The sequence below is a fragment of the Antechinus flavipes genome, chromosome 3 (genome assembly GCF_016432865.1).
Source record: "Antechinus flavipes isolate AdamAnt ecotype Samford, QLD, Australia chromosome 3, AdamAnt_v2, whole genome shotgun sequence".
In the NCBI taxonomy this organism is placed as follows: domain Eukaryota; kingdom Metazoa; phylum Chordata; class Mammalia; order Dasyuromorphia; family Dasyuridae; genus Antechinus; species Antechinus flavipes.
In genome coordinates this window covers 102,786,061-102,930,239 of record NC_067400.1, presented here as the reverse complement: position 1 = coordinate 102,930,239, position 144,179 = coordinate 102,786,061, and positions in this window count along the sequence as shown.

Sequence of the window (144,179 nt, the reverse complement as noted above, 5' to 3'; positions counted from 1 at the left end):
CAATCTTTTTAGGTTTAAGAAGATTATTTTGTGGGCTGAATGAAGGATAGAATAGGAAGGGGAGATAACTGAAAACAAGAGTTCAATTCAATTGCTTTTGGAGTTAGTTCTACTAACAGTTAATGAGGATTTGAAATAGGATTATGGCTATGCCATTTACAGATTGGAATGGGGAACAACTAGGTGATGTAGTAGATAGAGTACCAGCCCTAATGTCAGGAGAACCTGAATTCAAATCAGGTCTCAGACAATTAGCACCTCCTAGCAGTGTGACCTTAGATAAGTCACTTAGGCCCAGTTGCCTCAGAAACAAAAATTTAAGAAGGATTAGAATGGTATGAAAGGTGTTTAGGAATTAATGATTTTATATTAGAGAGAATGGATTGAAAATAGTAGACTATTATTAAGAGGTTACAATTCAACAAACAGCATTGTGTCAGAATTGATATATTTAACTTTTTTTTTTGAGGGGGTGATGAATTGCACAAGAGAAAAAAGCTTTATTTTTTTTTTCCAACAAGGTTAAGTATATTGAATTTTTATCATTGATAAATAAGAAACCTCAAAAGACAGGTTGATCCTTAGTTTAAGGGATAAGAATTAATAAATTTTTTAAAAATTTTAAAAGTATAATAAAATGATAAAGAGCCAGATATATTGTTATAATAATAGCCTACTACATCTCGTTGTCATCATAGGAATTTATTTGGGAAAGAGAGATTCTAACATATCTGGCTATCAGTCTGCAAGATGATGAAGCATTTCTGAGTTAGGTAATCAGAGAGAAAAATATTACCAAAAGCTAAAGAGAATTAAGAGAAGTACATGTATAAAAGAATGAGATGTATATACTTTATGGATAGAATAAAATTTGGGAATTATTGGCAAGGTAAAATTGTTATTATTAAGTGAAAATGTAGTAGGACAGTCAGAGAGGCAGAGGAGTTCTCCTTCTGTCCTTCCTTTGAATTTAGAGTTCATTTTAAAAAATACTTTAATAGTGTTGCCCCAAACCAGCAAGAGCTATGTATTACATAGCTCTACCATCTCAAGTAAGTTCGAAAGCTATCTACAAAAAAATTAAAATTTGAATATGGCATTAATAAGAGATAAAACTGCCCTAGTCAAGAGTCTAAAGATGCATTTAGATAAATTTTTCTAACTTGTCTTATTTTATCTTCCCTGACTTCCCTGGGTCACTTAGACCCAGAATAGTCATTCCAAAATGCTCCTGTTAGAAAAGGATAGTACTGTATATGGTAAATCTGTTTGATTGTGACATTGTCCTCAAGCATCCATCTACCTTTCTGTTAAAACCATTTCTTTTGAAAATGGGAAAAAATGCAAGATAACCTACCTTTTTGAGTTAGATATGTAGCACAATGATGCTGCTGATTTCACTTTTCAAAGTAACATGTGAAATGGAAAGTTTTGTTGAAAAGAATGAATTTTTGTTTTTAAAGTAAGCTTTCACATGGGATGATTTAATCCATCTCAATATGATTTGCTACCTGTCACATGAAACATTCTGCAGGAGTTATTTCCCTGTCCTGCTGAGAAGTGTCATGCTGTATGATTTGATGTGTCATAGCAAGTGATGTCATGCTATGACCTAGGCAGCAGATAATATGTTCCATCCATACTGTAAAGTTCAATATAGCACGTCAGTGAACAACAAATGACTTCCAAGTCTCTTTTTTCATGTAAATTCAATAAACTATTTATGTTTATCAATCTATATGCTTGTCTGAAAATATAAGCTGAATCTCAAGCAGTTTCCATACATTCCTAAAGGAACTGAAGTATTTTCAAGGTTAAAAAGTTATTTTTCCTAGGATTGCTAAAGCTGCTCATGTTGTGAAACTGAGGAATCACACAGTGAAAGAAAAAAAAAACACCCTTATTTATTATATTCATTTCAAAAAAAAGTCTTTTATTTGAGAAGTATAATAATTGATTAATTATTTTAACTAAGAAATTTTGACATTACATATCATATTGACTGAAGTGAGTTGGTTGTATAATTTTTGAAAATATTGAATTTAATTCATTTAACCCCAAATTATATAGGCATTGATTTGCAAAATAAATATTCCATTAATATAAGAAAAATATAATTCTAAAACAAGTATTTTTCTCTCCTTTTACTTCAGGATTTATTTGACAGCAGTATATATCTAAAATTCTAGAATAAAATAATGTCCTGGAGTCATGCATGGAACAAGTCTGCCATCTACTGACTTCAAAATAACAGAAAGACTGTCATTTGAAAGAAACAGATTTTTTTTGGGGGGGGGGGCTAGAAAATCATTTTAATTATATAATCTTAATTTGAGACACACAAAAGAAAACATTTTGAGTATTAGGGAATAGTTCAATTTCTATCCATTATAATTGAAACAAAAGGGCATATTTCAAAAGTTTAGAAGTCAGATCCAAATCCATGAAGACAATCCATTGAAAAAATATATTCTGAATAGCATGTTCTGTCATTAGCATAAATAGATCCATGATGATACAAATATTCAGTCCAAAAACTTTTCTAAGAACACATGGTCAATAGAGAGGTATATTAAATCAAAGCTTCCTAATCCTTCAGTATTTTATTATAAGCAAATGTAAAGAAGAATATAGCAATACAATTAACTTACATTTGAAATAAAGACCTGAAGTTTATTAAATTGCATTTTGCAGGAACCATTTTTGTTAGTTTTTTTTTCCTTGTTTTTGTGCTTGGTTCTTATAAGCACACCTTTTTTCTAAAAAAAATTTTTGAAACATTTTCTATTACATATGAATGATTGCCCTCCCTAACAATCTTTGAATTACACAGAAATCAATGAGCCAAGGAAGTATTTTCACATAAGGAATCAAAACAAAAACAAAAACACAGAAAAAAACTGAAATTATAATAAATTAGCTTTAAAATTACATATAAATGATAAGAGTATGGAGAACAAGCTGAATCTAAAATTTTGCAAATTTTAGACATCTAAAAATCTGATGAAATCTGAAGGTGTCATATAATTCAGAGCTATAAAACTACAAAGAGTCATTTAGTGTGATGACATCAATTGAATATAATATGGTGAAAATCAGTCTCCTATGTCCTCAAGGGTCATCTTCTTCATTTATTCTCTATTTCTCTATTCTTTATTTGAGAAAAAAGATTAATTGGAAAGGACTTTTTAAAAAATTTTATCTATCTTCCCCATTCCCTATGATCAAGGGGTAATTTTGCATTTAGTGATTATGGATTGAAAATTTTAAAGAATCATAGAACTAATTTATCAGGCTCATTACATTGAGTTTTACAATATGTTAAACAAGCTTATTGAATACATTTGATTGCATATTATTTTATTAAAATTTAAATCATCCATAACTTGATTTAAACTGAGAAATAATGGTTTTAACCAAATTTCCCAACAGGCTACATATGTTCTTCTGGACTTCTTCATAATGCCCCAGCAGTCTCCTGGTGCTGGAAGATTATATCACTCTTGAAACTTGGGCCTTGCAAGGACCCTCTACTTTTATTTTATGGATAGTAGCAGCCTATGTATAAGGTATCTCCAATGGTTTGAACATAACCATACTACATGTTGTATCTCTCCATTATTCTTTTTTCATATGTAGATTTTACCTATTTTAACCTAAATGTAGTCTTAAACTTGCAAATGGTCTACAATCAGAGAATATGATCTATTAGGTGCCACAAAATTGAAAGGGCTTCAGTCTTAGTAATAGAATGAGGTAAAAACTAACAATATATATGGAAAATCTTTTCTCTAGCAGGAAAGCCACAAGGTAATGATCCCTTTGCCTCTCCCACCCAAGAAAAATAAATATTACTTTATTCTATTAAACATTGTTAATAGTGTGGGTCTTCATTGTAAATTTCATTAAAAAAAAAACACTCAGGTAATAAAGAGAGTAAAAAAAAAGGCTTTTTTAAGAAATAATAAAAAGAGATGATGAAAAGAGACTATGCTAAATTCTATGGATGATTTTACCTTGTAAATTTACTTGAGCTAATTCAATGTTAAAGAGAATACAATTTGTACGTGGTGGAATTAATTAGCAATTGATTAGGGAGGCTATAAATGCAGGCTTGCTATTATGACTCTGTATATTATTCTTTTGGGACCAAATATGAAAAATTAAATTTAAAATCCCCTTGAAAATTGCTAACTCAATTGATTTTGCTACCCCTATTTTGAAACTTTTAATGATAATATATTAGTAGCATAAGAAAACAAGTATAACAAAGTAAGACCTAACGTCATCTAAGTTTCCTAAATAGTATGTTGTTGTGATCTAGTTCAGATGGATCTGAATAGGTCCCTGTTCAGGCGCCAAAATGTGGTGAGCTTTTTCTTCTTAAAACGCAGCCAGGTGATAAAAGTTCAGATGTTTTATTATCTCCAATATAGCCCGGTTAGCTTAGAGGCTTATCTCTCTGCTTGGTTCCAAGAGCTCTTGCTGCTTTGTCCTTTGCTTCTGCCTCTGCTTTCTTCAGCCTCCAGAGCCAGCACCACTCTTCATGTCATTCCGGTGAAATCTCGACTTGTAGCTTCTTCACTCTCAAGAACTTTTTTGACTGGCCCATTGAAGCTCTATTTATGCTCCTTCAAGAGAGGGATTGTGGGTTTTCTCCCATAGTACTCTCTGGCCCAAAGAGCTTCAAGGGAGGTGTGAACTCATTGAACTCCAATGAGTAAAGGTGTGAACACAAGCCTTGTATTAATTAGTTCTACTTAGTACCTTGTTTCAGGTTCTGCCCAAAACATCTTCTTGTAAGATTAGATCAACTCTAATTAGTTAGCAGTTAGTAAGGATTCCAACAGTATGTGATATGGATTTGTAATGCAATTCATTATAAGATCAAGATAAGGAACTGGAATGGGCAAACTGACAGGTTTAACTGATTATAGTAAGTTAAAACACAAGAAATGTGTTTTGGGGCTAAAGCATACTAGAGTAAGGAAGTACATGCATTTTAAAAATGGGATTATAATAATAAAATGCATTGTACCAGGTTCAATGCAAAAGTAATTTGATGAGTTTAATTTTATCTCAACTGAACACAGGTCAAAGGTGAGGAATGCTAGATCTCTAAAATCACTGTTATCATCACTAAAAAAGAGATGGTTAACTCACTGGAGGAGCACAGCAAAAACTATTCCCTGAATTATGCTTTAATGTGCATTCTTTCCATTGAGCAGAGAAAAGAAAATGGATGAATATATTTAACAAAGCAATTTTCACACATATTTAACAGATTATTTTCTCTTATCCTTAAAAAGCATCTCAACCTAATAGCAACTTTAATATCATAATTTCTTTATGACAATGATTGTCTTATTTCTGCATCTACACACATTTTAAAGTGGGCAAATTACATCAACTCATTGAAATCACTGGAGCCTCTCTCTCTTTCTGTGTGTGTTTGTGTGTGTGTGTGTGTGTGTGTGTGTGTGTGTGTGTGTGTGTCTATCTGTCATATAACTTCTATTTTTCTTGTAATCTTCTATTTAGCATATATTAATTATTTTAAAAAAATCTTTGAACATGACAAAATTAATTGATAGCCTATCGATAGTTTATGAATAAAAATGGGAATTTTAAAAAATGATTGGTATAACTATGAATCCCATTTCACTACGTGAATAAGATAGATGATGTGGCAAATGGTTTTACAGTGTAACTAACTTAACATTGTCCAAAAGACAAGAATGTCATTTTAGTTGTTTTCATTGAATTTCAGAGATTAGAATCATAGCATATTAACGTTACAAGGAACTTTATCCAATCAACCACCATATTTTATTGATAAGGGAATTGAGATACAGAGAGATAAAGTGAGTTGCCTAAGGTTGTAAAATTTATATAATCTGCCTAGATCATAAAAATGATATGTATTTACATATCATTGTAACACACTTATTAGAAATATAAAATTTAGACAATGAGTGTATATTTTAATGATTAAAAAAATCAGTTCAATTACAAGCCAATATAAATCAATATATGGACATCACACACATACACATATATATTCATGTATATACATGTACACATCTATATGTATGTATATGGATGTTGTATATATACTCATACACATACACACATAATATCTCAAAGGTCTCAAGACTTATGAGACACCCTGAATATTTAATTATGTTATTAATTTAAATATTTTCTATATATGCATCATGTTTTTAATGTATCAGAGGTATTCTGATTTGATTGAATGACATATACTTTGTATCCAATAAATAATGAATAAATACTTGTTAAATTCGATTAGGTTGAACTGACTGGAATTTGAATTTGGGAATCATTTTACTGTGTCCATAATGAGTTCACAAAGTGAATAACATTCTCAAATTTCCATGTTCATGGAATGGAAGCGCTAATATTCAGACACACAGAAGTTTAAATCCTTCTTACATTTGCTTGCAATGTGACCATGGGCAAATTACATGACCTCTTGGTTTTAAAGGTTAACTTTTTGATTAATGAGGATAATGATACTTATAATGTTTACATAAGAACTTAAAGTAAATATACATACATATCATGCTGTACATTTTAAATGATTTTATAAAGTTAACTTGTTAAAAGTATCTTGTTTTTGCCTTTTACAATTTGTTCTGATAAAAAAAAAAACTGACAATTTTACCATCCTGCTATTCTTCTTTAATATTTAATGTTCTGTAGTGATTGCAAATTAGATAACACATTTTTAGTTGAGGAAAACAAGTTACAAGCTCAACATCTTCAGATTCATTGAAAGCATTGTAAATACATTTCTAAGAATATAAAGGAATAAATACTTCTGTTATATGGGGGTAATTTCAAAAGTGTTTGTACCATATAGCTTAAAGACTGAATATTCAAAAAATGGCAGCTCCTAAGAACCATTGATAATTGTTTTTAATGGATTAATGTTAGGTTACAAGATTTGTTGATGACTGGTTTCATTAATGCTGTGGCCCCTGTACAATATATTGAAGTAGTCATAGATATTACTACATGCTTCCCACATAGGAGATTACCTGAATGTTTCAAGATGATTGGGAAAAGCATCCAGCTTTGTAAGCAGAAATGCTCATAACTTTTCCCCCCATTTTTTTTATTACAGCTTTTTATTTACAAGATATATGCATAGGTAATTTTTCAGCACTGACAGTTGCAAATTATTTTGTTCCAACTTTTTCCTTTCTTCCCCCCCACCCCCAGATGGCAGGTTGACCAATACATGTCAAATATGTTAAAGTATAAATTAAATACAATATATGTATACATGTTCCAACAGTTATTTTGCTGTACAAAAAGAGTCGGACTTTGAGATAGTGTACAATTAGCCCGGGAAGGAATTAAAAAATGCAGGCAGACAAAAATAGAGGGATTGGGAATTATATGAAGTGGTTCACACTCATTTCCCAGAGTTCTTTCCCTGGGTGTAGCTGGTTCAATTCATTACTGCTCTATTGGAACTGATTTGGTTCCTCTATTGTTGAAGAGGGCCACATCCATTAGAATTGATCATCATATAGTATTCTTATTAAAGTAAATTATGATCTTCTGGTCCTGCTCATTTCACTCAGCATCAGTTCATGCAAGTCTCTCCAGGCCTTTCTGAAATCATCCTGCTGATCATTTCTTACAGAACAATAATATTCCATTATATTCATATACCACAATTTATTCAGCCATTCTCCAATTGATGGGCATCCACTCAGTTTCCAGTTTCTGGCCACTACAAAGAAGGCTGCCACAAACATTCTTGCACATACAGGTCTCTTTCCCTTCTTTAAAATCTCTTGGGGGAGATAAGCCCAGTAGTAACACTGCTGGGTCAAAAGGTATACACAGTTTGATAGCTTTTTGAATGCTCATAACTTTTAAGCCTTTTTTTTCCCTTGCTGATCACCACTCCTATCTGGATCCTGATTGTGTAAAGATTTGATTTCATGGTACTGGAATGAAGTAATTTTGAGACAGTCAACTAAATGTTAATATATATTTGTTTGTTTGTTTGTTTTTGTTGTTGTTGTTTGTTCTTTTTCTTTTTTCTTTCATTTTCTATTTCTTTTTTTTTTAATTTGCTACAGTAATCCAGAGAATATTAGAAAGAAATGCAAGTGTTAAATTCAAATGGAATTTTTGATTTTGTATTGGATTTCAGATTTCAAAAATATAGGAATTACAAGTTCTGCAAATTATAGTCTTAGAAAACTGCCTTAAGTATCTAAGAGATGAAGTGACTTATTCAGATTCCAATGCTAGTTTATGTCAGAATTATTACTTGAAGCCAGTTCTACTTGACTTCAGAACATCACTCTATGTACTAGATAACATTGCTTCCTTGTGGTTAACATAGATGAAACCAATAGATTAATAGAATTTTTCTAGGTCTTATGGTTTTAACCAGGAGTCTTCACTTGTCATTGGCTTATAAATGTCTCACTTTTGTTCCTTTACATAAATAATATCTGAGTCAGAATTTCCTTGAAATTTCTTATAGATCATTCTTCTAATATTAATCTTATAATTAATACATTTGAGGACTAATATTTTCCATATCTACATTTAATTAAAGAACTCAGAGCTGTACAGGACATTTTCCAAGTCACAAAGTTTTCTTCCTATTGAATTGTTATTGTTATTGAATTTCTAATATTCATCTTTCAATTAATACAATGTTACAAAATAATTCAAGGCAAATACATAGACCTAAATATTTGAGAAAAGTATCAGTTACTTGCTCCAATGAATTGTATGTAATCATAATGCCTTATCTGTATAACTTTAATTGGATATCTTCATTCACTCTGTGCCTCTTTCTCAACATTCCAAACTCCTACAAGGGCTTCTGGAGTTATAACTGAAAATTTTTCAGCATATGTAAACTGAATTCTTACCTGACTTTTTATCTTCTAGTTATCTTAATGTTGAAATGTTTCTATATTTCTAGCCTTCACATTCCTTAGTAATCTAATTTCCTGCCCTTTTCCCTGGGGAGCATTCATCTTATGAACCTTGGACATATGTCAGCCTTGTTACTCCATAGTAATCTTTAAGCCATCACACATTTTTTCCCATTCTCTATCCTAATCCTCTAAGAATAGTAATCAGATAATCAGATCAGTACTACCAAAACACTTCTCACTAGTCATCACTCTGTGGATGTATTGCTTTTCATTGTTTGAGAATATGCATTCTCTGAGGAAATAGTCTTAACTATTCTATCTGTATCCTTAGGAGTTGACATCCATTGACACAGTAATCACTTAATAAATGCTTTTCCATTCCAACTGACAGTATGAGTATTAAGACATGTTTCTAAAAATTAGATATATTGAAAATGATGAGAGAGATAGTTAAGAAAGTCCTTTAATGATATATCATACAAGATACCATATCAACTGAGAAACTGTATAATCACAGCTTGAGGATTAAAAACTTAACATTGAAGGAATTCATCTGTTCAAAGTTCCCATTGATATTCTAGGGGAAAAAAATCCATTCTTTACTGTATCAATTAAATTAGACCCTTGTGTCTAATGGTTATATATGACTTACTATTTCCTTATCTTAACTTACAATAATTATTAAGTTTTCTTTTCTTAAAAATGAAGTCATTGAAAAGCATATTCTGCACTTTAATTTCTATATGTTTGTGTTTATTGAAAACATTATTATACAGAAATTAATTTATTTAGCAAAGGTAATTCCAAAACTTCTCCCCACCATGAACACTTCTTTTTAACTATATCTCTTTAATCAGAGAAATTTCCTGCCTTCAATTGTTTCCTTTAAACTTACCAATTGCATGTCTCATATTCACAATATTCATGTCTATAATTTAAAAACAAATATGGTGGTGTCAATGGAAAACAACAATAAGCAAGTTATATATCTTGCAATTCCGTTGCTAATCTTTTTTGTGGGATCCATAAACTGCAAGAGAACTACTGTATGGTAAATTCAATACAAAAAAAAAATCTACCACAAAATATCCATCACTAGTCTCATATTCTCAATGGCTTTTGCAAGCTAGTAATAAGGAGATATAAATGGGTTGACTCTGCCAATTTCTAGTTGTGCAGCCAGTGTAAAATACAGGATTATAAAATGTTCTTTTGTCACATATTTTGGCGGTGATTGGAATATCCAGTGAAATATGGAATTTTATTCTTAGTACTTTAAGTTAATAACAATAACTGTAAAACTAATATTGTTCTTTCCAGTAATTGCCACCATTCATCAAGCAGTCTGAGTAATGCAAGAACAAATATATGCCACTTTATTTCAGTGTAGGCTCCCGGGTAAAAGTATGATATTATTACTGAATATTTTCTACTTAAAACATTATTCAGAGAAATTATATAGTAATGAAACCATACATTTAAAGGGATTCCTTGTGGAATTGAGAGTGAATTAATGGTTTGATGCTCTGAGGCAATCTTGCTACCCCCTCTCTGACTTCAGATTGTGTATGCTGTGGTTATCAAGTCATAACATACATGATAGCATATTTTGCCACCTAGTAATTTTATAATAATGCTATTTCCAAATTACTGTTTCTTACCATATATAATATATTTTAAGACAAAATAAAACAAAGTTATAGAGTGAATTGTTTTTTCCTAGAACTATATAACCAAAAGTAAAGGGATTTTTGGGAAAAAAAAATAGTTGGAATTACTTTTCTTTTGTTTGAATGAAAAGACATGATGGATCTATTTATTTATTTATTTATGATTTTGCTTTTCTTGGTGGGGAAGAAGAAAAGTGCAGAGATTGTGAGAGCATGACTGTGAACTATGTTGATCTTTTGAATGAAAAGACAAAATACTGAAGAAAAGTGGTCGTTGAAGAGGGGAAAAGTAAGGCTCGTTTTTCTAAAACTGAATATACATGTATAAAGAGGATCTAAGCAGCATTTTTCTCCACTACAACTATTACAGTTTTCACACTAGGGGACCCCATTAGTTACAGGTGAGTTTTCTTTAATGTGCACTTTAAAAATAGCAACTCACTAATCATATCAAATGCCAGCTCTAATTTTCATTTCTATTTTTCAAAGTCTTTTGAATTTTAAATCTTATTTAACAATTACTTAAAGTTGAAGAGACAGATTGATATGGAGAAGTCTTAGGTTCCTGTCACTATAAATATTATATATATACAGAGAGAGAGAAGAGAGAGAGAGATGCAATGTATGAATCTGCTGAGAATTTGTGCCCCTGACAAGGATGCATCTTGTAGTAAATGGAAAAGTGGGTTTACAGTAATAAAGACTTAAGTTTAAATCTAAACTCTTCTACTAGGTAGAAAGTAGTCAGCCACAGAAGGTAGATTCATAAATCTCAGTAAGTCATCTTATCTTCTGTGTTTGAGTTCCCTTACCTGGAAAACAATTGAATGTTCTCTAAATTCTATCCCATTTGATTCCATGATATTTTAAAATAATGTTATCCTTCAATAACACAGTGGATAATGTAGGATTATGATGTGAGAAAAATTTGAGCTCAAATCTGCTCTTAAATACTTTTTAGATTTGTGGCCCTGAACAAATCATTTAACCCTCTATGTTGAATTCCTCATTTATAAAACTGAAGTAGCTATAGCATCTACCTTACAAGGTTGTTGGCAAAAAAAAAACTGAGATAATTTTGGTAAAGCATTTTATAAACCTTCAAACTCAATTTAAATATTAGCTATTGTTACTACTGCATCTCTTGCTCCTGCTCCTGCTCCACTTACTATGGCAACTTCTACTACTGTTACTACTATTACTACTACTACTAGTAACTACTAACAAAAGTAAGTATATATATATATATATATATATATATTATATATATATATATATATATATATATATATATATATATAAACATTGTTAAGCATTAGGCTTCTAAAGAGAAGGCCAACATAATCTTTCTCTTTAAGGAATCAATATTTTAATAAGGTAAAGGAAAGTGTAAATATATAATCTCTTACAAGTACTTATAGAATACAAAAAAAAATGTATTAAATTCTAGAGATCATACATGTCTCAGAAGAAACCGCCCTCCTGGTTATTAAAGAAGTTTCATGCTTCATTTGTCCCTATTGATTATTCATTCCCAATAAAAATATTTTATTCAGCTTATTGAAGGATGTAACTAAGACACCAAATGGGAGGTGAGAAATTTCAGATCCTCTGGACTCTTGAATCTTACAAGGCCCTACTCCATCTAAAGGGAAGAGAGAGAATGAGAAGTAGTCAAGATCAAAGCTGAGGCATCTTCTTTTACTCAGAAATTTCTTCTCAATAATGTTCTAGAAAGTCATGAATAGTTAAAGTAATTAATATCTTTCCAATTGAATTGATAATTTGTAATAGCTCCTAGAATATGATTTTCCTAAAACACCATCTCAGTTTAATATACTTTTTTGTACTTCTTATAAAATCTAAAGACAAAGTTGGTTGTTTGATAGCAAATTAGTAATTAGTGAGATGTGGTAAGGTAAATCATGCCACAATTACATATAAATATCTATGTACAATATACAGGCAGAATAGGTGAAAGAACCTAAGAAATAAAAGCAATAACACTTATGGTGATCAAGACAAAACTTTTGAAGGTTGTATTTTGAGATAAATCATAAGGAAAAGATGAAATTCAAAAGTTTTCAAAGAGGTGGAGTTGAAGAAAAATGATAATTTTTAGTTAATTTTTTAAATTAAACTTCTTTATTTTCAAAATATATGCAGAGGTAATTTTCAAAAGTCACCCTTGCAAAACCTCTTTTTTCTAAATTCTTTCCCCTCCCTTCATCACATCCCTCCTTTAGATGGCAAGTAATCCTATATATTTTAAAGATGTGCAATTCATTTATCTATATACATATATATGTATATACATACATACATATATATTTCCACAATTATCGTGCTGTTCAAAAAAAATCAGATCAAAAAGGAAAAAAAAATGAGAAAGCAATCAAAATGCAAGCAAACAACAAAAAAGTGAAAATACTTTTGTATTTTCTGATAACAGTTTGTGATCCAAACTAAATCCCCACAGTCCTTGATCTGGGTACAGGGCTCTCTTCATCAAAAGGCCATTGGGAGATGAACCAAATCAGTTCCAATACAGCAGTAATGAATTGAACCAGCTACACCCAGTGAAAGAACTCTGGGAGATGACTATGAACCATTACATAGAATTCCCAATCCCTCTATTTTTGTCCACCTGCATTTTTGATTTTCTTCACAGGCTAATTGTATGCTATTTCAAAGTCTGATTCTTTTTGTACAGCAAAATAACCGTTTGGACATGTATACTTATATTGTATTTAGTTTATACTTTAACATATTTAACATATATGGTCAATCTGCCATGGGCGGGGGGGGGGGGGGATAGGGGGAAAGAGGGGAAAAATTGGAACAAAAGGTTTGGCAATTGTCAATGCTGTAAAATTAACCATGCATATAACTTGTAAATAAAAAGCTATTAAAAAAAAAAAAAAAGGACTAGACTAATGTTTTATCCTTGAAAAAAAAAAAAAAAAGGCCATTGGAATTGGCTTGAATCACCTTGCTGTTGGAAAGAGCCATATTCATCAAAATTGATCATCGTACAATCTTGCTGCTGCTGTGTACAAGAAGAGTATGGGTATTTAAGGTATTAGAAATTAGTGGAAATGCTTAGAGATAGTAATTAGAATGTTTTCCATGAAAAAGAGTCCTTCAAGTTAAAAATCTTTATTATTAATTTTAATTTTAATCTTGATCACATTAAAGATCAACATTTATAGTATTTTGTCATTGTTTTATTGTTTGAAAAAATATTTAAAGAATGGTTAATTTAAGAAGCCCACAAATGAAAGGTAAATAAAAATATTAATTCATATTGCTATATCTAAGAGCCACCTTTTAAAGTCAAATAAAGAGAGTAGTTGCTCAATTACTGTCTATTGAATTATCTTGAATGCCATGCTTTACATTAAGTAACTAGTTTGGGCTTGCATATTTCCCCTAGTGCTTCAAATATAAAGATACAAGTAAGATAGGCTAAAAGAAAACCCCCTAAAAATAGAATTAGAGAATTAGTAGCTGGCATTAGAAGAAGATTTTCTCTCCAGAAGTTAGGGAAGATTTCACCAAAAAAAGTAGTATTTTGTATAATGTCAGCGGGAATTTTTATCACCTTCCCCTTGTAACAAACCAAACTTATAAATGATATGACATTTTCTGTTAATTTTTTGATTAATCATTGGGAATAAACTCACAAATTTCATATCATTATGATCAACAGTATATTGTATTAAATTGATATTTAGATATCAAAATATAGTTTTTAACATGATGGCATCTGAGATTCTTTTCCACTCAATCTATGATGTAAGGAATATATAATAGAAAAGGTGGAATTTGAAAATGCTAATATCAACTGTTATAAATAAGAAGTTAAATCAATTAAATATAATTAAAAAATTATCAAACCTCTCCAAAACACAGATCTCAAACTGTCTTTGATAGTTGTCTGAAGCTCACAAAGTCAAGTTAACAAAGATTTCTTAAGCATTTACTATGTGTTGAGCACTATACTAAAATGACTTGCTAAACGTCACAAAGCTCACCAGTGTCAGAAGCAAAATTTCCATCATTATTTTCCTAAACTAAAGCTTATCCCTTTACTTGTTTAAATACCCTACTTTTCTAAAAGGCAAAAACAAAATGCCTAAAATATTCCCTCTATATCATTACACGCAAGTACTTATTGTGTTTTCTATGATAAAAAAAAATAGCGTCTTAAAATCATATTAGAAGTTCTTTAAAAAAAAGGGTGCATCCCATTCATATATCAAAATAATTCAATATTCTCTGAAAGATATATCAAGAGAAATAATTTCATGCAATGCCTTTCTGATAGTAAATATTGGTTAAAGCATGAAACACGGATATACACACACACCTTTGGTAAGTGCCACATTGATGAAAGAAATAAAACAAACAAAGAATTCAGCATAAGGAAGGATTCCCTTTTGTTGTGGAGTCCTCCAGATGTTCTTATTTGCTGGCGACATTTATGAAATACATTGTAGAGCTACCTGGAAGACATGTATAATCACTCAGAAGATTTTAGTCCTTCCATCTAGAAAGAAAGACTGAGTGGTTGAACAAAAACTTTACTTAGATTCCAACATTTATTCAAATAGATATTACATGAATGCTGTTCAAAAATTATATATGTTGCAACATGAAAATTGAAGGTGAACAATGCTGATACATAGTGAGTCTTGGAATCTCATTGCCTCTGAAAAACTAAAGATAGCATTTCATATGAAGGGTGATGAATATATACATGGAAGAGGTAGGCAGGTTAAAATGTATTCAATTGAGAAAAAATTATAATAGTAGCTATTGTTTTACAAAAAGAAAAAATGGTCTGAATATGGAGCAAAAGAAGGATATAAATAAACTGTAAGGGTGCCCCTGAAATGTGGCATTCTTGAAATGTTGAGATAAGTAAGTCTATCCTTAAAATGAGTGACAACCCAACTTTTAGGAGAACTTGGGAAAGAATCACAAAGCATATGAAGGCATGGGTGGGTTATGATCTCAATCACTAGATGGAACCACTGGTGAAACCATAGATTCATTTGAAGATTTGGGATATTGTCGACATATGATTCAATCAAATCGAATTTTGCATAGGGAGATTAATTTCAATGCTTATATAATTTCTTTATTCTTTCTATAGTATTATTTAATGTTAACTATGAATTATAAGCAGCACTGTAACATTCTTGATACTCAGAAATATATCAGTTTTATGTCTATAAGCAAAATGGAAAGCAGATGGTATAAAAAGAAAAGGATGATGATTTGTTTTACGTCAATTTTTCTTTGTCACATTTTCATAGCTTCAGTAAAATATGTTATCTATTCATATTTTTATTCAGAGGACACAGTATAATGTCTACCTGTGGACACATGCACATTATAGTATTTTCCTTGTCATTCTTTTTTCTTCTAGCATAAGTAATGTTCCATCCTTGAGTTCCATAATAATAATTTTAGATATATCAAATTCATTGAACACAGCTTAAATGCACTAGATGGATACAGAAGAGAAGAATGAAACCCAAGTATGAAATTGAAATGGCTTTAGAAAAAGCAGAGAATACAATTTTCCATTCATGGATAAATGAAAGAAAACATCATTTTGCAGAAATGCAAGGGAGCAAATCATGTACTTCCAAAGAACTATGTTCTCTATTCAATATCAGAAGTTTTAGGCAAAAAACAAAACAAAACAAAAAAATACTCATCAGGATTGATAAGGATTAGCCTTTTAAAGCACCAGACATCATAATAAGTGCAGCACTGTTAGTGTTCTAAAATAAGGATAAGTTTATGGAATTTAGTAGATGAAAAATTATTTTTTTTTCCTCTCAGGTTTTTGAAACAATCTACAAGGCACATAAACTGCTTAGTAAATGATGATCTGAGATGTTCAAAAAGATCAGACAGGCTCTAAGGAGCTGGTTAGGTTTCCTTTCTGTTTTTTCTATTTTTAAATCCTTTTCTTTGACTCTTTTCTGTATTTTTACTGACAAGTTGTATGGTGGTGAAGTCTTACAGATTTCTTTGTCATTTTTGTTTTTCAGTTAAGTTTAAAGCATACACAGGACTTCAACTGGGATATCTGATCATTTTATAAAGAAATAGATTTCAGTACATGTAAAAAGCATTATCATTAACTTCTACAAAGGAAAATATGCTATGTACCTAGACTAGCAAATTATCAGCTTACACATAGGCTTCATGAATCAACTAACCTGAGTAGGTAAAAATGCCAATTTGGCACTGTGTGATATCAGGAATTCATTAAGATGATTAAAATGATAAGACTTGTATCATGGTTTTATTTTTATGTAGACATAGTCACATAAAAATATCTGTTTCATAAGGAAAAGAAAAAAAGTCATTTATTATTTTCTCTAAAGAGAATAAAATGCATATTTCCTTTAAGTCCATCAGAAATTATGATGAAGGGACATTGAACTAGAGAAATTTTTAAGCATGAACAATTAAAACTATCATGTGGTGTAATGGACATGTGGTAATACTAGGGATAATATGATCTGGCAATTTCATCAAAATATAAGCATGCTGAATAAATTTGAAACCCTAATTTAGTAAGAGTCATATATGTATACACTTTTTCCTCACTTAATATTGGACTGATTGTACTTTAAGTGAGTAGTGAAATTCTGAGATGATAAAAAAAAAAAGGCCTGAATCCAATATTTTGCCTGAAGCCTGCCTGAAGACATTGTTTTTCTATCCTCATATTTTTGGAAAAAAAATATTAGTGTAATCCAAAGTATCTAAACAATTTGACTTAAATGCTTCCTTTCATCACACACACACACACACACACACACACACACACACACACACAGAGAGAGAGAGAGAGAGAGACACACATACACACTGCAATAAATGTAATAAAACTGCTATACTCAGGGCCTGAAGGAGAGAGGAGGAAGCTTATAATTATCCTGGAGGATTGAAAGGTACTTCTGTTTGTATTTAATGTTCTACATTAAAAAAAAAAAATGCAAATCTTGGCATAAATAAATTTTGTATAGGATAACCCACCCACAGGGAAAAAATGCACAGATGAAGAAAAGAAAAATTAAGCTTTTTCTGTTGTCCTTTTCTTTCTTAAATTTTGCTGGATTACATTCTTGTTCAAACTATAAGTGCATTATCCTGTGAAGGAATTATTTTTATATCACTGGGTCAATGGAAAGCATTCTGGTTCAGATCTTCATTTTGTCTATCTCTGTTTTAGACATCCAGTACCCTCTGTTCTGCTCATGGCAGTGGAAATTAAAGAATGATATTGTGCAAAAGATATTCTTTGAGTGAAGGTGGCCTTTTCCTAGATTTGTGATCATTGCATGGAATGCATTAAGTAGCATTGTTCTGAGGATCTTTTCAAGTTCTATAACATCAGCTAAGTTATAGAGGAGTTGTATGTGTCTGAGTGATAATTTGTGATTCTAAGATAAAAAGACAATACTCACTAATATCCATGGCAAAGAAGATTAGTGGGGTAGAGTTGTTGATTTTTTTCTTTACATTTTACTTTTGAAAGCTAAGTTGATTGTCACAAGTTTTAACAAACAAGTGTTTTGTTTTGTTTTGTTCTTATTCAATGTATATATTTAAAAAATAATTCAAAACAGATGTCAGGATTAAATTGTCTTTTCTCTAAGAACATACCTTTTTAAGAATAGCTTTTCTTTTTCAAAATACACGCAAAGATAGTTTTCAACATTCACCCTTGAAAAACCTTGTGTTCAAATTTTTATCTCTCACTTCCCCCACACCTCCCAGATAGAAAGTACTTCAATATATGTTAAACTTGCACAATTCTTTCTATGAAACTTTCTAAATTTAAAGTAATTCTGGAATAGTCTCAAAGATTATTTCAAAGGAAGAGCTCAAGACTTCTGCCATCATGGAAAACATTTAAATATTGGCAGCATCTTCTATTAAAAAAAATTAAGAATGGTTATGTCATCTTTATGAACATTTCCTGATTATTTTTTTTTGTTTACATTAACCTCAAAATAAAAGCTTCCTAAATCCTTCCTTTTCTTTGTAGAACAAATCTCTCCTCTTTTTTAGTGACAGTGGCAATTGCAGATAAAAAGGATTAAAATAACAATAATAAGCAGGAAAAAAAGCTAATATTTAAAGTTTGCAAAGCACTTTATCAATCTCATTTCATTTTATCCTAGTAATAGCTTGAGATGTGAATGCTAAAGTTAATACAAGTATTAGACTTTCAACAAACATTAATTTTTAACTGTGCTATCCTTAATTTATAATCATTTTATAGTGATTAAGAAGTTGACATAAAATTAAAAGAATTTAACAACATTCATAATAACTTTTTTATATTATACAACTAAAATGGAATGTATAAAGACATCAAAATAAAGTGAAAGTATATTTCATATATTTGTATCATGAATACATATACATATATATGTATTCATATATTTGTATAAGGTGCAGAAAGGATTTGATTGTATTCCTAGAGAATATAGATATCTGAATTAAGATAGATAAGAATTAAGATAAGACATGGTCATTTTATCTCAAAATCCTTCTAAGTTAAGAAGACAGATATTTATGATGTTAATTGAAACTAAAAAACATTTTGTGAATAAGATGATATAAAGGAATTACAAAATGAAATTGTCAGTGTCCCCCAAACTAAGTCAATAAATGCTCTTTGAAATTTCAGTATGGCTACAAGATATAGGTATTCAATGTTCAATTTCAATGAAATAGAGAACTTACAGATGAAGAAAATCCCTTTAACAATTCATATTGGCTTATTATCTGATATTGCAATCTTTACAAAGTGTAAAGTCATTAGAGTTGATAGAGGCAATAATTATCTAATTTAGCATGGTTCATTATGATTGATCTGATCTTACAAGGAGATGTTATGGGTCAGAAGAAACAAAGTACTAGGTAGAATTGATAGAAACAATGCTTGTGTCCACACCTTCAGAGAGCTCATATAAGCAAGAAGCTCTTAGGGCCAGAGAGCACTCTGGGAGGAAACCCACAATTCCACTCTCTCAGAGAAGGAGCATAAATAGAGCTTCAGTGAGTCAGTCAAGGGAGTTCAGCTGAATTAGATTGAGAGAGGAGTGTCAAGTAAGTTCAGCCAAAAGCCCTCTCTTGGAGGCAAGAAAGATTCATTACAACTTTCACCTTACAAGGAGATGTTATGGGCCAGAAGAAACAAGGTACTAAATAGAACTGATAGAAAAAATGCTTGTGTTCACACCTTTACTCATTGGAGTTCACATGTTTGGGAGATTTCAGGGTTTAGTATGAGATATCCAAATTCACATCTCCCTTGAAGCTCTCAGGGCCAGAGAGCACTCTAGGAGAAACCCATAATTCCACTCTCTCAGAGGAGATTATATATAAGAAGCAGACAAAGGCTCTCTCAGAGAGTTCAGCTGAAAAAGTTTGAGAGAGAAGCACTCTGGGAGAGCCAGAAGCCCTCTCTCGGAGGCAAAAGAGATCCATTCCATTTTCCACCTTTGTGCTGGCTGGAGGCTGAAAGGAGCAGAGGCAAAGGATTAGCTGCAAGAGCTCTTGGAACCAAGCAGAAAGATAGGCCTCTAAGAAAAACTAACTGGGCTGTTTTGGAAGGAGAAAATAAATGTTTGAACTTTTATCACCTGGCTGCATTTGGAGTAATTATTACTTTTAATTGAAACAAAGGCTGCCTCCAGAAAACTTCCCCAAGAAACCGGCTCCCAGAGAGAACCATTATATTTTAAAGAAAAAGAACACCACAGTCTGATCTTCATAATCTTAAAGACATGCATTTAGTGATGATAGGTAAACTGAGTTCTCTATGATCAGACAATCATTATGTATCAATCTCCCTTCTTCCTAGAGCCAAGGCCATTGCTCTATATGCTGCTCCACCACGTGGTCTTTTATTCCCATAGAGGTATCAAGTGGGCTGAAGGAGTTATGCTAATAGATTACAGTAAAATTTGCATTGTACAACATAGTTGGGGATCAAGAAACTGAAGAGACATAAGGTTATAAAATTACTCAGATGCTTATTGCTTATCTATTATGAATACTTATTTCAAGAAGAAAGTTTAAAGCCACTATATATGTAATAAACAATAAATAATTCCTAGTTAAATTAATGTACATTATCCTAAAGGAAACAAAGAAATCCCCTGATTGTGATTATACTAAAATCATTATGAATTATTTTGCATGAAAACTGAGTTGAAAGACATCAGAAATATAAGTAGCTTACTCAAGAATTGAGTATATTATAGCTTTCATTTGGAGCATGATGGAGTTTTGAGAGCAGAAGTTATAAAAAATAGACATTTATATTTCATTACTTCATTTTTTTACTTCTACTCATTGTTTTCACCAGAAACTTCCCAGGGAGCCTAGCATGAACCCTAAGTACAGAGCCCTATCCTTTGACTTGACTCTCTACTCCAAAGGTTCTTCATCAACCCTAAACCCAGACCTCAGGCCTCTGGTTTCTATATTTGTCTTAAAGCTTTTGCCAGTATGCCTTCAAGAGAGTTTCTAAATCAGAATCACCTTCATCTTCCAGCTCAACCTCCTGTCTAGACTAACTCATTCTATATCTTCACCTATTTTTACTTCCTATGATTAAGGCCTCATGCATCCCTCATTACTTCCCTCAAGAGACCTCACATCAGTAGCTAATACTATTACTGAATTCATTTGTGTATGGCTAGTATACTCAATATGTCATATTCTCCCCATTTTAGTCCATCCTAATTTCCCAGTTCTTCAATCTAATCAATTCTCATAATTGCCTTATCCATTATATCTCAACTGCTTGCAGAAATGGACATACTAATGATCTGCCATCAACCAAAGTTATTGAACTTCTAATTCTCATGAGTACCAAAATTCTTTCAGTGGAAATGATTGTTTATAATTCCATTTTGTATTCTACCTTATGATCCTGAACACTCAAAGGATCATGATTTCAAACATATCTACCAATCTTCTGTTTCCTAGGCCATTATCCCTTAATTGCCTGAATTATCCTCTAATAACTTTACTCCTTGGTAAACTAGTTCTACTTCATAACATGCTTTATTTAATTTCCTTGTCCTCTTATCTTATTGCCAAGCACTTTTTAAAATCCAAATTTGTGTTACTCCAACAGTATATTAACAATATACTGATGGCTGAATGTATCTTGATAAAATAGCAAAACAGTTTTGTGTTATGCTTGTGCTTTTTAAAAATATATTTTATATCTTGTAATTAAAATGACAAGATCTGAACATAGAGTAACTTCAGCTAAATTGTCCTAATAACCATAAAAATATAAACAGTGACAGACAACCTTTAATTTTTTTTCTCTAACTTGACTCAAAATGATCCTCTATCAAAAATGTAAATATTGGTGAATCCTGCTTGGATGAGACATACCCAATGGTAGCAGCAATATGGCAAAAGTAATTCCTTCTGTTCCTGATTATCAACTCAAAGTCTTACAATATTTTAAGTTTAAACAGTCACCTCAATCCCAAAGTAGTACTGATAAGTGACTCAATTAATTTCCTCATAATATTTGAATATGATTTAAAATGTCTCCTACAATACCCACCTTTATTTATCTGTTTTCAAGTAAGCTCAGCTTTAAAACAGAAAAAAAATCTGCTCAGGACCACATTCTGAATGTGTATTCCAATCTTTCACCAACCTTTATCATGGTATATCTCTCCCTCTCTCATCTTAGTAAATATATGCCTATTTGTGTTTGTTTGTTATTAATTTGTTGTGTGGAAAGGACTTCTTAAATACTCATCTCTTGTAAATCTTTAAACAAAAACCTTTGTTTCTACAGGAATGGCCAAATATAGTGTTGAATACACTACAGATTTATATTACATAATCTCACCTGGCCTGTCAGTGCAGTTAGGCAATTCTTTTACTCACCTTTATTAAATTTATTATCTTTCACATCACAGGGCTATTCCAAATCTTTTCAATATACCAGATCAACCTGATATCTATCCATGATTCCCAATTCCAGGGATATGGTAGTGAATGTTTCACAATCAACTTTCTGAAAAAAAGAAAAGAATCATGATTTATTAGTAACAACTTCTCCATCACGTTCTTAAATCTGGGAAATAACAAAATAATAGATTCTGATTTGTAGAATTTGCCCATTTTTGAGGTATTAGTGAAAATGTAAAAAAAAAAAAAAAGAAATCTTTCAGGAGCAATATTTCCCCCCCTCAAAAAAAAAAAAAAAAAAAACTCCTATTATACATCTTCTTATGTGAGGATTTTGCCTTATATTTTCCCTGTTTCAACCACCAAAGATGTTCTTTGCTAAGAACTCATTGTTCAGTAACCCTGAAAATAATAAGTATCATTCTATATATACCATTCTAGAGTTTTCAAAGTCATTTTTTAAATATTTCACTTTTTAAATTTATAACAACACTGAAAGGGAAATGTAATTATTATCTTTATTTTATAAATCAGAAAATTGAGGCAAAAAGTGATTAAGTGACTTATCCAGGGCTACTTAACTTAATACCTGTGGATATGAAACTCAGGACTTCCAATCTCAAGCACAGTCTTTTTTTTTCTGTCATTTCTGTTTCTATTTATTTATTTTTACATTTAAACATTTAATTTTAAAATATTTTAATATCAAATTTTCTCCCTCCTTTCGTTTTTATCTCCCCAAGAAAGCAAGCAATCTGACATGGAATACACACACACAATCATAATAAAATTAATTCCACATTAATCATGTAAAAGAGGAACAAGAACCAAAAGAAAAATCTATTAGAAAGAAAGAAAAAAATGAATACAGTATGCTTTAATCTACATTGAGAATCTATAGTACTGTATGGGATGCAGCCAAAGCGGTAATAAGGGGAAATTTCATATCTCTAGAGGCCTATTTGTATAAAATAGAGAAAGAGAAGGTCAATGAATTGGGTTTGCAATTAAAAATGCTAGAAAAGGAACAAATTAAAAACCCCCAGTCAAACACTAAACTTGAAATTCTAAAAATAAAAGGTGAGATCAATAAAATTGAAAGTAAAAAAACTATTGAATTGATTAATAAAACTAAGAGTTGGTTCTATGAAAAAACCAACAAAATAGACAAACCCTTAGTAAATCTGATTAAAAAAAGGAAAGAGGAAAATCAAATTGTTAGTCTTAAAAATGAAAAGGGAGAACTCACCACTAACGAAGAGGAAATTAGAGCAATAATTGGGAGTTACTTTGCCCAACTTTATGCCAATAAATTCGACAACTTAAATGAAATAGAAAAATACCTCCAAAAATACAGCTTGCCCAAACTAACAGAGGAAGAAGTAAATATCCTAAACAGTCCCATCTCAGAAAAAGAAATAGAACAAACTATCAATCAACTCCCTAAGAAAAAATCCCCAGGACCAGATGGATTTACATGTGAATTCTACCAAACATTTAAAGAACAATTAACTCCAATGTTATATAAACTATTTGAAAAAATAGGGATTGAAGGAGTCCTACCAAACTCCTTTTATGACACAGACATGGTACTGATACCTAAACCAGGTAGGCTGAAAACAGAGAAAGAAAATTATAGACCAATCTCCCTAATGAATATTGATGCTAAAATCTTAAATAAAATATTAGCAAAAAGATTACAGAAAATCGTCACCAGGATAATACACTATGACCAAGTAGGATTTATACCAGGAATGCAGGGCTGGTTCAATATTAGGAAAACTATTAGCATAATTGACTATATCAATAACCAAACAAACAAAAACCACATGATCATCTCAATAGATGCAGAAAAAGCATTTGATAAAATCCAACATCCATTCCTAATAAAAACACTTGAGAGCATAGGAATGAATGGACTTTTCCTTAAAATAGTCAGGAGCATATATTTAAAACCATCAGTAAGCATCATATGCAATGGGGAAAAACTGGAACCTTTCCCAGTAAGATCTGGAGTGAAGCAAGGTTGCCCACTATCACCATTATTATTTAATATCGTATTAGAAACACTAGCCTCGGCAATAAGAGTCGAGAAAGATATTAAAGGAATTAGAGTAGGCAATGAGGAAACCAAACTATCACTCTTTGCAGATGTTATGATGGTATACCTAGAGAACCCCAGAGATTCTACCAAAAAGCTATTGGAAATAATTCATAATTTTAGCAAAGTAGCTGGCTACAAAATAAATCCCCATAAATCCTCAGCATTTTTATACATCACCAACAAAACCCAACAGCAAGAGATACAAAGAGAAATTCCATTCAGAATAACTGTTGATACCATAAAATATTTGGGAATCTATCTACCAAAGGAAAGTCAGGAATTATATGAGCAAAATTATAAAAAAGTCTCCACACAAATAAAGTCAGACTTAAATAATTGGAAAAATATTAAGTGCTCTTGGATCGGCCGAGCGAACATAATAAAGATGACAATACTCCCTAAACTAATCTATTTATTTAGTGCTATACCAATCAGACTTCCAAGAAAATATTTTATTGATCTAGAAAAAATAACAACAAAATTCATATGGAACAATAAAAAGTCGAGAATCTCAAGGGAATTAATGAAAAAAAAATCAAATGAAGGTGGCCTAGCTGTACCTGATCTAAAATTATATTATAAAGCAGCAGTCACCAAAACCATTTGGTATTGGCTAAGAAATAGATTAGTGGATCAATGGAAAAGGCTAGGCTCACAAGACAGAATAGTCAATTATAGCAATCTAGTGTTTGACAAACCCAAAGCCCCTAACTTCTGGGAAAAGAATTCATTATTTGATAAAAACTGCTGGGATAATTGGAAATTAGTATGGCAGAAATTAGGCATGGACCCACACTTAACACCATATACCAAGATAAGATCAAAATGGGTCTATGACCTAGGCATAAAGAACGAGATTATAAATAAATTAGAGGAACATAGAATAGTTTATCTCTCAGACTTGTGGAGGAGAAAGAAATTTGTGACCAGAGATGAACTAGAGACCATTACTGATCACAGAATAGAAAATTTCGATTACATCAAATTAAAAAGCCTTTGTACAAATAAAACTAATGCAAACAAGATTAGAAGGGAAGCAACAAACTGGGAAAACATTTTCACAGTTAAAGGTTCTGATAAAGGCCTCATTTCCAAAATATATAGAGAACTGACTCAAATTTATAAGAAATCAAGCCATTCTCCAATTGATAAATGGTCAAAGGATATGAACAGACAATTTTCAGAGGATTAGATTGAAACTATTACCACTCATATGAAAGAGTGTTCCAAATCATTATTGATCAGAGAAATGCAAATTAAGACAACTCTGAGATACCACTACACACCTGTCAGATTGGCTAAGATGACAGGAAAAAATAATGATGAATGTTGGAGGGGATGCGGGAAAACTGGGACACTAATGCATTGTTGGTGGAGTTGTGAATGAATCCAACCATTCTGGAGAGCAATATGGAATTATGCCCAAAAAATTATCAAATTGTGCATACCCTTTGATCCAGCAGTGTTTCTATTGGGCTTATATCCCAAAGAAATACTAAAGAAGGGAAAGGGACCTGTATGTGCCAAAGTGTTTGTAGCAGCCCTGTTTGTAGTGGCTAGAAACTGGAAAATGAATGGATGCCCATCAATTGGAGAATGGCTGGGTAAATTGTGGTATATGAATGTTATGGAATATTATTGTTCTGTAAGAAATGACCAGCAGGATGAATACAGAGAGGACTGGCGAGACTTACATGAACTGATGCTAAGTGAAATGAGCAGAACCAGGAGATCATTATACACTTCGACAACGATATTGTATGAGGACATATTTTGATGGAAGTGGATTTCTTTGACAAAGAGACCTGAGTTTCAATTGATAAATGATGGACAAAAGCAGCTACACCCAAAGAAAGAACACTGGGAAACGAATGTAAACTATCTGCATTTTTGTTTTTCTTCCGGGTTATTTATACCTTCTGAATCCAATTCTCCCTACGCAACAAGAGAACTGTTCGGTTCTGCAAACATATATTGTATCTAGGATATACTGCAACATATCCAACATATAAAGGACTGCTTGCCATCTAGGGGAGGGGGTGGAGGGAGGGAGGGGAAAAAAAAATCGGAACAGAAACGAGTGTCAATATAAAGTAATTATTAAATAAAAAATAAAAAAAATAATAAAAAAAAAAAAAATAAAAAAAATAAAAAAAAGAGAATCTATAGTACTTTCTCTGTATGAGGATAGCATTTTTCAATCATGAGTCTTTTGGAATTTCCTTAAATTGTATTCTTGAGAAAAGCTGACTATCAAAATTAATCATTATACAATATTGCTATTACTGTGCATGATATTTTCCCAGTTCTACTATTTCACTCAACTTAGTTTAAGTAAGTCTTTTCAGGATTTTTTTAATCTGTATTCTCATCATTGTTTATAATAAATATTATTTCATTACATTGATATGCCATAATTTACTCATAACCCAATTAATGGGCATCTTCACAATTTTCAATTCTTTGCCACCACAAAGAATGTTGCTATAAACTTTTTTTTTTTTTTTTTGGCTTATGTGGGTCCTTTTCACTCTTTTATGATCTCTTTGGAATGCTGGAATACAGCCCTAGTAGAGGTATTATTGAATCAATGGTTATGCACAGTTTTATACTGCTTTGGTGTAGTTCAAATGTAGTTTTCCAGAATGGCTGGATCAGTTTATAACTCTATCACTGGTGCATTACTATCCCATTTTCCTCACCTCTTCTCCCACATTGTGTCATATTAGTAAATCTGATAGGTATGAGGTGGTATCTCAAAGTTGTTGTAATTTGTATTTTTCAAACTGATAGTAAGTTAGAAGATTTTTAAAATATGACTATATTCAGTTTAATTTCTTCATCTGGAAGCTGTTCACATCTTTTGACTATCAATTGGGAAGTGACTTGTATTCTTGCAAATTTAATTCAGTTCTCTATATTTTGCCTTTTATCAAAAACACTGTAAAAATTATTTTTCAACTTTTCACTTACCTTTTAATCTTGATTTCATTGACTTTGTTTATGCAAATTTAATTTGCTTTAATTTAAAATTTAATTTAATTTTATTAAAATAATTTAATTAATCTTAAAATTATTTTTATTTTTTTAATTTTAAAATTAAATTAATATTTTAAATTAAATGTAATAAAAATTATCCATTTAACCCAGAGATATTTCTCTGTCTTCTATTTGATCATAAATTCTTCCCTTTTCTATGGATATGCCAAATAAATTATTCCTTGCTCTCCTAAATGATTAACAGTATCACTTTTTATGTGTGAATCATGTACCCATTTAAGCCTTATCTTTATATATAATGTGAGATATTGGTCAATGCCTAGTTTCTGCCATACTATTTTTTTAACTTTCCAGGAAGATTATGTCAAATAATGAATTTTTATTCAAGTATCTAGAGTCTTTGGATTTATGAAAGAGTAGATTAGTATAATCAACAATTATTGTGTCTTGTATACCTAAGCTATTCCACTGATCTAACATTATATAAATAATTTATTATGACCACCACTTTATAACACAATTTTAGTTCTGATTTTTCAACTTTTTCAAATTTAGTTTGAATTATTTTTTATTACTTCCTTCAATATTCTTGTCCTTTTGTTCTTCCAGATGCATTTTGCCATTTTTATAGCTTTACAGAATGTTTTAAAATAATTCAATTAGATTAATAATAAAGTGAATAAATAAATTAATTAAATTAAAATAAATTAATGAAAATAAAATAATTTAATTTTAAAAATTGAAAAATCAATTTGGATAGAACTGTGATTTTTGTAGTTTAATTCAGCTCACCCATGAGCAACAAATATTTTCCCAATTATTTAGATCTGACTTTATTTGTATTTGTGTTCATATAGGTCCTGGATTTATCTTGCAAGTACACTCCCAGATGTTTTATGCTATTTATAGCTATTTTAAATGTAATTTCTTCTTGTATCTCTTACTGCTGGGTTTTTTTTTTTTTTTGGTAACATATAGAATTGTTTATTATTTATATGGCTTTATATTATATCTTGAAACTTTGCCTGAGCTTTTAATTATATAATTTGTTTTCTAGTTGATTCTCTAAGATTGTCTAAGTATATCATCATATCATCTGCATAGAAAGATAGTTTTTGTTTTTCATTGACTATTTTAATTCTTTCTATTTCTTTTTTTTTCTCTTATGGCTGAAGCTTAAATTTCTAGGACTATATTAAATAATAATATAGGAAATGGTGTATTCATTTTGATCTGCATTCAGTTTTCTCAATATCCTCCACCTCCTTAACTTCTATCTTATTTACATTATCCAACTTTAATGAAATCTTATAGTGTAGTATTTACACTACTACTATGTGTAGTATTCATATTACTTTATTATCTATTGTCTAGACATTTTGTCTATATGACTTTATTGTCAATCTTTTAGCAAGATGCGGTTTCCTCATTTATCTTTTTAAATTACACACACACACACACACACATATATATATATATATATATATTGCTGAGGCAATTGAATTAAGTGAGTTGCCCAAGGTCATATAGCTAGAAAGTGGTAAGTGTCTAAGATCAGACTGGAACTCAGGTCCTCCTGACTTCAGGACTGGTGCTCTATCCACTATGGCATCTAACTGCCCAAATTACATTTATTTTTGTATTTACTTTGTCTTACATCAAGATTCCTACTTCCTCCTCCTCCTTTTCCTCTTCTCTTCCTTCTTCTTATTCTCCTTCTTCTCCTTCCCCTTCTTTTTCTTCTCCTTATCATTGAATTTCACACTTATTTGTATCATCCTTGGCTTCTCACTCTTACTCATTCCCATTGAATATGGTACCAAGTACTTTCACAAACTTCTCAATGGTGTACCTCTCTCCACTAACATAGTCATCACACTGATACAAGTTTTCCTTGTCTTATATCTGGTTTGTTTGAATAAGCTTTCAGTTTTAGTTAAAATTTCTGCTTTAAATCTGCTTTAAATGTTCTGTGATCTTACAATATTAGCCTTGCTTTTTCCTTACATTTGTTAAGGGCTACATTCTTTGTTTTTACTTTGAAAGTTTTTTTATTTTCAAAACAGGTAGTTTTCAACATTCACTCTCACAAAACCTTACATTCCAAATTTTTTTTCTCCCTCCCTTTCCACCACCCTCTCCCCTAGACAGCAAGTGATCTGATTTAAGTTAAACATGTACAATTTTTATACATATGTCCACAATTATCATGCTGCACAAGAAAATTCAGATCAAAAAGGAAAAAAAATAGAAAGAAAACAAAATGCAAGCAAACCACAACAAAAAGTGAAAATACTGTGTTGCAATTCACACTCAATTCCCAGAGTCCTCTCCCAGGGTGTACATAGCTCTCTCATTAACAAGACCATTGAAACTGACCTGAATTACCTTGCTATTGAAAAGAGCCATCTCCATCTGAATTAATTATCTTGCTATTTCTATGTATAATGTTCTATTTCTTCTATGCACTTCACTTAGCATCAGTTCATGGAAGTCTTTGCAGGCCTTTTTGGAAATCATACTGCTCATTTTTGAACAATAATATTCCATAACATTCATATACCATGACTTATTCAGCCATTCTCTAAGTGATAGACTCTTTTTTCTCTTTTCTGTTACAGATTATTCCTCAGACTTAACTAAAAGATATAGAACTACTTTTTTCTCTAAATTTGTCACTGGGTGATTTTCATATTTAGATTATTTGTCAGTATACTATTGAATGTGGTAAAGAGGTAATGTGTGGATCTAAACATACATTTATCTGACTCCTTACGGGGTTTTTGCATTACTATATCAAAGAAAATTCCCTTACCTCTTTGTGTTCTGGTATTTATCTTACATATTCTTTATTCCCCCTGCCTTTTTACATGTTCTAACAGTTCTTATATAAATCAATTTCCCAGTTCTGTCTCTCTTTTTTTTCCCACCTGGGACTTCCCCAAAGGTATCTATTGTGGGGTTAAATTGTCAAGCTATTATTCTAATTCTTGATTCTCCTTTCTATTTTTTTCAATGGAGGTTCTAATTTTTACTCCTTATTTTATTCTTTCATTATTTTTAAATCATCCTATTACCATCCTGGCAATGTACAATCATTTTTTTTTGTGTGTGTAGTTACACAATTGGTCAATCAATTAATCTAGTATTTATTTTGTACCTGCTGCAAGCTAGACAGATAGACCTTGGCTTATAGACAAGGCTCTTACATGCTTCTTGTAATTTCCTTAAACTATTCAAAATTTCTAAGTATATATCCTTCTTCTTTCTCTGTCTCTGTTTCTCTCTATCTGTCTCTATCTCTGTCTTTCTCTGTAAGTCTCTTTGTTTTGATCTTTCTCTGTGAGTGTGTCTCTGTCTCTGAGTGTGTGTCTCCTTCTGTTTCTCTCTCTTTCATTATTGATATAACTGAGCTGATAAAGATTGCAAAGTCATATGTAATTTATGATATTTAAAAGTATTCTGGGATATTTCAAGGATAAATTACTTTTGGGCAGTAAAGCCAAGAAGGCAGAGAGCAAATGTGATTTTTTGTGACCTCCTCTGACTTTCTCTCAAACCAAGTAGATTAAGCCTCTAAACTGGCTTCGGAGTTATTGAACCCACAAATATATGGAGTATAACACATTTCCAGAAGATATTTGGAAGAACTTCAGGTCTGTTTCAAATGGGGGTGCGTGCAGTCTGCTGAGCTCAGACCACAGCACAGGGAGCCTGGAACAATGAGTTGGGGTAGGGAGTAAGAGGGTTACAGCTTTCAGGCACTTGGGAATTTTCTGTGAGCCTCTTAGGCTACTCTGTCCTGATTGCAAGTAGGCGATCTAGTAGATTTGCTACAAAAGGCAAATTGTAAACCACTGAGACTGGGGGCAAGCCAAGATTACCCAGCACCAGAAATCATTCATCAGAACTGTCCCAAGGCAAACTAAAGCAGCTGTGGCTCCTTTGCCTTAAGAGCAGACCTCAAATCTTAAAGAATGAGCAATAACACAAAAAGAACTATCACCATAGATACCTTTTATGGAGAGAGAAAAGAACAGACCTCAAATCCTGAGATTCCTAAGGCAAATCAATTGCAGATTGTAATGTTCTTCTCTAAAATTTAATCATCTCTGGGAACAGGTTTCTTGGGGGGCTTCTGGGAGCAGCCTTCATTTTAGTGCAGTGTAATCACTCCAAATGCAGCCAGGTATTAAAGTTCAAACCCTTTATTGTCTCTTTCCAAGTCTTGTCTCCTTCCTTGGGCCCAGTTAGCGTTCTTAGAGGCCTATCTCTCTCCATAGTTCTGAGAGGCCTGCCTTCTCTGGCTTCTGAATCTCTTGGACTTCCAAGGATTTGTGCTTGAGCCTCCAGACACAACAAAGGTGGAAGATGGAATGAATATGTCTCCTCTTCTGAAAGCTTCTGTGTCTGGCCCTGAGAGCTTCTTGTTTATATGCTGTACACTGACTATACATCAATCATTATATCACTAGGAAACCATGATTTGTTGTGGGATTAAATCAATTCTAAAATAGATTTAACTATTGTCTCCTCAATTTCATTTAGTATATTGTTTCAAGTCCTGGCCCATAACATCTTCTTCTAGGATCAGAGCAATCATACTGAACCATGTTAAATTGGATAATTAGCATCTCTATCAATTCCACTGTCTTAGTACCTTGTAAGAATTCTAACATCTCTGGCTTTCTTTTGATTTAGAACACAGGTGGCTATGACCTCCCTGACTTCTCAAGGGTGAGAATCCCAAAAAAAGAGGTGATCATGCCTTCCCTGACTGCTTAAAAAAGGAGTAAAAACACCATAAAAAAGAGGTATCACACCCTTCCTGACATCTCTGGAAGGGAGATGAAAACACCAAAGGAAATTAAAAATCAAATCATATTAGTGGGTTACTGAAGGGGCTCACTTTAAAGTATACATAAATCCATCAATATGGGAGATATTACACATAATCTCATAAATTACATAAGCATATAGTAACATAACACAGGCTAGTAGTGATGTAACAACTAATATGAATGAAGATGAAGAATTATACATGTCCATAAGTCCTAGAAATAGTCCAAAATGAATCTATTGTCCATTAGTTCATGTGCCAGGAATCCAATAATTCATGCAAGATTTGAAGTCCTGCAATAGTCTCATTAACAATTTTTTCATCACAAGGAATCCAATGATTCCTGCTGGTTTTCAAGTCCTGCAACAGTCTCATATTGTGTTAGGCAACCCATTGATTCCTGCAGATTTTGTTCTTACGTCTTCTCCTTTGTTTCCAGATTTTTCTCTTTTTCTGTCTCTCTCTGATGGACAAGGCAAATATAGTTCATTGGCACCCATCTGATTCCTACTCCATTTGTAGAAATACAAGCAAACCTTCTCCCCCAAGATGTTAATTTATCTGGTCCTTTCCATTCACCACTTTCTGGATCTCTCCATATCACCTGGTGATTATCTAAAGATAGTGGAGCTGCTTGCACTGGGCACTATCCTTCTGGTGGGTTATAAAACCTGTCTGCTTGAGCCAGTGCATCTTTATCAAAATTTTTAAAATTAATGATATAGAGAACTAAATTTAAAAGTTCTCTAGGGGTACCCGTGGTTCCCCTTTCTTTTTTTTTTTTTTTTGGAGGAGCATCTTAATGTCTCTCTTTCTCCTCTATTGCCTGTCCTTGAGAATTAAAGGGTATGTCAGTGATGTGTAAAATCTTATACTGTGCACCAAAGTGTGCAAAATGGAGGGGTGGGGGAGGAGAGTGTGGAGCCAAGATGGTGGAGAAGGCACCCGCGACTCACTAAGCTCCTCTCATAACCTCATGACCAATTATTAAATTCAGCTTCAAAAATAGCACTTGACTGGTAAAACCCACGAGGATTAGAAATACAACAACTCACCAACTGAAGATAACCTGGAAGATCACCAAGAAAGATTTGTCCTCAGGGGTGGGAATAGACCAGCACAGCCAGGGAAGTAGGAGAGGCTAGCAAACAGAGCTGATGGAAAATGGGGTGGACTCTGTGGTTACAAAATTACAGAAGCGACTCTGGCATAGGCTGATTGCTCTGCCTTGGTTGTAAAACAGCAGGTCAGCAAAGAAATTAAAGCCAACAGCAGAAAGTACCTTAAAAAATGCCAGAACCTAACAGGATCTGGCTATACCCACGCAAAACCGAAAGTGAGGTACTCAGTGTAGACTGTGACATAGCTCTGAAGCCACATCCTACAGTATGGGGCTTTTCCTCAGGGCAGTTACAAATCTGCACATCAAGGGGGCACAGCCCAGGGCAGCCTCTAATGTGCACAGTGGGGGGCTTGGCCTGGGGCAATAGAATTTCCACAGAGTGACTATGCTTCCCTAAGCAGAGACACTTCTCATCCCTGTGGGACTACTCACTGGTCAGCTGCTAATACCCACAACCCCCTCTCCCATGGACTTTTGCCTGGGGTAGTGATACTTTCACTGCTCAGTCTCTAGCCTCAGGGCAGTCGCAAATCCGCACAATGGGGTTCATCACTGGGCACTGCCACAGTTCAGCCAGTGTTAACCAAGTCTGAATCACTGAGGTGAGGGAGGTGGGGGGAACTTATTCCAAGCACTCCCATACCTCGCTGCTCTTTGCAGTCTGTTTATACCTATCCCTGCTTTGCAGAGAAAGCTGGTAACCTCCTTGAACTGAAGATAGAAACTAAAGGCTTTAAAAAACAAGTAAAAAAAATCAAAAGGACAATTGATAGCTTCTATAGAGAAAGAGAGCAGGTTTGCAACCCTGAGGAGATTGATAGCAAACAGTCTCCAGACAATACCCCAAAGGTGAATGTTACCTGACCCCCATCACATAACGCTCTCCTAAAAGAGATCATTAAAAGTCTTAAAAGAGAGTTAGAAGAAAAGTGGGGAAAGGAAAGAGAAGCTATGCAAGAAAGTAACAACTTCCTGAAATGTGCATTGGAGAAGGTGAAGAATCCCCAGGAAATGCAGGGACAGAATATGTGAATTGGAAAAGGTAAAAAAAAAAGTCCCAGTTAAGTAGGATTTGTGAATTGGAAAAGAAAATAACTCACTAAAAAAAAAAAATAGTGAAATGGAAAAAAAATTCCATAGAGCAAAACAACTCATTTAAAAATTCAATTGGACACATACAAAAAAAAAAAAAAAAAAGCAAAAAAAGCTAATGAAGAAAATAACTCATTAAAAATCAGACCTAAACAAATAGAAACCAATGATTCATTGAAACATCAAGAATCAGTCAAGCAAAACCCCCCAAAAAGGATAAATTAGGGGAAAAAAAGCATTAAATATCTACTTGGAAAAATGACAGACCTGGCAAATAGATCTAGGAGAGATAATCTGAGGATTATTGGACTTCCCAAAAATTATGATGAAAAAACCAGCCTAGATACTATTTTACATGAAATCATCAAAGGGAATTGTCCAGATTTAATAGAATCAGAAGGTAAAATAGTCATTGAAAGAATTCATCGAACACCTTCTGAAAAAGACCATAAAAGAAAAACTCCAAAAAATATTGTGGCCAAATTACAGAACTATAAGATTAAGGAAAAAACATATTACAAGCAGCCAGAAAAAAAAAAATTCAAATACCAAGTTGCCACAATAAGGATAACCCAAGATTTGGCTGCCTACACATTAAAGGATAGAAGGACCTGTAATCTGATATTCCAAAAGGCAAAAGAACTTGGGATGCAGCCAAGAATAAACTACCCATCCAAGCTGAGCATTTTCTTCCAAGGAAGAAGATGGACATTTAATGAAACAAATAAATTCTATTTGTTTCTAAGGAAAACACCAGAACTAAACAAACAAAAAAAGATCTCCAAACATAGGGTTCAAGAGAAACAGAAATGGTAAAAGGAATTCTTGAGAACTGTATTTCTTTTGTGGATATACATAAAGACTACCTGTATGATTTGATTTTACTGATATAACATAAAAAGGAAAGTAGCAATGGAAAAGGGATAGTGTCAGAAAAAGGGGAAATGGGGGATAAAAAGTGGGAAACTACTCCCATGAAGAAGCAAAGAAAACCTATCATATCCGAGGGAATTTAGAGAGGGGGAAGAATATTATGTGAATCTTATTCTTATCAGAGTTGGCTCAGAGAAAATAATAGACATATTTGTTTTACAGAGAATCTTCTCTCACCTCATTAAAAAGTGGGAGAAGAAAAAAGAAAAGAAAAAGAGTAATAAGGAAAGGGTACAAGAAAGGGGAAAAGATTCAAGTTGGGAGGGAGGAATGTAAAGAGGGTAAGCAGCATGATACAAGTGGGGCCCATAAGTTTAAAAGAGGGAAAGAGGGTTGGGGGGCAAGAAAAAGAAAAGCATAATCTAGGGATAATAAGATGGCAGGAAATAGAGAGTTAGTAATTTTAACCATAAATGTGAATGGGATGAACTCTCCCTTTAAGTAGAGGCAAAGAGCAGAATGAATCAAAAGTCAGAACTCTACAACATGTTGTTTACAGGAAACACATTTAAAGCAGGGAGATACATACGGAGCAAAGGTGAAAGGCTGGAGCAGAATCTATTATGCTTCAGGTGAAGTAAAAAAAGGAGGGGTAGCCATCCTTATCTCAGATCAAGCAAAAGCAAAAATTGATCTAATTAAAAGAGATAAGGAAGGAAACCATATCTTACTAAAGGATACTACAGACAATGAAACAATTTCAATATTAAACATATATGCACCAAGTGGTATAGCTTCTAACTTCCTAAAGGAGAAGTGAAGAGAGTTGGGAGAAGGAATAGCAAAACTATAATAGTGGGAGATCTCAATATTGCACTCTCAGAATTAGATAAATCAAACCACAAAACAAATAAGAAAGAAATTAAAGAGGTAAATAGAATATTAGAAAAATTAGGTATGATAGATATTTGGAGAAAACTGAATGGTGGCAGAAAGGAGTATACTTTCTTCTCAACAGTTCATGGAACCTACACAAAAATTGACCATCTATTAGGACATAAAGACCTCAAAATTAAATGCAGGAAGGCAGAAATAGTAAATGCTTTCTTTTCAGATCATGATGGAATAAAAACTATATTCAACAAAAAGTTAGGGGTAAATAGGATAAAAAGTAATTGGAAAGTAAATAATTTCATCTTAAAGAATGATTGAGTGAAACAACAAATTATAGACACAATTAACAAATTCACTCAAAATAATAACAACAATGAGACATCATACCAAAATTTGTGGGATGCATGCAAAGTGGTAATAAGGGGAAATTTTATATGCTTAAAGGCTTATTTGAATAAAATGGAGAAAGAGAAGATCAATGAATTGGGCTTCCAACTTAAAAAGCTAGAAAAAGACCAAATTAAAAACCCCAATCAATTTCTAAACTTGAAAATCTAAAATTAAAAGGAGAAATTAATAATATTGAAAGTAAAAAAAATAAAAAACTATTGAACTAATAAATAAAATTAAGAGTTGCTTTTATGAAAAAAAAACAATAAAATTGATAACTCTTTGGTAAATCTGATTAGAAAAAGGAGAAAGGAAAATCAAATTGGTAGTCTTAAAAATGAAAAAGGAACACTTTTCACCAATGAACAGGAAATTAAAGAAATAATAAGGGATTACTTTGCCCAACTTTATGGCAATAAATTTAATAATCTAAGTGAAATGGATGACTACCTTCAAAAATATAGGCTTCCCAGATTAACAGAGAAGGAACTAAATTGCTTAAATAGTCCCATTTCAGAAAAAGAAATAGAAAAGCCATTAATCAACTCCCCCCCCCCCAAAAAAAAATTCCCAAGACCAGATGGATTTACATGTCAATTCTACCAAACATTTAAAGAACAATTAGTTCCAATGATATATAAATGTGGTGATCTTGTTCTTTTAAAATAAGTAGAATAGTTCTTTCTGGGGGAGAGGTGGAGGTTTCTTGGGGAGGTTTTCTTGGAGGCAGCTTTAGTATCAGTTGAAAGTAATAATCACCTCAAAACACAGCCTAGTGATAAAAGTTCAGATCTTTTATTGTCTCTAATATAGCCCAGTTAGCTTAGAGCTCTCCGAATATCTCCAAATCCAAGTGTTTTGTCCTTCAGCCTCTGCCTCTGCTTTCTTCTGCCTCCAGCCATCACAAAGATGTAATGAATCTCTTGTCTCCTTCACCTGCGGCTTGGCTAGCTTTCTGGTGAGTTTTTCAGACCAGCTTGGTCTCAGTGGGGGGAGTGCAGAAGCCCAGCCACCACTGAACTCTTGACTCATAGCTTCTTCCTCTGAAAACTCTTCTGCCACCAGCCAGGCAAGTGGAAAATATTCCTTCTTGCCTTGGAGAGAGGGCTTCTGGCGTAATTCCACTGAAATCTCTAAGTGCGCTGTGTCTGCACCAGAGTGCTCCTCTCCAATCCAGCTGAACTCTCTTCTGCGACCAGCCAGCCAAGTGGAAAATATTCTGGAATAGATCTCTCTTCACTGGCCTTATATAAGACTCTTCTGAGAGAATGGGATTATGGGTTTTCTCCCATAGTGCTCTCTGGCCCTAAGAGCTTTAAGGGAGGTGTGAATTCACAAAGTTACAAAGTTTACTTTGTGAATCTGGTATACTTGTGAACTCCGATGAGTAAAGGTGTAAACACAGGTATTGTACTAATTAGTTCTACTTAGTACCTTGTTTCAGGTTCTGGCCCAAAACTTCTTCTTGTAAGATCAGATCAACTCTAATTAGTTAGCACTTTGTAAAGATTCCAACATATAAACTATTTGAAAAAATAGGGAATGAAGGAGTACTACCAAATTCCTTTTATGACACAGACATGGTACTGATACCTAAAAGAGGTAGGTTGAAAACAGAGAAAGAACATTATAGACCAATCTCCCTAATGAATATTGATGCTAAAATCTTAAATAAGATATTAGCAAAAAGACTACAGAAAATCATCCCCAGGATAATACACCATGATCAAATAGGATTTATACCAGGAATGCAGGGCTGGTTCAATATTAGGAAACCTATCAGTTAATTGGCCATATTAATAACCAATTTAACAAAAGTCAAATGATCATCTCAATAAATTCAGAAAAAGGATTTGATAAAATCCAACATCCATTTATATTAAAAACACTTGAGAATAAATGGACTTTTCCTTAAAATAATCAGTAGCATCTATTTAAAATCATCAGTAAGCATCATATGTAATGGGGACAAACTGCAGCCATTCCCAATAAGATCAAGAGTGAAACAAGGTTGCCCACTATCACTGTTACTATTCAATATTTTATTAGAAATGCTAGCTTTGGTAATAAGAGTTCAGAAAGAGATAAAGGAATTAGAGTAGGCAATGAGGAAATCAAATTACCACTCTTTCCTGATGACATGATGGTATATTTAGAGAACCCCAGAGATTCTACTAAAAAGGTATTAGAAATAATCAACACCTTTAGCAAAGTTGCAGGATACAAAATAAACCCACACAAGTCATCAGCATTCTTATATCATAAGATATCTTATATCTAGATATCTTATATCTAACTAAATCCAACAGTTAGAGTTACAAAGTGAAATTCCATTTAAAGTAACTACAGATAGAATAAAATATTTAGGAATCTATCTGCCAAGGGAAAATCAGAAATTTTATGAGCAAAACTACAAAACACTTTCCACATAAATTAAGTCTGATCTAACCAACTGGAAAAATATTAAATGCCCTTGGAAAGGGTGAGCAAATATAATAAAGTTGACAATATCACCTAAACTAATCTATTTATTTAGCATTATACCAATCAGACTCCCCCAAAATTATTTTAATGACCTAGAAAAAATCATAGCAAAGTTCATTTGGAAAAACAAAAGGTCAAGAATTTCAAGGGAATTAATGAAAAAAAATCAAATGAAGGTGGCTTAGCTGTACCAAATCTAAAATTATATTATAAAGCTGTAGTCACCAAAACTATTTGGTATTCTCTAAAAAATAGACCTGTTGATCAATGGAATAGGTTAGGTTCAAAGGACAAAACAGCCAATAACTTTAATAATCTAGTCTTTTGACAAACCCAAAGACCCCAGTTTTTGAGATAAGAACTCACTATTTGACAAAAATTTCTGGGAAAATTAGAAATTATTATGCATGAAACAAGGCATTGATCGACACTTAACACTGTACATCAAGATAAGGTCAGAATGGGTTCATGACTTAGGTGTAAAGAATGAGATTATAAATAAATTGGAAGCGCATAGGATAGTTTACCTCTCAGATCTGTGGAAAAGGGAGGAATTTATGACTAAAGAAGAACTAGAGATCATTATTGATCACAAAACAGAAAATTCTGATTATATCAAATTGAAAAGTTTTTGTACAAACAAAACTAATGCAGACAAGATTAAAAGGGAATCAATAAACTGGGAAAACATTTTTACAGTCAAAGGTTCTGATAAAGGCCTCATTTCCAAAATATATAGAGAATTTACTCAAATTTATAAAAAATAAAAGCATTCTCCAATTGATAAATGTTCAAAGGATATGAACAAACAATTCTCAGACAAAGAAATTGAAACTATTTGTCCATATGAAAAAATGTTCCAAGTCATTATTAATCAGAGAAATGTAAATTAAGAAAACTCCGAGATACCACTACACACCTGTCAAATTGGCTAGAATGATAGGGAAAGATAATGTGGAATGTTGGAGGGTATGTGGGGAAACAGGGAAGCTAATACATTGTTGGTGGAATTATGAACACATCCAGCCATTCTGGAGATTAATTTGGAACTATGCTCAAAAAGTTATCAAACTGTACATACCCTTTGATCCAGCAGTGTTTCTACTAAGCTTATATCCCAAAGAGATTTTAAAGAAGGGTAAGGGACCTGTATGTGCATGAATGTTTATGGCAGCCCTCTTTGTAGTGGCCAGAAACTGGAAACTGAATGGATGCCCATCAATTGGAGAATGGCTGAATAAATTTTGGTATATGAATATTTTGAACTATTATAGCTCCATAAGAAACAATCAACAGGATGATTTCAGAAAGACCTGGAGAGACTTACATGAACTGATGCTGAGTGAAGTGAGCAGGACCAGGAAGTAGAGGTCTCTCTTGAGTCGATGCACTGAGGTCAGGACAGCCAAGCACTTGAGGCTAACTACTGATTGGACAATACTCTATGGGCATATGCTTGGAAAATGGTCCTTTCCACTATCCGTACTAGCCATAGTTTCCATTTGTTCATTTACTCTTCTTAAATCGACAGTCAACATACTCCATTTTCCAGATTTCTTTTTACAACAAATACAGGGGAATTCCAAGGACTAAGAGAATATTGTAAGTGTCCTTAGTCAAGTTGCTCTTGCATTATATCTATTTAGGCCTTAATATTATTGTTTGTTAAGGGCCATTGTTCTATCCACACTGGTGTATCAGTTTTCTACTGAATAGGAACCAGTGAGAGTGCAGGGAGGCCTTCAACAGCAGACCTACCTAAAAAGCTGAAGTACTTAATTGTAATCCTATCTGCTGTAAAATGTTTCTTCCACATAGATTGACAGGGATTTTTTCAACCAAAAAAGGAGTAAAACTCCTGTTTCATTTTCAAATGTCTATCTCAAAGGGGCAGCACTAATTTTAACTGCTATTGATCCTCCTACACCAGACATAAAGGTGTCTGCCTTAATCTTTGGCCAGTGACTGGGCCAGCTGCCACTTCTAATAAGTGTAAGATGTGCACCTGTGTCTACCAATCCTTCTAATGGTATTCCATTTACATAGATAGTGAACATAGGTCAGTCAGCTGTCACAGCTGCAGTCCAGAATATTTCTAGACTCTGTTGCTTGCAGTCAGAATCTGGGCAACTATCATTAGGTTGCCTATTAGAAGTATTTAACAGTAATTTTGATGCTACTACTTCTCCAGTTGATAAGTCACACTTGTCTACCTGTATTAGTGACTGGGATATTAGCTACCCATTCTCCAATTTCCCACATCAGTGTATGGATGAACACTTTTTTATAAGCACTCTCAGGAGGTAAAATGATCAAGCCTAATGTGCATGAAGGCAAAGGATCCATAGGCTTGACAGGAACAGATTTTATCTTTCCAGGGGATATCTCAGTAGTTTTTTTTGTATTGCATACAACTTTATTTTTCCTAATTGCAATCCCCTTTTCCCCTCTGATTGCTTCTTGGCTGATAGATCAGTAATCCCTTTCTGCTATCTGATTGCCTTTCAGCTGATTGATCATGTTTTAATATTGAATTTCTAAAAACTCTGTGGGTGAAACCTTGGCTGAAATCATGCCCCACCTGGGGTCCTGAAGCTGGGCCCACTTCTCATTTCCCTGGGTCAATCTACATTCTGAGGCCCCATGGAAGCCCTTGTGGCATTTTGAACATAGGGTTTTAGGTTTTCTCTTACCCTGTCTTCTTACTCTATCTCCATACCTACACTGGGCTCTCAGATGTCCAACTTTTCTACATTGGAAGTATCGACAAGTTTCTCTACAAGTCCCTTCCAAGAGGGACACTGTATTCCCATGTTCATCATAGTCTGGGTATAATAAGCATTTGTGCCCTCTGTGGCCCAGCATCTTATGATCTCCTCTAAAGGAGCATCTTTGTGTAGTCCCCATATAATTCTTCTGCAAACCTCATTAGTATTTTCCTTAGCTAGCTATCTTATCATTATATGTTGGAATCCTTACTAACTGCTAAGTAATTAGAGTTGATCTAATCTTACAAGAAGATGTTTTGGAGGGAACCTGAAACAAGGTACTAAGTAGAACTACCCATAATCCCTCTCTCTGGAAGGAGCATAAATAGGCCAATGGGCCAGTCGGAGAGTGCTTGAGAGAGTGAAGACGCTACAAGTCGAGATTTCAGCAGAATGACATGAAGAGTTGGAGCTGGCTGGAGGCTGAAGAAAGCAGAGGCTGAGGCTGAAGGACCAGACCTTTGGATTTGGTGACATTCGGAGAGAGCTCTTGGAACCAAGCAGAGAGATAGGCCTCTAAGCTAACTGGGCTATATTGGGAAGAAAAAGCTCACCACATTTTGGCGCCCTGAACGTGGGACAAACAGACCCCTCAGTGGATTTCAGTGGAAAAGCTCCGATCCTGATTCAAGTGGAAAAGCCTCTGATCCTGATCCAGTGGAAAAAACTTCAACCCAGAAATTAGGGTGAGTGCAACAAAGAAATTTTGTTAGAAGAGTTAAAGTAGAATTTCAGCTAAGATGGGACAGATATTTAGAAAACAGTCTGTTTCTGTTCAAGGAAAATGTTTAGAGAGCATTGTCAAAATTATGGAAAGCCAAGGTTTAATTATAAGTTTACAGCAAATCACTGAACTTTTACAAACTGTAAAGGACATATGTCCTTGTTTCTCTCTTGATAAGGAATTAGATCTAAATGAATGGAAATTGGTTGGAGAGGATCTTTGTCAATTCTATGATAAAAATGGGCCTAACTCAATAATTAATACATATAATGTAATACAATTGGCTATAAGAAGTTATTTAAGTGATAGAATGATGAAAAGGAAAGTACAGGAGGAAGTGCCAACTTTACTAGGTGAAAAGGAGGACAAATCAGATGAGAATGGAGTTAATTACAATTCTGAGTATGATACTTCACAGAAGGAGGAATTAGGTGATTCCACATCTCATGACCCTCCCCCGCAATTAACCCTTCATGGGTAGAACAAGGGGGAGGGAGAGAGACAGAAACACAGTCATCTTCTCCTGTAAAGCAGAACTTGACAAGATTAGAAAAAGCATTAATTAAAGCAAAAAATGAAGGAGAAGATATATCTGATTTTATAAATGCATATCCTGTGATTGAAAAGATTGACTCTTCAGGTCAAAAAGAGAGAAAATACACTCCTTTTAATTTGGAAAAAATTAAAGATTTGAAAAAGGGTTGCACTCTTTATGGGGCTACATCATCTTATGTGAAGATGTTACTGGATAATTTGTCTTATGAAATCCTAACCCCGAATGACTGGAAATCCATAACAAAAACTTGTCTAGAACCGGGACAAAATTTATTGTGGCTTTCGGAGTTTCATGAATTATGTAGGATTCAAGCCCAACGCAATAGGCAAACAGGAGCTATTGTACAAGTTGCTTTTGACCAACTAACTGGAGAAGGTCAGTATGCAGAGAGTTCAGAACAGATTTATTATCCCATAACAGTGTATGAGCAAATTTCTAAGGCTGCAATAAAAGCTTGGAATTCTCTCCCTGGACAGAAAGATGGAAATAATGCTTTCACAAAAATAGAGCAAGGTCCCAATGAACCTTTTGCAGATTTTGTGGGACGTTTACAAACAGCTGTAATAAGAACCATTGGAGACAATGCAGCAACAGAAATAATGACTAAACATTTGGCTAAGGAAAATGCCAATGAGGTTTGCAAAAGAATTATATGGGGGCTAGACAAAGATGCTCCTTTAGAAGAAATCATAAGACGCTGTGCCACAGTGGGCACAAATGCTTATTATGCCCAGACTATGATGAACATGGAAAGACAAGGTCCTTCTTGGCAGAGGAATTCTAGAGAAACTCGTCAATGTTTTCAGTGCGGAAAAATTGGACATTTGAGAGCTCATTGTAGATATGGAGATAGAGTGAGAAGACAGGGTGAGAGAAAACCCAAAACCCCATGTCCAAAATGTAACGGAGGCTTTCACTGGGCCTCTAAATGTATATTGACCCAGAGGAATGAGAGGCAGGGCCCAGCTCTAAAGTATCAATCAAAGGACAGGTGGGGCATGATAGCAGCTGAGGCCACACCCAGAGAGACTTTAGAAATTCAGAACTCTGATGTCATCAACCAACAGAAAAGCAATCAGGATTACAGTTGGGAAGAATACAGGCCTTTTAAGACAACAAGACAATATCCAATGCAAATGACTCCAATGTAATTACCAGATGATGAGGAGAAATCCCAAATTTGGTAAATAGAAAGGAATTAGATAGGTTAACTGCTTGGGGAAGAGGATCTGCTTATATTTCCACAGATGGAGAAAGAATCAGATGGCTGACTATGAAACTGTTAAAAAGACTTTTAAAAGCTTCAGGAATCATTGGATTTCCTAACACAAGATGAAACTGTTTTACTTCTTGAAAAACCAGCAAGAATCATTGGGTTCCCTGAGATGAAAAATTGTTGATGAGACTTTTGCAGTACTTCAGGGCTTACAGGAACTATTGGATTCCTGGCACATGAACTAATGGACAATGGAATCCTATTGGACTGTTTCTAGGACTTATGGACATGTGTAAATTTTTAGGTTGATTCATGTTGTTACATTACTACTAGCCTGTGTTATATTGCTATGTACTTATGTAAATTATGTATAATGCCTCCCATATTGATGGATTTATGTGTACCATGTATATCTGTTACAAAGTTCTGGCCCATATTGATGGATTTATGTGTACCCCCTCAGAAACCCCCTATGTTTTAAAACAAAAGAAAGGGGGAGATGTTGGAATCCTTACTAACTGCTAAGTAATTAGAGTTGATCTAATCTTACAAGAAGATGTTTTGGAGGGAACCTGAAACAAGGTACTAAGTAGAACTACCCATAATCCCTCTCTCTGGAAGGAGCATAAATAGGCCAATGGGCCAGTCGGAGAGTGCTTGAGAGAGTGAAGACGCTACAAGTCGAGATTTCAGCAGAATGACATGAAGAGTTGGAGCTGGCTGGAGGCTGAAGAAAGCAGAGGCTGAGGCTGAAGGACCAGACCTTTGGATTTGGTGACATTCGGAGAGAGCTCTTGGAACCAAGCAGAGAGATAGGCCTCTAAGCTAACTGGGCTATATTGGGAAGAAAAAGCTCACCACAATTATACTTATAGCTACATTTTCTCTAACGGTGCTTGTGACAGCTGTTTTCAAATGTCCCACAAAATTCACAAAGGGTTCATTGGGACCTTGCTCTATTTTTGTAAAAGCTTCACCTTTATCTTTCCCTGTCAGGGAACCCCAAGCTTTTATTGCAGCAGTAGCAATTTGTTCATAAGCTGTTATGGGGTAATTAATCTATGCTAAATTCTCTGCATACTGACCTTCACCTGCTAGTTGGTCAAAAGTGATTTGTATGTTAACTACAGTTTGCTTATTGCACTGGGCTTGTATCCTACATAACTCATGATACTCCGAAAGCCTCAACAAGTTTTGTGCAGGTTCTAAACATGTGCTTGCTATGGATATCCAATCACAAGGGGTTAGGATTTCATAAGCCAAACTCTAGTAACATTTTAACACAAGATGATGTAGCTCCATTAAGAGTGAAACCCTTTTTCAAATCCTTAATTTTTTCTAAATCAAAAAGAGTGTATCTTCTCCTTTTTTGACTTGAGAGGTCAAGCTCTTCAATCACAGGGTATGCATTTATTTTTAAATCAGGTATATCCTATCCTTCATTTTTTTTCCTTAACCAATGCCTTTTGTAATCTTGTCATAGGCTGCTTCAAAGGTGGTGCTGTTTGTGTCACTGCCTCTCCCCCTTCTTTTTCTCCCTCCACCCATGAAGGGTTAATTGAGGGAAGTAGATTAGTGTATGTGGAATGATCTAATTTCTTCTGCTGTGAAGTACCGTACTTAGAATTGTACTTAATTCCATTTTTATCTCATTCTTTATCCTTTTCACCTAGTTTATTTAGATCCTCCCTCTTCTGCTCTTTTGTTTTTTTGCTTATTCTATAACATATAATTTCCTTTATATTAAGTAATATGTATATAGAGATATATAGAGAATTGACTCAAATTTATAAGAAACCAAGCTATTCTCCAATTGATAAATGGTCAAAGGATATGAACAGACAATTTTCAGATGATGAAATTGAAACTATTACCACTCATATGAAAGAGTGTTCCAAATCACTATTGAGACAACTCTGAGATACCACTACACACTTGTCAGATTGGCTAAGATGACAGGAAAAAATAATGATGAATGTTGGAGGGGATGTGGGAAAACTGGGACACTGATGCATTTTTGGTGGAGTTGTGAACGAATCCAACCATTCTGGAGAGCAATCTGGAATTATGCCCAAAAAGTTATCAAACTGTGCATACCCTTTGATCCAGCAGTGTTACTTCTGGCTTATATCCCAAAGAAATACTAAAGAAGGGAAAAAGACCTGCATGTGCCAAAATGTTTGTGGCAGCCCTGTTTGTAGTGGCTAGAAACTGGAAAATGAATGGATGCCCCTCAATTGGAGAATGGTTGGGTAAATTGTGGTATATGAATGTTATGGAATATTATTGTTCTGTAAGAAATGACCAGCAGGATGAAGACAGAGAGTCTTGGAGAGACTTACATGAACTGATACTAAGTGAAATGAGCAGAACCAGGAGATCATTATATATCAACAACAGTACTATATGAAGATGTATTCTGATGGAAGTGGATTTCTTTGACAAAGAGACCTGAGTTTCAATTGATCAATGATGGACAGAAGCAGTTACACCCAAAGAAAGAACACTGGGAAATGAATGTAAACTATTTGCATTTTTGTTTTTCTTCCCAGGTTATTTTTTACCTTTTGAATCCAATTCTCCCTGTGCAATCAGAGAACTGTTTGCTTCTGCAAATATATATTGTATCTAGGATATACCGCAACATATTTAACATATATAGGACTGCTTGCCATCTAGGGGAGGGGGTGGAGGGAGGGAGGGGAAAAAGCTGAACAGAAGTGAGTGCAAGGGATAATGTTGCAAAAAATTACCCTGGCATGGGTTCTGTCAATAAAAAGTTATTATAAAATAAAATTTTAAAAAAAAGTTATACGTATTAAGTGTGTCTTTGGAAATTGAGGGACTTCCAGCCAAGATGGTGGAGAGGAGGCACATAGCTGTGTAAGCTCCATGTTTTCTCTCAGAATCCATTTCATTACAAGCCTTTGAATTAATACTTGACTGAAAAAAAAAAAAAACACAAATAGTTACCAAGAGAAGACATTCTTGAAATTTGCCAGGAAAGGTCTGTTTTTGCTCCAGCGTGGGGATGGTTTTAGATCAGGTTCAGGCTGAAGGCAGGCAGCGAGAGCCCAGCAGGCAGCTCACAGCCAAGCAGACCAGAGTGGGGTGGAGTGTAATCTCAGCCATCTCTACAGGGAGATCTTTGCTACAGGATTGGATACTTTGCTCTGGCAGCAAGTCAGTAACCCAGCAGAGAAGCTAAAAACACTGGGGGTGAAGAATATTATCCGGAACATAGGGAGTCTCTCGGGACCTGGGCACCTCTCCCCCATAGTGTTTCAGCATGCTCTAGGAGTCTCAGAGTGCAGGCACAGCACAGCCCTGCAAGTGCCTCGCTGCTTCTCCCCCTCCCCCCAACCCTGCAGTCTGTAGAGGAAACTTGGTGAATACCACCCAGCCCCTCTGCCCAAAAAAGCAGATTCCATTTGGATTTTTTTCTTTTTTTCTTTGCTAGTTTTTCTTTGATTCTTCTCTGACAAAATGAAGAAAAAATTGAAAAGTATCTTAACCACTGACAGCTTTTATATGGATAGAGAGCAAACTCTAAACCCTGAGGAGACTAAAAACACACTGTCTCCAGGTGAATCCCCAAAGGAGGAGATCATCTGTTCCTCAGCACAGATGAATCTCATAGAAAAAATTTAAAAAGACTCTAACAAGAGAGCTAGAAGAAAAATGGGAAAAGGAGAGGGAGGCTTGGCAAGAGAGTATGGAGAAGTCATCCCACTCATTTAAAGACAGAGTAGATAAAGAAATCAAATCCTTGAAAAATAGGATTAGTAAACTGGAAACAGAAAATAGCTCTCTAAAAAATAAAATTGGTGAAATGGAAAAAAAATTCCATAGAACAAAAGAACTCAATTGGACAATTAGAAAAAAATATAAAAAAAGTGAATGAAGAAAATACTTCATTGAAAATCAGAATCAAACAAATGGAATTGAATGACTCAAGGAGACAACAAGAATCAGTCAAGCAAAACCAAAAAATCAAACAATGGAAAAAAAATGTGAAATACCTTCTTGGGAAAACAACAGACCTGGAAAACAGATCCAGGAGAGACAATCAGAGAATTAGTGGACTCCCAGAAAAATATGATGAAAAAAGGAGCCTGGACACTATTTTCCAGGAAATTATCAAAGAAAACTGCCCAGAAGTTATAGAAAAAGAAGGTAAAATAGACATTGAAAAAATTCATTGATCACCTACTGAAAGGGATCCTAAAATCAAAACACCAAGAAATATAGTGGCCAAATGCCAGAACCCTCAGACGAAGGAAAAAATACTGCAAGAGGCTAGAAAAACCCAATTCAAATATGGAGGAGCCACAATAAGGATTACCCAGGATCTAGCAGCATCCACATTAAAAGATCAAAGGGCCTGGAATGTGGTATTCTGAAAAGCTAAGGAACTCAATATGCAATCAAAGATAACTTACCCAGCCAGAATGAGCATTTTTTTCCAGGGAAGAAATTGTCATTCAATGAAATAAGCGAATTTCACCCATTTTTGATGAAAAAACCAGAACTTAACAAAAAGTTTGATCTATAAATATAGAATTCAAGAGAAACCTAAAAAGGTAAAAAGAAATATTGGGAACTATATTTTTGCTATAAAGATGTATAAAGAATAAATCTACACCTTGTTCTAGAAACTAGAGATGGAAAGGACATTGTACCAGAAAAAGGGTAAAGTGGGAGTACTGCATCTCAGGAAGAGGCAAAGGAAACCTATTATATCTGAGAGAAAGAATGGAGGGGGATGAATATAGTGAGTATCTTACTGCCATCAGAATTGGCTTTAAGAAACGAGACTATAAATAAATTAGAGGAACATAGAATAGTTTATCTCTCAGACTTGTGGAGGAGAAAGAAATTTGTGACCAAAGATGAACTAGAGACCATTACTGATCACAGAATAGAAAATTTCGATTACATCAAATTAAAAAGCCTTTGTACAAATAAAACTAATGCAAACAAGATTAGAAGGGAAGCAACAAACTGGGAAAACATTTTCACAGTTAAAGGTTCTGATAAAGGCCTCATTTCCAAAATATATAGAGAACTGACTCAAATTTATAAGAAATCAAGCCATTCTCCAATTGATAAATGGTCAAAGGATATGAACAGACAATTTTCAGAGGATGAGATTGAAACTATTACCACTCATATGAAAGAGTGTTCCAAATCATTATTGATCAGAGAAATGCAAATTAAGACAACTCTGAGATACCACTACACACCTGTCAGATTGGCTAAGATGACAGGAAAAAATAATGATGAATGTTGGAGGGGATGCGGGAAAACTGGGACACTAATGCATTGTTGGTGGAGTTGTGAACGAATCCAACCATTCTGGAGAGCAATCTGGAATTATGCCCAAAAAATTATCAAAATGTGCATATCCTTTGATCCAGCAGTGTTTCTATTGGGCTTATATCCCAAAGAAATACTAAAGAAGGGAAAGGGACCTGTATGTGCCAAAATGTTTGTAGCAGCCCTGTTTGTAGTGGCTAGAAACTGGAAAATGAATGGATGCCCATCAATTGGAGAATGGCTGGGTAAATTGTGGTATATGAATGTTATGGAATATTATTGTTCTGTAAGAAATGACCAGCAGGATGAATACAGAGAGGCTTGGAGAGACCTACATGAACTGATGCTAAGTGAAATGAGCAGAACCAGGAGATCATTATACACTTCGACAACGATATTGTATGAGGACATATTTTGATGGAAGTGGATTTCTTTGACAAAGAGACCTGAGTTTCAATTGATAAATGACGGACAAAAGCAGCTACACCCAAAGAAAGAACACTGGGAAACGAATGTGAACTATCTGCATTTTTGTTTCTCTTCCCGGATTATTTATACCTTCTGAATCCAATTCTCCCTACGCAACAAGAGAACTGTTCGGTTCTGCAAACATATATTGTATCTAGGATATACTGCAACATATCCAACATATAAAGGACTGCTTGCCATCTAGGGGAGGGGGTGGAGGGAGGGAGGGGAAAAAAAAATCGGAACAGAAATGAGTGTAAATATAATGTAATTATTAAATAAAAAAATTAAAAAAAAAAAAAGAATTGGCTTTAAGAGAAAAATTTTAGACATATTCAATTTATGGTGAAACTTCTCCCACCTCATTGAAAAGTGAGAAGGGAAAGGTGAAAAGGGAAGGAATAAGCTAAGTGGAAGGGAATACGGAAACTGTGAGGGAAAGGCATAAGTTAGGGGGAGGAACTCTAAGGTAAGAGGAGGAATACTAAAAAGGGAGGGCTGTGAGAAGCAAGTCGTGCTCACAAGCTTAATACTGGGAAGGGGGGGAAAGGGGAAAGAAGGGAGAAAAGCATAAACAGGGGTTAACAAGATGGCAAGTAATACAAAACTGGTAATTTTAACCATAAATGTGAATGGAGTAAAATCCCCCATAAAGAGGAAGCAGTCAGCAGAATAGATTAAAAGCCAGAATCCTACAATAGGTTGTTTACAGGAAACACACCTGAAGCGGGGAGATACATGCAGGTTAAAGGTAAAAGGTTGGAGCAAAATCTACTATGCTTCAGGTAAAGTCAAAAAAGCAGGGGTAGCCATCCTGATCTCAGATCAAGCAAACACAAAAATTGATCTAATTAAAAGAGATAAGGAAGGGCACTATATCTTGGTAAAGGGTGGCATAGATAATGAAGCAATATCAATATTAGACTTATATGCACCAAGTGGTGTAGGATCTAAATTCTTAAAAGAGAAATTAAGAGAGCTGCAAGAAGAAATAGCCAACAAAACTATAATAGTGGGAGATCTTAACCTTGCATTCTCAGAATTAGATAAATCAAACAACAAAATAAATAAGAAAGAAGTCAAAGAGGTAAATAGAATGCTAGAAAAGTTAGATATGATAGATCTCTGGAGAAAATGTAATGGAGACAGAAAGGAATACACTTTCTTTTCAGTAGTTCATGGAATCTGTACAAAAATTGACATATATTAGGACAAAAAACCTCAAACTGAAATGCAGTAAGGCAGAAATAGTAAATGCATCCTTTTCAGACCACGATACAATGAAAATTACATTCAACAAAAAGCCAGGGGAAAGTAGACAAAAAATAATTGGAAACTAAATAATCTCATACTTAAGAATAATTGGGCAAAACAGCAAATCATAAACATAATTAATAACTTCACCCAAGAAAACAACAATAATGAGACATCATAACCAAAATGTATGGGATGCAACCAAGGGGATAATAAGGGGAAATTTCATATCTCTAGAGGCCTCCTTGCATAAAATAGAGAAAGAGAAGGTCAATGAATTGGGCTTGCAACTAAAAATGCTAGAAAAGAAACAAATTAAAAACCCCCAGTCAAACACTAAACTTGAAATTCTAAAAATAAAAGGAGAGATCAATAAAATTGAAAGTAAAAAAAAAAAAAAAACTATTGAATTAATTAATAAAACTAAGAGTTGGTTCTATGAAAAAACCAACAAAATAGACAAACCCTTAGTAAATCTGATTAAAAAAAGGAAAGAGGAAAATCAAATTGTTAGTCTTAAAAATGAAAAGAGAGAACTCGCCACTAACAAAGAGGAAATTAGAGCAATAATTAGGAGTTACTTTGCCCAACTTTATGCCAATAAATTCGACAACTTAAATGAAATGGAAGAATACCTTCAAAAATATAGTTTGCCCAAACTAACAGAGGAAGAAGTAAATATCCTAAACAGTTCCATCTCAGAAAAAGAAATAGAACAAGCTATTAACCAACTCCCTAAGAAAAAATCCCCAGGACCAGATGGATTTGTATGTGAATTCTACCAAACGTTTAAAGAACAATTAACTCCAATGCTCTATAAACTATTTGAAAAACTAGGGATTGAAGGAGTCCTACCAAACTCCTTTTATGACACAGACATGGTACCGATACCTAAATCAAGTAGGTTGAAAAGAGAGAAAGAAAATTATAGACCAATCTTCCGAATGAATATTGATGCTAAAATCTTAAATAAAATATTAGCAAAAAGATTACAGAAAATCATCCCCAGGATAATACACTATGACCAAGTAGGATTTATACCAGGAATGCAGGGCTGGTTCAATATTAGGAAAACTATTAGCATAATCAACTATATCAATAACCAACCAAACAAAAACCATATGATCATCTCAATAGATGCAGAAAAAGCATTTGATAAAATTCAACATCCATTCCTAATAAAAAACACTTGAGAGTATAGGAATAAATGCACTTTTCCTTAAAATAGTCAGGAGCATATATTTAAAACCGTCAGTAAGCATCATATGCAATGGGGAAAAACTGGAACCTTTTCCAGTAAGATCTGGAGTGAAGCAAGGTTGCCCACTATCACCATTATTTTCAAATATTGTATTAGAAACACTAGCCTCTGCAATAAGAGTCAAAAAAGAGATTAAAGGAATTAGAGTAGGCAATGAGGAAACCAAATTATCACTTTTTGCAGATGATATGATGGTATACCTAGAGAACCCCAAAGATTCTACTAAAAAGCTATTAGAAATAATTCATAACTTTAGCAAAGTAGCACGATACAAAATAAATGCCCATAAATCCTCAGCATTTGTATACATCACCAACAAAATCCAACAGCAAGAGATACAAAGAGAAATTCCATTCAAAATAACTGTTGACAGCATAAAATATTTGGGTATCTATCTCAAAATCAGGAATTATATGAGCAAAATTACAAAAAACTTTCTGCACAAATAAAGTCAGATTTAAATAACTGGAAAAATATTAAGTGCTCTTGGATACGCTGAGCAAATATAATAAAGATGACTGTACTCCCCAAACTAATCTATTTATTTAGTGCTATACCAATCAGACTTCCAAGAAAATATTTTAATGATCTAGAAACAATAACAACAACATTCATATGGAACAAAAAAATTCGAGAATCTCAATAGAATTAATTAAAAAAAAAATCAAATGAAGGTGGCCTAGCTGTACCTGAGCTAAAACTATATTATAAAGCAGCAGTCACCAAAACCATTTGGTATTGGCTAAGAAATAGATCACTGTGTTTCCACGATAATAAGACCTATCCTGAAAATAAGCCCTCCCCTTACTGTGTAAGATTCCTCTAAAATAAGCCCTCCCCCGAAAATAAGCTTTATTGAGATTGGTACTGTTGTGAAGGTGATCCCCTGCACTACACTCTAAATTATGGTACCCTCTGCATGCACCGTCCCTCCCATCTCTCCCCGCCCCCCCCCCCCCCCAGGTAAAACACACGCCGCGCTCCAAGCTGCATCCAATCAGAGCTGCAGCAGTGAGCGTGTCATCCTGTTCTTCTTTTTTTTTTTTTTTTTTTAATTGATAGAACCCATACCAGGGTAATTTTTTACAGCATTATCCTTTGCATTCACTTCTGTTCCGATTTTTCCCCTCCCTCCCTCCACCCCCTCCCCCAGATGGCAAGCAATCCTTTACATGTTTAATAGGTTACAGTATGCCCTAGATACAATATATGTGTGCAGAACCAAACAGTTCTCTTGTTGCACAGGAAGAATTGAATTCAGAAGGTATAAATAACCCGGGAAGAAAAACAAAATGCAAGCAGTTTATATTCATTTCCCAGTGTTCTTTCTTTGGGTGTAGCTGTTTCTTTCCATCTTTAATCAATTGAAACTGAATTAGTGCTCTTTATCGAAGAGATCCACTTCCATCAGAATACATCCTCAAACAGTATCATTGTTGAGGTATATAATGATCTCCTAGTTCTGCTCATTTCACTTAGCATCAGTTCATGTATGTCTTGCCAGTCCTCTCTGTATTCATCCTGCTGGTCATTCCTTACAGAACAATAATATTCCATAACGTTCATATACCACAATTTACTCAACCATTCTCCAATTGGTGGGCATCCATTCATATTCCAGCTTCTAGCCACCACAAACAGGGCTGCCACAAACATTTTGGCACATACAGGTCCCTTTCCCTTCTTTAGTATCTCTTTGGGGTATAAGCCCATTAGAAACACTGCTGGATCAAAGCATCCTGTTCTTCCCCAGTGATTGGGTTGCTGGAGCCATTGAGACAAGTGCCACAGAGGAGAGCTGAGGCAGACAGCATAAAAACCCGGTATGTAAGTGGGAGTGAGGGGGCATGATGGAGGATAAAAGGGACATGATGTAGGATAAAAGAAGAACTCAGGGGGCATGATGGAGGATAAAAGAAGAACTCAGCCAGCACTCACTGTGCTAAAGAAATGAAGAATTTCCTTGAAGAGAGAACAATAGCTCAAGTAATGATTCCTGCAGGAATGACTGCCTATCTCCAGACCCTTGATATTGCAATAAACAAGCCATTCAAGGACCATTTGCACATGGAAGTCAATTGTTGGAATCCTTACTAACTGCTAAGTAATTAGAGTTGATCTAATCTTACAAGAAGATGTTTTGGCCAGAACCTGAAACAAGGTACTAAGTAGAACTAATTAAGACAAGGCTTGTGTTCACACCTTTACTCATTGGAGTCCACAAGTATGCTAGCTTCACAAAGTACACTTTCTAACTTCAAAAGAGTTCACACCTCCCTTAAAGTCATTGGGCCAGAGAGCACTATGGGAGAAAACCCATAATCCCATTCTCTCAGAAGAGGCAGATAAAAAGCCAGCGATGAGGGATCTATGGCAGAATACATTTTTTCCTCTTGGCTGGCTGATCGCGCTGGACTCGAGAGGAACGACTCTGGTGCAGAGAACACTTTTGACGGATTTCAGTGGAGCTACGCCACAAGCCCTCTCTCCGCGGCAAGTTGGTGGCTGGGCTCCCCAGAAGGAGATAAGAGAGACCTTCCATCTCTGTCTTGGTTGGAGGCAGAAGAAAGCAGAGGCAGAGGCTGAAGGACAGAACCTTTGGATTTGGAGACATCCGAAGGGCTCTAAGCCTCTAAACCGGCTGTGCTTTGAGAAGAACAAACTCCAACATTTGAACTCTTAACAGTCAATGACTACATTGAAAATAGAATGGAAAGAAATCAGTGTGTAAACTTTGTGAAGCCCTGTGTGCAAGAAGTCGTGACTTGGGTGAAGAAGTCATGGGATAAAATTACTCACAGCTGTGTCGTCAAGGCACTACGAGCAGGTTACCCGGACAAGACATGTTCATTTAAAGAGATCTATATTGCTGGACATGACAGATTGGGTCCACTTCTTTTAAAGGAAATAGAGGCGCAAGACATCCAGGACGGAATTCAGGGTATGGTCACTTATGACGATGTTGTTGAAGAAGATGACATGATCATTATTGAATAAAGGTACTTTTTTTGTTCACATTTACCTGTTTATTAAAATTGCCGTCAATGTTCATTAAAATAAGCCCTCCCCTGAAAATAAGCCCTCTGGTGGTTTTTTTTCTGTCCAAAAAAATAATAAGACAGTGTCTTATTATCGGGGAAACACAGTAGTTGATCAGTGGAATAGGTTAGATTCACAAGACAGAATAGTCAACTATAGCAATCTAATGTTTGACAAACCCAATGATCCTAACTTTTAGAATAAGAATTCATTATTTGATAAAAACTGCTGGGATAACTGGAAATTAGTATGGCAGAAATTAGGCATGTATCCACACTTAATACCATATACCAAGATAAGATTAAAATGGGTCCATGATTTAGGCATAAAGAATGAGATTATAAATAAATTAGAGGAACATAGGATAGTTTATCTCTCAGACTTGTGGAGGAGAAAGAAATTTGTGATCATAGTTGAACTAGAGACCATTACTGACCACAGAATAGAAAATTTTGATTATATCAAATTAAAAAGCCTTTGTACAAACAAAACTAATGCAAACAAGATTAGAAAGAAAGCAACCAATTGGGAAAACATCTTCATAGTTAAAGGTTCTGATAAAGGCCTCATTTCCAAAATATATAGAGAATTGACTCAAATTTATAAGAAATCAAGCCATTCTCCAATTGATAAATGGTCAAAGGATATGAACAGACAATTTTCAGATGATGAAATTGAAACTATTACCACTCATATGAAAGAGTGTTCCAAATCATTATTGATCAGAGAAATGCAAATTAAGACAACTCTGAGATACCACTACACACCTGTCAGATTGGCTAAGATGACAGGAAAAAATAATGATGAATGTTGGAGGGGATGCGGGAAAACTGGGACACTGATGCATTGTTGGTGGAGTTGTGAACGAATCCAACCATTCTGGAGAGCAATCTGGAATTATGCCCAAAAAAGTTATCAAACTGTGCATACCCTTTGATCCAGCAGTGTTACTTCTGGCTTATATCCCAAAGAAATACTAAAGAATGGAAAGTGACCTGTATGTGCCAAAATGTTTGTGGAGGCCCTGTTTGTAGTGGCTAGAAACTGGAAAATGAATGGATGCCCCTCAACTGGAGAATGATTGGATAAATTGTGGTATATGAATGTTATGGAATATTATTGTTCTGTAAGAAATGATCAGCTGGATGAATACAGAGAGGTTGGAGAGACTTACATGAACTAAGTGAAATGAGCAGAAACAGGAGATCATTATACACTTCAACAACGATATTGTATGAGGATGTATTCTGATGGAAGTGGATTTCTTTGACTAACTGAGTTTCAATTGATAAATCATGGACAGAAGCAACATTACACCCAAAGAAAGAACACTGGGAAACAAATGTGAACTATTTGCATTTTTGTTTTTCTTCCTGGGTTATTTTTACCTTCTGAATCCAATTCTCCCTGTGCAACAAGAGAACTGTTTGGTTCTGCACACATATATTGTATCTAGGATATACTGTAACCTATTTAACATATAAAGGACTGCTTGCCATCTAGGAGAGGGAGTAAAGGGAGGGAGAGAAAAAATTGGAACAGAAGTGAGTGCAAGGGATAATGTTGTAAAAAACTACCCTGATCTGGATTCTGTCAATAAAAAGTTATTATAAAATAAAAAAACAAAAAAGAAAAAAATATATTTCACTGAATTAAATTAACAATAGTCCCACAATTCCAGAAATATTGGAAATTAAGTAATATTACTAAGAAGTTAGTTAAAGGTCAATACTGAAGACACTGTCCTTTGTTAGTTGCTGAATGAAAAAAATAAAAACTTTTTATTAAAAAAAAAAAAAAGAAATTGGGTCAGGTCCATTTTCATTGTAGAATTGATATAGTTGCTCTCCTACTAATTTTCACTCATCTGGATTCAATTCTTTTTCCTTAGAGGACCAAGGAGATGTGTACTGTACAGTTTCTTTTTTTTTTTTTCTTTCTTTTTTTTATTGTAACTTTTTATTGACAGAACATATGCCTGGTAATTTTTTACAACATTATCCCTTGCACTCACTTCTGTTCTGACTTTTCCCTTCCCTCTCTTCACATCCTCCCCTAGATGGCAAGCAGTCTTATACATGTTAAATATGTTATAGTATATCCTAGATATAATATATGTGTGCAGCACCAAACAGTTCTCTTGTTTCACAGGAAGAATTGTATTCAGAAGGTAAAATAACCAGGGAAGAAAAATAAAAATCCAAACAGTTTACACTCATTTCCCAGTGTTCTTTCTTTGGGTGTAGCTGCTTCTATACATCATTGATCAACTGGAACTGAATTAGATCTTCTCTTTGTTGAAGAAATCCACTTCCATCAGAATACATCCTTATTACTGTACAGTTTTTAAAGGTTCAGTGATCTGCTCTAAAATTATAATCAAACCTTGGCTTTTCATAAGTCTGACAATGGTCTCTACACATTTTCCTTGAATTGGAAAAGAAGGCTGCTTTTTGAACATCTGTCCCGTTTTAGCTGAAATACTATTTTACCCTTTAACAAAGTTTTCTTGTCTGTTTTTATACTCACCCTAATTTCTGGGTCACAGATGAAGGTTCTTGATCCCACGTTCAGGTGCCAAAATGTAATATTCTTCTCTAAAATGTGATGTTCTCTGGGAACAGGTTTCTTGGGGGGCTTTTGGAAGCAGCCTTCATTTCAATTCTGAGTAATCACCCTGAATACAGCCAAGAGTTAAAGTGCAAATCCTTTATTGTATCCTTCAAAGTTTTATCTCCTTCACTTGGGACTCAGCTAGTTTTTCTTAGTGGCCTTCTGTAGTCTTGGTTCCAAAAGCTTAAGCTGCCTTCTCTGGCTTGTGAATCTGTTCCAATGAATCCTGGATGAGGCTCCAAGAGCTTCTAGTGGCCTTGTCTTCTAATGGGCTTGTCCTCTAGTGGGCTTGTCCTTCTGGCCCTAATGGCTCCTCCTTACATGCCTTTCTCTGAGCATACATCAATCATTATATCACTAGGAAACCATTATTTGTTGTAGGCTTAAATCAAAGCTAAATTAGATTTAACCATTGTCTCCTCAATTCCACTTTGTACCTTGTTTCAGGTTCTGGCCCATAACATCTCCTTGCAGGATCAGATCAATCATACTGAACCATTCTAAATTAGATAATTATTGTCTCTGTCAATTCCAGTGACTTGGTACCTTGTAAGAATCCTAACACCAGATGAAGTCCCAAAGGGAGAAATGAGCTGGTTCCCATTTCATATGCTTTCTTGAAAGATTTCATAAAGGATCTTAAAAGAGAGTTAGAAGAAAAAATGGGGAAAGGAAATGAGAACTTTGCAAGAAAGAGATTGAAAAAAATATCTAACTCTCTACAAAATAAATTTGATGAAATTCAAAAAGCATATACCTCCTTACAAAATATAAAAAATACCAATTTGTTGAAAAGCAGAATTTGTGAAATAAAAAAAAAAGTGCAATGAACAAAACAATTCAATTGGCCAAATTCAAAAGGAGCTAAAAAAGGAATCGAAGAAAATAATACACTAAAAATTACAATTGAATAAATGGAAGTAAATGGCTCAATAAAACTTCAAGAATCAGTCAAACAAAACCAAAAAAAAAAAATTGAAAAAAATAGAAGAAAATATAAAATACTTCCGAGGAAAAAGGATGCTACTTCTATGTCCCCACAGCTATTATGCATCAGAGGGAATGATTTAATAAACATTGGGAGCAGATTAGTGGACTCAGATACATTAGAATGCATATCCTCTTGGTTCTTCAAGGAGGAAGAAATAGAGGCAGATAATTGGAAACTAGTAGATCAACTATGTGAATATTACATTGATAAAGATCCTGATTCAATTTCCAAGGAAACATTCTCTATATGTAACAAAATGTTTGGCCTTAAAGAATACCACAACTTTTAGAAAAAAAGGAAAGCTTTAAGAACAGCCAGATCAGGAAATGTGAGGAAAACAGAGGAAGACAAAGGACAGAATAATGGCAATATAATCAGAGGGCATGATGACTTAAGTCAACTTGAAGGGTGTGGTGATTATCACTCTCATAGCCCACCTTCAATTCCATCTACACCAGAGCAGGTCTTTGACAGCCCTCACCTCCACCCCCGCCGCATATCCTTTACCTTCCAATATGGAGGGGGGGGGAGTAGTGGGAGGGACAGTGATATCACCAGCACCTTACTCCCAGCAATCACCTTCTCCTATGACTAGATTCCAAAAGGCATTACTTAAAGCCACAGAAGAAGGGGAGAATACAGCTGATTTGAGAATAGAAATATATGTTGTGATTCAACAGTTTAAGGTCAAGAAAGTAGAAGATATATTCCTTTTGATGTAGAAATCCTTAAAGACCTGAAAAAGGCTTGCAATCTTTATAGGGTTACATCACCTTATGTTAAGGTGTTATTGCAGAATTTGGCTTATGAAGTCTTAACCCCTAGTGACTGGAAATCTATAGCAAGGACATGCTTAGAACCTGGACAAAACTTGTTATGGTTTTCTGAATACAATGAGCTCTGTAGGATGCAAGCCCAATGAAATAGTCAAAGTGGAGTTAATACTCCAATCACCTATGACCAACTAACAAGTGTAGGTTCTTCTGCAGACATTTCGGTACAGATTAATTACCCCATAGCAGCATATCAACAAATTGCTTCTGTTGCTATCAAAGCATGGAGTTTTAACCCAGGTAAACAGGACAAAGGAGAGGCCTTCACAGAAATAGCACAAGAGCCAAATGAAACCTTTGCTGATTTTGTGGGATGTCTGCAGACACCTGTTATACAAACTATTGCTGAAAATGAAGCAACAGAAATTATGAAGGCAACTTGCTAAATAAAATGCTAATGAGATTTGTAGAAGAATTATACTAGGACTACACAAGGATACACAGTGGACACAAATGCCTTTTATAGCCAGGATATTAAATGGACTTCCCAAGATCTGAACATGGAAAGACAAGGTCCCTTTTGGCAAGGGACTTCCAGAGAGTCTCGTCAACTCTTTCAATGTGGTAAAGTAGGGCATATGAAAGCTCAATATTGGCATAGAGACAGAGTAAGAAAATAAGGTGGGAGAACAAGACCCAAAATCCCATGTGCAAAAGACAACAGAAGCTTCCATTGGGCATCAGAATGTAGACTGATTGAGGGAAACAGGAAGAGGGGCCCTGGCCCAGTTGCAAGGCAAAAAATACTTGGGGCATGATGGCAGACAATGCTACACCCAGAAAGCCTTTAGAATTTCAATACCCATATATGACCAATCAGCCAGGAAGCATTCTGATTGCAGAAAGGAATAACACAATTAACCATCCAGGAAGCAACTTAATGGGAAAAAGGGATTACAGTTGGGGAGAATAGAGTTGTATGCATCTGGGACTACTGTGATACCCCCTGGAGAGGTGAAATCTGTTCCTCTCCAGCTTATGGATTCCTTGCCTCCAGGCACAATAGGCTTCACCATTTCACATCCTGGGAGTACTTACAAAACAGTGTTCATCCATACACTGATGTGGGAAACTGGAAAATGTGTAGATAATATCCCAGTCATTAATACAGGTAGACAATGTATCTCTGTATCCCATAGTGCCATATTCTCTAGGCAATTGAGTAGGAAATGGAAGTCCAGGCTGAAGAGTTCCCATAGTTTCCATTTGTTCATTTACCTTTCTTAAATCAGTCAACATCCTCCATTTTCCAGATTTCTTTCTTACAACAAATACTGGGGAATTCCAAGGATTTAGAGAACATTACAAATTACAAAGCAGGGTATTGACCATGGGAGGGGAGAAGATGAACCATATTTTAAAGCTAAATAAGTAGTATTGTGATTAGAAGGATTTGGCAAAAGATTAGATAGAGGTGTTGGAATCCTTACAAACTGCTAACTCATTAGAGTTGATCTGATCTTACAAGAAGATGTTTTGGGCAGAACCTGAAACAAGGTACTAAGTAGAACTAATTAGTACAATGCTTGTGTTTGCACCTTCACTCATTGGAGTTCACAAGTATGCCAGCTTCACAAAGTAAACTTTGTAACTTTGTGAGTTCACACCTCCCTTGAAGCTCTTTGGGCCAGAGAGCACTATGGGAGAAAACCCATAATCCCTCTCTCTCGTATCCCACAATTCATCCCTCTTGTATAAAAGAAACAGACTAGAGGCTCTCAATCAGATTTCACCGGAATGACATGAAGAGTGGTACTGGCTCTGGAGGCTGAAGAAAGCAGAGGCAGAAGCAAAGGACAAAGCGGCAAGAGCTCTTGGAACCAAGCAGAGAGATAGGCCTCTAAGCTAACCGGGCTATATCAGAGATAATAAAAGATCTGAACTTTTATCACCTGGCTGCATTTTGGGAACAAGAACTCCAACATTTGAACTCCAACACTTATCCAATGGAAAACTGATACACCAGTGTGGATAGAACAGTGGCCCTTAGCTAGTGATAAAATTCAAGCTTTATTAGATGTAGTACAGGAGCAATTTGACCAGGGACACTTACAATGTTCTCTAAATCCTTGGAATTCCCCAGTATTTGTTGTAAGAAAGAAATCTGGAAAATGGAGGATGTTGACTGATTTAAGAAAGGTAAATGAACAAATGGAAACTATGGGAACTCTTCAGCCTGGACTTCCATTTCCTACTCAATTGCCTAGAGAATGGCCTCTTTAGGTTATAGACATTAAGGATTGTTTCTATTCTAACCCTCTAGATAAGGAGGATATGAAAAGATTTGTCTTTTGAGTGCCCAGTGTTAACTTAGCTGACCTTATAAACGATATGAATGTACAGTTTTGCTACAGGGAATGAAAAACAGTCCTACTATGTGTCAAGTGTATGTTGCTGCTGCTCTTACTCCAGTAAGAAAAACATTTCCAAAAATAATGTTTTTATTGGATGATATATTGGGATGTGCATCTGAGGAAAAAATGTTAGAATTATTTCTACAAAAGACCATAGAAACACTAACTACAAATTGCATATAATTCCAGAAAAAATTCAAAGGCATGCTCCTTTTCGATGATTAGAATATGAAATATACCCTAAGGTGCTTACAGTACAAAAACTTTCCATAAGAACAGAGAAGTTGAACACCTTAAACGACTTTCAGAAATTGATAGGAAATATCCAATGTGTCCAGTGTTAGGCTTGACTACCTATCAATTGCAACCATTATATGGTTGAAAGGGTCACTCACTTATATCACTTTTTGCTACAAAAGAGACACCCATAGCAATCCTCCATCAAGGAGATTGTGTGATAGAGTGGATGAACCTCCCTGCACAACCAGAACAAAGCCTTACTCTTTATCCAGTGCTTGTGGATATAATTTTATTAAAGGCAATTAAGCAAGCAGTAAAATTAGCTGGGATAAGAGCTGACAAGATATACATCGTTTATATTAATGTGCAAATTAGTGTATGCTGTGAAACCATCCCAGACTGGCAAATTTTACTGGCCACAGCTCCAAATTTTACACACAGGTCTTTATTAAAGATAACCAGACTAATACATAATTAGAGATGGATTATTGAAGAAAAGGTTTCTAAAGTTCCTCTTAAAGGACCAACTATCTTTATTTTTTATTTTTTTTAATTAGAGCTTTTTATTTACAAGTTATATGCATGGGTAATTTTACAGCATTGACAATTGCCAAACCTTTTGTTCCACTTTTTCCCCTCCTTCCCCTCATCCCCTCCTCCTGATGGCAGGTTGACTAATACATGTTAAATATGTTAAAGTAGAAATTATATACAATATAAGTATACATGTCTTAACAGTTATTTTGCTGTATAGAAAGAATCAGACTTTGAAATAGTGTAATATTAGCCTATGAAGGAAATCAAAAATGAAGGTGGACAAAAATATAGGGATGGGGAATTCTATGTAATGGTTCATAGTCAACTCCCAAAGTTCTTTTGCTGGGTGTAGCTGGTTCAATTCATTAGTGATTTATTGGAACTGATTTGGTTCATCTTATTGCTAGAGATGGCCACATCCATCAAAACTGATCATCATATAATATTGTTCTTGAAGTATATAATGATCTCCTAGTCCTGCTCATTTCACTCAGCGTGAAATGTAAGTCTTTCCAGGCCTTCCTGAAATCATCCTGTTACAAAATAATCATTTGTTATTGAATAATAATACTCCATAATATCCATATACCACCATTTATTCAGCCATTCTTCAATTGATGGGAAGCCATTCAGTTTCCAGTTTCTGGTCACTACAAAGAGACCTGCCACAAACATTCATGCCCATACAGGTCCCTTTCCCTTCTTTAAGATTTCTTTGGTATAAAGCAGCAGTCACCAAAACCATTTGGTATTGGCTAAGAAATAGATTAGTTGATCAGTGGAATAGATTAGGTTCACAAGACAAAATAATCAACTATAGCAATCTAGTGTTTCACAAACCCAAAGATCCTAACTTTTGGGATAAGAATTCATTATTTGACAAAAACTACTGGGAAAACTGGAAATTAGTATGGCATAAATTAGGCATGTATCCACACTTAACACCGTATACCAAGATAAGATCAAAATGGGTCCATAATTTAGGTATAAATAATGAGATTATAAATAAATTAAAGGAACATAGCATAGTTTACCTCTCAGACTTGTGGAGAAGGAAGAAATGTGTGACCAAACATGAACTAGAGATCATTATTGATCACAAAATAGAAAATTTTGATTATATCAAATTAAAAAGCCTTTGTACAAACAAAACTAATGCAAACAACATTAGAAGGGAAGCAATAAACTGGGAAACATTTTCACAGTTAATGGTTTTGATAAAGGCCTCATTTCCAAAATATATAGAGAATTGACTCTAATTTATAATTAATCAATCCATTCTCTAATTGAAAAATGGTCAAAGGATATCACCAGACAATTTTCAGATGAAGAAATTGAAACTATTTCCACTCATATGAAAGAGTGTTCAAATCACTATTGATCAGAGAAATACAAATTAAGGCAATTCTGAGATACCACTACACACCTGTCAGATTGGTTAAGGTGACAGGAAAAAATAATGATGAATGTTGGAGGGGATTGGGGGAAAACTGAAACATGGATGCATTGTTGGTGGAGTTGTGAACAAATCTAACCATTCTGGATAGCAATCTGTAATTATACCCAAAAAGGTATCAAACTGGGCATACCCTTTGATCCAGCAGTGCTACTACTGGGCTTATACCCCAAAGAGATAATGAAGAAGGGAAATGGACCTGTATTTGCCAAAATGTTTGTGGCTGCCCTGTTTGTAGGGGCTAGAAACTAGAAAATGAATGGATGCCCATCAATTGGAAAATGCTTGGGTAAATTGGGGTATATGAATGTTATGGAATATTATTGTTCTGTAAGAAATGACCAGTAGGATGAATACAGAGAAGACTGGCGAGACTTACATGAACTGATGCTGAGTGAAATGAGCAAAACCAGGAGATCATTATATACCTCAACAATGATACTGTATGAGGATGTATTCTGATGGAAGTGGATTTCATCGACAAAGAAAAGATTAACTCAGTTGAAATTGATCAATGATGGACAGAAGCAGCTACATCCAAAGAAAGAACACTGGGAAATGAATATAAACTCTTTGCATTTTGTTTTTCTTCCTGGGCTATTTTTATCTTCTGAATCCAATTCTGTGCAACAAGACAACTGTTCGGTTCTGCACACACATATTGTATCTAGGATATACTGTGACATATTTAACATGTATAGGACTGCTTGGCATCTGGGGGAGGGGGTGGAGGGAGAGAGGGAAAAAGTCTCAACAGAAGTGAGTTCAAGGGATAATGCTGTAAAGAATTTTTTTTTTCAAACAAAAAAAAAAAAAAAAAAACGATTTCTTTGGGATATAAGCCTAGTAGAAACACTGCTGGAATACTTTGCTAACTTTTGCCCAGTTTGATACCTTTTTGAGCCTAGTTCCAAATTGCTCTCCAGAATGGTTGGATCAGTTCATAACTCCAACAACAATGTATCAGTGGCCCAACTCCCAGTTTTCCCCACATCCCCTCCAACATTCCACATTATCTTTCCCTGTCATTCTAGCCAATCTGACAGGTTATGTAGTGGTATCTCAGAGTTGTCTTAACTTGCATTTCTCTGATTAATAATGATGTGGAGCATCTTTTCATATGGATAGAAAGAATTTCAATGTCTTTGTCTGAGAATTGTCTGTTCATATCCTTTGACCATTTATCAATTGGAGAATGGCTTGATTTTTTTATAAATTAGAGTCAATCCTCTATATATTTTGGAAATGAGGCCTGTATCAGAATCTTTGACTGTAAAAATGTTTTCCCAGTTTATTGCTTCCCTTCTAATCTTGTCTGCATGAGTTTCATTTGTACAAAAACTTTTCAATTTGATATAATCAAAATTTTCTATTTTGTGATTAATAATGATCTCTAATTCTTCTTTGGTCATAAATTCCTCCCTTTTCCACAGATCTGAGAGGTAAACTATCCTATGCTCTTCCAATTTATTTATAATCTTATTCTTTATGAGATTTCAGTCATGAACCCATTTTGACCTTATCTTGGTGTACAGTGTTAAATGTGGGTCAATGCCTAGTTTCTGCCATACTAATTTCCAATTTTCCCAGAAATGTTTGTCAAATAGTGAGTTCTTATCTCAAAAACTGGGGTCTTTGGGTTTGTCAAACACTAGATTATTAAAGTTATTGGCTGTTTTCTCCTTTGAACCTAACCTATTCCATTGATCAACTAGTCTATTTCTTAGCCAATACAAAATGGTTTTAGTAACTGCTGTTTTATAATATAATTTTAGATTGGTACAGCTAGGCCACCTTCATTTGATTTTTTTTTTCATTAATTCCCTTGAAATTCTTGACCTTTTGTTTTTCCATATGAACTTTGTTGTGATTTTTTTCTAGGTCACTAAAATAATTTTTTGGGAGTCTGATTGGTATAGCACTAAATAAATAGATGAGTTTAGGGAGTATTGTCATTTTTATTATATTTTCTTACCCTATCCAAGAGCATTTAATATTTTTCCAGTTGGTTAGATCAGACTTAATTTATGTGGAAAGTGTTTTGTAGTTTTGCTCATAAAATTTCTGATTTTCCCTTGGCAGATAGATTCCTAAGTATTTTATTCTATCCATAGTTACTTTAAATGGAATTTCTCTTTGTAATTCTAACTATTGGATTTAGTTAGTGATATATAAGAATGCTGATGATTTGTGTGGGTTTATTTTGTATCCTGCAACTTTGCTAAAGGTGTTGATTATTTCTAATACCTTTTTAGTAGAATCTTTGGGATTCTCTAAGTATACCATCATATCATCAGTAAAGAATGATGATTTGGTTTCCTCATTGCCTACTCTAATTCCTTTAATCTCTTTCTGAACTCTTATTGCCAAAGCTAGCATTTCTAATACAATATTGAATAGTAATGGTGATAGTGGGCAACTTTGTCTTTTCATCTTATTGGGAATGACTGCAGTTTGTCCCCATTACATATGATGCTTACTGATGGTTTTAAATAGATGCTACTGATTATTTTAAGGAAAAGTCCATTTATTCCTATTCTCTCAAGTGTTTTTTTTTTTTTTAATAGAAATGGATGTTGGATTTTATCAAATCCTTTTTCTGCATCTATTGAGATGATCATATGGCTTTTGTTAAATCGGTTATTAATATGGTCAATTATACTGATAGTTTCCCTAATATTGAACTAGTCCTGCATTGAGATGATCATATGGCTTTTGTTAAATTGGTTATTAATATGGTCAATTATACTGATAGTTTTCCTAATATTGAACTAGCCCTGCATTCCTGGTATAAGTCTGACGCAATCATGGTGTATTATCCTAGGGATGATTTTCTATAGTCTTTTTGCTAATATCTTATTTAAGATTTTAGCATCAATATTCTTTATTTTTTTTTCTTATTTTTTAAAATAACTTTTTATTCACAGAACCCATGCCAGGGTAATTTTTTTACAGCATTATCACTTGCACTCACTTCTGTTTCAATTTTCCCTCTCCCTCCCTCCACCCCCTCCCCCAGATGGCAAGTAGTCCTTTACATGTTGAATAGGTTACAGTATATCCTAGATACAATATATGTGTGTGGAACCGAACAGTTTTCTTGTTGCACAGGGAGAATTGGATTCAGAAGGTATAAATAACCCGGGAAGAAAAACAAACATGCAAGCAGTTTATATTCATTTCCCAGTGTTCTTTCTTTGGGTGTAGCTGCTTCTGTCCATCCTTGATCAATTGAACCTGAATTAGCTCTCTTTAACGAAGAGATCCACTTCCATCAGAATACATCCTCAAACAGTATCATTGTTGAGGTATATAATGATCTATTGGTTCTGCTCATTTCACTTAGCATCAGTTCATGTAAATCTCGCCAGTCCTCTCTGTATTCATTCTGCTGGTCATTCCTTACAGAACAATAATATTCCATAACATTCATATACCACAATTTACTCAACCATTCTCCCATTGATGGGCATCCATTCATTTTCCAGCTTCTGGCCACTACAAACAGGACTGCCACAAACATTTTTGCACATGTGGGTCCCTTTCCCTTCTTTAGTATCTCTTTGGGGTATAAACCCACTAGAAACACTGTTGGATCAAAGGGTATGCACAGTTTGATAACTTTTTGAGCCTAGTTCCAAATTGCTCTCCAGAATGGCTGGATCAATATTCTTTAAGGATATTGGTCTATAATTTTCTTTCTCTGTTTTCAACCTACCTGGTTTAGGTATCAGTACCATGTCTGTGTCATAAAAGGAGTTTGGTAGGATTCCTTCATTACTTATTTTTTTCAAATAATTTATATAGCATTGGGGCTAATTGTTCTTTAAATGTTTGGTAGAATTGAGATGTAAATCCATCTGATCCTGGGGATTTTTTTTAGGGAGTTGATTAATAGCTTGTTCTATTTCTTTTTCTGAAATGGGACTATTTAATCAATTGAGTTCATTCTCTGTTAATCTGGGAAGCCTATATTTTTGGAGGTAGTCATCCATTTCACTTAGATTATTAAATTTATTGGCATAAAGTTGGGCAAAGTAACCTCTTATTATTTCTTTAATTTCCTGTTCATTGGTGGAAAGTTCTCCCTTTTCATTTTTAAGACTACTGATTTGATTTTCTTCTCTCCTTTTTCTAATCAGATTTACCAAAGATTTATCAATTTTATTGTTTTTTTTTCCATAAAACCAACTCTTAATTTTATTTATTAGTTCAATAGTTTTTTTTTTTTTTACTTTCAATATTATTAATTTCTTCTTTTAATTTTAGAATTTCAAGTTTAGTAATTTATTGGAGTTTTTAATTTGGTCTTTTTCTAGCTTTTTAAGTTGCAAGCCCAATTCATTGCTCTTCTCTTTCTCTATTTTATTCAAGTAAGCCTCTAAGGATATAAAATTTCTCCTTATTACCACTTTGGCTGCATCACACAAATTTTGGTATGATGTCTCATTGTTGTTATTATTTTGAGTGAATTTATTAATTGTATCTATAATTTGCTCTTTCACTCAATCATTCTTTAAGATGAAATTATTTACTTTCCAATTACTTTTTGGTCTATTTACCCCTAACTTTTTGCTGAATATAGTTTTTATTCCATCATGATCTGAAAAGAAAGCATTTACTATTTCTGCCTTCCTGCATTTAATTTTGAGGTCTTTATGTCCTAATATATGGTCAATTTTTGTGTAGGTTCCATGAACTACTGAGAAGAAAGTATACTCCTTTTTGCCACCATTCAGTTTTCTCCAAATATCTATCATACCTAATTTTTATAATATTCTATTTACCTCTTTAATCTCTTTCTTATTTGTTTTGTGGTTTGATTTATCTAATTCTGAGAGTGCAATTTTGAGATCTCCCACTATTATAGTTTTGCTGTCTATTTCTTCTCGCAACTCTCTTCACTTCTCCCTTAGGAAGTTAGACGCTATACTGTTTGGTGCATATATGTTTAATATTGATATTGTTTCATTGTCTGTAGTATCCTTTAGCAAGATATGGTTTCCTTCCTTATCTCTTTTAATTAGATCAATTTTTGCTATTGCTTGATCTGAGATAAGGATGGCTACCTCTGCTTTTTTGATTTCACCTGAAGCATAATAGATTGTGCTCCAGCCTTTTACTTTTACTCTGTATGTATCTCCCTGTTTTAAATATGTTTTCTGTAAACAACATATTGTAGGGTTCTGACTTTTGATGCAGTCTGCTATCTGCCTTCGCTTTATGGGAGAGTTTATCCCATTCACATTTATGGTTAAAATGACTAATTCTGTATTTCCTGACATCATAATATCCCCAAATTGTGCGTTTCTTTTTCTTGTTCCTCCTTACCCCCTTCCCTAGTATTAAACTTATGGTCCCCACTGTATCATGCAACTTTCCCTCATAAGGTTCCCGCCCTCTTCCCTTTGAATCCGTTCCCCTTTCTTGTACTCTTCCCTTATTAACCAACTATTACTTGTGCTCTATACTCTTGTGTCCTAACTATAAAGAGAGTAATCAGAACTCCTTTTCAGTCCACTCAGCACAATGAATTGTATGCAATCATTCTAGCTTTTGCTTATTATCTAGGATATGTAAATATAATATCTGATTCAGCCTATTCAGTAGGTGTGGTACAAATAATTGCCACAGCCCAAATAAATTTGTAGCTTCCGGTATATATCAGCTCTTTAAGGAACTTCAAGAGCAAGTGAGAAAGCATCCAGGTAAGATTTATATTTTGCATGTCCACTCTCATAGTAGTCTTCCAGGACCTATTTTTGATGGTAATTCCAAAGCAGATAGCCTTCTAACTATGTTGGCCAATACTCCTTTATTTCAGGAAGCCCAAGAATATCATTCTAAATATCATCAGACTGCTTGAGCTTTACTTTTAAAATTTGGAATAACAAAAGAGGAAGCTAGGAGCATAATAAAAGTGTGTACAGCTTGCCTTCCTTTCTGTACTCCTACCCTCCCTTCAGGGAAGAACCCTCATGGTTTCAGACCCAATCAAATTTGGCAGATGGATGTGACTCATTATAAATCTTTTGGTCATCTGTCTTTTATGCATGTTGTGGTAGACACCTTTTCACGATTCACTTTTGCAATACTAGCAACAAAAGAGACTGCCCAAGTGGTCACTGAATTCCTTATATAAACATTTGCAATTATGGGTGTGTCACAAGCAATAAAAACAGATAATGGACCTGAATATACTTCTAAACATTTTGCACACTCTTGTGCACAGTATAAGATTTTACACATCACTGGCATACCCTTTAATTCTCAAGGGCAGGCAATAGTAGAGAGAAGAAGTAAGTGATGGGGACATTAAGATGCTCTTCCAAATTCTAAATTCTCATTAAGAATTGCACATGTGGGTCCCTTTCCCTTCTTTAGTATCTCTTTGGGGTATAAACCCACTAGAAACACTGTTGGATCAAAGGGTATGCACAGTTTGATAACTTTTTGAGCATAGTTCCAAAGAGACATTAAGATGCTCTTCCAAAAACAAAAGAAAGGGGTAACCTTAGAGAACTTCTAAATTTAGTTCTTTATACTATTCACTTTTTGATTTTTGCCAAAGATGCACTGGCTTCAGCAGACAGGTTTTATAACCCATCAAAAGGGCAGTGTCTAATGCTAGCAGCTCCATTATCTTTAGATAATCATCAGGTTATGTGGAGAGATCCAGAAAGTGGTGAATGGAAGGGACCAGATAGGTTAACTGCTTGGGGAAGAGGTTTTGCTTGTGTCTTTACAGATGGAGAAGGAATCAGATGGGTGCCAATGAGCCATATTTGTCTTGTCTGTTGTAGAGAGATGCAGCAGACCCTTGAACAAAAGGTGGTTCCATCACTGATTGTGCCCACCACTTAAAGAGCATGGCAGTTATGGCAATTGACTCATGGACATCAAACATTGTTGAAGGACTTCAAAACCTTCAGGAATCATTGGATTCTCTGAGACATGATAAGACTGTTGTAGGACTTGAAAACCCTCAGGAATCATTGGATTTTCTGAGAAATGATAAGACTTTTGCAAGACTTCAAAAACTTGCAGGGGTCATTGGATTCTCTGACATGTGAAGCAATGGGTAATAGATTGGTTTTGGACTATCTCTTGGCTGCTGAAGAAGGCATATGTGTGATTTTTGTTTACATACCCTACTTCTAGAACTTCTGGAAATCTTCTCCAACACCATGTTGATTTACATTGTTATATCACTAATTACACGTACAATTCACATCTGTTACACCACATTGAGCCTGCACCGGCTGTGGGGAGAGTCATCACTAGTAGCCTGTGCTTTATTGCTGTGTGCTTGTGTAATACCTCTCATGCTGATAGGTTTGGACATACCTGTTTTTAGTAATACCCTTCAGCCCAGAAACCCACTAACAATATCTGCTTTGACTTCCCACTTCCCTTTGTTGTTTTTTACTTCCTTTCCTGAGAAGTCAGGGATGGCATGACCACCTGTGTTCTAAACCAAAAGAAAAAAGGAGGTGTGAATGGCTGAAATTCTTAAAAGGTGTGCTTGAATCAGACAACCAAACACTTAAACTTAATTACCTATTGGACAATAACTCTATTAGCATATGTTTAGAAAAACGGCTTTTCTCACTATTCCCTGCTGGCTCAATCTTTTGATGTGTACAATAATTGTGGGAGTGATTAGAGAGTCGACACAGACTAGCCAAACTTGCTTTGCAGTAGGATGAGGAGAAGGGAGGTTGGTGGAGAGCTTGTGGCAGTTTTGTCCATCTCCTTCACTTCTCCCCCTAAGACCAAGGACTTTTGCTTATCCTGACTCTGGCTGATCCTGAGGTTTCCAGGGAGCTAGTCAGAACTTTACAAGAAAGATTATGCGTTTTCATCTGACAAACAGCCTTATCTTTTTTTTTTCATGAGTCAATGAGAATCAGCTGGAATATATTTAATTTTCAGTTTTCCAAAGAAATATACAATCAAAATGAAAGTACAATAATGAAAGCAATCGTAATGTAATCAATTATAAAATTTTGAGATGCAAGGATGGAGTCAGGAATGTGGGAATCGATAATAGATTTTCAAATTTGAAGCTATATCATGTAAAAATATCAGATAATGTCAAAAATGACATTGGAAACAAAGTCCAATTGACTCTTAATGATCCAGGAATTTAAGACATTTTAAAAAATATAAAACTTGATCTAAAATGATATTTTTAAAACCAGATGAGAATTTAGATACTCTTTTATTTTCTTTAAGAAAAATAAATAAGAAGATATGTAGTAAAAACACATAATTTTAATGATAATTGACTTCTGTGATTTTCCACTGTGAAAAATTCTTTAGGATCATTGCCAAAAATATGTAATTAGTATAATCTTGCATTTGTTTCATAAATGAACCAACTAAACTGATAGAGATTAATTCATACAAACTGAAACTCTAGGGTAGAAAGAAAAACAGAATAAACAAAAAACTCAGTATTTTACATATTCTTACTTTTTGCAAAGTCAGTCTTCAGTAATGCTTTCAACAGTAAAGAGAGGAAGGGAAATACAAATTTACTTATGTCCTAAATGTTTGGGCATTATCCCTAGAGACTAACATAAAACTATTAAAAGAAATAATAGGCTAAGAAAAGTGTTGAATATTTAATGCATATACAATCACCTGCTCTTTTAGTCCCCCACCCCTTTCATTTATTCATCTGCACAATCTCAAAATAGGAAAGCTAGTGCATCTTGCAAGGACAAGATCATAAACAACAGTTACCCTAAATATTCTTCCTGGAAAGTTCAGAAAACATTTTTTAGAATTAAGTGGAAAATGCTATTAAACATGTTATTTCCTCTAGAATACAAAGTCAACAGTATGTATTAAATCATTATCTCCATGAACTAAAGCCCAGATTGCATGTAATGCTTATAGATTTTACCTCCTGATTGGTTATTCTGTTTCCAGGTTTCATGTTTTCTTATTTTCTTTCCTGATGTCATTTTAAATAAAGTTGAAATATGGTTCACCCATCGATGCTTTTTCTTTCTTGCTTTTTTCCATCAACTTCTGTTTTCTATAGTCTTTTTTTTTTTCTCTTTCTCCATCCTCCCACTCAAGATGGTCATATTAGTAATTATTCTTTCCCAGGTCCTATCCTCTTTTGGTCTTCTCTAATTCCTCATCCTGTGAAAGGACACTGCATTCTGGATGATTTTACCAACTAAAAAAAAAATACAGTAAGTCTTATTAAGATAGAAAGACAACAATGAAGTAATCTACAAGCTATATGCCTGGCATACACACACACACACACACAGAGAGAGAGAGAGAGAGAGAGAGAGAGAGAGAGAAAGGGAAACTATTTTCTATCTTATCCAAACAGTGGATTGCCAAAATAAATTGTTTATAATTTCTCTCATTGAATTCTTATCTCTTTATCTCACTTGCTAGACATATCAGTTATTTCTTACCTATGTGATTTTAGGAATAACACTCCTTTTTTTCTTTCTCAGCTTTATCATCTATAAAATGAAGATAATGTACTTAGTGATCCTTCAGCATCCTCCATTTTTCTTTTAAATTTAATATTGTTTTTCTCAATTACAGATGAAAACAATTTTAACCTGCATTTTTAAAGAAAAATTGTTTTTTTAAAAAATTCCAAATACTCTTACTTCCTCCCCAACCCTCATTCAGAAGGCAAACTATTTGATATAGATTATATATGTACAATCCTACATAACATAATTCTATGTTACTCATGTGAAAACATACATTAAAAACCATACAAAAATTAAAGAAAATAAAGGAAAAATAAGTTTTGTTATGCATTGAGATAGAAGTTCTGAATCATTTAAGTTTTTCAGAATTGTTTTGAATCATTGTTTCTTTTTAAAGGATATTACTTCATTGTTTATGAATGTAGTTTCCCTGATTTTCTGTTTATTTGTTTTTCCTTTGTCTGAGATCATGATATTATCCTTGCTTTTTTTTTTTTTTTTAATTTCAAATGAAGAATAATAGACTTTGTTCTAAATCCCTATTTTAACTGTGAATGTTTCCCTCTCACACCCACTTGGGTTTATTGCAAACAATATATTGTTGAATTATGACTTCTAATGTATTTTGCTATTCACTTCCATTTTATAGGTGAATTCATCCCATTGACTTTCACAATTACAATTAATGTATATTTCCCTTTGTTCTGTTTTCTTCTGTTTATATTCTCTCTTTACTCTATCTATCCCAACCACATCTGCTATGCTTTTGACCTAGCCTACCTTAATTTGCCCATTCTTTTATCACCTTTACTTTCTCTTATCCTTTTTTCCTAATTCCCTACTGGATAAGATAGATTTCTATACCCAAATGGTCATATGTATTCTTCTACTAATTTCTTTGAGATGGATATTCAAACCTGTTTATTGTAAAAGCTCTTCTTACACCACTATATTATGTGAGGGAAATAATTCTTATATCCTTTCCTTTTTTTTTTTCTCAAATTATTCCTTTTTATCATTCTCTCAATTTTTAAGTCATATTAACATAATTAACTCATATCTAAGCCCTCTATCTTTTTAGATTTCTTTTAAAAGTAATAGCTCTTTATTTTCAAAATACATGCAAACTACCCTTTGACCCAGCAGTGTTACTACTGGGCTTATATCCCAAAGGGATCTTAAAGGAGGGAAAGGGACCCATATGTACAAAAATGTTTGTGGCATCCCTTTTCATCGTGCTTAGAAACTGGAAACTGAATGGATGCCCATCAATTGGAGAATGGCTGAATAAATTATGATATATGAATGTTGCGGAATATTATTGTTTTGTTAGAAATGATCAACAGGATGATTTCAAAGAGGCCTGGAATGACTTGCATGAACTGATGCTAAGTGAAATGAGCAGAACCAGATCATTAAACATGGCAACAAGAAGACTATACAATTCTGATGGACATGGGTCCCTTCAACAATAACTTGATTAAAACCAGTTCCAATTGTCCAGTAATAAAAAGACACATCTATACCTAGAGAGTGGACTATGGAAACTGAGTGTGGTCCACAACAGCATTTTCACTCTTTCTATTATTGTTTGCTTACATTTTTGTTTTCCTTCTCAGGGTTTTTTGCTTTCTAGATTTGATTTTTCTTGTGCAACAAGATAACTGTATAAATATTGGATTTAACATATAGTATAATATACTTAACATGTATTGGACTATCTGTCATCTAGGGGAGGGGGAGGAAGAGGGGCAAATTTGGAACAGAAAGTTTTACAAAGGTCAATGCTGAAAAAAATTACCCATGCATATGTTTTGTAAATAAAAAAATATAATAATAAAAATAAATCAAAATGCATGCAGAGTTTTTAATATTCATGCTTGCAAAACTATGAGTTCCAAATTTTTCTCCAACACTTACACTCCCTCTACCAGATAGCAAATAATCTAAAGTAAGTTAAATTTATGCAATTTTTCTATACATATTGCTACATTTATCATATCGCACAAGAAAAATAAGATCAAAATGGAAAAAAGAATGTAAAAGAAAAAAGCAAGTTAAAAAAAAAAAAAAACCAACCAAAAATTGTAGAAATACATCCTTGTTATTGACATTTAATCCCCACAGACCTCTTTCTAGATGCAGATTGCTTTCTCCAACATAAGTCTATTAGAACAGGCCTAAATCATCTCATTGCTGAAAAGAGCCAAATCCATCAGGGTCATTCATCATATAATTTTCTTTTTGCACTTTTTGCATTTGTACAATGTTTTTCTGATTTTACTCACTATAAGTTATCTCAGTTCATGTAAGTCTCTCCAGGTCCTCCTGAAATAATCCTGCTGATTGTTTCTTATAAAACAATAATATTCCATAAAATTCATATACTATAATTTATTTAGACATTTCCCAAAAGATGAACTTCCACTCAGATTCCAGTTTCTGTCTACTACAAACAGGCAGTTCCAACATTTTTGCTTTTCCTTTTTTTATGGTTTCTTCTGGATACAGACCTAATAGAGATACTGCTGGATCAAAAGAGTACACATAGTTTGGCAGCCCTTTGAGGATAAGTTCCAGAATGCTCTCCAGAATGGTTGGATCAATTCATACTCCATCAACAATGTATTAGTATCTCAATTTTCTTACATCTTCTCCAACATTTATTATTATCATGTCCAGTCATCTTAGCTAATCTGAGAGGTGTGAGGTAGTAATTTAGATTTGTTTTAATTTATGTTTTTCTAATCAGTAGTGATTTAGAACATTTTTTCATATGAATAGAAATGGTTTTAATTTTCATCTGAAAATTGTCTGTCAATTTCTTTTGAACATTTATCATTTGAAGAATGACTTGTATTCTCATAAATTTGAGTCAATTCTCTATATATTTTAGAAATGATGTATTTTTCAGAACCCTTGGATATAAACATTTTCCCTAGTTTTAAGCTTTCTTTCTAATCTTGGTTGCATTGGTTTTGTTTGTACAAAACCTTTCTAATTTAATATAATAATAATAATAATATATACATATATATTGCATTTCATAATGTTTTCTAGTTATTCTATGACCATAAATTTCTCTCTTCTACACAAATCTGAGTTAGACTATCATTTCTTTTCCTAATTTGCTTATAGTGTTCACCCTTTATAGATAAATCATGAACCCATTTCTATCTTATATTGGTATAGGTTTTTAGGTCTGGTCAGTCCCTAGTTTCTACCATACTAGTTTCCCATTTTCCAGGCAATTTTTGTCACATAGTGAGTTCTTATCACAAAAGCTCAAGTCTTTTGGTTTTTCAAATATGAGATTGCTATAGTCTTTTACAATTGTGTCTTTTAAAACCGACCTATTCCACTGATCAAGTATTGTTATTTCTTAGCCACTATCAAGTGGTTTTGATGACCATTTCATTATAATATACTTTTAGGTCTAGTAAAGCTAGGCCCATTTTTATTAATTTACTTCAAATTCTTAACATTTAGTTCTTTCAGATGAATTTTGTTATTGTTTTTGTTTTGTAAAGTAATTTCTTGGCTGTTTGATTGATATGGCACTAAATAAGTAGATTTAGGTAGAATTGTCATTTTTATTATATTAACTCAGCCTACCCATGAGCATTTGATATTTTTTCCAGCTGGCTAGATCTGACTTTATTTGTATAGAAAGTGTTTTATATTATCTATAGTTATTTTAAAGGAAATTTCTCTTGTATCTCTTGCAGTTGAACTTTGTTGTTCACATATAAAAATGTTGATGATTTATGTGGATTTATTTTGCCTCCTGCATCTTTGCTAAAGTTGTTAATAGTTTCAATTTTTTTTACTTGAATTTCTAATATTCTCTAAGTATAACATCATATAATCTGCAAAGAGTGATAATTTTCTTTCTTCATTACCTACTCTAATTCCTTTAATTTCATTTTTCCTTCTCATTTTGCTTAAAGCTAACATTTCTTGTATAATATCGAATAGTAATTGTCATAATGGGCAAACTTGTTTCACCCCTGATCTTATGGGGAATATTTCTACTTTATCCCCATTACATATAATACTTGCTGATGGTTTTATCAGATGCTATTGATCCTTTTAAGGAAAATTCCATGTATTCCTATACTTTTTAATATTTTTTATTAAGAATGGTTGTTGGGTTTTATTAACCTTTTCTGCATCTATTCATATAATCCTATGATTTCTTTTACTTTGATTATAGATATAGTTAGTTATGCTAATAGTTTTCTTAAAATTGGATCAGCCCTGCATTCCTGATATGAATCCTACTTGGTCATTATCATATGATAATTATTTGCTGTAATCTCTTTGCTAATATTTTATTTAAATTTTTTTGCATCAATATTCATCATTTGCATTAATAATATTCATTATTGGTTTATAATTGTCTTCCTATGTTTTGATCCTATGTGGTTTAGGTATCAACAACATATCTAAGTTATGAAAGGAATTTGATTGGATTCCTTTCCCTATTTTTCCAAATAGTTTTCATAATATTGGAACTTATTCCAATTAAAACAATTGGAATTATTCTTTAAATTTTTGGTAGAATTCACTTGCAAATTCATCTGACCATGATGATTTTTCTTAGGGAATTTATTGATAATTTGTTCATTTTTTTTTTTCTAAAATGTGACTAAGTAATTTATTTACTCCTCTGTTAATCTGAGCAATCCATATTTTTATAAGTATTCTTCCATTTCACTTAGATAATTAGATTTACTGGTGTACATTTGGATAAAGGAGCTCCTGATTATTGCTCTAAATTCCTCTTCATTGATGGAAAGTTGATCCTTTTAATTTTTGATACTTGCAATTTGATTTTCTTTCTTTTTTTCTAATTAAGTTAACTTAAAATTTATCTATTTTGTGAGGTTTTTCATAAAACTAACTTAGTTTTTTTATTACTTAAATAGTTTTCTGTCAGTATTTAATTGGAGGTTTTTAATTTGTTCATTTTCTAGCTTTTTAATTGCATGTCTAATTCATTGATCTCCTCTTTCTCTATTTTATTCAAATAAGCCATTAGAGATATAAAGTTTCCCTTAAGAACTGCATTCTACTGGCTTCATCCCAATAATTTTTGTATGTTGTCTCATTATTATCATTACCTTGAAATTATCAATTCTTCTATGATTTGTTGTTTCATCAACTCATTCCTTAGAATTAGATTATTTAGTTTCCAATTAATTTTTAGTTTATTTTTCCCTGGCCCTTTATTACTTATAATTTTTATTTCATCAAGATATGGAAAAAAAAAAGATGCATTTATTATTTCTGCCTTTCTGCATTTGACTTTGAGTTCTCTGTGCCCTGATACATAGTCAGATTTTGTGTAGATTCCATGTACCACTAAGAAAAAAAAAAGTTAATTGCTTTCTGTCTCGATTCAATTTTCTCCAAAGTACTACCACACATAACTTTCCTAAATTTCTTTTGATCTCCTTCATTTCATTTTTTTTTTTTGGGGTTTATTCTGTGTATCAATTCATCTTGTTCTTATAGAGCAAGGCTGAGATCACCCATTATTATACTTTAATGTCTATTTCTCCTTGCATCTCTCTTAAGTTCTCCTCTAGAAATTTGGATGTTATACCATCTAGTATTTAGTATCAATATTACTTCATTATCTGTGGTACCCTTTAGCAAGATGTAGTTTCCTTTTTTTTATATCTTTTATTAGATCTATTTTTGCTTTTGCTTGATCTGAGATCAGGATCACAATCCATGTTTTCTTTCTTTTCTTTTTTTTTTTCTTTTTTTTTTTTTACTTCAGCTAAAGCATAATGGCTCTCTAGCCTTTTAACCTTTATTTCCTAAGTATCTCTCTGCTTCAAATGTGTTTCTTGTAAACAACATTCTGGCTTTTAATCCAATCTGGTATTCATTTGCATTTTCTGAGAGAGTTCATCTCATTCACATTCAAAATTAAAATTACTAACTCTACATTTCTCATAATCCTTTTTTTTTCAAAATAATCTGTTTCTATTTCCCTTTCCTCTTTCCCTCCTCACCAGTGTTTTGATTCTGTCCACCACTTCACTCAATCTACTCTCCCCTTTTCAGCCCCTGCCCCCTTCTTATCCCTTTCCTTTTCTACTTCTATTGTCCCTACTATTAATTTTCCTCTTTCCTTTTCCTTTTCCCTCTTACTCCCCAAACTTGAGACAAGTTTCCATCTCAAACTAAATATGTATGATAATTTCTTCTTTGAGTGAAATCTAATAAGATTAAGATTCACACAATACTAATCCTCTTCCTTTCTTTCCCTCAACTATAATAGATCTTTTTTGCCTCTTCATGTGATGTAATTATCTCATTTTACCTTCCCATTCCTCTTTTTCCAGTATTATTCCTTTTTCTATCCCTATTTTCTTTCTTTAAAATTAGCACATTATCACACATTATTGCAATAAAGTTATATTATACTCACATCATCTGGTATACATCTAAGTATACCCCTAACAAAGTTACAGTTCTCAAGACTTTCATATATCATCTTTCTATATAGGGGTGGAAATATTTTAATCCTTGAAAATCATAAGTTTGAGGGGTTTTTTCTTCCCTTTTTATGTTGCTCTGGAGTCAATTCTACCGGTTTTCTTTTTGTGCTGGGTGGGTATGGCTGAGGCCCATTTGTTATCTTGGGGTTCTGGGATTCACTACTTGCCAATTGTTTGTGTTGGAGGTTTTACAACTAGTCTGCTCATCCACTGAGTTGCCCACACTGGTGTATTTAAGGTAAAAGCCTCCCCCTAGATTCTCCTGGTGTATTGAATCCTCTCTACCCTGTGTCTTCCTATAGTGCAAGCACTTCTCTTCCCAATTGAGACAGACCATTCCTGAATCCTTCCAAGATATCTTGTATTGGAAACTTGTTACAATTCAAATATTTGTGGATTGCGTCACTCCAAAATCTGTCCAGAGGCTTGATCTGGTACTAATTCTGAGAGAAGCCAGGAAGAGCTCATGCAAAGACCTATCTACTCTCCACTATCTTGGCTCTGACCCCCCTTTCAATAGCCTGAATAATGACTAAGTTCTTCAGGATCAGACATACCATCTTTCATTACTGGAATGTAAACAGCTGAACCTTAGTGAATCTCTTATGATTTCTCTTTCATTTTTTAGCTTTTTATGCTAGATTTGAATCTTGGGTATACATAACAATTTTCCCATTTAACACTGATCTTGTCATTAGGAATGCTTAATATTTCTCTATTATGCTAAATTTCCATTTTTTCTCAGAAGGATTATATTATTTGTGAGGTAGGTTATTCTTGCTTGTAATCTTAGCTCTTTTATTTTTCAGAATGTCATATCCCAAGGTTACTATTTCTTTTAATTCTAAGCTGCTAAATCTTTTTTTTGTGATCCAGTAGCTACATAGTATTTGAGTGGTTTCTTTCTGAGTACTTACAAAATTTTTGTTTATGATATTCCTAAATTTTTCATTTTAGGATTTCTTTTAGCAAGTTATTGATATATGCATTCAATTTTTATTTTACATTCTAAATCTAAAATATAGAAGGAATTATCCTTTACAATTTCTTGAAATATTTTATGTAGGCTCCTTTTCTTAACCATGGCCTTCAGGTACTCTAATAATTCTTAGATTATTTCTCCTTTTGAAGTTAGTTGTTTTGCTGATAAAAAATAGTTCACTTTTCCTTTGACATTGTTTAATTGTTTCCTGATGTCTCATTACATTTTGTTTCTCCAATTCTAATTATTAAGAATTTGTTTTCTTCAATGATCTTTTCTCTCTCTTGTTTTACCTTATCCACTTATTAATATGTTCATTTTTCCATTAAATTTTTGTTTTTCTTTTGTGGCAGTATGCACATTATTGTCATTATCTGAGTTTGCATCTTCTCCGTCTCCTGTATACTAATAAATTTTTATGGTCAAATTCCTTCTGTTGTTATCCTTTTCTCATCTTTTTTTTCTCCCCAGCCTACTTATTGAATTTGAACTTCCATTAAAATTGGACTCTGAAGAGCCACAGTTCCAAGTTTCATGCTTTGTGTGTTATTTTCATAGTGAGTTCCGGGAGTCTGGAAGTTTTGACTGCTTCTACAATGGTATATTCCAGGAAGTGTAGTTACTCTTCTCTAAGTGCTCTGATCTTTACAAATGAAAGATAACTCTCCCTCTTTATCCATAATTGTTAGTGCTCCTCTCAATCCTGTAACTGTTATCAGGTCCCCTGATTTCTCTACACAGAAGAACCAGTGCACCTCTTTGTCTTGGAAATATGGCTGCAGTTTTTACTCCCTTGTATACAACCATAAACACTTCTCAAACCATGAAAATGTAACCAAGAACTGCACATTGCAGTAGTTGTCAATCAACATTAGATCCTGCATCAAGTGCCAGCAAAATGTCACTTACAATCTCTTCCACATCACTTGTCCCACTCTCTTACCATATTTAGGTTGAGAGCTCCTAAAGTTGCTGCTGCTGTTGTTGCAGCTGGAGCTAAATCCTATCACTGATGCTGTCACCTCATATGACTCCAGTCAGCCTTTACCCAAATGTCACAGAGCACTTCTACAGATCTCCTAAGCTGTTTTAGTCTGTAAAAATGTGTGATTCTACTCTTTTGTTAGCTCTGCCATTCTTTAGAATTTTATTTAAGCCATAAATATAAAGTTGTTTGCATGGAATATTAGTAAAGTTAGACCTAATTGTTGCCTCTATTCAGAGGTTCTACCCTCATGATCTATCAGGATAGAAAATATACATACATATATACATACACACATACAGACACACACACACATATGTGTGTGTGTGTGTGTGTGTGTGTGTGTGTGTGTGTATCAAGCACTGTGCCAGTATCAGGAACCTAAAATCAATGCAAGATCTTTGAAGTCTTCAAAATTTCAAAGGCTGCTTCAGAAAATAATGATACAAATAATGAAATGGAAACATTCATAGAAATCTTAACAGAGTGATAAAATAAATTTGAGACAAAAACAAGAGTGATCATATAGGGAATATGAGAAATTATTTTTATGATAGATATAGCTCTGATGTTGATAGAAAGCATATAAACTCTGTGCATGTCTGTGTGTGTTTGTGTACATGTGTGTCTGTCATATAGAGAAATCAATACAGAAATGTAGCAAATATGGAAAAAGGGACAAAGGACTAAATGTAGTAAGCATCAGAATGAATCTGATCATTTCAAATAATGTGAATTGACCAGAAAATAGTTATAATAAAGAATAATATAAGCTTTTAGACATTAGGTAGAATCAATATGTAGAGCCTTTTTATTGCCAAGCTATCCTGTTTATATTGTATTTTATAGAGATAGGGAGCTACTGCAGATTTTAAGCTAAGAGATATGTTCAAATCGATGTTATAGAAATATTACTCTCAAAAGTGACAATGGTCACCATGAAAGATGAAATTACAAAATTAGAGGGCTGAGGTACAAGACTATTGTAATATTCCAGCTGAAAAATAATTTTCATTATTTTTATCACATTAACTCATAACTATATAATTACATTAATCTATAGTAAACCAAAGAATGTTAATAAAAGAAAAGAGAAATTTGCTAAGAAGGGTGTCTGATAATCTTTTGTTTGGTGACCCTCATTCAGTTCTCCTACTCTAATATTATACTCATCTGTAAATGATGTATACTTTCTAAAAGAATACAACTGTGTCAGTCTTTACTAATTAAACTTCAGTGACTCCCCATTAACTTTAGGATCAAATGCAAGACATTTAGCTCTTACTTAAAGCCTTTCATAGTAAAATCCATACCTATCTTTCAGGTATCCTTATAGTTACCTACTTTCATATATGCTAGGACACTGATAACCTTTTTTTGTTATGCAGAATCTTTCTCCATATTCTGTACATTCTTACTGGAAAATGGATTTCATTAGTTTTTAAATGATATTTTTTTTTGGTGATTTAAATGAAATAGTCTGTGAAATCTTTTTCAAAACAATTGAATATCTACAATAGTGAAAGTAATAATCTAAATATCCTCCCTTTTTCAAACCTTTCCAGACTAAGATAGTTTTTTTTTTTTCTTGTTACTTAATCATTTTAAGTAAAATGTCTGAGTAAAAAGTAAACTTTCATATGATGATCAACTTTCTCATCACACTGACTTTGCCTAAATTGAAACTAAAGCACTCTTCCTTTTTTGGAGCAAAGTTGAATTTAAAATAGAATCAGTGATTTCTGGACTTATAGTTACTGTCTACATGATTTTGTCTTCAACAACCTGATATTTTGAATAACATATTTCACATTGTGTGATAATCTTTTGTTGTTGTTGTTGTTATCAACCATAATTCAATTTTTGAACTTATTATTTATTAATTCCTTGATACCATAATATACTGTTTTGTCAAATCAAAAGAGAAATAGTTGACACTGTAATGCAAATGCAAGGCAGGATTGCATACTCTGCCTCTTGTCTTTTAATGTGAGGAAAGTAGAATACGCTCTAATGTAAAACAAAGGCCATTCATGTGATAACATGATGCTCTGAATTTCATCAGTTGTTTTTTGGTTTAACAACTCTTCAGTGAGATCATTTTACTGCTGTAACAATTGGCTTGCTAATAAACTGAAATATCTCATCAGCAGTATTATGAGAACATGTGCTTTGTAGAATCTTTTGGAAAACAATAGTTGGACGTAGTTCACTTAAGGTTCATTGTAATTGTTCTAATTTTCCTCTTCTCTATTGTCTGTTTCTGTAAGAGTAGCAATTCACATTAACTACCAATCTCTTATCAGGCTCTCCCACTCTTATTTGGGCCATTTTCTGATTAGTCCCAAAAGAAAGGCTATCTTTTCAAACAATATCATGATTATCACTGAAAGGAAGAAGCAAAGTGAATGACATGGCTAGAAAAAGTTCCCCTGCTGAATGCAAATAAAGTCTATTAAACCAGTGACATTTTGAAATCTATTAAGCATTAAGCACTGCCCATCCTAGTCCTCTAGATAGTATTGTTTCTAGTTTGAAACTCATTTCTCTAATTTATTTTCTTAACATAGTCATTCATTTTTTTTTTAAATTACAAAACCTTCCCCCAATCATTTTATAAATATTCTTTGGGTTGGTGAGTATTAGTGAAGATGAGAGTACTTATATCAAAGATACTTTTATATTTTTTTAATTTTGTTCTCACAGAAGATCCCTGATTAATTCAATCTATCTGGTGCAAATGTATTTGTGTATAGAAACTAATATAAAATTTTAATGGATAACATGAATGAAAATGGAATCACAAAATCATATAATTCACATGCAAAAATGAGCCTCCAACTAAAAAAAAAGGTTAAAAAAATATATCATACATTTTCATTAATACTTTGTCTTTTAAGAAATTATGAAATGATGTACTTGGAAATGACTAAAGTGTTTTTTATCACAAAACTTTGAAAATGGCATAGACATTTAATTCACACAGGCCTCCCCCTATTACCCAACTCATTTAATTGACAACTGAGTTAAAAAGCCAATAATTTGAGAAATAGTGAGTAGCATTCAAGTTTCAAGCTAGTAGTTGTTAAAAGGGAGGATAAACATGCAGTCCCTTGAACATTTAGATATGCAGAGAAAAACATTAATCAGTGTGTCAGAGGCTGAGTGGAAAATGAGCAGAATTAACTTTGGATAAACCCTGGAACCCAATCTCTACTGTGCTTAAGGACATTGTTTCTTTCCTGCCGAACAGTAATGATTTCAAGGAAACTAATAAGAAAGTAGAATAATTCCTCATTCGAATAAATGTTCCCTTCAATATATAATTCTGCAGTAGCTCAGATTTTAAAAATGAGTACATGTTGTTCCTGTACTATTAGGAGAGAAAGTATTCCTTAAAATGAGCTATTACAAGAGGAACATTTTTGAGGAAGATACCAAGGTATGCCAAGATATAATGCACCACCAATTAAAAATGATAGCTCCCACTGGAACCAGCTTTATAAAATATAACCAAAATGGCCCAAAGAATGTCCTTATGAGTCAAGGATACTAATATCAAGAAAACTGATTTCCAACTTAAAGGGGATAAGTTCTAGAAAAGGTGGCAAAGGTAATCAGTTTAGGTACTTAGATTTTTGTGTGCTTTTATTATCAGTAACTTGGCATCATGTGATCATGCTTTCAGGACAAAAATGTAAAAAATCGAAGCATAATTTATGTATGTATGTATTATGTATATATGCACTTATACTTGTCTTTCAATCTCTCTCTAACATTTCATTAACATTAGAAATGTAGTTTTTGTTATTGTTATTGTCTGTCATTTCAGTCATGTCCAATTCTTTATAACCCAATTTGGGAATTTCTTGTAAAGATGCTGGAGTAGTTTGCTATTTCTTTCTCCATCTCATTTTATAAATGAAGAAACTGGGCCATACAAGGTTAATTGACTTGTCTAGGATCTACTACCCATGTAATTTAGTATGCTAGTATGTTTTTGAGAACAGATTTGAATTCAGTTCTTCCTAACTCCAGATCCCCTGCTCTATCCACTGTTCTACCTAGCTGCCCCAAATGTATCTAGTATCTATAATAATAGTAGATGTAGCAATTTACCAGTACTTTTACTAATAATAATAATCACTAGCACAACACTAGTAGTTAGAATCTGTTCAGTACACTAAGGTTTGAAAAATACTTTTAAAATATTGTCTCTTTAAAAAAAAATAATAAAATATTGTGTCTTTTAATCCTCACAACAACCCTGGCAGTACATAATAAAATTGTCTATATTTTATATATGACTAAACTGAGTCTGAAAAGTATTGATTTGTTCAAAATCAAAAAGCTGAAAAAATATGTGAGAGTGGGTCTTTCTGATTCCAAGGATGTCTCATCAACACTAATTTTCTTAGAAATGCTTTTCATGAAGATTGAGAACATTAAGATAAGAGAAAACTAGCTACAGCAGTGGAAAATAATAACTTGGGATTGAAGTGAGGAAGAGAAAGAGAAAGAGAGACAGACAACAGAGAGACAGAGAAAAAGAGAGGAGATATAAATTCTAGTGTCTATTAATGCCATTTAAATAAATGATAGTAACAAGTCTAATATTGCTAATGAAGATGGGTGTTTTTTTTTTTTTTCCTTTTTCTGATGGGCTTCTTGCTTCTAGTTATTATTTAGGGAAATACCTCTTTTGGAACATTCTGTAGATCTGTGTATGTTACTTTTACTCAATTCAATAGACAGTTTGCTACTACATAAAATTATATATCATTCTCTTGTTTTAATATGCAATTGGCATTCAAAAATAATTTGGACATTTCTTCCATTTATAATCTGAACTTCAGCTTTGGGAAATAAAATAACATAAAATTACTTTATCAATATAGATTTTATTTTTCCTACAGGAAATTCAGCAGGATAAAGTAGATTTCCCTTAAGCTATTTTCTTCACAGGATTGTACAACATTGCAGAGAATCTGTATAATATTGAAAAAAAGATAGTAAAATAAACCATAAGTTTTTTCTATATTTAATTATAAAGGTATCCAAAAGTTGCAAACAATGGCAATTTTATCATTGGAATATTATGAGTAATTTCAGAGACAATAGTGATTTTTTTTTTCTGAAGAGATTTATTATTCACAACTTAAGAGTTTTGGAGAATTCTGCATTAAATAGCAGAATACAAATTAAAGTTTCTAAAAACCCAATTTGTAGTATGTTTCCAATTTTATAGAGTAAACAAAATAGTATATTAAAATGCATACATGGGCATTTGAAGCATTTTTTTTTTCTTGTTTGTTTTGTTTTTTATAAGTTCCATCATTACTGAACTTTTAGTGAAGGTTTTTTTTTTTTTTTTTTGAGATAAGTAGCATCTGAGGATATTTGCATCCCTATTTTAAAATGTCAAAGCATGAAAAACCCAAGTTTCATGAGAAGTCTTAGAAGAACAACAACTTTTTATTCCACTATTGTTCTAAGAACTAGAAGATTTAAATATAAAGCTTCACACCCTACCCAATCTGGAATCAATTTACCATAGAGTATAATATACCTGATATACTATGTAGATAAATTTAATATAAAGACAATGAATTTTTACATCTTTCTGAATAATACACATTCAATTCCTTATAGGGAGATAGATAGATAGATGGATATATATTTAAACAAGTATATTTATAACATCAATTATTAAAAGTATTTACCAATATTGAATACCATATGTTGATTTGATACATACACCCAAACATATCCTTATTCATATATATATATATATATATATATATACATATATATATATATATATATGTATATATATATACACACACATTAAGTGAAGCACAATTTTTAATAAATTTGGCTTCTGCTTTTCTATTTATTTGAGTTTATTAAAAAGCTATTATAAATGAAAATATATTAAAATCATTAAGAGTTCATTGAATTCTAATGTTATTTCAAATTATATTTCAAGTCATTTTTTGTAAGAGTTCAAGGCTATTTTTTTTTTGTTTAGGTTGAAGAAAACCAACATTTTCACCAGTTAGTTAAATAATACACAAGAAAATTTGATTTTTTTAGTGTTTTAATGTTCAAGGTTAAAATATTTTCAAGAAATCAGTGGGTGAGAGAGCCTAGAGTTGAATAGTTTTTAACATGTCCTTCTAATAATTATACCCTTTTTAATAATTATGTATTATAAAATTTCAGATTGCATTTGTTTTATCTGGTTAATGAGGTACTTATTATTTGGCACTGATATCACACTAGGGAATTTGTTGTTTATTTCTAAACTATGAAGGACGAAAGAGGAGATATTCTCTCTACTCATGAATGTCATTAAGAAAGTTGCCAACATTTTCCAACACCAACATTGTGCTTGTGCATGCATGTCTTTATTAGTATGGGTGAATTTTTAAATTTGTATAAAATTATATTGCCACAGAACACAGAATTTTGTGCATTATATCCCCAGATCAGTTGTTAACCCCATAAGTTAACAAAGGAGGGATGGAAAAAATTTAGGATTTTTTTGGGGGGGTTGTTTTTTTGTTTTTTTTTTCCATTTAGTTCCTTGCTGATATTTTCAGAGAGGTGCTTGTTTTTAAATTAAAATAAGTCATTGCAACTTACCAACTAATCAAGATCATTGAACTACTTCTCAGTCCCAAATAGGGACTATTAACAAAGTCAAAATGGCATGATACCATTGATTGGTGAAACAATCTGCTCAGGACATTCAGCTGATTTTGGTTGGAAAAAAATCATGTTCTTATATAGAAGAAAACATCTTTTGCTGAATATAGAGTGCTATAACCACTTAATTTGATTAAATAATTATGATTCAAAGTCCTATCTTCCTTTTGTGTTGTTATTGCTATTGATGTTTTCCAAAAGTTATTTTGATGCTTTTTGTTTTTATATAATAGCCATTTATTAGCATAACCTTCCAAACTCCTATACCAAGTGACTTACTTGGTATATCAAGGGAGGTGTCATGTTGTTGGAAAGCAGTTTATCCTAACCAAAATGATGAAATAACTATGTCAACTATCATGTGTGAAATTCCATTCCTATATACTCTTACAACTCCAGTGTAATTAGTGGAGTATATTTTTTTATTCATTCTCAGGAGTAAGATTTGTTAGCATAATTATATTGTATACAGTTTATCTTAATTATTATTTTCATTTGTAATGTTATACTGAACATGCATATTTGATTCCTAAATTCTCTTGTTTCGCAATGTGTTAGATCAAAAAAGACTGCTAAAGTTTTCTGATTTCCTCATACTTTTTGTTTCTCACAGTCCAATAACTTTCCACTGAATTTATGTGTCACAATATATTTCTTAATCCTAATCAATGGATATCTGTTTTGATTCCTGACTTTATTACTATAAAAATGCAACTATAATTTTATATATATATATATATATATTTTTTTTTTTTCTGTGTTTTCTTTTCTTTGAGTATATATCCAGCATTGGTATCTCTGGGTCACTGTACTAAATCACTTGTAAGAGAAAGTATTCTAATTATCATAATAGCTAATTATTGTGACACCCTGTTCAGGTTCTTTTTTTTTTTTTTTTTGGTCACATTCATTAAATGGAATATTTTACCTTTTTTTGGTGGTTAGTCATTGATTTCTTTATAATTATCAGTTTTATTATCACATGATTATACATAATAGCTTTTACTTTTTTCACTTTCAATATTATTGTACATTAAATTTGTAGTATTTGGTAATTTATTTTTTTTTTCTGTTTGTCCTCAGTCTTATCCTCCCTCCTCTCTGTCTGTATCTATCTGTCTCTGTCTTTTTTCCTTTCTGTCTCTGTCTCTCTCTGTCTCTGTCTCTGTCTCTCTGTCTCTGTCTCTTCCATCCCCCCCCCCCCCCTTTTAGAATGCATACCTGAAAACAAATTTCTTTCTAATCATTTCAACAATCAATTTTTAAAATCAAGATTTGGAGCAGTTCTGGTGACAGACCTTTGGAGAAGGGGAAGAGAGTTAGAAAGTTATTTCTCTCTCTTCTCCCTTGTCACTATCTATAACATGGTCCCTTACTATGACTATAACCCAAAGTTCTTTCTTCATGAATCTTCTCATGACTCTTTACATCCTCTTTTTTTGATGAACTCATCAATTCTCATTACTTCAATTATCTTCACTATGATGATGGATGTATGGATCATAGACACGCATATAGGATTTTGAACTATGGGTAAAGTATTCACTCAGGAAAAATTATTTCTGCAAGAAGTAAAAGAAGGAAAAAAAAATTGTGAAAATCCCTAGGAAAAGGGAAAAGGACATCCAGCAACCCACATCTGTGAATTACTTCTTTTTCAGAGATACTGGAATCTATTTCCCCCAATGCTATAAATATACCAGGGAGATTATGTCACAAACGTGTTTATTTTTGTTGGGAGGGAAGATGTTTCATATAGCTCTTACTATAACATATTAATAAATACTCCTTTATGAAAAAAGGAGCAAAATTTTAGCTTATTTATAAATTTTAGAATAATTTTATTTATTTTTAAGTTTTATTTTTATAATAGTTTTTTATAATAATGGATATTTTAGGGATTACTTCCTCATGAAAGCTAGCATTTACATAGTTCCTTAGCATTGGAAAAGTGCTTTAAGAACTTTTAAAAAGATGATATTTTATTGTCATAAGTCTGTAAAGTTCTTATAATTATCTCATTTTATTCATAAAGCAGGTTGATTCTTTCCCAAGGTTTCACAGTTAAGAATTTGTATTTTTTTATTCTATGCCTTTTAAAATTATATATATATATATATATATATATATATATATATATATATATATATATATATATATATATAAAGGTTTTTCTAGATTTATTTCTTTTATTTCTTAATTTGTGTGTGTGTGTGTATGTGTATATATATAGATGTAATGGGCTGAGGCTTGAGTTGATGCACTGAGGTCGCAAGTACATGAGGCTAAATAGTAATTGGACCATACCCTATTAATATATATACTTGGAGAAAGAATGGCCTTGCCCTCTCTTTGTGTAAGTCCTGATGTAGAGGAAATGACGATTTTGGTGGGTGGAGGCAGGGGAGTGGAGAGGGAAGCGGAAAGAGAGACTGCTGACTGGTGTCTTGACACAGCTGCTCACGTTGCTATCATGACTGCCCTTCACCTCTGATCCCCTTTTTACCTGCAATCTCCCTTCACCTCTGCTAGCTGGCTTCCTGTCATAGCTGCCCATGTTGCTATCTCAATCCTTCTTCACCTCTACTGAGAATAAAGATAGAAGATTTTTCCCCTTAACCTGAATTCCTGACTCCAGCTGATTTTAAATATGTGGTCATCACATTTATATATACATACATTTATATATAAATACATAAATATATATAAACACATGTATACATGCACACAAGTTGACATGTATATGTATATATTTGTCTGTGTGTGTACATGCATAGTACATGTATATATGTTTCTCTATGTATGAATTCCTACTCCAATTTCTTTCCCAAAATTTGGTATGTTATTGCATTACTATTATTCCTAATCAAAATTTGGCAAACAGTACAATTATTTGTACTTTAATTGATATACTTTTCAGGATGGTATTATTTAGTTTCTGTATTCTATCTGTATCTTGGGTTGACAATATTATTATTTTATTTTATTATGATTTACAAATGATAAGCTTAAATAGCTCTTTCTATTTTATATTTATTTATAAGCATATTGTTTTAGTAGTTAATATAGTATGTGATGATGAGAGATGTGCATATTCTTTAATGTACCATTTTAAGAAATATTATAATTCTTTCTAATCTAATTGCTCCAAGATTCTTTGTAGTTATATATTTTCTTTTTTGTTGTTGTTGTTTAAAAGAAGGATGTTATTATCTTCATTAAATTCAAAATTTTAGAATTCAGGTAATTTCTTCCTCATAAATATACTTTTCCATTTGGTTTACATGCATTTGATACAGTATTATTTATTTGTGTACCTTTAATGATGATGCCATTTCTTTTTTATCTTTCCTAAAATTATGAATTTTTATTTTTCCTCAATTATGTAATGAATATAGCACCAGAACTCAAGTTCAATTGAAATTTCAGATACTTACTGGCTGTGTGACTCTGAGCAAGTCACTTAACCCTGTTTACTGCAGTTCCTCAACTATAAAATGAGCTGAAGAAAGATATGGAAAACCTCTCTGGTATCTTTGCCAAAAACAAAAACAACAACAAAAGAAATGCAGTCACAAAGGGTCAGGCATAACCAAAATGACAAAAATTTTGATTACATGACCTTTATATTATGACTGTAACTCTTTTTCTTTGAATTTATCTTAATAAATTAATTTCAACATATCCAACCTTCCACTGATATATTAATTTCTCTTGATTTTGTTATTTTATTTTTATATTTCCTTTTAAAAAAATAAAACTTCTTTTCATTGTGCCTCAATCACAGAAACATCTATTCTTGAAGAGAACAGTGGAATGTGGCAAATATCACTATATATAGTGAATCATGAGTATCATATTAACCCACTCCTTGTCATTAATCTCTAATTGTTCCTAAGGATAAATATATCTTATTTCTAAATCTATGCCCCTCTTTATATTATAATTTATGACTATTCCCTGGGACCCATATATCTGTTCTGTGAAGATCCAATAGATTCCTAGGAAATAGAACTCTCACTCAGAAAAAGTGCCAAATGTACTAATTTTGACCAAACTAGATTAGTTATTAGTTATTAAGATCCTGCTTTTTAATACAGATATATATTCTTCCATATATATATATTTATATATATATATATTTCTTTTGTGTGTTTGTATGTGTGTATGTATATATGTGTGTGTGTATGTGTGTGTATATATGTCTCTGTGTGTTTTTTTCTGTGTATATATACGTTTATATGCATATATACACATATACACATATTTGTGTATATGTATATGCATATACATATATGTGTATATATGTATATGTGTGTGTGTATTACTTTCCTTCTGTTCTCCCAAGATTCCTAATTCCTAGTGCATCCCATCTACTCTTTGTAGCCTATTCTCCAAAAGATACTCACCATTGTTGATTAAATAGAAAAGTCACTGCACTTTTACTTGTCATTTCCAGACACAGATACACCTTCCCAGATACATGTGCAATTCTATTGAATTTCCTGAATTCTTCAATGAAAAATCAAATTATGTTGATTTCCTAGAGATTATGGAAGAGCAAAAAACATTTTAATGGTTAAAAAAATAAAGAAAACTTTTAAAAGATCAGTAACCAAATCAACCATTTTTTGAAGCAGGAAAATGTGAAAAATTATAGAAGCCTGAGATCATCCTTAGGACAAAGGATTGTTACTATGAAAAACTCAGGACACAACTTTCTTGCTAGGACTTAACTCTGGCAAACAGGGTATCTGCTAATATCTTGACATATACCATTGCTTCTTTCTTTTTAACTTTCTGTTTTTGGTACAGTACACATCTCCAGAACTCTCTATACAGGACCACTACCTACTTTTATAACTTTTTTTTCTTAATAGACTATAGATCTGTGACCTAATACTAGATAGTGGGTGACATGGTGATCAGTTGGCACATGTTCCTGTCATGGAATCCTAATGTGGATCTGATAGTATCCTGATATAATCTGAAATGTCTTCTCTCACCTAATGTTCCTTCTCCATGTAATTGCTAGAGTTCTTTTAACAGGGAACCCTAGGCTCAATCAATCACAACTAATCTGCTTTATTACTATAACTTTCTTTGTCTTTTGTGAAGTAAAGCTGGGAAAATGATTCACTGTGATATTTTCTGAATTTTCTGATCAGGATTTAATCTGGAACATTTTCTACATCTATTTGAAGGATTTCTATGGAGGGGATTTCAGCTATACCTACTTCTTTCAACTCTTCAATCTTGGTTTTATGTACCTCTCTTCCATCCATAAACAATGAATATGTTTCCAATAACTTAATTTTATTTTTATTTCCATATAGACAAAAATGTAGTTACTCTGTAAAACTGATGCAAGTAGGTGATGTACTTTTAAATAAAGCACTGGACCACAAGTCAGGAAAACATGAGTCTAAGACTAGGATCATACATTTAAGTATCTGTGGGATGTTAGGCAAGTTACATAATCTCAATTTTCTCATCTCTAAAATATTGATGATAATAATACTTCCTTCTCAGGATTGGTATGGAAATAAAATGTGATGATATTTATAAAGTGTTTTGAAAACTTTCAAGGACTGTATGAATGTTAGCTACAAATACTAAAAGCTCTTATATGTTTCTGAGTACATATCTAATTAGTTTATATAATGTGTAGATATTTCAAGTTGAATCTTTAAAAAAAATCTTCTACTGTACTTTGATGATACTACAATGAAATATTGATGCTTTTTGAGAATTTATTTTTTATCATGAAACTTTTCTGAAGCCATGAATTATTTCAATTAATTTTATTCCTTATCTAGGATTCTATAAATAAATCCTCAAAAAGTACAAGAATAATTTCAATTATTCTTCATGAATTAAGAATTTAATATTCAGTGAGACAGTAGTATTAAATCTCTCAAATATGTCATTAAATCAAACATGGAAGTCTTCATATAGATTTGACTTGGACATATAGTTCTTTTTAATAATGAATTATATTATTGAAGTATGACTGTCTATATTCTGTCATACATTGCTTTTAATATTCTGAATTAAAAACTCAAAATTTCCCCCAAAAAAAATCTTCCTTCTTTTTTGGAGATAGGAAAAAAAAAGTAAGAGGAAAGGAAGTGGACCATTTTTTTTGTTTCTTTTCTTTATAACAAAATTAGAGAGTAAATAATGTGAATATTATTGTCCAGAATAATGCATCTGCTTCATTTTACAACATGTCCAAATAATTGATTCACTGAAGAATATTTTTACCATTCAGGGAAAGGAAAAGATAATTTTTATTTTGGAAACTTAGTGTCCCTAGAGAGAAAAAAAACAAGTTATTCCATATTTAGCATGAATATTAGCATGTTAGCAATGATTTCTTTACATTATCCTGATTAGATTCATTAATGTTGAAGCCCTACTAGGGCTCGTTAATGTTGTTTCATGCACTACTACTGAATGAGTAAGTTGTATCAGAAGAAACTTTTGATGGGACTAAAGCAGGCAAATTATATGATAGATATTGATTTTATAATTCAAAGAATTATATAATTTTATATAATTATAATCCAATTTATTTGGATGGATGCTACTTAACATATTTTTCCATGTGTGATTAAAAGCTTTACTTTTCTACTTTCTTCATTCTGAAAAAAAAATTAAAAATGCAAACAACTAGCCACTATTCATGTATCTTGTATATGTTCTTGGCACTTATTTTCTCTGACTGATATTTATAAACACTCTCCTGATTACTTTTGGCAACAATGGTATCTGTCTATATCATTAAATATTCTATTATAATTGTTACTATCATTGGATATGTTTAATAGGGTGTGGCAGTAGAGAGGAAAAATAAGGTATTAGATAACTGAAAAGATAAAAAGGATCAAATTATTAATGACTTTAACAGCAAAAGAGAACAATTTTGTGTTTTATTCTAGACATAATAGGGAAGGAGTATGATTTTCTGACTGAGAGTTTGGGGAGAATGAAAATGCCAAACCTGTTCAAGCTTTATCTGTACAGTAAATGGGACAGAGAGACTGGATTAAAAAAAATGAAATACCCCTGCACAATCATGATCTACCTTACCTTTTAAGGGGAGGAGAGAAGGAGAGAGAGAGAGAGAGAGAGAGAGAGAGAGAGAGAGAGAGAGAGAGAGAGAGAGAGAGAGAGAGATGGGAGTTTCCATGGTGAAATGGCATAATCTGGATGAAGATCCAAGGAGAAAGAAGAATGCTTATCCAGATTTCTCAGTTACAATAATGTTAAGTGCTAAAGAGTTAAACTGTTAATTCAGTTTCCCTTAATTCAACAAGTATTTATTAAATGGCTCCATGTAACAAACACTATAATTGTTATAAGAAATAAAAATACAAAATAAAAGTTTTTGCTTTCACACAAATACACAGATACAGATATACACATTTATGGCAAATTTTATATGTGTGCATACCAAGTAAATGCAAAGTATTCGTGTGAAGGAGGAGGTATTTTTTTGGCAAGAAAAGCACTGATTAATTGAAAAGCACATGTAGAAAATGACACTAGAGGAGTATTGAAGAAAGAATTTCTAAAAGGCAGAAGAACAGAAGTGTGAAATGAGGATATTCTAGAAATAAGGAACAATGAACAAAACTAGGAAATGGAAGGTTCTGTACGTAGAGCAGCAAACACCACTTTGACTGATACAGAGGAGTAAAATCAGTTGATATTAAATCATTCTGGAAGAAGATCATAAGCTGTCTTAATTATTACTCAAAGGAATGCATATTTTATCATGTAAGCAAAAGAGCAACTCAAGGCAATTCAAGCTTCTTGAGGGAAGCTGAGAATGAATTGAGCAGTGAACAAAGTGACCAATTAGGTATGTATTATTAGATCAATTAGGTAAGAGGTGATGAGATATTGAATTCAGGTGGTAGATCTAAAAGTGGAGAAAAGCAAACAGATGTTAAAAAAAATGATGAAGGGATGAAATCAGTAGGCAATTAATTGGGAAAGTGAATGAGTAAGACTGAGTCCAGGATGATTCTAAGAATGTACATTGATGTATTTGGAAGGATTTTAATGCCCTCATAGAAACAGGAAAGTTAAGAAGTAAGGTGAATTTGTAAATGAAAATTATGAATTCTGTTTGAAACAGGTTTAATGCAAAATAGGGGGATAACAAAATGTGAAAAAATCCAATGCAATTATTTTAACAAAATATAGGAATAGCATTAAGGGAAAAAAGATTCAGTTAAAAAATATTCATTGAGAACTACAAAATCTAGTATCATAAGAGAAGTAAACATATTAACAAAATGCTCGAGCCTTCACTTTTAAAATATATTTTATTTTCTCCCAATTGCATGTTTAAAAATTAGGGGCCTCTAGATGGTGCAGTAAATAGAGCACCAGTCCTGAAGTCAGGAGGATCTGAGTTGAAATCTGGCCTTGGACACTTAACAATTACTAGCTGTGTGACCCTGAACAAGTCAATTAATATGAGGAAAAATTATAATAATATTCGCTTTTTCTAAAGTTTTGAATTCCAGCTTTTATCCCTCCTATTCCTGCCTTCTCCTCTTCTTATGATGGTAAGCAATCAGACATAGATTACATATGTGCAATCATGTAAAACATTTTCAAATTGGTCATTTTTTAAATAAAAATTCATAAATAAAACAAAATGAATGAAAGAAAATGAAAAAAATAGAATGCTTCAGTCTGTGTTTAAATGACATAAGTTCTTTCCTTGGAGGCAGATTTTATGCTTTATAATGAAATGTTTGGGATTTTCTTGGATCACTGTATTGCTGAGAATAGTTAAGTCATTCATAGTTCTTCATCGAACAATATTGCTGTTACTGTATGTGTTCTGTTAGTTCTGTACATTTCACTTTGCATTAGTTCATGTAAGTCTTTCCAGGTTTTTCTGAAATCATCCTGCTTCTCATTTATCCTAACATAATAATATTCCATTACAATCATATACCTTAGCCTGTTTAGTCATTCCCCAACTGATCAGAAATTCTTCTATTTCTAATTCTTAGCTACAACAAAAAGAACAGTTGTAAGTATTAAAAAAAAAAAAAAAAAAGATCCTTCCCCCCACTCCCTTTTGATGTTTTTTGGATACAGATATATTTGTAGTATGGTTGGATCAAAAGATATGCATAGTTTCAAAGCCCTTTGAGTATAATTTCAAATTGCTCTGCAGAATGATTGATCAGTTCACAACTGGAAGAACAGTGCATTAGAGTTCTAGCTTTCCCAAATCTCCAACATCCATCATTTCTCTTTTTTGTCATTTTAACCATTCTGACAGATGTGAGATGGTACCTCAGAGTTGTTTTAATTTGTATTGCTCTAATCATAGTTATTTGGAGCATTTTTCATATTCCTATAGACAGTCGTGATTTATTCATCTGAAAACTGCCAGTTAATATCATTTGAGAAATTATTTTTTTATCTTTTAATAAATTAGATTTGGTTTTCTATATATAGCTGAGAAATGAGGGCTTTATTAGAGTTACTAGATGCAAATTTTCTCCACTTTTCTGCTTTCCTTAAAATTTTGGTTCAACAGGAGATCATTATATACCGCAACAATGATACTGTTTGAGGATGTATTCTGATGGAAGTGGATTTCTTCGATAAAGAGAGCTAATTCAATTTCAATTGATCAAAGATGGGCAGAAGCAGCTACACCCAAAGAAAGAACACTGGGAGATGAATATAAACTGCTTGCATTTTTGTTTTTCTTCCCGGATTATTTATACCTTCTGAATTCAATTCTCCCTGTGCAACAAGAAAACTGTTCAGTTCTGCACACGTAGATTGTATCCAGGATATACTGTAATCTATTCAACATGTAAAGGATTGCTTGCCATCTGGGGGAGGGAGGGAGGAGAGAAAAATCGAACAGAAGTGAATGCAAGGGATAATGTTGTAAAAAATTACCCTGGCATGAATTCTATCAATAAAAAGTTATTTTAAAAAATTTTGGTTCAATTGGTTATATTTATGTTAAAACTTTCTAATTTTGTATTATCAAAATCATGTTTTACATTGTGTAATGTTCTCTATATCTTGTTTTGTCATAAATTTTTTTCCTTATCCATAGATCTAACAAATACATTATTGCATATTCTCTTACTATAATTATATTATAATTCTTTATGTATTAAGCATGTACTAAATGTATCTTGGTATGTCATGTAAGATTTTGGCATATATGTAGTTTCTGTCTACTTAACTGTTTCTTAATAATTAGTGATTTCCTTCTATAACAGTACCCTCTCCACTAAATGATTTAATGTGTTAAATGAGTTAAAAAAGAGAGAGAGAGAGAGAGAGAGAGAGAGAGAGAGAGAGAGAGAGAGAGAAGAGAGAGAGAGAGAGAGAAAGAGAATGAAATGGTCTTATCTTGTTGCTTTTTAAAAATTCAGTTAAAATTAAACTTCATTAAAAATTAAAATTATTACATTTTTATACCCTCCCACCATTTGTTGAGGAGTTTTATATTCAAATAATCATGGTTGAATAAGATACTTTAAAGATCTAATATTATACATAAATATATAACTATTACAAAGGGAATGGGCAGCTTAAGAATTCGTTTTCCCCTTTTATACAAGATATGAAATTGAAAATAGTTCAGATCTTTCTTACATGCATTCTAAATAGTAACTCAGAAGTTTTAGTATTAAGCAATTAATTGATGCATAGACTTAGTATTGAAAATGCCATCTTCCACTTTTTATCTGCCAGGATTACACATATGTGCAAAGAAAGGAAAAGGGAAAGGACATGATTATGACAATATCAAAATAGTCTCTTCAAGAGCACAAACTGATATGATAAACCATAAAAGAAAAAAAAAAAACTTTCTAAACTCTGATTCTAAACACAAGTTGTAGTTAACAGCCAATCATTTAGCAAAGTTCCACATTTATTCACAAGATATCAAAAGCCAGGATCAGAATTAACCAGGTGAGAACACTTATGATTCAGAAAGGACATAGTACAATGGTGTAGCTGATCCAACAGACTTTTTTTTTTTTTTTGCCTATGCAAGATTATCCCCTCATTTTCCCCAGACACAGATAGCTACTTATAATAGCTCTCAGAGATCACTCACTTTGATCATCATATGACAATCTACTTGAATGATGGACTATTGGCATAATAACAATTTAGAAAAAAATATATATATGTAATAAAAATACAGAATAATATTAAATTATGTTTTCAAGATATTCTGCCTAAAATAGAAAAAAAAAAGTGTCTTTAATCACAGTTTAAACTATTTTGAAAATATTTTCCATGTTTCCTTAGCATTTAACAGTGAGTAAATCTTTTAAAAATCATTTATTCTTCATTTTTTAAATTAACATTCTGGAGTTGTACACACAAACTCTCTCCAGAAAAAAATTTGCTTGTCTCTACACTAACATATCCATATTGCTTATTAATCCCTAATGCAAAATGAAATCTCTGATGATAAAATGTAGTTACTAAATTAGTTTAGAGATATAACTTTAATATATACTATTTATGAATAGAAACAATTTCATAATTTTCATAAGTGATAAACAAATAGTCTTATATGTAACTGTCTTTATTTTAAGCCAACTTGTAATTTTCCCACTATGGTTGAGAATGGTTCTAGTTTCTCAAAATTTCAGTGCTTCTGAATATTACAACATAAGGTCAGCAATGCTAATAAGGTCTTATGATCTTGCCCAAGTATAAAGTCCCAAAGAATTTCATAGATAAGGACAACTTAAGGGGTTTGTGCTTTATCCCAATAATAAATTATTCTCATTTTCTACTTCAAAGCAAATACTTCTAATTAAAGATTTAACAGTTTTCAAACATTATGACTGTATTCTAAGATCTCAATTTATAATTTATCAGAATGCAGATTAAAAGATGTTACTTTTCTAAAACTATTTCTGACAGAATTATTTCCTAATGTTCATGATATCGTACTTTTAAAAAGTGAAAGAAAAATTGTTACCAACAAGATGACAATTCAATTGAATGCATTTTCAAATTATCTTACTTAGAACATTATCCATTTTATTATTTTTAAGATTCTACACTGATTGTATTGAAAACCAATATGGAAGAAATATTTGCATTTACTGATATTTTTATAGGGCCCACTAATGGGGTACAAGGGCTGAACACAAAAGACACTCAGGTTTCAAGCCAGTGTCACAAGTGTTTGAATACCAATTTTATGTTTAGACCATTTTCAAATTAAGAAGCAAAGATTTTATTATTATATGATTGGCAGGTTAAGTGCCAAAAGGAATTAAGGATTAGCACAATTAACAAGGAGGAAGATGCCATAAAAAGAAGGAAGAGTCCATAAAGTATACAACTTTCCTAATGAATACTCAATTAACAAGGTATAGGGCCCATCCTTATATAGTAAAGGAATAATCTCAGAGGTTGATATCTGTAGTTTTGCCTCCAGATTAGATACAATAATTGTGTGGGAAAGATAATCCTGTCAATGCAAGGAATTCAACAAAGGCCCACTGCAACAAAAGGCTACTTAAGGACAATAAAGGCCCACTTAAGGAACAAGATAAAAGTGTAATCTCCCACTCCCTTTCTTCTTCTCAGAACATAAGAAAATTTATATTTTTTCCTCCCCCAAGAAGATCAGAATCAGTGGGGTCTGGGACAAGCCTGGATCTCCTATTGGAATTCATAGGGATGCTTTATTTTTTTTTTTTAATTTTACATAGTTAAAATAATCTCTTTTACTTTTTGCAATGCTGTCCATATTGCTTTTGGTCCTGAATTCTTCCCTTATCCATAAATCTGACAAATAAATTTCCATACTCTCCTAATTGGCTTAGGTAACACTTTTATTTCTTTTTTTTTAAATAGCTTTTTATTTATAAGTTATATGCATGGGTAATTTTACAGCATTGACAATTGCCAAAACTTTTGTTCCAATTTTTCCCCTCCTTCCCCCTACCCCCACCCCTAGATGGCAGAATGACCAATACATGTTAAATGTTAAATTTATACTTTAAAGTATAAATTACATACAAAATAAGTATACATGTCCAAACCATTATTTTGTTGTACAAAAAGAATCAGACTCTGAAATAGTGTACAATTAACCTATGAGGGAAATAAAAAATGCAGGCGGGCAAAAATACAGGGATTGGGAATTCTATGTAATGGTCCTTAGTCATCTCCCAGAGTTCTTTCCCTAGGTGTAGCTGTTTAGTTCATTACTGCTCCATTGGAACTGATTTGGTTCATCTCATTGCTGAAGATGGCCAGGTCCATTAGAATTGATCATGATATAGTATTGTTGTTGAAGTATATAATGATCTCCTGGTCCTGCTCATTTCATCAGTTCATGTAAGTCTCTCCACGCCTTTCTGAAATCATCCTGTTGGTCATTTCTTGCTGAACAATAATATTTTTCATAATATTCATATACCACAATTTACTCAGCCATTCTCCAATTGATGGGCATCTACTCAGTTTCCAGTTTCTGGCCACTACAAAGAGGGCTGCCACAAACATTCTTGCACATACAGGTCTCTCAAAGGGATGCTTTTTGACCAGGATTTGTAATTGAATCAAAGGCTCTGGCATCCTGGAAAGACAGCTTGTCTGGGGAGGATATGCCTTAGCCAGGAGGAGCTGGGAATCTGAAAGGAATCACAAATCAACAGGAAATACAGTTTCTTAAAGGGACCACAACCCACTTCTTTAATTTGTGAAATTCTTCTATACATATTTCCACTATTATCATTCTGCACAAGAAAAATCATATCAAAAGGGAAAAAAAAGGAGAAAGAAAATAAAATGCAAGCAAACAATAAACACAAAAAAGTAAAGGCACTATGTTGTGATTCATACTCAGTTTGCACAGTTTTCTCTCTGAGTGCAGATGACTCTCTTCATCATAAGACCATCATAAGACGATTGGAACTGGCCTGAATCATCTCACTCTTGAAAAGAGTCACATCTGTCAGAATCGATCATTGTATAATCTTGTTGTTGCTATGTTCATATCCTGATTCTACTCACTTCACTTATCATCAGTTCATATATGCCTCTTCAGGCCTTTCTGCAATAATAATCTTGTTGATCATTTCTTATAGAAAAATAATAACTTATTCAGCTATTTTCAAACTGATGATTATCTACTCAGTGTCCAGTTTCTTGCCACTACAAAAAGGTCTGCCACAAACATTTTTACACATGTGAGTTCTTCACCCTTTTTAATGATCTCTTTGGCATAGAGGTCTAGTAAAGACACTGCTGTATCAAAGGGTATGCAGTTTGATAGGTCTTTGGATATAGTTTCAAATTACTTTCTGGAATTGTTGAATCAGTTCACAATTCCACCAGCAAAGTATTAGTGTCACAGTTTTCCCACATCCCCTTCAACATTCAATATCTTGTTTTGTCATCTTAGCCAATTTGAGAAGTGTGTAGTGTACCTCAGAGTTGTCTAAATTTGCATTCCTCTGAATAATAATGATTATGGCACCTTTTCATATAACTAAAAATGGTTTCAATTACTTCATCTGAAAATTGTCTATTCATATCCTTTCCCCATTTGTCAACTGGAGAATGACTTGATTTTTTTTTGGCTGAGGTATTTGGGATTAAGTGACTAGCCCAAGATCATACAGCTAAGAAGTGTTAAGATTCTGAGGCCAACTTTAAACTCAGGTCTTCCTGACTTCAGGGCTGATGCTCTATCTATTGTGCCACCTAGCTGCTCCCCATTACTCGAATTTTTATAAATTTGAATCAATTCTCTATATATTTTAGAAATGAGACCTTATTAGAACTCTTGAATGTAATTTCCCCCCTCCCCCCCAGTTTATTGATTCCCTTTTAATCTTGTCTGCACTGGATTTGTTTATATAAAAACTGTTTAATGTAATATATCAAAATTATCTATTTTGCATTGCATAATGCAAAGAACTCTACCAGTTCTTCTTTGGTCACAAATTCATTCCTTCTCCACCAATATGAAAGGAACACTATTGTTTGTTTTTCTAATTAGCTGATAATGTCACTTTTTATATCTAAACCATGAACCCATTCCAACTTTATCATGGTAGAGGTTGTTATGTGTGCTTCAATGCCTAGTTTCTGCTATACTAATTTCCAATTTTCCCAGGAATTTTTGTCAAATACTAAGTTCTTATCTCTAAACTTATCTCTAAACTTGGGGTTTATCAATGCTAAATTAATATAGTCATTGACTGTTATATTTTGTGAACTTGACCTTTTCCAGTGATTAACTACTCTATTTCTTAGCCAGTACCAAATGGTTTGATAACTGCTGCTTTATAATATAGTTTTAGATTTGGTACAGCTAGGCCACGTTCATTTGCATTTCTGTTCAGTAATTCCTTTGAAATGCTTAATCTTTATTTTTCCAGATGAACTTTGTTATTATTTCTTGTGGGTTAGTAACATAATTTCTTGGAAGTTTGATTGGTATGGCACTAAATAAGTAGATTAATTTAGGTAGAATTGACATATTTATTATATTGCCTTCCCATTGCTTCATTATTTATGGTAACCTTTATTGAAATGCTAGCCTTTCTTATCTCTTTTGATAAAATCAATTTTTCCTTTTGCTTTATGTGAGATCAGAATTGACACCTCTGTTTTTTTTTTTTTTAACTTCACCTGAAGCACAATAAATTCTGTTCCAGCCTTTTAACTTTACTCTATATGAGTTTCTTCATGTCAAAAGTGTTTCTTATAAACAGCATCTTGTAGAATACTGTTTCTTAATCTACTCTGCTATTTGCTTTCATTTTATGGGAGAATTCATTCCATTTACATTCCTAATTATGATTATCAGCTCTCCTTCCATTCTATTTTCTTTCCTGAATATACTTTTGTTTTCTTTTCACCCTATCCTTAGTCTTGTATTTTTTCCAAACCAACTCACTACCTTATCTTCTTACTCATTTCCTTTTTCTTTACAGTGTTTTATACTCACCTCACCCACTACTTTATTTTCTATCAACCATTCCCCAATTCTCTACCTTTTTTTCCTTGTATTTCTGCCCTCAATTCCATCCTGTCCCTCCTTTTTTCCTATTTTTATCCTATCCTATAAAGTATAATGGGAGGGAGGAAAGATAGTGGCATGTATAATTAATCAAAAAATAAAAGAGACGTCCAATCTAATGGATAGCTCTTTGAAACAATCAGCTCCACCCTTGAAAATCATGTTTTACAATCCCAAAATACCAATTCAGAATTTTTTTTTTTTGCTGTTGTTGTTGTTTTCTTTTTTTGTTTTTTAAATTTTCTTTAATTGAAATGAGCAGAACCAGGAGATCATTATATACCTCAACAACAATACTCTTTGAGGATGTATTCTGATGGAAGTGGATCTCTTCTATAAAGAGAGCTAATTCAGTTTCAGTTGATCAAGGATGGACAGAAGCAGCTACACCCAAAGAAAGAACACTGGGAAATGAATATAAACTGCTTGCATTTTTGTTTTTCTTCCTGGGTTATTTATACCTTCTGAATCCAATTCTCCCTGTGCAACAAGAAAACTGTTCGGTTCTGCACACATATATTGTATCTAGGATATATTGTAACCTATTTAACATGTAAAGGACTGCTTGCCATCTGGGAGGGGGTGAAGGGAAGGAGGGGGAAAAAATTGGAACAGAAGTGAGTACAAGGGATAATGCTATAAAAAATTACCCTGGCATGGGTTCTGTCAATAAAAAGTTATTTTAAAAAATAAAATAAAATAAATTTTCTTTAATTACAAGATTGTAGGTTTTGGCTAATTGTAAACCACAGGTTTTATTTTCATTACTCTGTTGCCAAAACAGAGGAGCTCCTATCAGCAAAGAAGAATATTTCCTTCCAAGCTTTAGCCAGAAAAGAACAGTCATGTCTCTGTTGCTTCTTTCCCTTAGCTGGATCTTTGCCACAATTTGCCATACTAAATCAATGTTCCTTTAAAAAGTAGCATTGCTTTGCTAATGTCAGTACTATTGTTTTATCTTCCCTCACAGTGGAAATTTTGAACTCTACTTTTTCCTTTCCTTTTTAATTATTCTTTCTCTTTTTCCTTTTCTTTTTTTTAACTATGGTTGATTCACTCTTCACTTAATCCTCTCCTCCATTAAATGGTGAAATCTTTAATTAATATGTTGACTCCTCAATATTTGAATTGTTTCTTTCTGTCTGATTGCAATATTTATTTTATTTTATTATTATTATTTTTATTTTCCACTTTATAACATAGTTTTAGATTTGGTATAATTAAGTTACCTTCATTTGCATTTTTAAATTAATTCTCTTGAAATACTTGACCTTTTGTTCTTCCAGATGAAATTTGTTATTATTTTTTTTCCTAGCTCTATAAAATAATTTCTTGGGTGTTTGATCGATATGGCACTGAATAAGTAGATTAATTTAGATAGAATTGTTATTTTTATTATATTTGTTCAGCCTACCCATGAGCACTTAATATTCTTCCTATTATTTAGGTCTAACTTTATTTGTGTGGAAAGTGCTTTGTTGATATAATTCACGACTTTGTCTTGATAGGTAGACTTTGAAATATTTTGTATTATCTACAATAATTTTAAATGGAATTTCTCTTTGTATCTCTTGCTGGTGGACTTTGTTATTAACATATAGGAATGCTTTGGATTTATAGTGTATCCTGCAACTTAGCTAAATTTGTGAGTTGCTTCAAGTAATTTTTTTACTTGATTATATAGAATTCTCTATGTATACTATCATATAATTTGCAAAGAGTGATAATTTAGTTTCCCCATTACCAACTCTAATTCCTTTAATTTCTTTTTTTGTATTCTCTTATTGCTAAAGCTGACATTTGTAACATGATATTGGATAGTAATTGTGATAATGAGCAACCTTCTTTCACCCCTGATCTTATTGGGAGTGATTCTGCTTTATCCCCTCTATATATGATGCTTTTTGATGGTTTCAATTAGATGCTACTGTTAATTTGAAGGAAAAAAAAACATTGATTTTCTAGTGTTTTTAATAAAAAAAAGGTTTTTAGATTTTTGTCAAATGCTTTTTGTATATATATTCAGAAAATCATATGATTTCTATTAATTTGATTAGTGATGTAGTCAATTATGCTAATGGTTTTCCTAATATTGAATCAGACCTGCATTACTGATTCAAATCCTACTTGATATATTATTCTGGTGATTCTTTGCTTATTTAAGATTTTGCATTAATATTCATTAAGGAAATTGATCCACAATTTTCTTGCTCTGTTTTGACTCTACCTGGTTTTGGTGTCAGCATCATATCTGTGTCATAAAAAGAATTTATTAGGATTCTTTCTTTCCCTATTTTCTAAAATAATTTGCATAGTCTAGGAAGTAATTGATTTTTTAAATTTTTGATAAAATTCAATCATGAATCCATCTGGCCTTAGAGATTTTTTCTTGGGGGTCCATTAATAGATTGTTCAATTTCTTTTTTTAAATGGTACTATTCAAATAATTTACTCCTTCTGTTAAACTGGGCAATTTATATTTTTGTAAATAACTATCCATTTTGGTGAGATTGTCAGATTTGCTGCCATACAGTTGGGCAAAATGGCTACTAATTATCACTCTATTTTCTTCTTCATTAATATAAAGCTTACCCTTTTCATTTTTGATACTAGCAATTTTTTTCTTCTTTCCTTTTTGTAATGAAATTTTCTGATGAAATGTTTATCTATTTTGTTCTTTTTTTTCATAAAACTAATTTGCAATTGTGTTTTTTTTGCATTAGTAGTTGTTTTTGCTTTCAATTTTATGCCTTAATACATGGTTAAATTTTGTGTAGATTTCATGTACCTCTGAGGAAAAAAAAAGTTTATTCTTTCTGTCTCCATTTAAATTTCTCCCAAGGTCTATCATAACTAACTTTTCTAAAATTCTATTTACTTCCTTAACTTTTTTGTAATTTATTTTGTGGATTATTTTAATCTAGTTCTAAGAGACCAAAGTTGACTTCCCCATTAGTATAGTTTTCTTGTGTAATTCTACTTGCAGTTCTCTTAACTTTTTTAGGTATTTGGACAGTATAGCACTTGATACATATATGCTTATTATTAATATAACTTCATTATCTTTAGAAAAAAATGTAGTTTCATGGGCAGAGCCAAGAAGATGGAGAATAGACATGTCTTCCTGTGACTTCCTCCAAGATTCTCTTAAATAAACAGGAGATTGAGATTCTGAACTGGTTTTAAAGTGACAGAAACCACAAATATTTGTAGCTCAACAAATTTCCAGGAAGAGATATTTTGGAAGAACTTCAGAAAAGATATGCTTCAATCAGACACAAAGAGTAGGGAGCCTGGGGCAAGCAGCCAGGGTGGACAGCCAGGATGTTGTTGCATCTATTGCAGGAGGAATCTACTGAGAGCTTCTTAGGCTATTCTGTCATGGGTGGTAGCCAGTAGTTCAGCAGATTTGCAGTAAGACAACAAAAGCAAATATAAAATGCAAATTGTGAGCCCCTGAATTCCAGAAGGTGGGGGGGGGGGTGGCATAGCCATGCCTACCTAAAACCAGTAGTCAGTTAGAAACACCGACCCCAGGGCAAAATGAAGTGGCTGTTGGCCCTTTGCCTTAAGAGCAGATCACAACCCTTAAAAATGAGCAAAACAGCAAAAGGAACTTTGACCATAGACAGGTTTTATGGAGACAGGGAAGAATTGACCTCAAATTCTGAGGTTGCTAAAAACAAATCAGCTACAGATGAAGCCCCAAAGGATGATATGAGGTTGGTACCCATTTCACAAAGCTCTCTTGTAAAAATCCAGTTAAAATGCAGTTAAAAGAAAAATGGGGAAAGGAAATGAAATCTTTGCAAGAATGTATGGGAAAAAAATTATCTGAAGAAAACTTTAAAAAATAGATATGAGGAAGTGGGAAAAAAACATATAGCTCCCTACAAATATATTTGATAAAATGGAAAAGGCAAATAACTCCTTACAAAATAGATATAAAAAAGAAATCAATTTGTTTAAAAAAAAAAAAAAACAGAATTTGTGAAATGGAAAAAAATGCAATAAACAAATCAACTCATTTAAAAATTCAATTAGCCAAATGCAAAAAGAGCTAAAAAACATTATTGAAGAAAATAATTCATTAAAAAAATTAGAAATTAACAAAAGAAAATGAATGACTCAATGAGACATCAAAAATCAGTCAAACAAAATCAATAAAATGAAAAAGAGAAGAAAATGTAAAATACCTCACTGGAAAAACAACTGACCAGAAAAACAGATCTAAAAGATACACTCCAAGGATTATTGTACTTCCTGAAAACCATGATGGAAAAAAAAAAAAGCTTAGACATCATCTTTCAGGAAATCATCATGGAAAACTGCCCTGATGTACTAGAATAAGAGGGTAAAATAGTCATTGAAAAAATTCATTGATCACCTACAGAAAGAGTCCCCAAAATGAAAACTCCAAGGAATATCATGCAAATTTTCATAATTATTGGATGAAAGAAAAAAAAATATTTCAATAAGTCAGAAAGAAACAATTTAAATATTGAGGAGTCAAACTGTGGATTACCCAGGACTTAGCAGCTTTCACCATAGAAGATCAAATGGCCTGGAATCTGATATTCTGAAAAGCAAAGGCACTTGGATTGCAGCCAAGAATCAACTATCCAGATAAACTGAACATTATCTTTCAGGGAAGAAGATGGACATTTGATGATATAGGTGAATTTCATTTATTTCTAATGAAAAGACCAGCGATTAACAACAACAACAACAACAACAACAACAACAACAAAATGATCTCCAAATGCAGAACAAGAGAAGTACAAAAAGGTAAAATGGAATGAAGTCTTGAGAACTATATCACTGGTAGGGGGATACCTAGAAAGTGCAGGTTTAATTTAATTTTATTATAATAATACCAAAAAGAACCTAAGGTTGAAAGGAAATTGTAGTGGAAAAAGAGAAAAATGGAAATAAAATAAGGGAAATTACATCTCATGAAGAGGCAAAGAAGACATATTATCATTAACGGAAAAAAGGGAGGGGGATGAACAATGTGTGAATCTTACTCTCATCAGATTTGGCTCAAAGAGAAAATATCAAAAATATTTGGTTTCACAGAGAAACTTCTCTCACCTTATAGAGAAGTGGGAGGGGAAAGGGGAAAGGAAAGGGGGAGGCTAATAGAAGTGAAAATAGAAGTAGTAGGGGAAAAGTATAAGAAAAGAGGAAGGATTGTAAAGGGGAGAGCTGTTTGAGGGAGGTGATGGACAGAAGCAAAATACTGGGGAGGAGAGAAAGGAGAAAAGGAAAGAGAAAATAACTTGAGGTCAGTAAGATGGCAAGAAATACAGAAGTAGTTATTTTAATTGTGAATGTGAATGGGATGAACACTCCAATAAAATGGAAGTGGATAGCAGACTGGATCAAAAGCCAGAATCCTACAATATGTTGTTTATAAGAAACACATTTAAAGCAGAGTGTTTAGTATAGAGTAAAGATAAAAGGCTGGAGCAGAATCTATTATGCTTCAAGTGAATTAAAAAAGCAGGAATATCAAGCCTGATCTCAAATTAAGCAAAAGCAAAAATAGATTTAATTAAATGAGACAAGGAAGGAAACTATATCTTGTTAAAGATAACTGTAGATAATGAAGCAATATCAATACTAAAGGGATATGCACCAAGTGGTATAGCATTCACATTCCTACAGGACAAGTAAAGAGAGCTGCAAGAAGAATTAGACAGCAAAACTATACTAGAGTGGGATCTCAATCTTGTTTTCTCAGAACTAGATAAATTGAACCACGAAATAAATAAGAAAGAAGTTAAGGAAGTAAATAGAATATTAGGAGTTAGGTAGGATTGATCTTTGGAGAAAACTGATGAAGACAGAAAGAAATATATATATGTTTTTCTCAACAGTTCATTGAACCTATACAAAAATTGACCATGCCGTAGGGCATAAAAATCTCAAAATCAAATGCAAAAAGGCAGAAATAGCAAATGCATTTTTCCAGATCATGATTTAATAAAAATTAAATGCAATAAAAGGCCAGGGGAAAATAGACCAAAAGTGAATTGAAATCCATATAATCTAATACTAAAGAATAAATGAGTGAAACAACAAATCATATGCTAAGTGAAATGAGCAGAACCAGGAGATCATTATACACTTCGACAATGATATTGTATGAGGATGTATTCTCATGGAAGTGGATTTCTTTGACAAAGAGACCTGAGTTTCAATTGATAAATGATGGACAGAAGCAGCTATACCCAAAGAAAGAACACTGGGAAATGAATGTAAACTGTTTGCATTTTTGTTTTTCTTCCCAGGTTATTTTTACCTTCTGAATCCAATTCTCCCTGTGCAACAAGAGAACTGTTTGGTTCTGCAAACATATATTGTATCTAGGATATACTGTAACATATCTAACATATATAGGACTGCTTGCCATCTAGGGGAGGGGATGGAAGAAGGGAGGGGAAAAATCAGAACAGAAATGAGTGCAAGGGATAATGTTGTAAAAAAATAACCCTAGCATGGATTCTGTCAATATAAAGTTATTATTAAAACAAATAAATAAATAAATAAAATTTTAAAAAAAATTAAAAAAAAGAAACAACAAATCATAGACAGAATCAAAAATTTCATTCAAGAGAATGATAATAATGAGAAAACATACCAATGTTTATGGGGTACTTCCAAAGAGGTTATTTGGGGAAATCATATATATCTAGATGCTTACTTGCATAAAAGAGGGAAAAAGAAGACTAATGAATTGGGATTACAACTAAAAAAGCTATAAAAAGGACAAATTAAAATCCCCATTAAAAAACAAATTTGAAATTCTGGAAATAAAAGGGGAGATTAATAAAATCATTGAATTAATAAATAAAACTTAGAGTTTGTTTTATGAAAAAACCAACAAAAGAGATAAACTTTTAATTAATTTGATTAGAAAAAGGAAAGAAGAAAATCAAATTGTTAGTCTCAAAAATGAAAAGGGAGAACTTTCCACCAATGAAGAGGAAATTAGAGCAATAATTAGGAGTTATTTTACCCAACTTTTTGTCAAAAAATTTCTTAATTTCTTTAGAGGGCCAAGTGTACTTGAAACAATCTTACAACAAGGTGTTAATTCGGTGAAATTGAGATAATGATTCTTTAGTTTACATGTACTTAGCACTCAAGTTGACACCTATTCAACAAGAGTGACACTTATGATGATGTACTTATAATAGAATATATATAAGACCTAAGAGATCTGGGAGGGAAGACAAAGTTGGAGATAGAGAAGACAGAGGACTGAAGGCTTGAGGACAGACTGGAAGATAAAGACCCTTCTGGTAACTGTGCTATTTCATTCACTTCTCCAGTAAGACCAAGGACCATCTGAAGGTCTCCCAGAAAGTTGGGCAGGCCCCAGGCAAAGGAGACAGACTGTAAAGGAGATAATAAAGACTTTGGACTTTATTCCTGACTATTCTTGTGGTGATTAACCTGCTGAAACCAAAGCCCATTTGGAGGAACTCCAGAAAGCTAGCCCCAGACATTACAAATTTCAATGAAATAGAGGAATACCTACAAAAATATAGATTGCCCAGATTAATGGAAAAATCCCATTCTAGAAAAAAGTCCCATTTTAGAAAAAAGAAATAGAACAAGCTATTAATCAACTCCCTAAGAAAAAATCTTCAAGGCCAGATATGAATTCTACCAAACATTTAAAGATCAATTAATTCCCATACTATATAAACTATTTGAAAAAATTGGAAAAGAAGGAGTCCTACCAAATTCATTTTATGACATAGATATGGTGCTGATACCTAAACTAGATAAGACAAAAACAGGAAAAGAAAATCATAGACCAATTTTCCTAATGAATATTGATACAAAAATCTTAAATAAAATATTAGCTAAGACATTACAGAAAGTCATCAGCAGGATAATTCATTATGACCAAGTAGGGCTTATACCAGGGATGCAGGGCTGGATCAATATTAGTAAAATTATTAGTATAATTGATTATATCAATAACCAAACTAACAAAAATCATATGATTATCTTAATATATGCAGAAAAATCATTTGATAAACCCCAACATTCATTCCTATTAAACACCACTAAAGAGTATAGGAATAATTGCACTTTTCCATAAAATGATCATTTGCATTTCTCTAATCAGTAAAGATTTAGAGCTTTTTCTATGACTATAAATTGTTTTGATTTCTTCATTAGAAAACTGCCTTTTCATATCACTTGATGAATCAGTTGGGGAATGACTAATATTCTTATATATTTTAAATGTGAAACTTTTATCTAAGAAACTTTCTATACATTGTTCCCTAATTTTCTGCTTTTCTTCTAATCTGGGCTAATCTGTTATATTTGTACAAAACCTTTTCAATGTTATATACATTTGAGATTGATATTATTTTATTGCCTAACATAATATAACTGTATCTATTTTAAAAGCCCCACCAATAATTACAAAATATCATTTTTTTGTCTTAGTAACTCCAACACTATTTCTGACCTAAGAAATGGCTCTCATAGAACTTACAATTCCTAAGGTCCTATATTCCTATTGGTAAATTAGTAAATTGGCAAAAAATTTGCAAAGTTGCAAAGAGAATACAAGCTATGGTGGTGGAGTCCATCCAGCAGTTACATTTCTGCACTATCATACTAACCTGTAATTCATTAACCCTGGATTCCTTGAGAGGAAAAGCAAAGATGGTAAAGTAAAAGCAAGGCATTACTGGATCTCTCCCCCAAATCCCTGCAAATTTCTTCAAAAAATGACTCTAAACAAATTTTGGAGCATCAGAATACACAAAAAGATGGAGTAGAATAACTTTCCAGCTGAGTACACGTAGAAGGTCACCAGGCAAAGTCTATTACACCAAGCAGAACTGGAGTGCAGTCCTGGCTCATGTCACTAGCATTGACCTGGCCCCAATCAACTAGGAGTGGGAATTGAGGCCTCTGAATAAGGGATAGCTGCAACATTTCTCAGACTTTTCAACCCACAAATGCCAAGAACAATTTGGAAGTTTGTGAAAAAAAAAGTTTGTCACACTAGAGTGTCAGAGGAAGCTCCAACAAATCAGGAGAGGACTTTGGAGGCACCAAATTCAGTGAATCCACAGTCAGGATGATATAATATTTAGCGGCTTCTACATTAAAGAATCAGAGGGTTGTAATATGATATTCCAAAGAGAAGTGAAGCTAAGATTATAACTAAGAATCACCTACCCAGCAAAACTAAATATAGTCCTTCATGGGAAAAGGTGGATATTCAATGAAATAGAGAACTTTCAAGCCTTTTTGATAAAAAGATAAAAGTTAAACCAAAAAAAAAAATGTCTTTCAAACAATGAACTCAGGAAAACCATAAGGCGGTAATAAGGAAAGGGAAATGATAAGGGACTTTATAAGGTTTATCTGTTTACATTCCTACATGGGAGGATGATACTTGTAACTAATAAGAGCTTTCTCTTTATAATGGAAGCTAGAAGGAATATGTATAGATAGTTATGAATTGAATAAAAAGGAATAATATCTAAAAATAAACTGAAGTTGATGGAAAGGGAGAGGTGGAATAGTATAAATTATTTGTCATAAAGAGGCAAGAAAAAAAAATTACAGTGGAGGGGAAAGGAAAGGCAGTGTGTGAACCTTACTCTCATCAGAATTGGCTCAAAGAGGGAATAATATACAGAGTAAATATGGCTATCTTATCCTCCAGAAAATTAGAAGGGGACAAGGATATAAGAAGGGGGAGAGGGTGAAAGAAGGGAGAGTATATTGAGGGAGGGATTAGTAGAAACAAAACACTTTTGAGGAGAGATAAGGTGAAAAAATGAAAGAATAGAATAAACGGGAGTGATACAGTTAGCAATAGTAATTGTGAAAAAGAATTTTGAAACAAGTTTCCCTGATGTAGATGTTATTTCTCAAATATATAGTGAACTGAGGTAAATTTTATCCATAATTTTAAGGAGAGTATCTGTAATATATTAAACATTTGACAAATGTTTATTAACTGATTGACTTCATATTATAGAATTAAGATTTTCCACTCTTTTACTCTTTTTTTTTTCAGTGCTTTCCTTTGACACCTAATTTATTCTCCCATAACACCACTTATTGGAAATCTACAGGAGTTAATTTGCCTTCATAATTTACTATTGATTTGTGTGAGGTGATTTACTGGAAGTAAAAGTAGTTTCCTTGTTCTCTGGGCATGACAAGAAGTTGTCATGTGTACAGGGAAATAGTAAAATGACTGAGGGTCAAAGCAAATTGCTGACTATGCAACTATGTTGTCACAAACTCCTGGCTTGGTGGTCAGCAGCTGATATGCTGGGTAGCTCTCCTCTGATTAGTATTCTCTCACTGTCAATAAGGTTTCTATGAGGTGCTCATGCAGGCTCTTTGCACAGTGGTTGGAGAATGCTCACTGATCATGCTTGCTAAACCTTATAAAACAAAGGCTGTGTTTCTCAATAAACTAAAGCATTTTCCTGTCATCATTGGCTTCAATCCCATCTCTGAGACAGGGAGTGTGAGATGGTCTCATGCTTTCCAACTGAAGCAGCCCTGACAACTAGTGCCCAATGTGGGGCAAGGAGAAGATGATGGTGTCCAGAGTAACTCTCATGGTCAAGACAATCTCTTTGAGGACTCCAGGGAGGAATCCACCCTTACCATGTCATTCCTGGGCTGAGCAGAAATGGTGGAGAAGGTAAGACAATGGCACAAAAGACAGGGATGTTGAAATCTTCAGATAAACAAAGCTATGTCTGTGCACTGTATAAATGTATTAAGGAGCAAGGCTTTATGATGCCAAGGATAGTTATCAGTTCTTGAACTTAGCTCATCAAGTGTCCCTATGAAGAGGATATTATAGTGGAGAAAGGTGGAAAATATTTGGTGAACAATTAATGAATTATAAGACTTGCTCAGATATTGTTAGTTAGGTGCATTTACTATCTATCACCTAGTGTAACAAAACCTAAAAGGGGAAGCTCAAAAGAATGCTTTTCTACCAGCACACAAACAGGACCTTTGCTTAGTAGTAGGGACCCTTACCCTAAAAGAAAAGAGAAATTAAATTGGCCACCTGTGAGGGGCTCCAGAATAGACCTCCTGAACCCGCCCACCCGGAATTGCCACCTTGGCTAAGGCTTACGTGGACAAAAGCCGAGGGCACTGGGAAGGCACAAGAGGAAGATAGCTCCACCTTCGGGGAGGATCTAGGAGGAGCCACCGAAAATACCGGAAGAGAAGCCTAGAGAGATAAAAGGAAGAAGCATGGACTTGCAGATGGACATTTCTTTCCCCTCCATTTGCTTAAATAAACTGTTGCAGTAACTCTGGCTCCTTGTCTAGTCATTTCCCTTTCAAGGGAACCGGGGATGCCCAAAGCTGAGTCCGCGGTGGACGGACTTAGAGTGCGGAGGAAGGAGACCTGCTTTTGCCGTGAATACCACGATTTGGCCCCGAACAGCCACCATCACTCTCAGCTCTAAGTTTTTCTCAGCTGTATCTGAATTTAGGCCTCCTAGACAACCTCCTGGATGATTACAATGTGGGCACATCTCTGATTCCTCAAAAAGGAGAGGAATGGGTAATGTAAGTAATGAAACAACACAGTGGAGGATGATTCCTTTAATCCTGGGAAGAGAAGGAGGCATGAACCCCTTCCTTTTTTTAAAGCAACAAGTAACCTAAAAGACTGTCCAAAAATATGGGCCAACCAATGGTGCTTTTGTTATGTACCATCTAGAGTATATATCTTTGATAATCCTGTGCCGTAATGATTAGAAGGCATTGACTAGGGTCATTCTCTCCATTGGTCAATCTGTGCTCTGAATGACTGAATTTGTCAAACAAGTCAGAACACTTGGAACTCAGCTATCAGAGGTTCCTAATATGGCTACAGTTTTTTAACAACTCAGTGAGACAGAAAGGCATGCCATCACAGATGATCATTTGAATTTCACAGGTCAAAATGTATTGTAGGATTTGGGTTTTATTCATACAATAGATTTTTAGAAGAAGCCATTGCACAAGTTGTGGCTATTACCATCCAAAAATGTCATGGAAATCCAAAAGTCCTGTTTGGGTAGTACAATGTCACCTCTCATTGAAAAGATAGCCACCTTAAAAGAAATAGTAGAAGAAGAATTGAAATTAGATCATATCGAAGAGACCCAGAGCCCATGAAATTCTTCAGTATTTGTTACTAAAAAGAAGTCAGGAAAGTGGAGAATGTTAATTGATCTGAGCCAGATTAACAATGTGTTGGAAGATATTGGTCCCTTACAATTGGGCCTGCCTTCCCCCGATATGATTCCCAAACATTGGTCTTAATGGATAATAGATATTAAAGATTGGTTTTACTCCATACTTTTGCACCCTGAGAATCAGATGTATTTTGTTTTTTCTGTTCCCACTGTAAACTTTCAGGGGCCACTGCGTAGATGTCAGTGGATAGTCCTACCCCAAAAAATGAAGAACAATCCCAAAATTAGTCACTGGTATGTTGGTAAAGCCATAAAAGAGGTGAGACATCAATACCCTGACACTTACGTGCTGCATTATATGGATGATATTCTTTGCAGCTATCCTCTTCCCAATATATTAGAATAAATATTGGAGGTTATGACAGAGACCTTACAAACCTTGGGACTTAAGACAGCCCCAGATAAAGTTTAAAAAATGACACTGTGTTAATATCTAGAATTTGAAATGAGTCAAGATGTTACCATATAAAGGGTGGCAGAGATAAGACCAACTCATATAAATACAGTAAATACCTTTCAAAAAGGTGATAGAAGATATACAACAGTTGAGGCCATGAGCTGTTATTCCTAATACTTTCATGGAGCCCTTATATGAAATATTGAAAAGCAATCCTTGGTTCATCTCATCTAGGGAATGGGCCCTAGAGGCCATAGTTGGCATTCATGAGATTATAAGAAGGTTACATGACACCCACACATGGCAGTCTATTCATAAGACCATTGAAGCTTCTGTACTGCTTGCCCCAGAACAACTACTGGGAGTGACCATCAAGGATATAGTATTATTGAGTGGATATGTGTCAAAAATTAAGAAGCTGATAGAACCCTACTTGGATAGTGTAAATGAAATTGTTAGGAAAGTCCTGGTTCACATTTTACAAATCAGTGGTAGAAAGGGCAAGTCTGGATCAGTCAGATAAAAACAGACTTAAATTCTTATTGGCACAGGAAGAATTATGGACTGAACTGCTAAAAGTAGGTGAGATTAAAGCAGAGAGAGTCTTAACCTATGTGAAGTTCTTTGAAAACTGGCCTTGGATTATTACAAAACTTACCAAAATTACCCCTGTAGCTGGCCCCAATGTTTTCATGGATATTATGAAAGATCATAAGGCAGCCATTTTATGCTCTGCCATGCAAATTAAGAACTTATGTTTCCACTAGAAAGAATGATTTGTATGCTATTATTCAAGCCCTTATGCTAGAAACCCCTATAAATATTATATCTGATAGCTAATATGCTGTGGGGGTGTTACAAAGAATAGAAACAGCAAGCATAAGAGGACAGTCAGAAATCATTAGCCTTTTTAAACTGGCTCAAAATACTATCCAACAATGCATTAATCCCCTTTTTATTACTCATGTGAGATCTCATACTGATGGACAAGGACCCCATATTCAAAAGTAATAAGGAATTTGATGCATCCCTAGAAGCATATACAGTCATCACCCCTTTAGAAAAAGCAGAAAAAGCACATGCTGATTATCATATCTCCATGAAATCTCTTAGAAAGTTATATCACATAAAGAAGGAAGAAGGAAGACGAATAGTGAAAAGATACACAGCATGTATCTCTTATCAACTCTCACCCTTTCAGAAAGGTGTTAACCCACGAGGGGATAAACCTAATAATATTTGGCAAAAGGATGTTATACATTACAATAAGTCCAAAATGCATGTTTTAGTGGATACTTATTCACAATTTGCTATGGCCATTTTACAGAGAGGAGAGGCCGCCTCTCATGTTATCCATCATTTGTATCATTGTTTTTCAATAGCAGGGTTGCTCATAAACATAAAAACTGACAACGGACGGTCCTAAACAGCCTATGGCTGTTGTAGCATGGGGGGAAGCAGTGCTGAATATTGTAGCACAAGGTATATTCTTAGGATGAGATCAGAAAACATTTAAAGGGTTTATTCATCAATAATACTATAGCAGATGATATAGAAAGTCTGTACAAATTGACTTTAGACATTAAAAGGCTTCTCAGACTGATATGAACCCAGACAAAACAGCATAAGAAATTATACATTGGTTTGATAATGCCTCCAACTGGTGGTGGAGTATTGAACAATAGATTGTCATAATTGTTGTTATTTTACTATTGTGTGGACCCCCATGCTTTGGGTGTCTTTTTAGAGCTTTAGTCAACACTGTACAAGAGATCTCTGCTGAGATAGTTAATGTGCCTAAAAAACAAAACAAAACAAAAAAACTTACTGGGAGAAAAAGTTGTTTCCTTGTTTTCTGAGCATGACAACTGCAGTTCATGGGAATAGTTTTGCAGTCAGAAATTTGCTGTGACCCTCAGACATTTTCCTATTTCCCTGCACACATGACAATTTCTTGTCATGCTCAGAGTAAAAGCTGATGTGCTAGTAGGTTTTCCTGGGACTGGTATTTTCTCTCACTGTCCATGAGGTCTCCAAGAGGTGCTATGCAGGTTCTTTACACTGTGATTGGATCATGCTTGCTAAACTGTATAAAACAAAGGCTATGCTGCTCAATAAACTGAAGTATTTTCCTACCATCACTGGCTTTCATTTCATCAATCTGTTCCTGAAACAGGGAGCCTGAGATGGTCTCATGCTCTCCAACTGAAGTAGATTTGAGTATTGTATGCAAAAATCTATTTTATTTCTTTTCTCTTGTTTTCTACCTTCTATTTTCCAATTTAGGCCTATACCCTCCATTGTTTTACCTGTAGATGGAATCTTGGGATGTTTATACATGCTATTTCAACACAGACACACTATCATGTAAGATATTCATTCTACTTTCATCTTTACTTTCTTCTAGAAATAAATCTCTCAGGTGTCCCAGTATTCATATTTTGCTACTCTTGACTTTAATTCCATAAGTGTCTTTCTCTTTCCAGTCTCTCTCATGCACATATTGGAATGATTTATTTAGTTATTTACCTTTGTATGTTTCTGTTCTTACAAAGTAAATAAACTACTCATGACCTTTTATTTGTTTGTTTTAGGACTACTTCAATTGTCTCCTTTTATTGTATATTCAGCTTCTTATTTCACTGATTATAGGCTCATGTTGGCATGCTTGTCACTTGACTTGTAGCATAAGCTTCTTTATGCTGAACATTATTTTAAAATATTTTTTTATTAATTTTTAACATTCATTTATTTTAAATTTTGAGTTATAAATTTTCTATCCCATTCCCCCAGTGTCCCACTGAGTAAGCAAGAAATATGTCAATTATATTTCTATTATTAACCTTATTGAAAAAAATTCCTTCAATTTGTGCACAGAATTTATTCTCTCTCTAGAGAGGGATAATATTTTTTGATGATGAGTCCTTTGGAATTTTTTTGGATCATTTTATTCCTCAAAATAGTCAAATCTTTCACAGTTGATCACAAATACATCATTGCTTTTACTGTGCACAATGATCTCTCAGTCTTTCCGATTCCACATTACATAAGTTCATAGAGGTCTTATCTTTTTGGTTCCCCTGAAACTGCATTGTCATTTCACAAGGTTACTACATCAAAACAAAAACATGCTTCAACTTGTTCAGCCATTCCTCAATTGATTAGCAGCCCCTTGATTTCAAATTCTTTGCAATACAAGAGTTGACATAAAATATTTTCTGCACAAATATAATTTCTTTCCCTTTGATGTCTTTGGAAAATAGAATTAGTAGCATTATTACTGGGTCAAAAAGTATACAAAATTTTATAACCTGTTGCACATAGTTACAAATTGATTGTTCTGTCAAGTGATTGAATGAGTTTACTATTCTATCAATGGTTTTTAGTAATTTTAATATAGGTTTCTTTAACCAATAGTTATTTAGAACATTATGGCTACAGATAGATTTGATTTCTTCTCCCAAAACTTGTCTGTTCATATTCTTTGACAATTTATCAATTGGGGAATGGCTATTTTAATTAGGAAAATTCTAAAAATTTAAGAAGTGAGGCCTTTATCAGAGAAATTTCCTGTATTTTTATATTACTTTATTGTTTCTAGTAACTTTTAGAAAATGGTAGATTTTGCTTCAGTTTTTTTTTTTTTAATTATGTGTCTTTTTGATTTGAAAGTATCTCTTGTAAGTCACATATTGGATTCTATTTCTAATCTATTCTGTTATTTGTTCTCATTTTATCAGTAAAATCATCCCATTCTCATTCATAGTTATGATTATCAACTGTATATTTAGCTCTACCCTGTTTTCTTCTAATTATTCTTCTTTTTATACTGTCCTTCCAAAAAAGGCTGTTTTGCTTCTAACAACTGCCTATTTAATCTGTCCTCCTTTTATTACCCTCCCCTTTTTGTTATCTCCTTACTCTGCTATTTCTTTGTTCAGTAAGATTGATTTTTATACCCCTCTGAATGTTTAGGCACAGATACGCTGTGTATATGTGTATGTATGTATATATGAATATTATAAAAACATTTTTCTTCCTTCTTTGAGCCAATTTTAATGAGAATAAGGTTGGAGCATTGCCCACTAGCCCCCGCTCTTTCTTCTTCATTGTGAAAAATCTTCTTTAAATGCCTTTTTAAGAATTCTGTTTAAATATGATTCCTAGGTCCTTTCTTTAATTATTTCTTTCCATCTAATATTTTTCAAATTATTTATCCTTCCTAAGTTTTCCAGGTAATTTGTTTTTCTTAGGAAATATTTCACAATATCTTCTTTTGTTTCATTTTTCTTAACTTTGTTTTATTATTTCTTGATGTCTCATAGTGTCATTAGTTTCTATTTGTCCAAATCTAATTTTTAAAGTTAATGACTTCTATTTACATTAATTCTTGCTTTTTTTTCCCTCAAGATCATCTTTTTTTTTTTTTTAATTTGTATTTCCAGTCAGTACTTTCTCTTGCATTTCTAAAGAAACTCACAACAATTGATTCAATATATTCTTTTCTGTAAATTACTTCTGCAATGCAGTACATAAATAATCTCAGGATTAATTTTTCTCTCTTGATAATACAGAAAAAAAAAATCTGCTCTTAGGAATCCACAGGGTTCTTTTCTTTATTTGATGTATGTTCAACTTTTTTTTTTCTATTTTTCATTTACTCAGAAATATTTCATGTCATTAAATGGTCTACTGATCATATTCTTTTCTATTTTAATGTTTTCCCAAAGCTTCTTTAAGCTTTCTTAGAGATTTATCTATGATTTGTTGTTATTGCTTTTAATTAGCATCTGCTTCAATTCACTCAGTTTTCATCTCTATGCATATGATTTTCATATCTATTCAGGTCTAATTTTTATTTTGATCACCAAATCTATTGGACATATTGTATTGTGAATGTCATAGATATCTCAAACTACATATTTGCAAAACAGAAGTAATTATCTTTCTTCCTAAATTTCCTAATCTTCCTAACTTCCCCATTTCTATTGAGAACTTAACTACCATCTTAATTATCCAGGGAGGCAACTTAAGTGTTTTCCTTGACCTCCTCACTTTTTCTCATTCCCCATATGTACAATTTATTGCCATATTCATATTCCTAACATATTCCTGTGATAATAGTTCCAATAATGGACAACTACAGTAGCTTTCTGATTGGTTTCCTCTCCACAAATCACTCTCTAACTTACTTTTTTAAATAAGCATATAAAATTAATGTTCCTAAAATGTTCATAGAATCTTACTAACATCCTCCCCATCATATTCAGAGAACTTCAGTGGTTCTCTATAACCTCCAGCATCAAATATAAAATCCTTTACCATTTAAAGTCTTTCATTAGCTGTTCTCCCACAAATCTTCTTACTTTTGATAGCATTGTACTCTCCATAAGTGTTCTGTTATTCCTTGCTTTTGTTAGAACAACTCCAGGGGTAGAGTCCAGGTATTTTAACAGGCTTTATCCTATTGGTGAAATATTCTCCCTTTTCATCTCCCAGTTTCATAGTTTCCTTTCATTTTTATTTCACATAAAATACCATCTTCTAGAAAATCTTTTTTGATCCCTCTTAATACTAATGCTTTCCCCCTGTTGATTATTTCCAATTGATCCTGTACTTATTTGATTTAAATATAGTTGTTTTCATGTTGTTTCCTAAATTACATAGTAAACTCCTTGAGATCAGGAACTACTTTTAACTCTTCTTTCCCAGCAGTTAGCACAGATTCTGGCACATAATAAAAATCTTAATCAAAGCTTAGTGATTCAACTTGAGAATATAAGAGGATCTTGTTTTACTGTGATGAAAATAGTGTGCTTACTGGTATGAGAATGCTTGCTGAGAGAACATTTTATGAATTTGCTTTGAGTCTTTCTGGTACTAACTCATTAGATTGAATAAAACATCTTGGCCTATGGAAACATGTGTATTTAGTTCTTCTGCATAATTCTTTTTTTTTTTTTTTGGAATTTTGAGAATTTTAAAGAATTACAGAAAAATATCTAGTACTCCATATTATTGGATAAGTGATCCAAAAGCCCCATTTTCTGTTTTTCACTTGGTATTTTTCTTTGGTCCTTTATTTCCAAGTTAAAAATATGTTATCTAGACATACTGACCCCACCATTCTTCTAATTCACTCTTCTATCTTCATTTTATTCATTTGTGATGACCCTTTCCTAGTAATATCTTTTTCCATTATCTTCTCCTCATTTTTTTGTTCCTACCTGGTCCTGTTCTAAGCTTTCTAAATCCTTTATGTGAGAGTTCTAACCATTTTTGTCCCTTTGTGGTTGTTAGTATTGAAATGTTACCTATAATGTGAAAGCCTATATACTGGATTGCTTAAACTATCCCTAGCCAAGATTGTTGTAAATATCTTCATTCATTCTCTCCTTCACATTTGAGGCTGATTCATTATGATAACAGATCATTCCTTTTCTTCTGATTTTATTGAACTCCACTTCATTTTCAATCTAACCCAAAGTGTTGTTCCTTGCTTTCTCTTTGCTCTGAAGGCAGGTGTAAAAACTGAAACACTCTAATTCACTTTTCCTTTTATCTACTTTTTTGTTAAGTTTTGACCAGTCTTCATCAAATCCCTTGCCCTTATGATACTTTTTAATGTGCTTATCCTCAATGAAATTTGCTGTAATAATCTTATCTCTGATAAAATATATTTGCTACTTTCTTTTTTCTGATTTTCAAATTTCACCCTTTTAAACTTGTTTTTATTTTGTTTTGTTTTGTTAACCAATCAATATAGCCTTTTTTTCTAAATATATTTTAGAGAGTTGATGAAGATGTTATTGTTAAAAAGAGGCACAAATAAGAACATCTCTTACCCATGCTATGCACATCTATTTTTTTTTTATTTCAATGCCCTAAGCATATATTATATATATATTTCATTTTTTAGGCTTTTAATGTCACCCAAAAGTTTTTAAATTCATTTTGGTCAGTCAACTTCCCTCTAGGTTCTTTTGAAGAAATTATTCAAATTCTTTACTTTTATTGAATGCTCAATTATGTTCTTTGTTGTTCTGCCTGTTTTGAAGTCTATATTAATTATGAGTGTCAACTGATATTGTTTGATCTTTAGAATATTACATTCAAATTTTGTTTCATTCTTTTTCTGGTACATGTGAAGTAATACATTGCTATTCTAATTGGTTTCTCTTATAACATAAAATATCCTTTCCTTGCTTCCTGTGAAGCTTATTTTGTGATACTGTACTTTTGAAGTTTAAGTAAAACTTGCTTGATGAGTTAAAGTTTCTAAATCTTGGTATACTGGGGAAGTGTCTCAATTTGTCCTTAGTCATTTATTTCTAAAAAGTGGGTAAATTCCCTACATGATTTATCAAATAATAATATTGTAATTTTCTTTTTCATTTATTTATATGTTCATATCCTATTTTTTTTTACTATATTTAGCTTCATTTTTTCTAATTTACTTATCGATTTTAAAAATTATAATTATTTTATTCACTTCTTCAAATAATCTTTTTATTATGGTGAATGTTTATTCTCTGGTTTATTAATATATTTGTTGCTTTTTTTCTGAAAAGCACAAATTTAATTTTTCTTTGATATTTGCTTTTTGTTGGTTGCTCTTCAAAACCATTGTGGGGGTTCTCACATTTACTCCATTATAATTTCAGAGAATCCTTTATGAACATTTCTCTACCTCAGTAGGTTTTTTCCTAGTTTTTTTTTTTATATATATTGTGAAATATTTTATTGAAAGTATCTTTCCTTTATCTTTGTCAATCTCCTTACTGATTTTTCTCACATTTTCCCACTACAGAATCAGAGTGTTTGAGTGAGTATTCTCTACTTCTATCTTCCTTTGCCTTGCTCCTACTTCAAGTCTTTGTTCAGTGTTTGTATTTTCTCAAAGCACCAGAGTTGGACAGGGTCTCTTAGCCTTAGGATAGATGACGGTGACTAGTTGACAAAGTAATTCAGCAAGATCTGAGAAGCCAAACTATTTGGTGTTCTTTTCCATCTTTTGTTATCTTTTATGACCTCTTGCATCTCTAAGATTGACTTTCTTCAAGCCCTAAAATGAGTCCTTGTCAAAAGGGTGTTTAAGATTTGTCCCATAGTTATGGGACAATTATGAGAAATTTATGGTCTGAGAAGTCTTTATGACTGTTTGCTTTTTCCCTACTTTTTTATAATTCTTCTACAAATTTAGAAAGATGGATCAGTGGTTAGATAGCTAATCCTTCAGCTAAGAATATTTTAGTTCAAAATTAGTCTCACACATACTAACCTGTGTGATCCTGGACAAGTTATTTAATTTCTTTTTGCCTCAGTTTCTTCATCTGTAAAATAGATATAATAGCAACTAATTCCTAAGGTTGTTATGAGGACAAAATAAGATGATAATTGTAAATCTCATAGCAATTTCCTGGAATATATTAAATATTATCTAAATATTATTATTTTTATTTATTTTTCTTCAAAATCATACATTATTTTTTAATGCTTAAAACCCCCCAAAATAATAAAACATAGGACAGAATGATTGAGGAAAAGTTTCAATAACTTAATTTACATAGTTAAGGTATGCTTTATGCATTCTCACAGAGCAAACATGTTTCATTTTCCCTTCAGGCTTTTAGGGATATCCTGAAAAGTTGAGGTGTTTCATTTCTGCTTCTATTAGCTAGAGGCCCTTTCTGGGTTTATTTCTTCCAATATTATGCATGAAAAAAAATTAAGTATCCTGTTTATCTTTACATGCAAACAATAATATTAATTATCTTTTATAAGCAAAATTTGCTTTCAAGATATGAACAAAAGTACAAACATTTCTTTTGGAAAATTTGGAGGGCAGCCTACACTGTCCTTTGTTCTCTGGAAGAATGTAGTTACTGTTACATAGCCTTTATATGGCTTCCTCAATATTTGTATTTTAAAAAGTCAATTTATATCTGATGAGTACTATTCTCAGTTGCTCAGTTAGACTGGGTCCTCAAGGTCAAAACTATTTTGGGCATCATAATTGGATTTACAGTAAACACAAAGAAAACTTTAATTTAGGACTCCCAGACTCCTGGGAACTTGAATTCTTGAGTTTTTGAAACTTCATCATTGGAACTATTAATTTCTAAAGTGTAAAACAAAATTAAAAAAAAAAAATAAGGCAAAGCACGGAGAGGGCCCAAGGCCTTTCCCCTTGCAGGATTATCTCTGAATGGACTTAACCAAAACCAAAAGAAGAGATTCACTAAAAGAGAAAATCAAAAAAGAATGACTGAGCCCCTGATTGTCTAGTACCCTCAGAAAGCACAATCAATTCCAATTCTGTAGCCAATCAACAAACTTCTCCAAATTCTAAAGTTAGCTGCTCAAAACTACATACTCTACAAATCATCCATAAGTCTCTCCAAAAAAGGTGCCCAGATGCTCTCAAATGTGAACATAAAGACATTTCCAGCTCAACTTTTGTATTATTTCCACTGCTGGTACTATCTCTGAGAGCACTGCATTAATTGTCTGGACAGTTCACTCTGACCAGAAAAATCCAGGACATCAATACCTTTCAAATTCATAGATGGGACACATATAACTCAGGATAGACATCTAAAATATTGAAAAAAAAAACCTACAAAATTTCTAACCCCATATCCAAATTCAGTTTTGCCTAGGGTTGAAGTATACTTTATCTAACATATGCTTATAGTGCTTATAATGTTATGGTATCAATTGTTTGGAAAATGACAAATTGCTTTTCCTTGTATCAAGTATATCTACTTATAACAATCATGACATAATCCACAATTTTAAGATAAGCAGAAATTGAACATTCACTCATTTTGGGGGATGTAATTGGGGATGACTTGACCAGGGCTCCACAGTTAATACATTATAATGTCCAGGCTAGCTCCCTGGAGGTCCTCAGCATCAGTCAGAGTTAGGATCAATTAACTTTGGCTTTAAGGGGAGAAGTGAAGGAGGCACTTCCTGATCTCCCTCCTTCAGCCCTCCAATCCTTGCCTATGAGAACCTCACTACCATATATTCAACAAATGCCAATCGTGAGGAGAGCCATCACATTATCATATCATCTAAATATATTCTTAAAGAGCATTATCTCACATTGAATAGATAATTAGCCTTAAGTTCTCTGCTATCTGATTCAAGCACACCTTTTCAGAGTTTCATCCCTCTACAATACATATCTTAGGTGAGACTTGAACTCAGGTCTTCTTGAGTCCAGGACTAGTTGTCTATCCATTGTGCCAGCTAGCTGCCCTAAAAATTCACTTTTAATTATAACTCACCTATTAACTATTCCTGATCATTGTTGAGCATGAGGATTGCTTCATCATCTCATATAGAAGAGGGACCCTTAGTAGTTACTCAGAGATTTGGTGGTTTGAAATACAAACATTACCTTCATACAGACTCTTTTTGATGCCTAATATGTAAATAAATCTAATATTTTCAACTATCAAAAAGTAAAATGGACTGTTCCAAGACATAATGGATTCCTTTGTAATGGTGGTCTTAAACTCAGGGAGGCAGCTCTGAATTTAGAGGCAGAGACAGATGATCTGAATCTTAATACTGGTTTTGCCAGTTGCTTTCTGTGTCTTGAACAATTACTTGACCAGACCTGACCTTGGAGTTCTTGTCTATGACATAGAGACAACTGACCTTTGACATCTCTCCTAATTATGAGTGCATCAAGGTACTTTTTAAAGTTAAATATTGGAACTTCTGAGTTTCCTTTGAATTCTGTGACTAATTCTGGATCATTTCACAAGTAAAACCTCATAATAAGATCTTTTGGAAACCACAAAAATAAAACCTACTTAAGTGGAATTTTCTAATTTTATTTTTGTGAAATTTGTGATTCATTTCTCCTTTGTTTCATGTTTTGTCTATCTGTGAAATAAGGGAATTTTATTCATGTATAAGACCCTTTGCAGTTTTACAAATATATGATTGAAGATATTTTGGACCAAAAGCACTGTTCAAAGTTAAAACAGACCTGAATGCAATTTAGCAGTGAAAAATATAGGTTTTGCAGCATTGTGTTACGTGAAAGCTTCCTATGGTCAGAAATGATTAGCTAAAGGAATTGATGGAATATTCACCTGATAAAATATTTAAAACTAGACTACAAAAACTAGTTCAGAAATGCTCTGGGAATTTATTTGTATTAAATTTGTCAATTTTATTTTACATTTATTTTTATTTTCTAACGCATTTACAAAATTCGTTTTGGGTTGTTTTGCACCCAGGCAATTTTTCCCAGAGATTCTCATTTAGAGCAACTTGGGAGACAAATTTCATTTGCCTAAAATGATATTGCGTCCTGGCAAATTAAATTTGCTCTTCTAAATTATTTTATTTGTCCTCCTTTGTTATATTAGTGAAATACGCCAAACTACATAGACTAAAACAATGATCTAAATAAAAATGGTATAATAGGTAAAAACAATTGTAAATACATGGAAACCACCATCATTGATTGGTTTTTCAAATGAAGGTATGATTTGGGGAAAAATATATATATTTTTTTTTACTTGTGCCAGGCAAAAAACAATTCTTTGCATGTAACTGTAATACCACAATTTTTATTTTTCTTCTGTCCCTATACAGCTATTCCTAAGATTCATAGAAACATTTCTGCAAGACTTGCAGATTCCTTAGATATAGGAATTAATAAGAAAATATTTATTTAGAAAATAGAGTACTCTATTCTGTTTAGAGCTATATCATAGCAATCTTCCTTAATGTTTGGTTTTCTTTTTAGCATTGAAAAAACCTCACAAGGGAAATATAAGAGTACAGGTTAATTGAAATCACTTTCATTATGTCAATTGGTACAGCTAAATATTGAAAACTATTCACAAAATGTTTCATGATTATAAAGAAATATTTCAAGACTTTATATTATCTTTTCAAAGTGGGTAGTATAATTGCTTTGAGGTTTTCTCTTTACTTTACATGTATACTTTTATATATAATATATACATCTAAATTATATCACTTGTCTAAAGAAACCAATTAGAATGATCACAATATTTTTTGCCTAACAATTTCCATGAGAATCACCTCAGAAGTTTTTTTCTATATATAGGCAATTAGAGGACTTTATAATTAAAAATATAAAATAACTACTTAATAGAAAAATGACATTGTTAGGACATATCTTTGACATGCCAGGAAATTTATTTATTAATAAAAAAGAAAAAGAAAAGAAAAAATGATATTATTTTCCCCTCTCAAAATACAACTCAGAACTATTTTTTGTCTTTATTTTAAAAAGGAATTATACTGAATAGAATTGTACATTTGATTTCAGCTGTTAGAAATGCCATGAATAATATACTGAGCATTTAAACATTCCATCCCATGCTGGCTAAAACTCATTTGTTTCTCTGCAATTTTTTATGATTCAAATAAAGGCAAATCAGCATTAGATGTTATTTTTATTTCAAATACTATGTCTTTTAATTATTAATTTCAACTATACTATTGGTTGTATCAACATCTTTTTATTCGTTTTTAGTTGAAAATGTAGTAATAAAATATTCAAATCTGAACTTTGGAAAATATTCAACTTTGCAATTATTGCAATACAACAAATTATAAAATTTTCAAATTAAAGAAATACATAGCATTCAAAAAATAATTAAATAATACAAATAAGATGGATTTATTTAACTTCAAATGATTGAGAATGGCAATTAGAAAAAAAAAAAGCAAATACAAAATATGTTTCTATATAGCTTGCAATGTTACCTGAAGAAGGATAGACTAGCATATAGATGAAGATTCAAATTCCAGAATAACACAAGTATGACTATCTCTCCATTAGAGGATGGAGCAAGAGAAATAATGGAAAAAATGATATCAAGTAATTGTATAGCTGTATATCTCACAGAGGTTTCTTCAATTTAAGTTTAGTAGTCTTTATATTATATTTTGTTTTGTTTTCTTACATTTTTTTCATATTGTCTTGTGTAGAGTTGTAATCCATAAGATTTACCAGACAAGACAGTAGCATTACATGAGAGGTTCCTAAAAATTTTCAGTTTGTTTTGTAAATCAAAGGACACAAAAATGTAATGTCAGTTGGTTAAACATATATTTATTCAGTAACCACTGTTGTCAAAGCCAGTTTCTGAGTTCTGTAAAGGGCAAGAAAACACAGGAGGAAGTACTGGAGGATAAAGAAGATGTGTGTTGGGCCCTCAATTTACACTTTTTAAAAAATGTCTATTAGGGGAGTTCAGATACAGAATCATGGAATAATTATCTCATTTTATATGCAACCTGTTGTCAGATTTGTTTTTCTTAACCTTTATAGCATCTCTAGGTTTTTCTTCGTTCATCATCATATGCCAGAAATGGTCAAAGAGTCTCCTAAAAGAACTCTCCTTCTTTACCTTCCCTCCTATCCTAATCCATCCTTAACATAGCTAACAATGATTTTTACAAGAAACATCAAAAATTGTTACCTCTCTACAAAAAAAAAAAAAAAAAAAAAAAAACCTTTAGTGGGACTCTTTGTTTCCAGGATCAGGATCAAAATTCTCTATTGGGAATTTAAAATTTTCACAATTTGGTTTCTGCTACTTTCCACTCTTATGATTTGCTCCTTCAATTAATCTACAATGCCCTAATTGCATTTATTTACACAATCCACTTTCTCACTCTAACTTTTCATTGGCAATCTTCCATGACTACAAAGATGTCTCCTTTTCCCCTCCTCTTCTAACTTCCCTTCCATACCAAACCCATTTTTTTTTATCACTATTGTACTCCCTCAAACTGTTTGTACATTTATGCATGTACTTAGCTATTTTCATGCTATCATCTCCATTAGAATGTGGGCTTACTGTTCTTAGGAAGCTGATTGAAATGTTCCTGGTTATAATGTCAAAAATATATTATAGAAGCTGCCAGATACTGGGTAATCCTGACTGTTATACCTTGATATTTGAATTGTTTTTGTCTATCAAATTGTAGTAGTTTTGCAACTATGTTCTTTGGGTTTTGTTTACGGGGTCTCTTTCTAGAGGTGATTGGAAGATTCTTTCTTTCTTTCTTTCTTTCTTTCTTTCTTTCTTTTTTTCCTTCCTTTCTTCCTTCCTTTTTTCTCTTTCTTTCCTTTTTTTCTCTTTTCTTCTTTCTTTCTTTTTTTCTTTCTTTCTTTTTTTCCCTTCCTTCTTTCTTTCCTTCCTTCCTTCCTTCCTTTTTTCCTTTCTTTTTTCTCTTTCTTTCTTTCTTTCTTTCTTTCTTTCACAATTGGGGTTAAGTGACTTGCCTAGGGTCACACAACTAGGAAGTGTTAAGTGTCTGAGACCAGAATTGAATTTGAATTCAGATTCTCCTGACTTCAGGACTGGTGCTCAATCCACTGTGCCATCTAGGTGCCCCTGATAGATTCTTTCAATGAGTACTTCCCCCTCTGTTTCTAAAATATTGGGGCAGTGATGGGTGGATCCAAGATGGCAGAAAGTAGATATGGCTCTACCTAATCTTCCCCAAATTTCCCTCATATTAGGACCAGATAAAGCCTCTGAAATGGTTTTGTAGTGAAACAAATCACAAATATTTGGAGTGTGACAAATTTCCTGAAGAAGATACTTTGGAAGAATTTCAGAAAAGGTCTGCTTCAATTGAGCAAGGGGAGAGGCTGCTGAGTTCAGAACACAGTGCAGGGAGCCCAGGTAAGGGAGCTGGGATGGGGAGCCAGGGTTTTGTGGTTTCCACCCACCAGGGAATCTATTGCAAGGATCTTAGGCTATTCTGTTATGGTTACAGATTAGCTATAAAACACCAAAAAGCAAATGCAAAAGGCAAATAATGAGCCTTTGTGAACCCCAGAAAGTGTGGGACCTGGGCATGCCTACCCAGCATCAAAAGTTAGTCAGCAGCACTAGCCCCAGGGCAAACTAAAGTGGCTATCACCTATTTACCTTAAGAGCAGACCCCAACCTTTTAAAAATGAGCAAAATAGTAAAAAGAACTCTGACCGCAAACAGCTTTTATGGAGAAAGGGAAGAATAGCCCTTAAACCCTGAGGATCCTAAAGGCAAATGAGCTCTAGATGAAGCTCCTAAAGGGTGATTTAAGTTGGTCCCCATTTTATAAGGCTCTGTTGGAAGAACTTTAAAAAGATCTTAAGAGTTAGAAGGAAAATGGGGAAAGGAAATGGGATCTTTGTAAGAGGGTATGGAAAAGGAAAAACAAAAAGTATCTGAAGAAAAATCCTTAAAAATAGGTTTGATGACATGGAAAAAAGCACATAACTCCTTACAAAATAGATTTGATGTAGATAATGATGAACTATCTATATTGTTAATAGATAATGACAAATTTTGGAGGAGATATGGGACAATTGAGCCATTAATAAATTGTTAGTGGAGTTGTAAATTGATCCACCATTTGGGAGAGCAATTTGAAAATATGCCCCAAAGGCGATCAAAATGCACATACTCTTTGATCCAGCAGTATTTCTACTGGGCTTATATCCCAAAGAGATACTAAAGGAGGGAAAGGGACCCACATGTGCAAAAATGTTTATGGCAGTCCTTTTTATAGTGGCAAGAAACTGGAGGCTAAATGAGAGGCCCATCAGTTGTAGAATGGCTAAATAAATCACAATATATGAATGTTATGGAATATTATTGTTCTATAATAAATGATCAGCAGGATGATTTTAGAGAGCCCTGGAGAGACTTGCATGAACTGATGCTAAGTGAAATGAGCAGATCCAGGAGATCATTGTTCTCCATCACAACAAGATTATATAATGATCAGTTCTGATGGATGTGACTCTTTTCAACAATGAGATGATTCAAGCCACTTCCAATGACCTTGTGATGATAAGTTGCATCTACAACCAGAGAGAGGATTGTGATAACTGAGTGTGAATCACAACATAGTATTTTCATGCTTCTTGTTTGCTCACATTTTTTTTCTCATTATTTTTTTTTCCTTTTTGATTTTATTTTTCATGTGCAGCAGGATAATTGTATGCATATTTGTGCACATACAGGATTTAACATATATTTTCATATATTTAACATATATTGGATTACTTGCCATCTAAGGGAGTAGGGGGAGAGAAATGGGGTGGGAGGATGGGGTGATTGGAACACAAAGTTTTGCAAGGATAAATATCGACAAATTATCCATGCATATGTTTTGAAAATAAAAAGCTTCAATTAAAAAAAGAAATTAAAAAATAAAAAATAATATTGGGGCAATTTTCCTTAATTTTATGATTAATTATCTATTTAAAAAAGTAGAAGTGAGGAGAAGAGAAGAAAAGAATAAAGGAAGAGACAGAAGAAGGGGAAATAAAAGAAATTTGAAAGAACATTCAATATATTTAATATAGTGATATAGACACATATACATAGAAAAAATGCTTTTGATTGTGGAAGAAATGTTTGAATCAAATCTTTTTTATTGGAAAACCCTAGTAACAATTGGCTGCACCAAATCTAAAAGAAGATAAAATATTTTGGAAAAAAATTCAAGACTCAGGGAAATTATGCTTAATATTGGTACCTGCTATGTACTGTTATATCTCTTCATATAACTGACTCTTCTTCAAATTCAGTGATTTTAAGTGGAAATCTTTTATTGACCTCAATTTGATTATTTTTTAAAGGAGGCTGGTGGGTTCTAGTTTCTTCCACAGATAAATCTATAATCTTGTGAAATAGTTTTCTCTTCTTTTGTATTTATCTATGAAGGAATGACCTTAATTGTTAAAATTAGATATTCACAGTTATTACTAAACTTTGATTCAAGAAAATTTGAAAACTTTCTCTTACATTATTATAATTATTTATATTACAATATAATATATCAAGAATTTTCCTTATAATATAAAAGATCAGTACTAATTCCAGAGATTTATATGATTTATGAATTAACATTTTACTTACAGGTTAAAGAAAATAAAGACAGTGAATAGTAGAATGGTTGGGGAAATTATATACTTAAAGACACCATCTCTAAACCCCAACCTAGCAATGTCTTAATAGACTCAGTAATTTCTAGCACTCCCTTGTGCAAGGCTCTTATAAAGGAAAAGAGGTGTTTTTATACATACATTTTCCCATTCATGATTGAAGTATCTCAATGCATTATAGATGTTTTTTTCCTGAAGTTCTTGCCTCCCATCACACTGTTTTTCAATTCCATTTTATCTCTAGATTTGGTCAAGAGATAATGGCAAAAAATAAGACAGCTCACATATTCTTGTGGAAAGAATACTGCTTATAATGTTTATAACATGACCATTCTTTTAGACCTCTGGGAAATTTTTCTGATGTCAAATCAGAGACTTTAGAAAACTGAATTATAAAATTCAGACATAGAGCTCTGTCTTGCAACAGAAAAATCCAAGACCTAGTCACCAGGAAAAAAAAAAAAGTAAATAACTTGAAAGTTGAGAAGAACTATAAGAGGTTTAAATATAAGAATGAATGGTATACAGGACAACGAGATAAAAACAATTCTCATACATAGACACATATATTTAAGATTTATGTCTTTATTATCTATCTTTTAAGTATAACATCATTTTCTTGCTTATCTTTGTAGGAGTATATTTATTTTTCTTTCTTTCCTTTATTTACATCATGATTGGCCTTTCTTTTTTCTGATTTAAGCAAAACTTATTAAGGTCTTTTCTTACCCTTAATTTTAATCATGTATAAGGCTTTACATTTTTATTTTGTTTCTTATATAAACAACATTGTCAAATGACAAGTTTTTGATTCTGCCTCTCTTCTATAACTTATGGATAAATTTATCACATTCAAATTTATCGTTAACAATTGTTAAATTTATTTTTCCTCAATATTTTATAACATTTCTTCCTTGGTCACCTTTTTGTGAAAGTACAGATAAAATAAAATCAATGAAATATATAGTAGGTATATATAATTGTAATATTTTGGAACACTTTAAAGTTATTTCTCCTTTCTCCTATTCTTTTCCCTAACCAAATATACATTTCTCTTCCTCATTTTCTTCCTTTATAATCAAATATTTATAATTGAAGTTAATTTTGCTTTGGGGCATTTCCTCCTGAATTCATTCTTCCATCTTAATGCTCCCTCTTTTATGTCTTTTTCCTAGCAATATCCCAAGTTTACTTTCTTATATTTATATCCTTGCATTTTTTAAAATGTTCCTTAATTTGATATGGTGATAAAGTTTATGAGATCTCTGTGCACTCCTATATCTTTTTTATAGAGAAGTTGTGATTCTAAGTTATCCAGCACAAAATGTGACCCTTTATTTCATCATTGTAATTGAAGTAGGAATGAAGATCATATTAGTGAAATCTGGCATTAATCTACATCATTACATTACAACATCAGAAGAATGAAATGAATGTATGTGTTGTCAAGTGAATGAGGTAACATAACTCTATAGCATGGCTGTGCAAAAAAACAGTCTTGCATCCTTTATGGGGTCCTAAGTATTAGGCAGAGACACCTAGGAAGCACATGATCTTTTGTGGAACCAACAGGAGATACAAGAGTTTCAGAGTTATTTTTTATTTATTTTTTTTTTTTGTAAAAGACACCATAAACCTCAGACTGATGAACTTATGGCAGAGAATAGGAAGAAATTAAAATATCTACAGATCAAAATACAGGCTAATGTGCAAAAAAAATTTTTTTTCAGAAAAAAAAAAAGAAAAAAGGGTGAAGAATTAAAACAAGCAGCATCATTTTTTCCCTAGTAAATTTATTAATTGTTAAAATACATTAAAACACCTGATTTATCATGTTGGAAGAGAAAAATCAGAGCAAAAACAAAAAACCAAGCCAAAAACAAAACAGAAAAAATAACATATACCATGTTTTGATTTACATTCACTTTGTTTAGTTCTTTTTCTGGATGTAGATGGAATTTTCTGTCTAAAATATTATAGTTACTTTGTATTACTGAACTACTGTGATAAACCAAGACTTTCATGGTTGATTATTGCATATTCTTGTTGTTATTGTGTACAATGTATTCCTACTTCTGAATGTTTTGCTCAGCATCAGTTCATGTAAATCTTTCCAGATCTTTCTTAAATGATATCCCATTACATTCATAAATCACAACTTTTTCAGCTATTTCCCAACCAATGGGCATCTACTCATTTTCCAATTCCATACAAAAAAATTGCTGCTGCAAAAAATTTTGTACAAGTGGGCCCTTTTCCCTCCTTTCTGATTTTATTAGGATACAGTCACAGTAACAGCACTGCTGGATCAAAGGGTATACACAGTTTTTTATCCCTTTGGGCATAGTTCCAAATTGCTCTCCAGAATGGTTTGGATCACTTCATAACTCCACCAACAAAACATTAGTATGCCAGTTTTCCCATATCCCCTCCAACAGTTATCATTATCTTTTCTTGTCATCTTAGCTGATCTGAGAGATGTGAGGTGGTACCTCAGAATTGTTTTAATTTGCATTTCTGTAATCAAGAATGATTTAGGGCATTTTTAAAATATTATTATACATGACTTTAATTTCATCATCTGGAAATTTTTTGTTTATATTCTTTGACCATTTATCAATTGAGGAATGACTTGCATTCTTATAAATTTGACAAAGTTCTTATATATTTTAGAAATGAGCTATTTTTTATTTTTTTTAATTTTAATAGCTTTTTATTTACAAGTTATATGCATGGGTAATTTTACAGCATTAACAATTGCCAAATCTTTTGTTCCGATTTTTCCCCTCCTTCCTCCCACCCCTGCCCTTAGATGGCAGGATGAGCAATACATATTAAATATATTAAAGGATAAATTTAATACAAAATAAGTATACATGTCCAAATCATTATTTTGCTGTACAAAAAGAATCAGACTCTGAAATATTGTATAGTTAGCCTGTGAAGGAAATAAAAAATGCAGGCTGGCAAAAATATAGGGATTGGGAATCTAATGTAATGATTCTTAGTCATCTCCTAGAGTTCTTTTGCTGAGTGTAGCTGGTTCAGTTCATTACTGCTCTATTAGAACTGATTTGGTTCATCTCATTGCTGAAGATGGCCAGGTCCATCAGAATTGATCATCGTCCATCAGAATTGATCATCATATGGTATTGTTGTTGAAGTATATAATGATCTCCTGGTCCTGCTCATTTTACTCAGCATCAGTTCATGTAAGTCTCTACAGGCCTTTCTGAAACCATCCTGTTGGTCGTTTCTTACTGAAAAATAATATTCCATATTATCCATATACCACAATTTATTCAGCCATTCTTCAATTGATGGGCATCTACTCAGTTTCCAGTTTCCCGTCAACTACAAAGAGGGCTGCCACAAACATTCGTGCACGTACAGGTCCCTTTCCCTTCTTTAAGGGGGACATAAGCCCAATAGTAACACTGCTGGGTCAAAGAGTATGCGCAGTTTGATAACTTTTTGAGCATAGTTCCAAATTACTCTCCAGAATGGTTGGATGTATCCAGAATTCCACCAACAATGTATCAGTGTCCCTCTTTTCCCACATCCCCTCCAATATTCCATGTTATTTTTCCCCTGTCATTCTAGCCAGTCTGACAGGTGTGTAGTGGTATCTCAGAGTTGTCTCAATTAGTATTTCTCTGATTAATAATGACTTGGAGCATCTTTTCATATGGCTAGATATAATTTCAATTTCTTCATCTGAGAATTATCTGTTCATATCCTTTGACCATTTATCAATTGAAGAATGGCTTGATTTTTTTATAAATTAGAGTCAATTCTCTACATATTTTAGATATGAGGCCTTTATCAGAACCTTTGACTGCAAAAATGTTTTCCCATTTTATTGCTTCCTTTCTAATCGTGTCTGCATTAGTCTTGTTTGTACAAAAACTTTTCAATTTGATATATTTAAAATTTTCTATTTTATGATCAATAATGTTATCTAGTTCTTCTTTGGTCATAAATTCCTTCCTCTTCCACAGGTCTGAGAGATAAACTATCCTGTGTTCCTCTAATTTATTTGTAGTCTTGAAAAGAGCTCTTTTTAGCAGAAATGCTTGCTGGAAATATTTTTCCTAGCTTTGTACTTCCCTTTTAATCTTGTTTCTGTTGGTTTTGTTTATTCAAAACCTTTTTTAATTTAATGTAGTCAAAGTTGTCCATTTTGTCTTTTTTTTAATACTCTCTAGTTTTTTGTGATCATAAATTCCTCCCTTCTCTAAAGATATGATAGGTAAATTATCCCTTGTTCTATTAAATTGCTTATGGTGTCATCCTTAATGCCCAAATCATGTAACCATTTTGACCTTATTTTTGTACGGTTTGTGAGATATAGGTCTATGCAAAGTTTCTTATATTATTTTCCAGTTTTCCTAGCTATTTTTTTGTCAAATAGTGTGTTCTTATTCTAAAAGTCAGATTTGGGGTGTTTATCAAACACTAGCTCACTAGATTCATTGATTATTATGTCATGTATATGCATTATATTCCTCTGATCCACCACTCTATTTCTATATCAAATGATTTTGATGACTGCTGGTTTATAATATACCTTTAGGTTTGCTAAGCCACACTCCTTTGTATTTTTTTTTTCAATAATTCCCTTAACATTCTTAATCTATTGTTCTTTCAAATTAATTTTGATATTTTTTAAAGTTAAATAAAATAGTTTTCGGCAGTTTGAGTGGCATGGCACTGAACAAGTAGACCGATTTAGACAGAATTGCCATTTTTATTAAATTAGCTCAGCTTAGCCATGAACAATTATCATTTTTTCGAATTGTTTAGATCTGACCTTATTTGTTTTGTAATGTTTTGTAATTCTGTTCATATTCTTGGATTTCTATTGGCAATATATATATATATATATATGTTTTGTCTACAATAATTTTAAATTGAATTTCTTTTTCTATCTCTTGCTGATGAGCTTTGTCAATAATATATAGAAATGTTGATGATTTATGTGGGTTTACTTATTAGCAACTTTGCTGAAGTTGTGAATTGTTTCAGTAGGTTTTTGGATGGTGTTCTAGTATTCTCGAAGTATATCATTATATCATCTTGAAAGAGCAATTGTTTTATTTCCTCGTTGCTTTTTATAATTCCTTTAATTTTTTTTCTTTGTTTTCTTATTGCTAAAGTCAACATTTCTAGTACAATGTTAAATAACAGTGGTGATAATGAACACCCTAGTTTTACCCCTGATCTTTACTGGGAATGTACCCAGCTTCTCTCCATTACGAATATTGCTTGCTGTAGGTTTTAGATAGATAGTGCTTATTATTTTAAGGAAAGTTCCCTTTATCCCTATGCTCTCTAATGTTTTTAATAGGAATGGCTGCTTTATGTTTTCAAAAGCTTTTTCTGAATCTATTGAGATTATCATATGATTTTTATTGGTTTTGTTATTGATCTTGTCCATTATGGTATTAATTTTCCTTATATTGAACAAGTCCTTTTATAAATTACACTTAGTCATAGTGTATTATCCTGTTGATAAGTTGATATAATCTTCTTGCTAATATTTTATTTAAATTTTTGCATCAATATTCATTAGTGAGATTTGTCTAATTTTTTTTCTTTGTCATGGCTCTTCCTGGTTTATGTATAATTACCATAGTTCTGTCATAGAAGGAAATTGGAAGTATTCCTTCTCTTTCTCTTTTTTTCAAATAATTTACATAGTATTGGAATAAATTATTCTTTAAATGTTTTGTAGAATTCACTTGTGAATCAATTTGGCCTTTAAGATTTTTTCTTAGGGAATCCATTGATGATTTGTTCAATTTCATTTTTAAAATGGGACTACTAAAGTAATTTGTTTCTTCTGTTAATCTGGGCAATTGATATTTTTGTAAAAATTCATCTATTTTGGTTAAATTGTCAGACTTGCTGCCATAGAGTTGGGGAAAATAGCTCCTAATCATTAATTTAATTTCTTTTTCATTTGATTCTGGTGATTCATTTTTTTTCCTGATCCAATTAACTAAAGGATTATCTATTTTGTTGGGATTTTTCCTTACAAAACCAACTTTTAGTTTTACTTATTAGTTCAATAGTTTTCTTTGTTTCAATTTTATTAATCTCTCTTTTCAGTTTCAGAATTTCTAATTTAGTATTAATTGGGGCATTTAATTTGTCCTTTTTCTAGCTTTTTTTAGTTGTATTACTAAATCATTGATCTCCTCTTTCTCTATTTTATTTACGTAGCTATTTAGAAATATAAAATTTCCTCTGTAAACAGTTTTGTCTGTATCCCATAGATTTTGGTATGTTGTCTCATTGTTATTCTTTTGGATGATATCATAATTGTTTCTATTATTTTTTTCTTTGATGCATTCAACTTTAGAATAGATTATTTAATTTCCAATTGGTATTTAGTCTGCCTTTCCCAGGCCCTTTATTGATTACTATTTTGATCACATCATGGTCTGAAAATGAAGTCTTTGCTATTTCTGTCTTTCTGCATTTGATTGCGAAGTTTTTATGCTGTAATGCATGATCATTTTTTTCCATAGATGCCATGTACTGCTGACAAAAGATGTATTCCTTTCTGTTCCTATTCAATTTTTTCCAGAAGTTTATCTTACCTAGGTTTTCTGGGATTCTATTAAACTGCCTGCTTTTTTTTTTTTCTTTGTTTATTTTGTGGTTAATTTTGTCTGTTTTTGAGAGGGAAAGATTGAGTTTTGCTCTCTATTTCCTGTGGCAACTGGCTTAAAATCTTTAAAAATTTGGTTGCTCTACCACTTGATGCATATACATTTTAGTATCATTACCATTTCATTTTTTTGCAATACCTCTTATAAAAATGGACTTTCCTTCCTTCCTTATTCTTTTTTTAATAAGATATATTTTTACTTTTGCTTTATCTGAGATTAAAATTGCTACTGCTGCATTTTTCATTTTGGCTAAAGTTTAACTTATTCTGTTCCAGTCTTTTAACTTTATACTGCATGTGTCTCTCTGTGTCTCTTATGTGTTTCTTATAAACAACATGTGTTTTTAATCCACTTTGCCATTCAATTCATTTTATGGGAGAGTTCATTCTGTCCCTTGTATATACTTTTGCTCTCTCCATCTTGTCTTTAGTAATCTTTTTTTTGTTGTTGTTTATCCATTACACTCTCAACCTTATCTCCTATCTCTCCTCCCCCTTCTATTAGTCTTCTTTTTTTAAACCCACTTCACCCACTACCTTATCTTCTATCATTCCTTCTCCCTTTCTCTTAACTTTTCTCCTATATTTCTAACCTCCCTTCTATACTGCTCATCTCTTTTCTTTTTTTTCCCTCCTACTTCTTTATATGGTTAGATAAATTTCTACACCCAACAAAATGATTAAGTTATTCCTTCTTTGAGCCAAAATTGATGAGATTAAGTTTCAGACAATGCTCATCCCCCTCCCTTCTTTCCCTCTATTGTAATAGGTCTATTTAGCCTCTTTATGTGAATTGTTTCATTATACCTCCCCTTAATTAAAAAAAAAAAAAAACTCCTCTTTTCTCCAGTACAGTCCTTTATCTACTCCTTAACATCTTTTTTTTTTGATGTCATCACATTAGAGTCCTTTCACAATGCTTTCTTAAATCCATTTGATGCCCCTCTATGTTTTCTGCCCCAGTGACAGTTACAATTCTCAAGAGTTACAAATATCATATTTAAATCTAGAGATGTACACAGTTTAACCTTTAAATGATATATATTTTCCTCTTTTCATCTTTCTTTGCTTCTTTTGAGTGTTTCTAGATTAATTTTCTGTTCTTTTTTTTTTTTTTAATTAGAAATGATTGTAAACCTCTTACTTCATGAAAGATTCATTGCCTTTCCTGAAAGATGATGCTGAGTCTTGATGTGTAGTTAATTTTTGGTTGTAATCAAAGGTGCTTTGCCTTCCTGATTATGGTATTCCTGGCCCTCCAATCCTTTATTCTAGAAGCTGCCAGATCCCTGGGTAATTCTGACTGTTTCCCCTTGATGTTTAAACTGTTTTTCTCTGTCAGTTTACAGTATTGTTTCTTTCAGATTATAGTTTTGGCATTTCACAACAATGTTCCTTGGCATTTTCCTTGTGGGATCTCTTTCCAGAAGTAATAGATAGATTCTTTCAATGAGTACTTCTCCCTCTGTTTCTAGAATATATGTCCTTAATAATCTCTTGAAGAATGGTATCCAGGTTCTTTTTTTTTTTCCAGGTTGGCAGCTTTTTAAATGAGATATTTCACATTTTCTTCCACTGTTTCATTCTTTTTAGTTTGTTTGACTAATTCTTGCTGTCTCTCAGGATCATTAGCTTACATTTGCCCTGTTCTAGTTTTAAATGTGTGATTTTCTTCAGTTACTTTTTGTATCTCTTTTTTCATTTGGTTAATTCTATTTTTAAAAACTTTTTTAAAATTCTACTTTTTAAGGAGTTGTTTTCTTCAGACAATTTTTTCCTTCCTTTTTCAAATTGTTGATTGTCTCATGCGTACCTTTCATTTTTTCCCCTCATTTTTTCTTATACCTCTCTTATTTGCCTTTTAAAGTCTTTAATGAACACTTCCAAGAGACATGCTTGGACTTGAGAGCAATTCATATCACTCTTATATCATTTAAAGGTTAAACTGTGTACATCTCTAGATTTAAATATGATATTTGTAACTCTTGAGAATTGTAACTGTCACTGGGGCAGAAAACATAGAGGGGCATCAAATGGATTTAAGAAAGCATTGTGAAAGGACTCTAATATG